Source organism: Geotrypetes seraphini, chromosome 10 (genome assembly GCF_902459505.1).
Source record: "Geotrypetes seraphini chromosome 10, aGeoSer1.1, whole genome shotgun sequence".
Lineage (NCBI taxonomy): Eukaryota > Metazoa > Chordata > Amphibia > Gymnophiona > Dermophiidae > Geotrypetes > Geotrypetes seraphini.
Genome location: NC_047093.1, coordinates 140,771,250 through 140,877,651, shown reverse-complemented (window position 1 = coordinate 140,877,651; position 106,402 = coordinate 140,771,250). Strand labels below are relative to the sequence as shown.

At 45.8% G+C, this 106,402-nt stretch overlaps 2 protein-coding genes across 2 annotated transcripts; one reads left to right on the top strand and one right to left on the bottom strand.

The window, feature by feature from the left end:
- The first annotated feature begins 10,452 nt into the window (after positions 1–10,452).
- Positions 10,453–97,576, top strand: PRKCG (protein kinase C gamma). The gene is made up of 19 exons (XM_033961960.1): positions 10,453–10,513; positions 30,335–30,558; positions 31,698–31,729; positions 36,960–37,042; positions 43,598–43,709; positions 46,529–46,660; positions 55,296–55,452; positions 56,081–56,215; positions 56,733–56,823; positions 57,370–57,399; positions 62,651–62,782; positions 65,637–65,810; positions 65,940–66,031; positions 71,844–71,906; positions 88,413–88,551; positions 90,588–90,668; positions 90,989–91,096; positions 91,525–91,665; positions 95,845–97,576. The coding sequence occupies exons 1-19, from the start codon at positions 10,484–10,486 to the stop codon at positions 96,034–96,036; spliced, it is 2,148 nt and encodes a 715-aa protein (XP_033817851.1). The 5' UTR covers positions 10,453–10,483; the 3' UTR covers positions 96,037–97,576.
- Positions 17,361–27,525, bottom strand: LOC117368369 (beta-2-glycoprotein 1-like). Its single transcript, XM_033961961.1, has 5 exons — positions 27,409–27,525; positions 23,470–23,655; positions 18,967–19,146; positions 18,244–18,441; positions 17,361–17,673 (listed from the first exon to the last, which is right to left on the bottom strand). Exons 1-5 carry the CDS (start codon positions 27,509–27,511, stop codon positions 17,609–17,611), a joined length of 732 nt encoding a protein of 243 aa, XP_033817852.1. The 5' UTR covers positions 27,512–27,525; the 3' UTR covers positions 17,361–17,608.
- Positions 97,577–106,402: the final 8,826 nt, after the last annotated feature.

Here is a 106,402-nt window from a genome sequence, read left to right as displayed (position 1 = left end):
CTCTATTCCAGCTCGGCATATGATGATCCTCCTGGGCCACATGGCCTCGACGGTCCATGTGCTTCCTCTGGCATGACTCCACCTCCGGACACCTCAATGGACTCTGGCCAACCAATGGTCACAGACACAGGATCCTCTTTCTCATCCCATCTCTGTGACATCAGTCTCTTCAAGCAATACCACATCTTCAATGGTGGTTGAATTCCTCAAATCTTTCCAGGGGTCTCCTCTTTCATCTGCCCCCTCACTCCAGGATCATCACCACGGATGCCTCCCCCTATGCATGGGGAGCTCACCTGGGAGATCTGCGCACCCAGGGTCTCTGGACTCCTCAAGAACGTCTACATCACATCAATTTCCTGGAACTGAGAGCCATGTTCTATGCTCTCAAGGCCTTCCAGCACCTTCTCTACCCTCAGGTTCTTCTCCTGTGCACAGACAACCAAGTCGCCATGTATTACATAAACAAGCAAGGCGGCACTGGATCTCCCCTCCTCTGTCAGGAGGCCATCCGCATCTGGACCTGGGCCACGACCCGCAGTCTCTTCCTCAAGGCCGTCTATATCCAGGGCGAACAGAACTCCCTGGCCGACAATCTCAGCCGCATCCTTCAACCTCATGAGTGGACCTTGGATCCTCCCACACTCCACTCCATCTTCACTCTCTGGGGCACTCCTCAGGTGGACCTCTTTGCAGCTCCTCACAACCATCAGCTGCCCCAGTTCTGCTCCAGACTCTACTCTCCTCATCGTCTGGCCCCAGATGCATTCCTGCTCGACTGGACGGATCGGTTCCTCTATGCCTTTCCTCCACTGCCTCTGATGTTGCGGACGTTATTCAAACTCTGCAGGGACAGAGCCACCATGATTCTCATCGCTCCTCGGTGGTCTCGCCAACACTGGTTCTCCCTCCTGCTCCAGCTCAGCTCCAGGGAGCCCATTCCTCTTCTTGTGTTTCCTACTCTACTTACACAGCAGCATCAGTCTCTACTACATCCCAACCTGTCCTCGCTCCACCTGACAGCTTGGTTTCTCTCGGGCTGACCTCTCCAGAGAATCTGTCTCAGCCTGTCCGTCGCATTTTGGATGCCTCCAGGAAACCGGCCACCCTCCAATGTTACCATCAGAATTGGACCCGGTTCTCCTCTTGGTGTCTACTGCATCATCACGATCCCACATCATTAGCGGTGGAAACTGTACTGGACTATTTGCTCTCTCTGTCCGACGCTGGCCTCAAGTCTACCTCAGTCAGAGTCCACCTCAGTGCCATCACTGCGTTTCATGAGCCTATCCTCGGAAAACCTCTCACGGCTCATCCACTGGTTTCCCGGTTCATGAGAGGCCTCTTCAATGTCAAACCACCTCTGAAGCCTCCTCCTGTCGTCTGGAACCTGAATGTGGTTTTATCAGTCCTCATGAAACCCCCTTTTGAGCCTCTTGCCACAACTTCGCTCAAACTTCTAACATGGAAGGTGCTTTTCCTCATTGCCATCACCTCTGCAAGGAGGGTTAGTGAGATGCACGCACTGGTCGCCGATCCACCGTTCACTGTTTTTCACCATGACAAGGTGGTTCTGCGTACCCATCCTAAATTCCTTCCCAAGGTGGTCTCGGCTTTTCACCTCAACCAGTCCATTGTGTTGCCTGTCTTTTTCCCTAAACCCCATTCTCATCCTGGGGAACAGGCGTTGCTCACGCTGGATTGTAAGTGTGCCCTTGCATACTACCTTGACCGTACCAGGGCTCACCCGCTCGTCCCCTCAGCTCTTTCTGACCTTCGATCCTAACCGTCCAGGTCGTCCTGTCTCTAAACGGACGCTTTCCAACTGGCTTGCTGCCTGTATTGCGTTCTGTTATGCTCGGGCCGGTCTCTTACTGGAAGGTGCTGTCACGGCCCACAGGGTCAGAGCTATGGCTGCTTCTGTGGCTTTCCTCCGTTCCACGCCCATAGAGGAAATCTGCAAGGCTGCCACTTGGTCCTCAGTTCACATGTTCACTACTCACTACTGTCTGGATGCCTTCTCCAGACGGGATGGACACTTCGGCCAATCTGTGTTACAAAATTTATTTTCCTAATGGCCAACCATCCCTCCTCCCTCTCTGTTAGCTTGGAGGTCACCCATGCATTAAGAATATGCTGCCTGCTTGTCCTGGGATAAAGCACAGTTACTTACCGTAACAGGTGTTATCCAGGGACAGCAGGCAGATATTCTTACGTCCCACCCTCCTCCCCGGGTTGGCTTCTTAGCTGGCTTATCTTAACTGGGGACCACGCTCTCCTCCGTCGGGCGGGAAGGCACTCGCGCATGCGCGGTGCGGCCAACTAGAACTTTCTAGTTAAAAAGGTCCGTACCGGGGCTCCGTCGGTGACGTCACCCATGCATTAAGAATATCTGCCTGCTGTCCCTGGATAACACCTGTTACGGTAAGTAACTGTGCTATTTGGGTTGTGTACACCCTTAGAGAGCAGGGGGGGGTGCGGACAAAGAGGATAAGGAACAGGGAGTGAGTTACGGTCTATTCACATAAAGAACAGTACGATCAAGATACACAGACAAGACAAATAATGATGTTTGGCTTAAAATTAAAAAAGGGAACGCACAGGGAGAATCAGGGATTAGGTCATGGATTTCTAGGCTGGATGAAGGGGGGGGGGGAAGGTATGCTCTCTCTTCCTCGGTGCCTGGAAAAGGACATGCCGACCCTGAGCATACCAAACCACTGACTCACCCTTGGAAGGGGGGGTCTGGGCTTTCTCAGGCCCAAGGCAAAAACATAGAGGCAGGCTGGGCCCTGTTCCCAGAGTAATGCGAGTCTGTGCCAGAGCTCCAGAGTACAGTATGGGGAATGTAAACGGTAAAAAGAATGAGACTTGACAAGCTGCTTTTTCTCTGTGGTTACTTACTGTACCTGGGGCGATGAAGGGTTAAGTGACTTGCCCAGAGCCACAGCGAATCAAACTCACAGCCTCGGGGTGCTGAGGCAGCTGCTCTGACCTCTAAGCCACTCTTCCACGGTGAAGGCAGACCCTCCTCACCGTCACCCCTCTACCCCTCATCTTCTCCCTGCTCTGTCCTCCAGCTCAACCCTTCACTCTCGCTTCTCAACCCCCTCAGCTTCTCCCCCACTCTTTCCTCTCCTTCCTCAGGCTCATCCCTCTATTTCCATCATCTTCTCCTTTCTCTCTCTTCCATCTCTGTTCCAACCCTCAATCCCCTCATCTCCTCTGTGCTGTCCCCTCACCCTCCTTTTCACTTGATTTCTCCCCCTTCTTTCCTCACCAGTTCTCTCTCGCTTCCTTCTCCCCCATCTCCTTCCCTCCAGTGTAGCTCCACTTTTGATTATGTTATGCACAATCTTATATTCCGCTGAATCCTTGCAAAACGGTAGGTAGGTTACAAGCCGCAAAACGCTACATAGAAGTTAAACATAGTCATACATGTTCCATCAAGTTATACATGCTACTTAAATCTATACATGCAATACAAAATAAAACATCGAAATCCGCAAGTTATTACTAACATGGTTCTATAGAGTATTGGTTTTCTCTCTTCCTCTCTCACTTCTTGTTTCTCCTTTGCCTCCTCTCTCCCTTCGTCTGTCTTGTCTTTTGTTCTCTCCCTCCCCCATTTCTGTCTCAGATTCTGTAAAAAAAAAAAAAATGTAGACACTGAAGTTGGTGCAAAAGGAGACAAAGTAACCCATGAAGTGATTAAAACAAGAAGAAAAAGATTCAGGATATGACTAATCACTGAATCATAAAATGAGAGAGATCAGGTGCTGGTTTCTGGCCCGGTGGCAGGACCCCATGGATTCTGCAGCTCTGGGTCCTCTTTCTCCTCTTTTCCCCCAGGATCAGAGGCAGTTTTTCCTCATCTCTCTTGGCTGGGAAGTCTTACTGCACACTGTGGCCCTCAGCTCTGTTTGGATTCAGTCCTTGAGTATTGCTGCCATCTGCTGGTCAAACGGTGGCAGAAACTTCTGTAGCTAGCTCTCTAATTGTAAACTCCACCCCCCTTTTACAAAACCGTAGTCCATTTTTTAGCTCCAGCCAAGGCAGTAACAGCTCTGATGCTCATATTACCGCCACGGTCGGCACTAAAAACCACGCTACGGTTTTGTAAAAGAGGGGGGTAAGTTTTCCGCTGAAACAAAAGGCCACAAATTCCACACACCAGCAAGTGCAGTTCCAGGAGGACGATTTTGGCCTATCCCTTTCCCCTCCCCTAGATGCAACATGAGACTTAAGAACATAAGAATAGCTATACTGGGTCAGAGCAATGCTCCATCTAGCCCAGTATCCTGTTTCTACAGCAGCCAATTCAGGTCAAAAGTACCTGGCAGAACCCAAATAGAATCAACATTCCAGAATCTCAAAGAGTGAGCAAGATTCCAGAACCCCAAAGAGAGCAACATTCCATGCGGAATCCCCAAAGACCCCAAGAGAGCAACATTTCATGTGAAATCCCCAAAGACTAGCAAGATTCCGGAACCCCAAAGAGTATCAACATTCCAGAATCTCAAAGAGTGACTTTGAGATTCCAGATTGAGTGAGTGAGCAAGAGTGAGCAAGATTCCAGAACCCCAAAGAGAGCAACATTCCATGCAGAATCCCCAAAGACTAGCAAAATTCTGGAACCCCAAAGTTTAGCAACATTACATGCGGAATCCCCAAACAGTAACAAGATTCCAGAACCCCAAAGAATAGTCAACAGAACGGCTAGCTAGGCAACATCATCAAGCACTCCTCATCCTATCTTAACTTCAGAAAACTAGTTAAAACCAACCTATTTAACCGATTTGTAACCAATAACTCTTAAAGCCTTACCCTTGTATTCTACTTACATGTACTCAATTTCCCTATATTTTAATTTTTACTCTGTCTCTCTCCCTCCCTATAAATATTCATGTATTCAAAGACTTCATGTTATTTTCTTTGCTGACTGTCCAGCTCTTATTATAAACCACCTCGAACTACTATGGCTTTGGTGGTATATAAAAAATAAAATTATTGTTATTATTCCATGCGGAATCCCCATAAAGTAGCCACACTCTATGCGGAATCTCCAGAGTAACAAGATTCCGGAACCCCAAAGAATAGCAACATTCCATGCAGAATCCCCAAAGACTAACAAGATTCCAGAACCCCAAAGAATAGCAACATTCCATGCGGAATCCCCATAAAGTAGCCACATTCCATGCAGAATCTCTAGAGTAACAAGATTCCAGAACACCAAAGAGTAGCATCATTGCATGCGGAATCTCCAAAGAGAAACAAGATTCCAGAACCCCAAAGAATAGCAACATTCTATGAAGAATCCCCATAAAGTAGCCACATTCCATGCGAAATCTCCAGAGTAACAAAATTCCGGAACCCCAAAGTTTAGCAACATTCCATGCGGAATCACCAAAGAGTAACAAGATTCCAAAACCCCAAAGAGTAGCAACATTGCATGCGGAATCCCCAAAGAGTAACAAGAACCCCAAAGAATAGCAACATTCCATGCGGAATCTCCAGAGTAACAAGATTCCAGAATCTCAAAGAGTAAGCAAGATTTGGAACCCCACAGAATAGCAACAATCCATGCAGAATCCCCATAAAGTAGCCACATTCCATGCAGAATCTCCAGAGTAACAAGATTCCGGAACCTCAAAGTTTAGCAACATTCCATGCGGAATCCCCAAAGAGTAACAATACTGTATTCCAGAACCCCAAAGAGTAGCAACATTGCATGCGGAATCCCAAAGAGTAACAAGAACCCCAAAGAACAGCAACATTCCATGCGGAATCTCCAGAGTAACAAGATTCCAGAATCTCAAAGAGTAAGCAAGATTTGGAACCTCACAGAATAGCAACATTCTATGCTAGCAATCCCAGGGTAAGTAGTGGCTTCCCCCATGTTGGAATTTCAGCTCCAATTTCAATGGGTGGAATCGGGGTTTATAAATCCCACATTGCTTTGGAATGCGCCTTTGGAGTGGGATAAGCCCGTTTCTTTCTAGCCTTCAGAAGCAACACTCTCTTCCTCTACTACTACCGCTACCAGACGCATGCAGCGCTATACATTAACACGGAAGAGACAGTCCTTGCTTGAGAGAGCTTACAATCTAATTGTTATCTAAGCTGGTCTGGACAGAGCCCATTCCCTTTTGGGAGAGAAATGACTTCCCTGAACAGTGATATAGTACTCTTTCTCCTCAACAAGTCCCACATTTCCAGTACCTGCAGATGACGTTCGGGGCATGGAATTGCATCGTCTGGGCCCAAGTCTCCAGTGGTGATCGGGTCACAGGGTCAAACTTGCAGAAAACATGAATCTCTCAATGTTCTTTTATTCATCAATAAAAAGCTGACACAGCAGCAACTTCAGAAACCACTGGAGAGAAACCACTTATCAGGCAGGGGCTCTGAACTTGGGGGATGCTGGAAGAGATCAGCTGTTTCTGATAGTCCTGTAGCTCTTTCATATCGCCGGAAGGGGTTACAACTCAATCACATTTGACTTGGAATTTCTAAATCATTGCTGGACATTGACATAGCAGAACAAGACCACAACTTATCAAAACTGCAGACTAAAATATGAGCTGAGATTTGAATTTCTAGCTGTGGAGGGTATAATTTACGAGCCAGCCCCAGCAGCAGCTCCTAGGCAGTGATCTGAGCCAAAAGATGATGAAAGTGAGCTTGCTTGTGGTGTGGAAGCTTTGCTGGTCAAGACCCAGGGATTGGGTTAAGGATGTAGGTCGAAGTTCCACCAAGGCAGGAGTAGTCCGGAGTCCAGCCTTGCAAATAATGATTCATTTGTTGGTGTTAGTAAATATTTGGGCATTTCCCCCCTTCGATCCTGGCTGCCTTGGTCCAAACAGCTTGTAAGTTGTCAGATGGTAACTAGCAAAATGGCCTACCTACCTACCTGTACCAGCCCCCACTAACTGCAGCCTTTTTTGTCCTTAATTTTCGGCCACTTGCTTGGAGAACCATATTGGCTTCCTATTTTTCTTGCTTTTATTTACTTTCCTTGAATAAAGATCCATTGCCATATTTATAGCAGCTTTCAGCCAACCCAGGTCCCAAGTACCAGGCAGAAACCCAAAGAGTAGCAACATTCCAGAGCTGAGATTGTGATGTCATAATACCTCATTCCACCAATGCCTAAGAGCCAACCTCAGCAGTGATGTCACAATTCAAGTTTCAAGTTTAAAGTTTTATTGAATTTGATAAATCGCTTATTTCATACTAAGCGAGCAACAATTAAAAAAAAATAAAATGCTGTACATAGCTTTAAAAGAGGTACAAAAAAAAACTTCTGACAGACAATACAGACAAACTAGAAAAACAGTGGGAAGGGGTAAAGTAGGTTAAAGTTACATAGTGCATTTCTCGAAGGAGAAGAAAGTGAAAATATGATAGAGGAAAAAACATTAGGATTGGGGGTTAAGAAAAATCGTATTAAGAGATAGTTAGGAATAAAAAGAAAGAGGGATTGTTTAAAATTGCCGATTAAAAAATTAAAAGTAATAATAAGTGAAAAAGTTTTAAATATTAAAAGAAGTTTTAAAAAGGATAGTTTTAAAGTTAGATTTAAATAGGTTCAGGTCTTTGATTTCTCTAATATATAAAGGAAGGGCATTCCAAGTAAGAGGAGCCATGACTGAGAATATGTCGTGACGTCTGGTTCCAATGATCTTTAGGGATGGTACAGTAAGTGTTCCTTGAGCAGTCGATCTTAATGATCGGGATGAGCTGTATGGAATTAACAGTTGATCTATGAACAATGGCTTGATTGTTCTAGACTTGGCTCACATAAGAACATAAGAGCTGCCATACTGGGACAGACTGAAGGTCCATCAAGCCCGATATCCTGTTTCCAACAGAAGCCAATCCAGGTCCTAAGTACCAGGCCGAAACCCAAAGAGTAGCAACATTCCAGAGCTGAGATTGTGATGTCATAATGCCTCATTCGACCAATGCCTAAGAGCCAACCTTATCAGTGATGTCACTCTACTTGGCTAACATAAGAACATAAGAACTGCCATACTGGGACAGACCAAAGGTCCATCAAGCCCAGTATATTGTTTCGACAGTGGTCAACCCAGGTCCCAAGTACCAAGCAGAAACCCAAAGAGTAGCAACATTCCAGAGCTGAGATTGTGATGTCATAATGCCTCATTCCACCAATGCCTAAGAGCCAACCTCAGCAGTGATGTCACAATGGCTTGATTGTTCTAGACTTGGCTCACATAAGAACATAAGAGCTGCCATACTGGGACAGACTGAAGGTCCATCAAGCCCGATATCCTGTTTCCAACAGAAGCCAATCCAGGTCCTAAGTACCAGGCCGAAACCCAAAGAGTAGCAACATTCCAGAGCTGAGATTGTGATGTCATAATGCTTCATTCGACCAATGCCTAAGAGCCAACCTTATCAGTGATGTCACTCTACTTGGCTAACATAAGAACATAAGAACTGCCATACTGGGACATACCAAAGGTCCATCAAGCCCAGTATATTGTTTCGACAGTGGTCAACCCAGGTCCCAAGTACCAAGCAGAAACCCAAAGAGTAGCAACATTCCAGAACTGAGATTGTGATGTCATAATGCCTCATTCCACCAATGCCTAAGAGCCAACCTCAGCAGTGATGTCACAATGGCTTAATTGTGCTAGACTTGGCTCACATAAGAACATAAGAGCTGCCATACTGGGACAGACTGAAGGTCCATCAAGCCCGGTATCCTGTTTCCAACAGAAGCCAATCCAGGTCCTAAGTACCAGGCCGAAACCCAAAGAGTAGCAACATTCCAGAGCTGAGATTGTGATGTCATAATGCCTCATTCCACCAATGCCTAAGAACCAACCTCAGCAGTGATGTCACGACGGCTTAATTGTCCTAGACTTAACTCACATAAGAGCTGCTGTACTGCTGTTTCTAATAGTGGCCAACCCTGGCAAGATCTCAACAAGGGCCTAGCAAGATCCTTCTGCATATTTCCGATTCTGATTCTGCCGATGGGGCGTTCCAATCCTCATCAGGCAAGTTGAAATCTCACAGCAACATCATCTTAGAATTCGCACAATTACAGTGTACACACGCTGTTTCACAAAAATCTAAAAACATGTTTTTTGTGTGTTTTTTTTTTAAGAATTCCCTACCAGGGATCCAAAGAGACTCCGATTATGTTCTTAAGTCACCTGAAATAAAGACTATTATTAATGGTCAGCTGCTATCTTTGATATATTACCTCAGACAGTATGCATATATAATTCTTTATAGCATGTATACCTCTTTGTTTAACTCTATACGGAATTCCATATAGCAATCTGCTGCTTGTAACCCACCTAGAATCTAATTAATGAGGATTTGGTGGGACATAAGATTGCACATAACATAACGTATCTTTGGTAGATCCTTGTCCAGCTTCTCCATCTGTGCTGGAGGTCTGTAGATAACCCCTGCGCGGATACAGGTTCCATCTTCTCTTTCCAGGATGATCCATATACTTGTAGCTTCTTTCTTTTCCCCATGTTCCCTGCATTTCTACCACTCGGATATTATTTTCCACAGACAGCACCACTCCTCCACCTTTTCGGCCCTCCCTATCCTTCCTAAGATAGTCGCATCCCATTTATGGGAATCATTGAACCATTTCTCTGTATTAGCAACAATATCCCAGCCTTCCTCAAACATCAGGGCTTGCAAAAGGTTAGTTAGAGCATTTGTGCTTCCCTGCTTTCCATGTTTGGATGCTTTCAACTATTAGCTTTGCCCTTTCCAATTCCTGGGAATGACTTTCTGAATTCCCTTTCTTCTATTTATAAACTCCCATTCAATAGCTTTAAATGTCTAGAAACACTGCATTTAAAGCATCCTTTCTATTGTCGCTCTGCCCCTCCTCAGGTTCACTGTGTACCTGGAGCTCCTCTACTCTAAACATAAAACTTCTCTAAGACTGCCAACTGAGTCCAGAATTGCAGGACAGGATTGATCCAAGTCTGGATTTACCTCAGTGCATGCTGGGACTTGTAGTCTTGCTTTTCTTAGGGCATGCAATGGGGAACTCAAAAGTCCAAGTTCTGGCCTGCAAGGGAGTAAACCCAGAACTGGATCCAGTTTGAAGCCTTACAGATGTTTTATGTTTAAAAGTAGAGGCGCTTCAGCTCCACAGCCAGTTTAAGGAGGGCAGAGCAGGAAGTCGCTCTGTACAGATGGGAACGACGCTATTATTAACAGATTTAAGCAATTCAATCTGCACTCTGAGAAATGACCACGGGAAGGCAGCACTGAGCACGTCATCTACAGTATTAAAAAAATACGTCGAATTTTAATGCAATGGCGCTCTCGTGTGGCCAAAATCTGGAATAGCGTCTGTTTGTCCGTTCAAGTAGAATAACTGGCAACCAGCGCTTATCCTTGCTAGAGTCATCAGGTGTACTCAGCCCTGTACAGACCACACTACTAAATCGCACACGTGAGAGAAGTGTCTATGGAACAAATCTTTGTGGGGAAAACGTTGGTGAGAAAAGTTTATCGGTGCTTTCCTGCACTGTTACCTGTATGTATGGCCAAGCAGTGCATTTTGATGAGCTCTGATTTTGTGCTATAGTGGTCATAATGGAGATGAGAGGCGCTTTGTCTGTTTTCTTATTTTATTTTTTTAATATACATATATGTTGTGCTCCACTTAGATATAATGAAATATGAAAAATAAAAAGAACCAACTGGGTAAGCAAGTTGTGCAGTCCCTCTCCCAGGCTGCAGTATATTTGAAGGAAACTTTACATTAAACCCATTCCTTTCCAGAAACTTCAGCCTGGAGAGATTGCTGGAAATGGGGATGGGGAGGAAGATCATGATTTCAAATGCAGTTGTTGTTAGCTTGATGGTTAGTGCAGTGGCCTGAGAATCAGGGGAACCTGGTTCAGTATAAAGAGCTTCCAAGTTACCCTGTTCAAGGAGGGAGGTTGGATTCAAATGCATTATGGGTCCTGCAGCACTGACTTCAATGGATAGAAACAGGGACTACAACTACCACATGGCTTTGGGATGCAAGTTAAAACCAGGAGTAGCCATGAAGTCTCTCTCCTGGAGCTGGTTAACTTGGCAGCAGGGTTACCATATGAATCCAGAAGAAGGAGGACAAATTAGAAGTAAAGACCCAGATGTCTCAATCCATCCTCCCTCTGTAATTCTGGGCAAATCACTTAATCTTCAATTGCCCCAGTGGTGTGCCTCAAATTAATGAGGTGTGTGTGCCTCAAAGTTCTGTTCTTGGGCCTGTTCTTTTTAACATTTTTATAAATGATATTGCTGAAGGTTGTCGGGTAAGATTTGCCTCTTTGTGGATGATACCAAAATCTGCAATACAGTAGACACACTGGATGGTGTGAATAACATGAAGAAAGACTTGGCAAAGCTTGAAGAATGGTCTGAAATTTGGCAGCTAAAATTTAAGATTATCTGTCTGTGCTATGCAGTTATTTACTTATACTATGTATGATGATCTGTAACCCATTATGGGCTCTTATGAGAGGATGGGCTAATATATACATTACGAAAAATGCATATAAAGTAATTTTATGCTGAATTTCAAATCTTAGATTTATAAGTGCTATTCTGGATAATGCCACACGAGGGCGACATTTCCTTAGCGAGAGCTATATTTAATCGCTCAGTGGTGTCGTCCTGTGGTCATTCCTCAGAATTCAGGTATAATCACTTAATCATTGGTATAAATTTTCAGCACAAAGTTCAGTGGGTAAAACCAGGGATTACGAATCCCATAGTGCTTTAGGATGGAAGTTCAAAACCAAAAAGGCTCCAGCCTGGAACTGGGCAACTTGGTAGCCCTGGATTCACTTACCAGCCTTTAGGGAAGACTCCACTGCTTCTGCACAGCACTGGCTGTTTCAGTAGCTATCCTGAGGGCTGGTCTAGTGAGTATCAAATGACCGTGGATTTGCTACTCCATCCCAGTTCTGAATTTTATCCCACCTTGCATTTCTAAGCATTAAATTTTAGGTGCCAAATTTCAGACCATTCTTCAAGCTTTGCCACCATCCGGCGTGTCTACTCCAATACAGATTTTGGTATCATCTGCAAAGAGGCAAATCTTACCTGACAATCCTTCAGCAATATCATTTATAAAAATGTTAAAAAGAACAGGCCCAAGAACAGAACATTGAGGCACACCACTGGTAATATCCTGTTCCTCAGAGCGATATCCACTGATCACTACCCTCTGTCGCCTTCCACTCAACCAGTTCCTGAACCAGCCCATCACTTTGGAACCCATCCCGAGGGCACTCAGTTTATTTATTAGACGTCTGTGTGGAACATTGTCAAAGGCTTTGCTAAAATCTAAATTTATTCTAGAATCGGAGAAAGATGGGGCTTGGAGAGACCTCTGGAATTCTCCTACTGCACTCCCTTGCCTCCATGCAGGATCCCTATATGTAAAATCTCCCAGATAGATGCTTCTCTAACTTGCTCTTTGAAAAAACACAATAACCTCCCATCATAGGAGTTGGTGGTTGCGTATCACTGAACTGGGCTTCCTCAAGCTCTCCTTGATTTCAGTATTTCTTGTCTTGGCACTGCTTACGCAGGGTAACTCTATAAGAATATAAGAATTTACCTCCGCCGGGTCAGACCAGAGGTCCATCGCGCCCGGCAGTCCGCTCCCACGGCGGCCCATCAGGTCTATGACCTGTAAGTGATCCCTTATATCCTTCAATCCCTTTTATCCTTCCTTATGTATATCCTTCTAACTGTACCCTTCTTCATCCTATATCTTCCCTATCTATATCCTTCAATAACTTCTTTCAAGAATTTATCCAATTTCTCTTTGAAACCCTGTAAAGTACTCTGTCCTATCACACCCTCCGGAAGCGCATTCCAGATATCCACCACCCTCTGAGTGAAGAAGTACTTCCTAGCATTGGTTCTAAACCTGTCCCCTTTTAGTTTCTCCGAGTGCCCTCTTGTTCTTGTAGTTCCCCATAGGCTGAAGAATCTGTCCCTCTCCACATTCTCAATGCCCTTCATGATCTTATATGTCTCTCTATCATGTCTCCTCTGAGTCTGCTTTTCCAGGGAGAAGAGCCCCAGTTTCTCTAGCCTGTCTGCGTATGAAAACTTCAGAAAAGTAGTAAACACTTTTATTTTCACATGAACTGGACTTCAATTATAAACTCTGACTTCTAAATTGTTACCTGAATACTGTCTAAAATACTGTTAGCAGGAAAATTAACATCATTCTTTCTAAGAGTATCTGTCTGTGCTATGCAGTTATTTAATTATACCATGTATGCTGATCTGTAACCCATTCTGGGCTCTGTTGGGAAGATGGGCTAAGCAACCAAATAAATATATATATAAATAGAAACAAAATGCAAATAAAGAAATTTTATGCTAAATTTCAAATCTTAAATGTATAGGTGCTATTCTGGATAACGCCACACGAGGACGACATTTCCTTAGAACTATATTTAATAGCTCAGTGCTGTCCTCCTGTGGTCATTCCTCAGAATACTGGTATAATCGCTTAATCATTGGTATAAATTTACAGCAACCTTTACTGCACCCTCCCTTATCTGTCCCTCCTCAGATTGGACAGCTAGCTGGAGGGCTTCTACTTTAAACATTCTGCAATTTATTTTTACCTCTTGCTTATCTAATAAAACATACAAAGGGCAATAGAAAGAAGACAAATATTCAGTATATTAACTCTTTGCTTCTAAGATCTTACAGATGTGCATTTTGGAGGCAATGTTGCACAACTGCCAAATTGCCCAGATCCAGAAGGGAGATCATAGGTCAGTTCTGGGTTTCTGACAGCCTTATTCTTGATGCCTTTGATTTTCAGCACAAAGTTCAGTAGGTAAAACCAGGGACTACGAATCCCATAGTGCTTTTAGGATGGAAGTTCAAAACCAGTATTGGCCAAAAAGGCTCCAGCCTTGAACTGGGCAACTTGGTAGCCCTGGGTTTGCTTACCAGCCTTTAGGGAAGACCACAGCTTCTGCACAGCACAGACTGTTTCAGTAGCCATCCTAAGGGCTGGTCTAGAGAGTATCAAATGACCGTGGATTTGCTACTCCATCCCAGGTAGACCAAACTGATGCAGTCCTGAATTTTATCCCACTGCGTGCAGAGACTTGTTCTAATTCTCCACTGCTTTTTCTTGAGACAATCAGCATGGCATTTAGTGGGGATAAAAGGTGGACTGGATCCATTTGTTAACTAATCCAGAGAGGGAAGGAGACATTGAACATTCCTGTGTTTCCACTGCATTTGAACTGGGTCATACAGGACATCACTGTCTCTTAGCTAATGAGGCTAAAAGCTTCCCTGAGCTGGACAGCAGTGGCAACAGGTCTTCAGGGTGGTGGGAACCTAAGCAGAAGGGATGGGAATGTGCACCCGACACTTCTGGAGTTTGGAGAAGAGTACAGTTCCTCGGAAGAACATCTTGCTGTTACGTATTTTTAGAGAGGGTATTTCCTAGATTAAATGGATTTCAAAAATAAAAGATGAATTGATATTGGGAACTCTGATGGGCCAAACCTGTCCCGCTGAGGCATTTACTGTATATTTCCACTACACCTGACCCGTTTCTGTTCGCAATGGTAGTTATTAAGCAGGGAGCTTATCCAGGAACAGGACCTTGGGCTGGTTCCTCCTGAGAAGAAGCATGTCATAGAATATTTGGGGTGGAAAAGGGGAGTATAAGTGCATCATCTCCTATCCACCGACCTCCCCAAAAGTTGCGGACGAATGAACTGGCATTATAATAATAATATCGAACCCATTAAACCAAGATGTATATCACTGATGCCTGACATAACATGTCCAGAATCACAAAATTCTGAGGGTTATGGTTCCAGGATAATTATTCTAGAATCGGAGAAAGACGGGGCAGGGAGAGACCTCGGGGATTCATCTACTGTGCTCCCTTGCCTCCTTGCAGGATCCCTATATGTAAAATCTCCCAGATAGCTGCTTCTCTAACCTGCTCTTTAGAAAAACACAACAACCTCCCATCATAGGAGTTGGTGGTTGCACATCGCTGAGGCTTCCCCAGGCTCTCCTTGATTTCTGTGTTTCTTGTCTTGGCACATGTGATTCTGGAAGTTCAATCCCAATCCTCTTACCAGGATAAAAACCAAAGATTTTGACTCTGAATGTGCTGCTATTGGCCAAGTCAAGGTGATGGAGACCAGAGGGAATGTTTCCTTTTCTTGCCTTGCTGAGGTGGAGTTGATGGAATAAGATGAGAACGTGGGTGATACGCTTTTTCCCTGGATTGGTGGGTCCCTCTGCAATATGGTTATCATTAGCAGTTCAAGTCCAAACTTTATTGTAAAAGAATGAGATCTGAAAGAATGATGATCTAATGATTTTACTGAAAGGGACTATAGCTGAACTGCTTCAACTGATAGCCAATCTGTCGATCAAATCAGGGAAGGGTTCCATAAGACTGGAAGGTGGCGAATGTTACACCGATCTTCAAGAAAGATATGAGGGGTGATCCGGGAAACTACAGACCGGTTAGCCTGACCTCAGTAACGGGAAAGATGGTTGAGGCGCTGATATAGGACCACATCATTGAGCACCTTGACGGACATGATCTGATGAGAACCAGCCAGCATGGCTTCAGCAGAGGAAGATCTTGCTTGACAAACTTGCTGCACTTCTTCAAAGGAGTAAATAGACGGATAGACAAGGGTGACCCAGTCGACATTATATATCTGGATTTTCAGAAGGCTTTCGACACGGTTCCCCATGAACGACTACTTCAAAAAATTGCAAGCCATGGAATCGAGGGTGAAATACTCGCGTGGATTAAAAATTGGTTGGTGGATAGGAAACAGAGAGTGGGAGTAAATGGACAATATTCAGACTGAAGAAGCGTCACCAGTGGAGTGCTGCAGGGTTTCGGTGCTTGGACCCGTGCTCTTCAACATATTTATAAACGATCTGGAAATTGGCACGATGAGTGAGGTGATTAAACTTGCAGACGATACAAAGTTATTCAGAGTAGTGAAGATGCAGGAGGATTGCGAACATCTGCAATGTAACATAAACACGTTCGAGAAATGGGCTGCGACATGGCGGATGAGGTTCAACGTGGATAAGTGTAGGATGATGCATGTCGGTAACAAAAATCTTATACACGAATACAGGATGTCCGGGGTGGTACTTGGAGAGACCACCCAGGAAAGAGACTTGGGAGTACTGGTCGACAAGTTGATGAAGCCGTCCACGCAATGCGTGGCAGCAACGAAAAGGGTGAACAGAATGCTAGGAATGATTAAGAAGGGGATCACAAACAGATCGGAGAAGGTTATCATGCTGTTGTACCAGGGCCATAGTACGCCCTCACCTGGAATACTGTGTCCAGCATTGGTCACCGTACATGAAGAAGGACACTGCACTACTCAAAAGGGTCCAGAGAAGAGCGACTAAAATGGTTAAGGGGCTGGAGGAGTTGCCATACAGTGAGAGATTAGAGAAACTAGGCCTCTTCTCCCTTGAAAAGAGGAGACTAAGAGGGGACATGATAGAAACATTCGAGATACTGAAGAGAATAGACGTAGTAGATAAGGACAGGTTGTTCACCCTCTCCAAGGTAGGGAGAATGAGAGGGCACTCTCTAAAGTTGAAAGGCGATAGATTCCGTACAAACATAAGGAAGTTCTTCTTCACCCAGAGAGTGGTGGAAAACTGGAACGCTCTTCCGGAGGCTGTTATAGGGGGAAACACCCTCCAGGGATTTAAGACAAAGTTAGATAAGTTCCTGTTGAATTGAAGCATATTCAGGTAGGGCTGGTCTCAGGGCACTGGTCTTTGACCTGGGGGCCACCGCGAGAGCGGACTGCTGGGCACGATGGACCACTGGTCTGACCTAGCAGCGGCAAATTCTTATGTTCTTACTCTGCAATGATTATATACCATATTTACATGATAGCTGCATTTGCGCATACATGAGTGTGTGTATGATTGTTTTTCTTGGACTGGACCACAGGGCTTGGGCCCTGGCTACAGCGCCTTAGGTGGGGCAGTATTTCTTGCACCAGGGGAGTAATCGTTAAGCTGGAGAGATGACCAGGAAGGACAGAAACTACCTGTGAGTTGGGAGTTCTAATCTCCGGCTCTGCCTTTAACTCATTTTGTGTGATCCTGTGGTGGTACAGTACTTTTTCTCCCTGGCTCTGTCGCTTACTCTCTGTGTCTGACCTTGGGGATGACCTTGGGGATGAGTCCTTTATTTACCTATGGCTCTCGCTGATTGTATGTGTGTGTGTGACCGTGGGGTGAGTCACAATCTCTCTGTGCCTCGGCTCTGTCACTACCGCTCTGTAGGACCCGGTGATGAGTCACTTGTGTTTCACCCTGGGGTGAGTCACTTTGTCTACCTTTGGTCACTCAGACAATAGCAGCTCACAAAGAAAAGCTTTAGATGCTCTTGTGGGATACTGAAGAGGAGGGGTGCTCCCCAGCCCCTCCAATGCACAATGTTCTACAAGTTTTAAAGATCGATATATACAGCCGAGTCTTTCGGTGATGAGAAGGTGCCAATGGAGGTTTGGACTCTTTTGGTGGTATCTCAGCAGGACGGGATCTCTGATACCAGCTTCTTGGGAAAGATTGTGTATTGCACCCAGGTTGGTTCTGTGGAAAGAGAGAGCAGATTACCAGGGGTCTCCCAGGGAGGAGAGCAGAGAAATGATGCCGTAGTCATGACTCAATCGCTAGTGCTCAGGCACACTGCCTCCCTCCCCTTTCTTTATATTTTAGATTTTGTAATGTTTTCTTTCTTCTACAATTTTCACCCGCAACTGCATCAGTTTATGACAGATGTCATTCCTCCCCTGGCCACATGAGGGTGCCAACACGTCTCTCAAAACCACATCGGGGCAATCACATTTCTCCAGCACTTCTCTAGGGTGGTCATCAAGCCTCCCACAACACCACCCCACACCAGGGATCACGCTTTCCATTACACTGCATCAGAGCAGTCACACCTCTGTTGTAAGGCCACTCATTGCACCAGGGCAGTCAGGCCTTTCACAACCAGGATACGCCACCCGGGCAGTCATATTTCCCTCAATATCACTCCAGGGAGGTTACTTCTTCCTCAACACCACATCGGACCAGTCGCTTCTTCGGTAACACTACAAAGTTGCAGTCACTCATTTCCCTTGCCAAAGCTCCAGATGTTTGCTGGTGCTGGTGACTTACCTCTGTAGCAGTTGGGCAAGGGCAGGTGTCCATCAAAGCAGCGAGAGACCACTTGGTAACTACAGCTCTGGTTCTGGCTGCGACAGAAGAAGGTGACCTCCTCCAAATGCTGCACCTCCCCCTCGGGGACTTCCCCGATCCATAACTTCTTTCCTTGATACACAATCCGGCTGCGCTGCACAGGGATCTTACACCGGCCTTCCGGACGATGACCAAAATGAAATGGGGGTGTGAGGAGGGGGAGAGAAGAGTAGGATAAAAAAATGATTAGGGTCATGGGCTGGGGGACTGTCGTATTCACCCCTAATTAGTTGGATTCCTAATTTCGGGAGATGGGTTGTGAATTTCTGATGGTGGGGGCATATTTTCTAGATGTGCTGGGGATGTGAGAGGCCATCTGCAGTCTCGGTCTGTCTCTTTGGGAGGACTTTTCTGAGGTATAAAGTGGTCTGTCCCTGGGAGTGAACACCCCTTCCCTTCTTTACCCAGCGTGTGGTGGACACCTGGAATGCGCTTCCAGAGGGCGTGATAGGGCAGAGTACGATACTGGGGTTCAAGAGGGAATTGGACAACTTTCTGCTGGAAAAGGGAATAGAGGGGTATAGATAGAGGATTACTGCACAGGTCCTGGACCTGTTGGGCCGCCGCGTGAGCGGACTGCTGGGCACGATGGACCTCAGGTCTGACCCAGTAGAGGCATTTCTTATGTTCTTATGTTCTCACCTCTGCAGGCAGGTATCTCTGACCAGCTGCCGTTCTTCTGACACACCACCCTGTTGGACCCATCCAGGTAGAAATTCCTCTTACAGAGATAATAGATCACTTCTGAGGCCTGGTACCGTGGCTTTTCCACAGCCACCAGATGACCATTCTCGATCTCCCTTGGAGGGGGGCAGAAGACCTCTGCAGGTTAACAAAAAAAAAAAAGCCGAAAAGCTGCAGACACCCCTCAACTTCCAGGGCCTAATGATTAACCATAATCTTGAACCCCCTCTCCTCCTCCCCCATCCCAAAACGTTTAACCCAAACCCAACTGCAACTCTAACTTTGTAATTCCCCAACCCCAAATTCTTCTCATCAACATCTCTCCCCACCCCCCCCACTACAGCCAGTCCAATTCTCTAACCCTCACTCTGCTCCCCCCCTTCGTCTAAATCGCTGACACCTCTTGGGCCAGTCCTGCTAAAACCCTAAATAATGAGCAGACTCCCAATATTATAAGTCAGAATATAAAGCGAGGAAATGAGAAAAACTTATTCAATCGAACAAGGGAGACAACATCTCTAATGATGCAGCAACAAAGAAATCTCTCCCCTGAATGGTAAATAATAGAATCGTAATACGTCAATTAAACTTTGAACAAGGAAGGTTTATGCTCAGAGACCTGGAGGTAAAAAAGGAGCACCAGCCTGCAAAAAAACCTCACCCCCCAGTCATAGCATTTTCCCTCCACAGCGCGTAACATATTCATAACTGAATTGTTCTTTAATTTGAGCAAAGGAGAAATATCGCACGTATCTGTTTTTTGGTCCCGACGTGCCACGTTTCGATCCTGCTTCAGGGAACCAATTAGAACCCTTTCAATCTCTTTTAAGAGAAAACTAGAGTCTGAAATATGGGAATTGAAGCTTTAATATAAGGTGTCAGGTCAAAACCGCGGAAGACAAAGGCGCGCGCCGACAACTGAGCTCAGCGCGGAGGTGCGCGCCGAAGAAAATAACTGTTTTTAGGGGCTCCGACGGGGGTGTGTGTGGGGGGAACCCCCCCACTTTACTTTATACAGATTGCGCCGCGTTGTAGGGGATTTTGGGGGGTTGTAACCCCCCACATTTTACGGAAAACTTCACTTTTTCCCTAAAAACAGGGAAAAAGTTAAGTTTACAGTATAATGAGGGGGGTTACAACCCCCCAAACCACCCACAACGCCACCGCGATCTGTATTAAGTAAAGTGGGGGGGCTCCCCAACAAAAACCCCCGTCGGAGCCCCTAAAAACTGTCATTTTCTTCGGCGCGCGCCTCCGTCTTGCGCTCAGTTGTCGGCGCGCGCCTTTGTCTGCCGCGGTTTTGTCTATGAACCTTAATATAATTGTAAGCGCTGGTCACTGAGGTGTTTTGTTTGTTTGATTTGTTTAATTGTAAGTGATGTGATATTATTATGCAAGTACTTTTTGGAATCCGCTTTGGCCCAGATTCACAAAGCACACCGATTGTGTACCGATCGGTTTGCGACCCTTATGCGACCAGATTTCCCTCCGGCCCCATTCACTAACCTCTCCAGCTGTCCGCTTCAAATCCGTGCATGCAAATGAGGGGAAACGCAAGCAAAGTAGGTAGGGACGTGATTCATCAAACAAATTTGGGACACCGATTGGGTGGCCGATCATGAATAGAAGCAACTGCTGGGGATCAGTCGCACAGGTCTCTGCCAACTCTCTGCCCTGATCTGTAGGAAGAGGTTTGCAGCACCAGGGGTGGGGGGGGAATAAAATCATGCAGCTCCTGTCCCTGCTGTGCTCTCTGTCCCGATCTTCCAGCCCTGCTTTCTGCCCCGAGCTCCAACAACTGAAAAGTTTCAGGGTGCAGGAAAGAAAGAGAAGTCAGGAAGAGACCTGCCTGGTTCGGGCCCCATCGGGCAGGTTCGTGAATCTAGCCCATTTGTATACAGCAGGATATAAGCCAATAAACTATAATGCTGTCGAACTCTTTCCAAAAAACAGAGCACTCCAAATTTTTATGACTGGGTGGTGAGGTTTTTTGGAGGCTGGTGCTGCTTTTGTACCTCCAGGCTTCTGAGAATAAACCTTCCTTGTTCAAAGTTTAATTGAAGCATTATGATTCTATTATAAGGCCGAGTGGCAAAGGCATGCAAAGATAAGGCTGTGTTTTAACTCCACGGGGACCTACCCTGACATACTGGCGCTGGGTTAGACCACTGGAGATTCTCCTGACATGAGTTGATCGATTCCCCGTCCAGTTCAAACCTATGGAAACCAGACAGAAGGAGAAAGATGTAGGCAGGAATGAGGTGCCTTGGCGGAGCTGAGTGTATATAGCAAGGGGAGTGGGTCACTAGTGACATAAAGGATGCAGTCGCTGAACTCTGAGCGTGAGGAGGGACTCAGTACTGGAATAGAAAGGGGTGCTGGAGGCAGGAGTAGGGTATGAGATTCAGTGCTAGACCAGCAGGGCATGGTGCGGGGTAGGACTGAGGTGCTTTCAGCAATATATTGCCGGCTGTTTGATCTTGTTCTGGGTGCTGCTCAGATATACCCACCTCTGCTCACAGAAATACTGCACAGAGTTCCCGGGCTTCCAAGAAAAACCTATGTGAAATCCATTTTGGGGCGCCGGTGGGGGTCCACAGGTGTTCTCGGCATCCAGCTCAGCTGATGGAGGGAATGAACAACTTAGAAAAACTGAACAGATAGGTGTGATCTGAGCCTCTTCCCTTCCCCCCCCCCTTTATTTTTTTCATGGCTAGAAATTTCCATACTAGAGAATGACACAGGGGCAAATTTTTCCCCCCATCTCCGCAGAAACTCATTTTCTCATCCCGGCGAGTTCTTTTCCGGTCCCTGCCCCATTCCTGCAAGCTCCGTCCTCATCTGTACAAGCCTCAAATACTTAAAATCATGTGTTCGAGGCTTGTGCGGTTAAGACAGAGCTTACAGGAATGGGGCAGGGACAAGGACAAAACTCACAGGGACGGGGAAATTGAGTTCCTGCGGGGACAGGGAAAAATTTGTCCCCGTGTCATTCTGTATTCCAGACTAGAGAATGACACGGTGACAAAATTCATCACTGTTCCCGTCCCTGCGGATAACCGCGGGAAACCATCTTCATGACATTCTTTAAGGAGAGAGGGAAGAATCAGAGTATGAATGGCCACAACCACCGACCCGCAAGCTTTGCTTTGAAGAATGCTGGTGTAGAAAGACTGAGGTTGAGATAGACACTGAAGAATAACAGTCTCTGATATCCAGAGCAGATATTGTGATGTCATAATGCCTCATTCCACCAGTGCCTAAGAGCCAATCACATCAGTGATGTCACAATGGCTTCATTATCCTTGGCTCACATAAGCACAGCCAATGACCCGCAAGCTTTGCTTTGAAGAATGCTGGTGTAGAAAGACTGAGGTTGAGATAGACACTGAAGAATAACAGTCTCTGATATCCAGAGCAGATATTGTGATGTCATAATGCCTCATTCCACCAGTGCCTAAGAGCCAATCACATCAGTGATGTCACAATGGCTTCATTATCCTTGGCTCACATAAGCACAGCCAATGACCCGCAAGCTTTGCTTTGAAGAATGCTGGTGTAGAAAGACTGAGGTTGAGATAGACACTGAAGAATAACAGTCTCTGATATCCAGAGCAGATATTGTGATGTCATAATGCCTCATTCCACCAGTGCCTAAGAGCCAATCACATCAGTGATGTCACAATGGCTTCATTATCCTTGGCTCACATAAGCACAGCCAATGACCCGCAAGCTTTGCTTTGAAGAATGCTGGTGTAGAAAGACTGAGGTTGAGATAGACACTGAAGAATAACAGTCTCTGATATCCAGAGCAGATATTGTGATGTCATAATGCCTCATTCCACCAGTGCCTAAGAGCCAATCACATCAGTGATGTCACAATGGCTTCATTATCCTTGGCTCACATAAGCACAGCCAATGACCCGCAAGCTTTGCTTTGAAGAATGCTGGTGTAGAAAGACTGAGGTTGAGATAGACACTGAAGAATAACAGTCTCTGATATCCAGAGCAGATATTGTGATGTCATAATGCCTCATTCCACCAGTGCCTAAGAGCCAATCACATCAGTGATGTCACAATGGCTTCATTATCCTTGGCTCCCATAAGAATCAGAGTATGAATGGCCACAACCAATGACCCACAAGCTTTGCTTTGAAGAATGCTGGTGTAGAAGGACTGAGGTTGAAACAGACACTAGAAAATGACATGGGATTATTTCCCGCGGTTATCCGCGGGGACGGGGACGGTGATAAATTTTGTCACTGTATAATTCTCTATTCCAGACCTCAGAATCTCTCCTCCCCTGTCCCCACCCTTAACAAATCTACTTTTCCAGATCATTAAAATCCTACAGCTGGGGGGGGGGGTCTGCTTTTCAGACTCTAATATATTGCGATAAGCCACAGCTGTAGCAGGAACGGGGTAAAGCAGGCTGCGGTGAATTTTGGCTCCCCATATTACCTTGACAGGCTGGTGTTGGGCTCCATTTTCTGTCACCCCGGCAGTGGCTCCTTGTTGCGTTTCTACCATTGGACATTTTGAATCCAGGGCGGCAGGACACCATCATCTCGTCTCTGAAGTGGTGGGATTCACCCTTGAGCCTGACCTCGGCATGAATCAGCTGAATGGGCCAGGGGCAAGTGCGACCTTCCAAAAAAAAGGAGAGGGGTTAATTTTTTTGGGGGGTGGGGGGGGGAAGGGGAGAAACTGGGGACTGGTCCCAGCAGCGATACAGAAATGAGAATTCATGCACACCAAAAGCTCAACTAGGCCCTTTACCCTTGTCTACTCTCTTTTTCTGTGAAAGGCTGTAATGGAGGTTACTTGGAGGGGAGCGTTCTCACAGCAAAGACACATATAGGCAAGAAGATTAGGCAGAGTGAACTCCCTCCGCCATTGCCAGAAAAAGGAATAATTATTTTAACCAGTAAGCAAAGGCAGACAGGAGCTGGGAATCGCACATCGGAGATACATACGGGTATTAGGTGATGGAAGAATACATTGGGGATGGACATGTATGTGATGTCATTGCGTAGAAGCCTGAACAGTTCTGGGTGTTTTCCAGCAGCGGCACCAGGTTTAGTGTGTCCCGGTGCCGAAAAGTTTGCAGGACACTGGTTATTATTGTAACTCTCTTTACAATGGACTCCCTCAAAAAGAACTACGGCGACTCCAACTCATACAAAATACAGCCATAAAACTTATTTACAAATTAGGAAAATTTGACCATGTTACACCTCTCCTGAAGAAGCTCATTGGCTACCTATAACCCACCGTATCACATATAAAACAATTATGCATGTCTTCAAAATCAGATTTTCCCGCCAACCTTCTTTTCTAGATAAACTTCTAATTAGAGAATGACACGGGGAAAAAATCTGTCCCCGTCACCGCCCCGTCCCCGGCCCACCATCCTCTGCACCGCCCCGTCACCGCCATTCCATTCACCGCCCCGTCACCGTCACTGCCATCCCTTTCACCGCCCCGTCACTGCCACTGCCATCTCATTCACCGCCCCGTCACTGTCCCCGCAGCATCCATATAAGCCTTAGTACTCTAATATTTAGCGTATTCCACCCTCCCTCCACCTCACCTTATATTCGTTCCGAGTTTTCCGGCTTCCTTTTTCCCTAGCCGCACGTGTTCAAAAAGCCGTGCATTTAGCCAGCTCCCTCCCTCCACCTCACCTTAAATTTCGAGTTTTCCGGCTTCCTTTTTTCCGAGCCGCACGTGTTCAAAAATCCGTGCACGCGCGGCTGCGCGAGTCAATCAAACTTCTCCTCTCCTGCAACTTCCTGTTTCCGGTTGCGTCAGAGGAGAAGATTGATTGACTCGCGCAGCCGCGCGTGCACGGATTTTTGAACATGTGCGGCTCGGAAAAAAGGAAGCCGGAAAACTCGAAATTTAAGGTGAGGTGGAGGGAGGGAGCTGGCTAAATGCTATGGGCGGGCGGGCGGTGGCTGCGGGGACCGCGCGATCCTTGATACCTCACTGCGGAGACAAGACCATTCACCGCCCCGCGGGCGGTGAATGGCCTTGTCCCCGTCGCCACAGCGACTGCTAGTTTTCTTCCCCGTTTTCGGCGGGTGACCCGCGGCTAAAATGCGGTGGCCGCGGGTAAACCGCCACCGTGTCATTCTCTACTTCTAATCCCCTACTGCTCATCACGGACCCTTAGATCAGCCGATCAAAACCTGCTATCTGTCCCCACAATCAAAGATTTCTTCTATACGAGAAAGACTAACTTTTCTATAGTCGCTCCTACCCTATGGAACATTCGCCACGAGATATCAATTGATAAATTTAAGGCTAAATTAAAAACTTTCCTATTCCAAGACGCGTTTTCCTGCTCCCAAATATAATCTATTCTTCAATACTTCAACCGCTTTTAGGATGCGATCCCATTCCTTATGTTTCATCCTTCCCTTTTCCATTTCCTTTTTTTTTTCTTTTTTTTTGAACAATGTAATTTTTTTCCCTTCCATTTCTTTCCCCTGCCATCACTTTCCAGTATGTCTAGTTAAAGTCTAAATGTTCACAATCCCCTTTTCTTTTTCTTTTTAATTATCTTATATATTGTATTAATTTTATCTTTTATCTTATTTTAACTTGTAAACCGGCTAGATACTTGTTGATAGTCGGTATATGATCGAGACATTCAAGTATCTCACGGTCGAGGTGGAAGAGGATATCTTCTTTATCAAGGGTCCCGCGGCAACAAGGGGGCATCAGTGGAAAATCAGGGGCGGGAAACTGCATGGTGACACCAGGAAATTCTTTTTCACTGAAAGGGTGGTTGATCGCTGGAATAATCTTCCACTTCAGGTTATTGAGGCCAGCAGCGTGCCAGATTTTAAGGCCAGATGGGATAGACATGTGGGATCTATCCGCAAAGATAGATAGGGAGGGTCATTGGAATGGGCAGACTTGATGGGCCGTGGCCCTTATCTGCCGTCTATTTCTATGTTTCTATGTATAGTAAAATTTAATAAACTTGAAACTTGATGTAGGCTTAGCGGATCCATAAATCATAAATTAGATTAGATTTTATACTGTATATATCGGAAGGTTTACCCAGCTGGTGAATGACGCAGTAATTACACCAAAGCTGCGCTACAACCGATCAAAACAATTCTGAATTAGAGGTGCACAAATCCCAAGAGCCCCCTTTCAGAAAGCCGCGCTTGTGCTTCCGCGGGCAAATGCGCCAAAGCCCATTCAATTCCTGAGGGCTTCGGCGCATTTGCCACGGAAGAATCACCGCCGCAGCTTTGTAAGAGGGGCCTCACATTTTCAATACAAAATCATGCACGAATTATAAACGACTTAAAGACTTATGCGACCGTTCTTGGCCTAGTGTCATAGGGCGCCTCTAAACGGCGCCTAGGTTAAGTGAAAAATGCTGTTTAAAAGATGCTTTTTATAATAATTTTCAAGGCACCTACAATGCCTAAAAATACGGCACCAGAATTGCGCCGCTGCAGGCCTGGCTAACGGTGGAAGTGGCGTTAGGCATAGGTGTGAGTAATGCCAAAGGCTGGTGCTGGAAATCTAGGCCTTGAAAACCCTGGCGTCTACCTTTTGCCGGAGGCACAGCTCTCTAAACGGCGCCTTCGTGTGATTTGACACGCGATCGGTGGCTGCTTTTAAGGCTACCACCAACCAATGGCACTGTGTAGAAAATTCGGGCCTTAGGGGTTAGGGTTACCAGATTTCCTCTTTGAAAAAAAAAAGAGAGGACGCCCGGCGCCGCCCTGTTTCTCCCTCAGCCCAGCCCCACAAGAACCTCCCTGAGCTCGAAGGCCGCATTTGGAAGCCTTCACGCAGGCTTGGATGTTGACGCGATGACGTCGCACGCATGGAAAGCGGGCACATGGTCGCACATGCGCAAAGGCTTCCAGACGCGACCTCCGGGCTCAGGACTTCCAAAACCCGGACAAGCTGACTCTAAAAAGAGGACATATCTAGGATTTTCCTGGACGTCTGGTACCCTATTAGGGGATAAGCTCTCTCTGTGCCCAAATGTTACCATCTTTTGAGACAAACAGTTTATCCTTGCATTCAGGATTTGTTTTTTTCTAACCATAGCATTCAGGGGGTGTTTGTGTGGAGTTTAACTCCTAAGAGACTAGGCCAAGTATGGTTGCCTGAGCCTTTAAGTTGCTCCATAATCCATACATGAAAAATGGCATTTTTAATTGTCCTCTGTATTTATTGTTTCAATCAATTTGCCCCTGACGCAGCTATTTTGGTGACATATGGCCACATCGGGCACTTTTGGCACTTTTTTTTATATATATATATATATCCTGGGACTAATAAAGGCTGTGTTTTCTTATTTTGTTTGGCCTCCTTCTCTATTCCTTAAAAAACTTTTTCTTAAAAACAAAATAATCTTACTGGGCGTGATACAGCTCAACCCGCAGAGCCCATCGCAGAGGCAGCGCCTCTTTCCCGAGCAGTCTTGATGCCGCAGGCAGGACTTCTGGCACGTCTGGCCCATCGCCTCTGCCAGACCCTCTCTCATCTGCAGGCAGGTTGTGTTGTCAGCATCTAGGGACAAGAACTTAGGTCTGTATCAATATACTACTCGGTATAATATTCTTTTCTAGAACGCTTTTCCAATTTTAGGTTAAGGCAAGATGCAACTTTAAAAAAAAAACAAACAACCAAAAACATCTGATGTCCATACCCCGAAGAGCTTACTATGGGGAACTGGTGGAGCGCAGGGCCACATTTCATACCCTCCTCCTCCCTGCCTTCTTTGCTGATGTTACACATGTGCTGCTAACCTAAATCAGCAACTATGCTCAAACACAGCTTGAACTTCACCAGCCATTGTTACTCAGCAGTAACAACATGCAAAAGAAAGGAATTATTATTTATTTGCTAAAGTGAATGTGGCACTGGAACCTCATGTGCTGCTTTGTCTTGCCTAGGCTTAAGGTTTAGGAGAAGGTGGGGGGGGGGGGAATCCTCTGCCCTGTTCCCACACAGTTCTGACTAGACAACAGCTGGTAAAATCCCTCCCTTCTGAGCCTGCTTTCCATCATTCAACCTGTGCTTTCAGCAATTAGCATGAGTTGAATTTACATATCTGTAGGGTAGGAAGGGTATTCCTATAGCTCTTCTTTAATCTCTGTGGATATCCTGAAAACCTGACAGGCTGTGTGGGGTTCCCCAAGATCAGACGTGGGAATCCTCTTGAGTGCACTCCTGAAACATCACTCCCCTGCCCAAAGGCATTCTGGGTAATGCCATCAACATAAGCCCAGAGGTGTTTGTCCTGCGAACACATCTGTATGCCCTGGGCTGCTGTGCCCTCAGCAATATGAGGAAGTTCACTGCACTGTCCTGAGGGTGAAGGTAGCCTGACCCCGGACTAGCAAACAGTGATAAAGCAAAGTAGGGCTGGTGTGTGGGGAGTTGGGAGAAAAGGGGGAGACAGACAATTAAAATCCTAGGTCCTACAGGACTGAGAGATTTCTGCTCCAAAGGGGACGAAGGAACCCCAGATAGAAGCAAGAGGGCAAAGCAGGCAGAGCACAGCTCCTGGCATTCTTTCCAACCCCTCTGCCATAGGATGGTTTGGGGTACGAAACCCAATGGAATTTTCCCCTCTTTCAACACAGACAGAATTTGCATGCATTTGGGTGGCTCCTAAGTCCTCTGCACATAGGAATGCAGGAGAAAAGAGAAGGGGACCTTCTTAAATCCCTATGACGGTCTTCAAGGCTAGCTTACCTTCCCTTGAGATTGCAGTTCCGATGACAAGGAGAAGAGACCCCAGGGTGAAAAGGAGCGGCTGCATCTCTGTGCCCATGGCCTGCTGCATTTCACGATTGTCCAGTATACATGGGATCGCCCCAGTCTGTTTCTCTCCCCCCCCCCATGTGTTTATATTGCAGGCAGTAACTCATTAACTGGTGTTAACCACCATGCTGGCGATGAGCCACCGTGAACTTTGACCCAGCCACGGTCCTCGGGTGTTACGTGTTCAGGGTCTTCCAGGGGAGTTGAAATGTGCCAGCACCATAGCTGGCTTTGGAAGGCGAAGGTTCATGCCCAATTATGGGTGTATGACGGTGCTGTTGACCTTCATAACCTGGACATGCCACCGTTTTGCCAGGACCCCCCCTCCCCCAAAGCTGTTGACTTATCCTGTTGCAAGTGGGTCTTTTTAAGACCAGTGCTGATTTTGAACATCTATCCCAAAGCAACGTCCCTGAAAGCAGTACTACAGGACCCATAATGCACCATGACGGATCTGTCAAAAATTCAGGATTGGCTTGAAATGTCCTTATTGGAACTGGGTTGATTGGCAGCTATGCACCTCAGCATGGTGTTAAAGTGGGGGGAGGGAAGAGACAGTGCACTGCTGGAAGTAGTGTCCTTACTACACAGGACACACTCCATTCCACAACATGGTATGGGGAAGAGTGGGGAAAGGCAGTATCCTTAATACAGAAAGCACACATTCTTCCTCGGCACCTTGCATGGTGTTGGACAGGGTGGCAGTGGGGATGGTTTGCTATTTGGAGGTGTTGTCCTTAATACACAAGGCACACTCCATTGCCTTGAAAGGTTTTAGAGGGCACTAGTGGAGAGTGAACTGTCCTTTATACATTTCATTCCCCAACATGGTGTGGAGAGAGTAGGGAAGGTGTCCTTAATACACAGATCATTCTATTCCTCAGCACCCCAGCAAGGTGTTGGGCAATGTGATACTAGAGGCGCTGTCCTTAATACACAGAGCACACTCCATCCCCCAGTAAGGTTTTAGAAAGAAGTGAAAGGTAGTGTGCTGTCCCTTATACACAGGAGACCTTTTGTTGCCAGCACCCCAGCATGGTATTGTGGGTTAGGCAGAGGCGATGCTGTTTTTCATATACATGAGACAGTCATCTGCCCTCTGTCCCTACTACAGGGTGAGGCGATCTGCCCTCTCTGGATTTAGCTGCTTCTTATCTTGCTTCCCCTTTAAGAGCAGCTGCTCTATCCCTCCTCTCTCCCTCCCCACCCACTCTCCCCAACCAAGCTTCTCTCTCCTTCTCGGCAGCTCTGTCTGTGATTCTTGCACGGAGCCGAGTGCCCATTTGTGCTGCCAGTGCAAAGTTGGCATCGCCTTCTCCCCATCTCTCTCGCTCTGCATCAGCCTCCCTCTATCTCTCTCTCCCCCTGTCCCTGTCTCCATCTCTTGCTCCCCGTATTTTGTGGCTGGTGGCATCTGGCGTCGCGTTCGCTGAAGACCAATATAGATTTTGGTCTTGTGCTTCGCTGACTTGTAACATTGATTTTTTTTTGTCTTTCGCTTGGCGTACTGCAGGGTCCAGGAGGCAAGCTGGCGGACACAGAGTACCCAGAGCGAGACCTGCTCAGGATGGCTCAGGTGTGCACGAGCCTGGAGGGTGAGCTGCCACTGCCCAAGCCGCTCTTCTGCCGTAAAGGGGCCCTGCGGCAGAAGCTGATCCACGAGGTGAAAAGCCACCGGTTTATGGCGCGTTTCTTCAAGCAGCCCACCTTCTGCAGCCACTGCACGGACTTCATCTGGTGAGTAGGGCTGGGTGCCAGCTTCCCACTGACCGCCACGGGGCAGAGACGCCTTCACGCATCCAAACCGCTGTGGATTTCTACTGGGTTTATAAAGTGCCTGATAGTCGAAGAAGCCCATCCAAATTTAATGCTTATGGCGCTTTAAAAAGCGGCTATGCGCAGCCAGCTCCTAGATGCAAGGCTCTGCCTGTTTCCTTGAGAGCTTTGGAGGTGAGGAATGTCCATATTATAAGGAGCTCTAATCCCCAGCTCTGTTACTGTGTGAGATCCTGGGATGAGTCTCTTTATCAACCTGTGCCTCAGGCTCTAATCTCTGGCTCTGTCCCTTATTCGGTGTCTGACCTTGTGGTGAGTCACTTAATCTCCCTGTGTCTGAGCTCCAATCCCTGGCTCTGTCACGGACTCTCTGTATATGACCCTAGAGTGAGTCACTTTGTCTCCCTGTGCCTGAGCTCTAATCCTCGGCTCTGACGCTGTGTATAACCTAGAGGCGAGTCGCTTTTGACTCCCTCGGGAAGTTTTCAGCAGTTGGGTTAAGCGCAGACCATGCTGGTGGTCCCTGCACCCCTGAGCTGACAGTGTGACTCTCTCTGAAGCACTAGGACTGCAACGCTCTATTGCTGAAGGAACCCTCCCAGTCTTGTAGATCACTGCCCCCCCCTACTCACCCTTTCTATCTTTGGTTATTGCCCTCCACCCCACCTCCACCTGTCTCTCACCTGAATTCCCTAGATTCAGGAGGGGGTGAAAGAATTGCCAAACCTACCCTCAGTCTATTTCAGCCTTCAGCTGTTTCTAGAAAGTATTTCCTGGGCTGGGGGTGGCGTGGGAGTGGGGGGATGTGGTAAAGAGGATGGAATATTCCCCTCCCCTCCCCCTTCTCAATGTTATATTTTTCTGCTGTTTAAAAACTCTTACAGAATTATTCCACTGCCAGCCTGAATCTGGTCACCAGGGATGCCGTGAGGGGAAATTTATTTGAGGCTAAATCCCAGCCTGGCCCGCTCATCCCACTTCTTCCAGCCTCCATGCCTGGGGTGTTCCTGTTGGGGGGGCTTTTCCCAGATTAAATTGATTCTGGTAATTGATTCTGATTAAATATATTTATGGTAACTTTTTTTTTTTTTCCTGTTTAGGGGAATTGGAAAGCAGGGATTCCAATGTCAAGGTGAGAATTGGCGCTGGGTGACTTGTGCAGCCACCTGTCTGTCCATCCCTTCTGGAAAAACTGTACAGGGCTGCCTGGCAACTAGGAACCAGTGGAGGTAGGGGTGGGGGACTTAAAGCCAGTCCATGACCTCTGTCACCCCCAGAATCCTCGGGGAACCAGATGTGCTCATTTGAGGGGATGGTGCTTGAGCTCTTATGTCCCAAGAAGCACCCTGGGGACCGGGAGTTGAATAGCCCAGCTTGGTATCCTGCATCCTTTGGGGAACTGGGTCACAGGACAGCTAAAGAGATGGGGACCATTCCTCTCGGCTCCATGATTCCAGCATTTTTTGTAGTTTTTCCGGCTATGAATTTTGGGCTAGTTAAAGTGGCCCAGGGTTTATAGGTGAGGGTGCAATGCACTCTGGTGTCAGTGGGAGGCACTGCAGTGAAGTCCAGGGCCATTCTGTAAGGGTGCAATGCAGTCTTGTGGCAGTGGGTGGCAATGCACTTCATCTTGGAGCTAGTGGTTGAAGGTGAAGTGTTATTTTAAACATCAGTTCGAGCAGTTTCCTGGCAGTGATAAACCAGTATTTCTCCCGTGCAGATGAAGTCTTATTTCAGAGTGACTAAAAGCCATAAGCCAGGGCAGAGCGGACGGCTGAGTTCAATAACTTGATCTTTATCCTTAAAGAAATGTGCTCAGGAATCTCGCTGGGAGAAGAAAGACAGACTGTCTGAAGTGGCTTTCACTGTTTCAGTGTCTGAGAGACCTACACAATACTGGGATGGCTGGAGTAAATGCATCTATGCCCTGTTGCAACCTTCTGCTATTCCAGTACCAAGACCCTCAGACACAGCTCTGCCAATGCATCTCATTCCTGCCCTGCAGCACCCTCTGCTATTCCAGTATTGAAACCCTCACACATAGCTCTGACAATGCATCTCACTCCTGCCCTCAGCACCCCCCTGCTATTCAAGTACTGAGACCTTCACACACAGCTCTGCCAATGCACCTCATTCCTACCCTGCAGCACCCTCTGCTATTCCAGTACTGAAGACTCACACACAGCTCTGCCAATGCACCTCACTCCTGCCCTGCAGCATCCTCTGCTATTCCATTACCAAGACCCTCACACACAGCTTGGCCAATGCACCTCACTCCTGCCCTCAGCACCCCCCTGCTATTCAAGTACTGAGACCTTCACACACAGCTCTGCCAATGCACCTCATTCCTACCCTGAAGCACCCTCTGCTATTCCAGTACTGAAGACTCACACACAGCTCTGCCAATGCACCTCACTCCTGCCCTGCAGCATCCTCTGCTATTCCATTACCAAAACCCTCACACACAGCTTAGCCAATGCACCTCACTCCTGCCCTGCAGCACCTTGGCATTCCTGTCCTGTGCCCCCTCCCTTAGCTCGGGGAGGGGGATGCTGAGTGAGGTGTTATTAATCCGGCTCTCCTTAGCCCCCGCTTGCCTTCACCACTTCCAGGAATACTGAAACAATGCTCAAAGCCGCAGAGGATTTCTATGGTGAATCTGTTGCTATAGAAACGGACAGTGGATTCGGGGAAAGTGCTGAGGAAGATGTCCCCCCCCCACCTGTGCTCTCTCCCCCCACCTCTCATCTCTTCCCTGCTCTCTATCTGTCAGTATGTCTCTTCTATCATCTGTCACTCTCTAACTGATTCCCTCCTCCCTCGCTTTCTCTCTCTCACCTTTAACCCTTCTCCCCCTCCCCCTTCTCCCTCTCAATGTCCCACTTTTTTCTTCCTTTCCTCCCTCCCTTCCTCTCTGCCCCCCACACTTTTCTCTCTCTCCTTTCTTCCTCTCTGCCCCCCCTTTTTCTCCTCAATCACCCCTTCAGATCCTTTTGAAGGTGAGAAGCAAAACCGAAGCCGTCCCCATCCAACCCACCTGCCGTCAAGCTTTTTATTTTAGGAATCCGGGTGGGGGAGGGGAGAAAATGGCAGGCGTGGTCAGGCTAGATCTGTAGACGTTGGGCTTCTAGCCAAAGATGAGTCGGAGAATGCTCGTTAAACCAATTAGCTGAAGCCGCACGGGGTGCGCGACTGATGAGAGGGGTTCCAGCAGGGTGCCTCGCTTGAGGCTGGCACGCTGCCTAAAGGGTGTGCAACACTAGATAACATAGTGCTCCCCAACCGTGGAAGGGGAGAGCCAATTTAAGGCGCGTTTCTGGGCAAAGTGCTCTCGCCCTGTCTGTCCGTCTGTCTCGCTCTATAAGCATCGTCCAGGGACAGGCGTTGACGGCAGCCTCTCTCCACGTACAAACAGAGATGACATATGGTAGGAGACCTTCTCACATGAGATGCCAGTGTTGGCACTGTTCTAGCCTGATATGCCCAAAGGAGGGAGCCCCCACACCACTAGATGTGCTGAGAGATGAACAAAGTTGCAGGGCAGACCTAGGTGAGAGGAGAGTGTTGGAGGGTGCCTGAGCCATGGGTGATCTCTGGCCGCAGTGCCAGCTCTGGCCGCCCCCTCGTTGCTTTACAGATGCCCTGAATTTCTGGGGGAGGGCACAGGGTTATTTACAGCGCTCTGTAGGTGTGATGCTCTCATATACATCTTTCCTGTTGTGCAAATATAAGGGTCTCTTAAGTATCTAATGTTCACCAGCATTAATAATTTATATTCACCTATACGGGTCCTTGAGTGTCACCTTCAGCTGTCCCCTTCCATTTGCACGGCATGGCAAGACCTTTGCTGTCTGTGACTCCACAGAGCCCAGTCTGATTCAGCCCTCGTCTCTGATGGTGACAAGTTTCCAAGTTAATTTGATATACCGACCATCACAAGTGTCTGTCCGGTTTACAATATTAAAAATTTTAAATAACTTAAAAGTAAAAAAAAAAAAAAGAAATAAAAATGGGGTAGTGAAGACCAAGACATAGGTATAATTTGTGGGGAGCAAGGGAGGAAGGAAAATTTTAATTGCATTATGAAAATAAAAATAAAAGGAAGGGAGGAGTGGGAGGATAAAACAGAAGGGAAGTCGCTTCTTAAAAGCGGTTCTATGTTGTTGTTTGTTTATTTATTTGATTTTTTTCCCCTCATGATTAAGATAGTTAAGAACATAAGAACATAAGAAATGCCTTCACCGGATCAGACCCTAGGTCCATCTAGTCCGGCGACCCGCACACACAGAGGCCAAGCTAGGTGTTCTCTAATGGACACCTTGTTCACCCGTATCCCTCAATGTGATTTGCATGAAGATGTGCATCCAACTTGCCCTTGAATCCCAGAATGGTGGTCTCCGGGAGAGCATTCCAGGCGTCCACCACTCGCTGTGTGAAGCAGAACTTCCGGATATTAGTCCTGAGTCTGCCTCCCCTAAGTTTTAGTCCATGACCTCTTGTTCGAGTCACTGTTGACAATGTGAATAACGAAGATTCTCGCTCCATTTTGTCGAAACCTTTTAGTATTTTAAAAGTCTCTATCATATCCCCTCGCAGCCTTCTCTTCTGGAGGGTAAACAATCCTAGTTTTTCGAGGCGTTCTTCGTAGCTGCTATTTTGATAAGCATCTTTAAAAGAAAAATGTTTTTTTTTTTTTTTTCTCTTTCTCTTTTTTTTTTTTTTAATATTATTTTTTATTTTCAAATTTTACAGAAAGTGTACAACATATTAAAATACAATTGATGAATATACAATAACACTTTTATATCTAATACATTATGTTCTAAATATATTTTTATCCCCTATCCCTCTCCCTACCCTTCTATAACTTTTTATTCATACATTACATATTGTATAATATATTATAACATATTATATAGAAATTATTTTCATTACCCCCCCTCTATGTGTGTCATAATAAAGAAAAATGTTTTGAGATTGATTTTAAATTTGTTTAAAGAGTTTTCGCTGCGGATATGCGATGGCATTGCATTCCAGAGGGAAGGGGCAACTACGGAAAATAAAATGGTGTTTCTGGTGTAGTATAGGTCTTTAATTGAGGGAACTGTTAATAGGTTCTGGTTGGAGGATCTGAGAGCCCTGGATGGAGCATGCGGGATAAGGTATTTGTCCAAGAAAGCAGGAGAATGGGAAAGTTTAATTTTAAAGACAAGTAGAAGTATTTTCTATGTTGTTCTGTGCGAGACTGGCAACCGATGAGATTAACGGAGAAGTGGGGTGACGTGGTCGTATGTTTTGGCTTTATAGATGAGTTTAACCCCAGTATTTTATATCAGTTGGAGTTGGCGGGTTTCTTTTTGAGTTAGTCCGTGATATAAAGAATTACAGTAGTCTAAGTTTGAAATGACCAGTGAACGAATAAGGGTTTGAATAGACGCGGGTTCTAGAACAGAAGTTATGGAACAAATTAGGCGGTTTTATGCATGTTTAGGGAGGGGGGGGGTTAGGATAAGAGGGTCAAATGTGTCTTAAAATAGTTTGGGCTGCCAATTTTCCCCAAAAGACACTTTTCAGACTTTCGATGTATCGGTATGAGGCCTGCATGGGGTTCTGATGAAGATCTACTCTTCAGCTGTCTGTGCTGTATTCCAGCTTTAAGTGTATTGGTTTGAAACCTATATGGGGCTCTTGAGGATCTACCCTTCAGCCGTCTGTGCTGTATTCCAGCTTTAAGTGTATTGGTTTGAAACCTATATGGGGCTCTTGAGGATCTACCCTTCAGCCGTCTGTGCTGTATTCCAGCTTTAAGTGTATTGGTTTGAAACCTATATGGGGCTCTTGAGGATCTACCCTTCAGCCGTCTGTGCTGTATTCCAGCTTTAAGTGTATTGGTTTGAAACCTATATGGGGCTCTTGAGGATCTACCCTTCAGCCGTCTGTGCTGTATTCCAGCTTTAAGTGTATTGGTTTGAAACCTATATGGGGCTCTTGAGGATCTACCCTTCAGCCGTCTGTGCTGTATTCCAGCTTTAAGTGTATTGGTTTTTAAACCTATATAGGGCTCTTGAAGATCTACCCTTCAGCTGTCTGTGCTGTATTCCAGCTTTAAGTGTGACCCTTGGCACAAGGCTCTGATGAAATTCCACTTGTCTCCTAAATTCAGTTGAGATCTCTTCCTGTCTTTGTTTTCCTTCTTCCCTCAGTCTCTTTTTTCTCTCTACATCTCCTCCCCTCCTCTCCTTTGTTCTGTCTCCCTGTTCTCTCTAATGCTACATTGTAAACCGTCTCCTCCCCTCTCCTGACAGTGGCTGCGGTGCGATACCTTGGTTCCGAACCTCACCTTATTTCCTTGTTTTGGACAGTTTGCAGTTTTGTGGTTCACAAGAGATGCCACGAATTTGTCACCTTTGAATGTCCCGGAGCGGGCACAGGACCCCAGACGGACGTAAGTCAACTTTTACTGTCATAAGAGAGGTTATCTGGGAAAAGGAGTAACTCAAAGAATCGGGAAGGGGAAGGTGGGGGGGGGGGGCTCTCTCAAAAAAAAAAGGATTTCCCTATAACAGAGATTTTGGAGAAGAGACTCAGAAAGGTTTCTCAAGATTTCTTGCACCTTTCCACGTTGACAGTTCCTAAACCCAGAAACCACCTTCTGCCCAGTGGCCCCTCAGCGGCGGGACAGTGAGTGGTAAAGCCTGGGATGGGCACAGAGAATCTGCAGCGGTAGGAGAGTGAGGGTTAAAGCTTGGGATTCTCAGTGGCCATAGGGGTTTTGTTCCCCCGGCTAAGTACTAGAGCAGTGGTTCCCAACCCTGTCCTGAGGGACTCCCCAGCCAGTTGGGTTTTCAGAATATCCTTAATGAATATGCATGAGAGAGATTTACATGTAATGGAAGTGACAGGTATGCAAATCCCTCTCATGCATATTCATTAGGGATATCCTGAAAACCCGACTGGCTAGTGGTCCCTCAGGACAGGGTTGGGGGCCACTGCACCAGAGGGTAGGACTTCTGGAAGGGGTTTTAAATGACCTACCTTTTGCCACTCCCAGAACCTCGGTGCTTTAGGCATTGATCTGGTTTGCTCAGTGGAAGCACCAGCCCTAAGTGGTTGTATTTCCTCCATCAAAAGCTTGCAGGCAATGTTGGAGGCATCGCCCGGGCCCCAGGATGGCACATTGAATTGGAATTAGAGCCTGGTGTAAGCCCTGGACCTGAAAAAAAGGTCAGGCCATGTCTCTAAACCACTCTTCTTCAACCGCCGGTCCGCGGACTGGTGCCGGTCTGCAGGAAATTTCTGCCAGTCTGCGCAGGGCCAGCAAGATTGACTAACTTCAATTTCCTGCCAGTCCGCGCAGGGCCGGCAAGATCGATGAGTTATTTTCAGCTGGGCCGGAGAGATCATGGGGAGCCTCCGACAGTGGCTTTCTCCCCTCTCTGCAGCTCTCATTTACTTACCAGCGCAGCGATTCACAAAGGCAGCCTTGGGGCTTTTGCTGAGTCGCGGCTGCCTCTGATGATGCAACTTCCTCTTTCCTCAGAGGCGGCGCGACCCAACAAAGGACTCGAGGCTGCCTTCCTGAATCGCTGCGCTGGGAAGTAAGGAGAGCTGCTGGGAGGGGAGAAAGTCACTATTGGAGTCTGGGAAGCTGCTGGGCAAGGGAAAAAAAGGGACAGCTGCTACTGGACCTGGAGGGAAGGAGAAGGAGAAATGCTGCTGGGAGGGGAGGAGGGAAAGGAATCTGGGAAGCTGCTGGGTAAGGGAAAAAAAGGGACAGCTGCTACTGGATCTGGAGGGAAGGAGAAGGAGAGATACTGCTGGGAGGGGAGGAAGGGAAAAGAGTTATTTCTGGACAGGAGGAGGAGGGAAGGGAGAAGGAAAAAAGGAAGGAAACAGCTGGCAGAGAGATTAGAGGAGGGGAAGGGGAGACACAGGCATGAGAAAGTAGAGAGATTGATGATAGGAAGGGGTCAGCAGAAAAATAAGCAGAGAGAGACAACGATGGTAGATATGGTGTAGGAGAGATAAAAATGAAGAGAGCAGTGAAGCTGAAATGAATCATGTAAAAAGGAGAGAGGGGGCGCAGGCTGAATGGAAAGGGGAGAGGGGCATAGAAAAAAGACAGATACAAAATGGAAGGGGGAGAGGACAGACAGTGGATGGAAGGGGCAGATGCTTGATTGAAGAGATAGAGAGGGCAGAGGCTGGAAGGAAGAGAGTGAAAAGAAGATGAAAGCAGAAACCAGAGATGACAAAAGGTAGAAAAAAATAATTTTATTTCTATTTTGTGATTAGAATATATCAGATTTGAAATATATATCCTGCTAGAGCTGGTGTTAGACATAACTGGGGACTGCAAAGCCCAGGCAGTGCTTCTTTAGCTTCCAGCTGGCTTAGGACGCTCTCTGCCCAAGGGGCAGTTGCCCTAGTTGCACTCCCCTAAAACTATTCCTGTCATGTGTGACTGCAGTATTCTGTTAGCATGATATTTCTGTGTAGCATTCTGTAATAATTTGGCTTGTTCAGTTTTCTTGACAGTAGAGGGATATATGTGAAGGGGAGGGGAGACAGGGGTTTTGTTGATCCTTGCTCTGTATTATTTGTATTTATAAAATGACAATTGTACAGAATATTGTTTCTTTTTATACTTTAATAAAATACATTCAATATAAAATCATAACTGAGGCTTGTGTGGATGGGATCAGATAATTTGCAGGGACCAAGCTCATGGAGATGGGGCGCAAACGGGGTTTTTAAATTTTAGTCCTAATAGTTTTCCGGTCCACAAAATAATTCTTTTATTTCTGCCGGTCCACGGGTGTAAAAAGGTTGAAAAACATTGCTCTAAACTACACTGCAGTGATATTGTTAACAAACTTACTTTCCCGCTTTGTTTACTTTTCCAATCAGAACCGGTTCAATGGATTAGGGCACGAGCCAACTTTTGCATCGGACCCCACCCCCCAATCCACCCTTGATATGATCCAGTATCTCCCCCGCTATCTCAAGTCTCCCCCCTCTTAATGCTGGCGATTAAAGAGATGCCAAAACCCTGAATCTCAATCTGGCATCTCCCCTCCGCGCCTGCAGAGGGGGAAGGAAGAGAAAGGGAGAGATGTCTAACTGGGATTTTGGCGCTCTGGGTCAGGGCCTCGCCTGGTCCGTAGGCTGAGCCGGCCTGTTTCCAAGTTTCTCTGTTTAAAAAAACAACAACATTTCTTTCACTTTGTTTAGGGGTGATTTTGTCATTTTTCCACACATTTCTTTTCAAAGCTTCCGCCATGTTTTAAAAAAGGAATTTATTTTTCTTTGCGTACCTTTTATGCCCATCAGCTGCCCCGCAATGCCCAGCACTGGGATCTTTATTCATTTTCACCCCCTTTTTACAAAACCGTAGCGTGGTTTTTTAGCGCCGGCCATGACGGCCATGACGGCTCATTGGGATTCTATGAGCGTCGGAGCTGTTACTGCCGCGGCTGGCACTAAAAACCGCTATGGTTTTGTGAAAGGGGGGTTTGTGTATGCCTCTCGCGCCCCTCTCTTTCGCTTAGTTCCCTGCCGCGGTTTGGCAGGCCCAAATTTGGAATCGCTTCTATGATTTTCATTGCTCTTGTATTATTTTTTGGGGGAAGGGGATGTCTTTTTGTCAGGGGAGGCTTCTCTATATTGTATTTATTAAATTTTTTACTGTCCCCGCATTCCATCTTCCCCCTTCACCACACCCAGTGGGCCAGTAGAGGAATGTTACTGGAAATAGACCGTCCCCATCCCCCTCCCTTTGTCCTTGTGGGTGGGTGGCGACCATGGAGTTCACGTGTGTAGAACTGAGCATGTCATGCTGGAGATTTGGAGGTGACCGCATAGGCGCTGGAGGTGTTGACGTTCCCTGGTGGGATTTGAACCCAGAGCCTCTGCTCTTACAGGGCTTTCGCTGTCTGAGCTCTGGGGAGCTTCTCTTTTTGCTTTCTCTGGGTTCAGATTCTGCAGTGCGCTGAGAAGAAAATCTAGAGGGGGGGGGGGAGCGTTGATCCTTGACCCCTGATAAAGAGGTTACCAGCAGAATCTAAGAAATTCACTTTAAATGTACTTCCCGTCCACATATATGAATAGAATTGTGTATTTCTTTGACTGCCTTGACCCTCTCCTGTATAGGATGTCAGTCATAGCTTTGAGGGCGAGGCAGGACCCCTGTAAAACACTGACACACTACCAGAAAGAAGGCACCTGCCCCCCCTCCCTCCTCCCTCCGCCGTGTGGTAGATCAGGGCCAGATCCACAGACGTTTCTGTGCAGAGCTTTTGAATTTTGGAAAGTAGCAGAAGGACCCGGCAAATTGTGAACACAGCCAGTTCCCTGTCACAACACGCCTCCCCCCCTCGCCACGCAGCACATGCGTCCTTCGCGCTTCTCTGCAGTGCACTATGAAGGCTTCTACCGCTCTTCACCCTCTGACCCACTTCACCAGGGGGAGTCTGTAGTCCGCTATTGAGACAGGCGTGGGGGAAGACATCGTTTACCCAGGGAATGTTGCTACTCGTTGGGGTTTCGGAATGTTGCCTCTCGTTAACCATCATCTCCCACTATTTATTGATTTGATTTCATATATTGTCCTCCCCAGAAAGCTCAGAATGGGGTACAGTTTAACATTCACAGTGTTACAATTTAAAATGACCTAGGCAGTACAAAGGGTTTGGCAGTGCACGGGGTTACGACTTTGCAACTGAGGTGTGCAGTATGAGAAATCTAACGCTCTTGTAGGGTTACAGGACAGGGATGGATGATACTGGGTGGGCCTGGGGGGGGGTCCAGATTTTCCGACTGGAAAATCTGGCAACCCTACGCACATGTTCCATAGGAGTTGAAGACGGACGTGACAATTTGGCTACCAAGATGTTCCGAATATGGGCATCGTGTATACAAGGATGGCCTGTATCTACAAGTAACAGTTGATTTGGCCGCAGTCTATAGAGGGTTCCTCGGGGACAGTTACGGCTTCGAGATCTCAACCTGTTCAATGACCAACTATTTCGGCAACATGAGAGAGTTGGGAAAAGGGCAGATGGATTTATAAATCTATTTCATGTTTCCTTACTCTTAAAAAAAAATAAGTTATTTTGCAGGTCTCCAAAATGAGGCATATACCGGGGGAAAGGAGAGAGCGCATTAAGGGGGGAATGCAGACAACCCTGGGAGGTTTTTGGGCCGCAAGTGACTTTGTACTGGGGGAATAACTGCGTAGCAGCCCTGTTGGTCCACTCTTAAAGATAATACGTAGACATAAAAAAGAATTATAACCAAAAGAATCCAAGCAATACCTTTTTTTATTGGACTAACCAGAGCATGGTTAGATTAGCTTTTCGAAGGTAATCCTTCTTCAGATCAGAAATTGTTTTCCCTGAGAGTCTGACTCAACATTAAAAATAAGCAGCAGACAGAGCAAAACATTCTTGTTTTAAATATCACTGTCTCGTTTCAGGCTTCCCCTAGTTTGAGCTACAAGATGCTCTGAATAGGCATCGTCAAGATACAGCAGCAGCTGGAGAGGGGGAGACTCGACGACGCTTTCATTATATAACTCTCTGCCATAATTTACACAGCAGTGGCCTTGTCGCCTTCATCTGTCATCTTTAATCCTGGGGCTGTCCCTCTCCCCCCAGCACTGGGATCCAGGGGGGGGGGGCAGTTTAGTCACAGCACTGTCCCTATCCTGGGGGGTATGGGGGCTTCAATCTCTAGCCCTGCCGATCCCTCACTCTCTCCAGCCCTGTCTCTGTCCTGGGGATGCACAGTGTTCCTTGGCCCCAGCACTGTCGGTTCCTCCCCCTTCCCCAGTGCTCCCCAGTCTATACAGGAAAAGGTCTTTGCTTCCCTGATTGGATTTGAACCTGGGGACCTCAGAAACCAGGTTTCCATATGTCCTTTAAAAGAGCAGCATGGTGAAAAGCTGTGAATCCTGCTTTCTTTAGCACTTCTGTCGAGATACTTGGCTTGTCTGAATCTGTTATACTCCCCTCCTTCCCTCTCCCCCCCAATCTGTTTAAGCATCCGGAGGTGGGCGACTAGTTCTGCGCAGAAAGTCTAGCCTGGGCTCATTGTTCTGGGTTGGTATTTCCCCTCTGCAGAAGACTGGAGAGATTGGGTGGGTGGTGAGTCCTGTCAGCAGTTTGCAGGGGGCAGTAGAGGGACTGACAGACGGGGATGATTGAGAGGGTGGAGGAGGAGGTGGTGGCAGGGTGGTAAGGCTCTCTTGTACACATCAAGTCACTTGTTTGTTGGAATAGGTTATGAAGGGGGCACTCTCTTCTGGGTAGATGATGTTGGAAAGTAGCAAGAAGGAAGGTGGGGGGCTTCTGTTATGGACAAACCCTCTTTCAACTCTGTCTTCTGCCTAACACTTGAGATGCTTCAACTCCTCTGGCTGCCTTTATTCATTACTTAAGAAACCCAGTTTTCACCATCATTGTTACTGCAGTGTGGCAATGAAAGAGGAAGCTTGGAATGTGTTTTAAATGCTCTTCCCTCTGCCTCCCAACAGGATTAAGAGCTGGAGAATGTGAATGGCGACATCATTTGTCAGCTCCTGGCTTAATTCAGTTAAAGAGTATTTTTTTTTTTAATTCACTTTCCTTGGTTTCTGATTTGTGGTTAGAGAAATCAGCTTGGACAATTTCTTCACTACCACTGACCCTTCTGGTGACCCGCAACAAGTTACTTTGTCTCCTGTTGCCTTAATCACCCACTTAGCTAACAGGTTCTTCAATGAAGGAACTTTTGTACTTGTTTATTAATCCAAATAATAATATAGATTATTTTCAAGTACTGAGGTACTGCAGAGGGGAACTGGCTTTCAAAGCACAGGATGTAATCTTCCTTCAGGTGTTCTCCTCCAGAGGCAGGGCAGATTTTGTTTAAAACGCCTACAGTGGCTCTCCATGAATTATCCCTTCCCCGTTTCCGTTTTCCTAATTTTTAATCATTGCGTCTCTCGCTGTCTCCCTAGGATCCTCGGAACAGGCACAAGTTTAAGATTCACAGTTACAGCAGCCCCACCTTCTGTGACCACTGCGGCTCCCTCCTGTATGGATTGGTCCACCAAGGAATGAAATGCACCTGTGAGTGACTGGGGGGGGGGGGGAGGAGGTGAAAAGATGGAAGTATTGCAACAGAGAAACATTTTGGGATAAAAAAAAATGTTTTGGCCAGAATAAAAACTTAAGATGTAAAACAAACACCCCACCCCCTGCATTTCATAAATTTTCTCATTCTGAAAAGTTAGCAAAGTGTTTTCTATGAATACCAAGGCGATGACCCCTCTCTTTAAACCTCCCCTGAGAAAGGGAACTACGGTCTGCTGACATGTAGCTGCTGTACCCTCTTTTTCATATAGTAAAACAAACTGGCTTCAATAGAAGAAAAGGAGTGATTGAGAAGTGACCCAATTAGGCTTGAAAAACTGCTCAGAAATATGAAACTCTGAAGGGAAGGCTGTTAAACTTCCCTTGGAGAAGAGTTCACCTTCCAGTCACTGCAAACTTAACAAGTTTATGGGCACACTCAAACACTCCAAAGATGTTTGAAAAACAAAGTTTCAAAGTCTTTCTGTTTTATGCAAGAAATGTCTTCATTTGGTAAAAGTTAAAACTGCCACCATTGAGTTACTTAGCTCTGTTTATTGTCTTTGGGGGTCCCAACGTGGCCCCGTTTCGAATCCTGTTTCAGGAGACCCGATGTAGATGAAAATCAGAGAGTAACAAATGTGGACATGTGTGAATCTACAGTTCTTCATTAGCTAAATACTTTTACTGGTCGTGATGTTAGTATCACGGCTCTGGAGACTGATATGTAACAAACTCAAATTGCCAGCAGGATTCAAAAAATATTTCATATTTCTGAGCCTAATTGGGTCACTTCTCAATCACTCCTTTTCTTTTATTGAAGTCAGTTTGTTTTACTATATCCAATCCTCTTTCTGGTTTCCATTTTGTTTGTTACACTTCACCCTGTACCTTGCATTTTTGAAAATAAGTACCTTCTTTTTCAGCATAAATTCAATTAAAACAGACAGAAATAGCCCACAAAACCCATAAACACCTTTTAAAAATACTCATTTTGTGTTCTGACCAAACAATCCATATCGAGCAGAACTGTGCTCTGAATAAGAGGGTCCCTTTAATACAAGGCACTAACCCCCAGATCCTATATTTAGCAGTCAAAGTTGTGCAGCTGAGATGTGTGCGCAAAGAAATTGGACAATGAGCTCTGAAACCACAACAATTCATGGCCGTTAATTGGCACAGCTCCTAACTCACGCAGAATTGCAGAGTACCGCCTAACTTGGGCACTGGCATCTAAACCTGGTTTCATCAGGGGTAAATTCAGCGGCCAAAAGTTTCAGTGCGGGATCCAGTGGCGTTAGCCAATTTTGAGCAGACCTGAGCCCATAGTGGGCGGGCATTTCTCTTTCCCTCCTTTACTTCCCACACCATCCTGTGCAGCAGTCTCTCTCTTTCCCTCCCTTCCCACCCCACCAGCCCCTGCAACAGACTCTCTCTTTCCCTCTCTTCCCACCCCACCAGCCTCTGCAAGTCTCTCTCTTTCCCTCCCTTCCCATCCCACCAGCCCCTGCAATTGTCTTTCTCTTTCCCTCCTTTCCCATCCTCTCCCAGCCCGGGTAGCCTCTCTGTTTCTCTTCAGGCCGCTGGCAGCTATTCCTACATGCTGCCAGCAGCTGACCCAGAAGTCTTCCCTCCAATGCAAAACGCAAACCCGTCAGAGGGAAGGTCTTCGGGTCACCCACCGGCAGTGTGTAGGAGTTGTTGCCAGTGGCCTGTGGCTGCTGGGAGGGTGGGCCAGGCCCGCCCTGTGGCTATACTCCTGGCGGGATCAACACTAAATATGGCGTTTCCTCCTAAATCCTTAAAGCAGGGTATTGCCTAAGAACATGGTGTTGGATCGGTCACAGGTCTGCGGTTCACTGGCTAGTCTCCTGCCCCTCCTGTTCTGGGGCAGGAGACTAGCAGAGCCAACAGCTTCACATAGACAGCCTGTAACTCCCATCAATGATCCATGCACTTTCTCACTGCCTGGAGGAGGGGTGTGCTCCAGTCGGAGGAGGGGCTTCCCGCCCTGCTACCGCAAAACACGTCAGGTATTTTTTATTTTTTGCTTGTTAGCACACGCGTTATCTATTTTTAAAGACATATGTTTTGGAGGGGACATGGATGGAGAGTGAGCGCCCCCAAATTCCTGCGTTATCCAGCTGGTGTGTTAGAATTAGCGTGCCTAAATGGATAACCCAGGGTTAACATGGGAGTTCTGAGCATGCTAAGTTTTTGCAGGTACCATTTGCTAATGGAAACATTACTGCACAACCTGTAAAAAGAAAACCCCCTATAGAGGAACCACTTTAAATCTGGGCTTGGTGCGTAAATGTCCGCCTTAGAATGCGCTAAGTCCAGATTTCACCTTAGACAAAAGTCCCAAAATTTCCTCCTGCCAAATATTCCTTTTTGCTCTTTTTTGGGTTCATATAGTTTTGGGGTTTTTTTTTTAGAGAGATCTGATTCTTGGTTTCAAAAGAGATCCTCCCGTAGACTGGGAATCTTTTTATCCGGTTGACGAGAGGTGTACCTAGATCAGGGCTGAGGCCCTTAGCTCCCTCCTCACCTCCAGGCATTGTTGCAAATCAATCTAGTCTTTCAAAAATGTCCTGAAGCCCACCCCCACCTCATAGGAACCGCACAGTTGTCCCCTAGGTATTGTAAAGCTGAAGGATAAGGGAAGGGTTGGCGGTCTGCTCTCCTGTTCCTCAGGAACTGCTTTGAATTTTGGAAATAGAGAGCTATAACTTGCAAGTAAGGAAATTGCTCTTACAAATTCACTTTTTCACTCTTCTCTCCCCCCCTCCCCCGGATTTACCCAACCCATTCAGGTTGTGAGATGAACGTTCACAAGCGGTGTGTCCAAAACGTGCCCAGTCTGTGCGGTGTCGACCACACAGAGCGGCGTGGGCGACTGCAAATCAAGGCAGAGGCACTGGGCCCGGAGGAGATACAGGTCACAGGTGAGCCTGGGTGGTGGCCAGGGGACAGTGAACTAGGACAAACAGAGAAGTCAAAAGAGAAGGACATAGAGAATGGCGTCCTGCTGTTCCTTGTCGGTAAAGGTGATGTGCTTTAGATAGAAAGAAGGATGGACTCGGGGATGCAGGTTCAAATTCTGCTCTGCCACTCAGTAACCTTGTAGGGGCTTTATTTCTTTGTGTTTTAGTAGGGAGCTTATGAGTTTCACTCTCTCGCTAGTAAGGCCTCTATCTTGCGCTTAAAATAAACCTTTATTTTAAATGGTTTTGGGAAAATCCAGCAGGGCTGGCCTTTCTCTGGTGACACAGCTCCATCTGGTGGAGGAACTGCATTTGCTTAATTTGTAGGGTGGATAATTTGAATCCTGGGTAGGGAACGGTAGCAAGCTGACTTCAAGCTTAACGGCAGGGCCAGATTTTCCTATAGGCTAACTAGGCTTCAGCCTAGGGCCTTAAGATCCGTGTCACATTTTTTTATAAAGGTTAGTACCAATAACAACATGTTTCATTTAACATATTGATATATATCACAGTAATGATGTATTTTATTATCTCTCATGTAATTTACAAACTTAAAAATGGGAGGTGAAAGGGCCTCATAAGTGGAATAGCCTAGGGCCTCTTTTCATCTAAATCCGGCCCTGCTTAACGGGCAAGGTCAAGACTTTAAATCCCCACTTCTCCCACTGACGCTCCTTTTGACCTCAGTCTCCCTTACAGCTTTGAACTGTAAGCTCTGTGGGGTAGGGAGACACCTGCCTCACCAGAATTGCAACATGCCTTGAACTCTGGCGCAGAAAAGCAAGCAGTCGCATTTAAAATTCATATAGCGACATAGTTCATGACAGCAGATAAAGTCTCGAACGGTCCATCCAGTCTGCCCGACTAGAGAATGACACGTGAACGTATTTTTCCCCCCGTCCCTGCGAGTTCTTTTCCTGTCCCTGCCCTGTTCCTGCACACTCCGTCCTCATCTGCACAAGCCTCAAACATTTTAAAAATCATAAGTGTTCAAGGCTTGTACGGTTAAGGCTGAGCTTACAGGAACGGGACAGTGACAAAACACTTGGGGACCCAATTTCTTAATCAGTTTTCCTTCTGTCCCAAGCCCGATGCCCCAGAAGCCAATTGGTACAACTGGGTAAACCTCTCTGAGACTACCTATCGCTCTCTGGCTCCTCTGTCTACTAAGGCTGTCTCCTACTCCTAGTATCTTCCGTACCACAGAGAACTGAAGCAGAAATGCTGAGAACTGGAGCGTAAATAGAAAAAAAAAAAATCTAAATCCCCTGCGGATAGACAGTACTGGAGGGACAGTATTAGATTCTATAACACAGTATTAAAAAATGCAAGGAAGAATTTTTTTTTTTTTTTTAATAAATTCTTTATTCATTTTTTAAAACTTTCAATACGTGCAATACAGGATAAAATCATTTTACACTTTACCGTCATTTAACATTCTAGCAGAGGGTAATTCAGCTCATATATTTCTCCCCTCCCCATACCCAACAATTATTTTCAATCATAAGAAAACAAAAAGTTCCTCCCTCCTCCCCCAACTTGGACGTGTATGCTCCAAGGGAAAAAGTAATATTCATTCTTTACAATATTTTGTTAATGGCTCCCAAACATCCCTAAATTTCTGAAAATGCCCCTGCTGTATGGCTATTACCCGCTCCATTTTAAAGATGTGGCATAAAGAATTCCACCAAAAATTATAACTCAGCCGGTCCCAATTTTTCCAGTTTTTCGTAATATGCTGTATGGCAACCCCTGTCATAATGAGTAAAAGTTTATTATTATTAAAAGATATTTGGCTCTTAGCTCTCATGGATGTACCAAATAACACAGTATCATATGATAATGCCACTGGATTTTCCAGTAAATTATTTACTTGACCCCAAATGGATTTCCAAAAGCTAAGTACCAATGGACAATAGAATAGTAGTGTTTTTCAACCTTTTTACACCTATGGACCGGCAGAAATAAAAGAATTATTCTATGGACCGGCATTGGTCCATGGACCGGCGGTTGAAGAACACTGGGCTAAGTCGTGGGCCGGACCCCGTCCATCTCTACCCAATCTCCACCCCAGACCCCGCCCCCATAATAGTATTAATTGCACCTTGCACGTCCTGTGCCTCAGCTGGAAGCCTTCCCTCTGACGTTGCAACGTCAGAGAGAAGGCTTCCGGTTCAGACGCAGGATGCCCGTAGGAGCCGCTGCCCGTGGCTTTGTGCACCAAATCAGTTAGGAAGAGGGAGCTGGCTCGAAGATAACGCCGCATCGATCGCACCGTGGACCAGCGGTTGAAGAACACTGTTTTGGGCCTGATGCACGTGCTGGCCCTGTGGACTGGCAGGAACTTTCTGTGGACTGGCACTGGTCCCTGGACCGGTGGTTGAAGAACACTGATCTAATGACCCAGCTTCAAGATGACAATGCCAGCATCTATTAGACTTAGAATTTCTACGGTGATAAAATCATCAGATCCTCTAAAAACGACTCCTCTATACTCCCCTCCTCTCCAGCAGCGGACGACCTAGCAAAATTTTTCAATGAAAAGGTTGCTCCTGTAAGAAGCTCTTTTCCATCAGCGACACTAACCCTATCCCAGTAAACAGATCCTGGACAGTCTTTGAGCATATATCCGAAGCCCAGGTTTCAAAATTAGGCCACAAATTAAGATCTTGCAAATGTACCCTGGACCCATTTCCTTCTTACCTATACGAGAAAATTCCCACGCAGGTTATTTCATCTCTCACCAGACTTATAAACTCTGCCTTACTATCAGGCCTATTTTCTGTAGACATTGCCCTGACCCCATTACTGGAAAAAACCGATCTAGACCCATCTTCACCGTCCAGCTATCGTCCTATAGCGAATATTCCTGGCCTGACCAAAATGCTAGAGTCTATCATATCTACTCAGCTCTCATTTTATTTAGAGAGATTCTCCATTCTTTTACCTTGCCAATATGGCTTCAGACCCAACTTCAGCACCGAATCCCTACAGGCCTCATTAATTTCAAAGGTTCAACAACTACACACTTGTGATAAGTTTGCTATCCTATTACAGTTTGATCTATCTGCAACCTTTGATGTTGTCCACCACAATATTCTAATATACCAACTTTTTGTGATAGGCATTGATTCCACAGTCTTCGACTGGTTCTCAAAATTCTTACGTTCTCGCTCATACACTGTTAATATGAATGGCACCATGTCTTCTCCTTGGAAACCGTTATGCGGAGTCCCGCAGGGATCACCTCTGTCCCCTATTCTTTTCAACATCTATATGTCTACTTTGAAATTTTTCCAACTATCTCCCTCTGAAACCTTATACACATATGCAGATGACATCCTTGTCCTTCTTGAGATAGATTTGAATCTTACCAACCTCACTGAGAATATAACAGCATGCAAGGGAGGGCTGGTAATGGGTGAAAGTAGCCAAGAGAAGGACTTAGGGGTACTGGTGGACAAAACAATGAAGCCATCAGCACAGTGCGCAGCGGCCTCTAAGAAGGCAAACAGAATGCTAGGTATTATCAAGAAAGGTATTACAACCAGAACGAAGGACGTTATCCTGCCATTGTATCGGGCGATGGTGCGCCCGCATCTGGAGTACTGCATCCAATATTGGTCGCCGTAACTTAAGAAGGATAGGGTGATGCTCAAGAAGGTTCAGAAAAGAGCAACGCGCTTGATAAAAGGTATGGAAAACCTTTCATACGCTGAAAGATTGGAGAAGCTAGGGCTCTTTTCCCTGGAAAAACAGAGACTTAGAGGGGATATGATAGAAACTTATAAGATCATGAGGGGCATGGAGAGGGTGGAGAGGGACAGATTCTTCAAACTTTCAAAAACTACAAGAACGAGAGGGCATTTGGAAAAATTGAGAGGGGACAGATTCAGAACCAATGCTAGGAAGTTCTTCTTTACCCAAAGGGTGGTGGACATCTGGAATGCGCTTCCAGAGGATGTGATAGGACAGAGGACGCTTTTGGGTTTCAAGAAGATATTAGATGATTTCCTGAAGGAAAAGGGAATAGAATGGTATAGCTAGAGGATTATCGTACAGGTCCTGGACCTGATGGGCCGACGCGTGAGCGGACTGCTGGGTGCGATGGACCTCTGGTCTGACCCAGCAGAGGCACTACTTATGTCCTTATGTCATAACGAAACTCCAATCCTGGGCCCTCACTATATAAATGAAGCTGAATGAGTCCAAAACAAAATTACTTTGGCTTGGTCCAAAATTAGATCAGCTACCCACACTCATTTCATTACCTTCTGGTCCCACACTGCAGATTGAATTCTCAAGCAAAGTTTTGGGCATCATTATTGACTCTACACTTTCATTTAACGACCACCTCAACACTCTGGTAAAAAAATGTTTTTTTTTTAGTCTCCACATGTTAAGAAAAGTGAGATCCTGCTTCCACCAACAACATTTTGCTGTCCTTGTACAATCAATCATCCTTTCCAGGCTGGACTACTGCAACTCCATCTATCTAAGTCTAACCAAGAAAAGTCTCCAAAGACTTCAGCAAATCCAAAATACTGCGGCTAGGTTGATCTTCGCAAAAAGCAAATTTGATCATGTTTCCCCGCCTCTGTCAAAACTTCACTGGCTTCCAGTAATTTCTAGGGTTCACTTTAAGGGTGCCTGCCTAACATTCAAGATCTTGTATGGCACTTTTCCTCCTCTAATTCAACTATCTTGGAATTCTACGAGACCTGACACTACCAGATCCATCCAAAAACTTAAACTATCTTTTCCCTCATTAAAAGGCGTTATCTATGCTGGAAAATTAGGAAAATCTCTTTTCTTCAAAATCACTGAGTTTTGGAATAACCTTCCTGCCCTGCTGCGGAATCTGGGATCCTTCCAATTATTCCGAAAGCATCTGAAAACTTGGCTATTCTCAAAAATGTAAATCTCGCTACCCTCTTTATAATCACTAATTCTTGTTATGTTTTTCCTTCCTTATATTAAAGTTCCTGTAAACTGTGCCGAGCTCCTCCTCTATGGAGAGGATGCGGTATATAAACTTAAGGTTTAGTTTAGTTTAATTTTCTCTGCCCGACGTTCACACTCAATATACATTCATGTTTAAATGGTCTTTTCTATAATATTTCTGGGCAGTAGACCATAGGTAAACATGTTCTGCAGAATTGTAGTAACCTTGCTCTAATCCCTTTTCCCTTGAGGAAGCTTAATGGTCTTTCTGGGATGGAGTGATAGAATGGGTTCAGACAAGGTTAAAGGTGGCATCAAAATAAAGTGGATGAAAAGCCAGCTGCATATGCAAATCAAACCACCAGCTGTTTTTGCATCTGGTTGGGGGGTTTTATTTTAGCACTTCCGGTGGTTTTCTGCCTCTTCTATAATATCCCATCAAAAGAAAGTGAACTGCAGTGCTCCAGGCCGGAGGGGGAAGGCCGAGTGGGGTCCTGGCTTTACCCCCTACCCTGTAGCCCTCAAACCTACATATAACAATTGCCTGACTGCATGAAATCTGAAAAAGTCTTCACCAACTGACGGGCTGAGCTGAGCCCACGAGAGAGCTGGCAGAGGACGGTGGCACCGTGGCCTGGCTATAGTGTCCCTGCGTTGTGATTGACGGGTTAGTGTGTGTGGCCCATGTGAGTGTGTGAGGGGAGCTTGTGATAAGCGCAGCTGCTGCCTGGGCTGTGTGTGGTCCCTCCTCCCTCTTCTGTGTGGGTGGCGGGGGAACTGTTGGCAGTATTTTGCATTTCACTGTGTTTGTTTTAGAAAAACAGGCTTCAGTGAACTTTTGGTTTTGGTTTTTTTTTAAGCGTTCTGTGAAACACTGATCCATAAACTCTCTCCCGTGCAGCGACTGTCAGGAAGGCAGGCAGAGAGTCTTATTTCTCATTGTTTCTCTGTCTTCCTTCTGCACAATACTGAACAAGGCTGGCTTAACCATCATGCAAACTAGGCAGCTGCCTACGGTGGCAGCTTCTTAAGAGCTGCCATCAAAACACAATAAATAGATCCCGACAACCTTCAGCACGTCGGGAGGGTGGGCAATTTCCAAATTGCACATTTATTTGCGTAAATGGCTTTTTTGAATTTTCAAGGAAAACCAGAGAGATTGGTGAAGGGACTGAACACATCAACCTAAGGAACAAATGTAATTTTATTGTAAACGAAGATAAGTTAAAAACATATCATATATGTAAAGTCAAGCCTTATGTAAAATCCAAGTCTTGTTGATTTAATGGACCCTACACTGTCCGTGTTTCGGCTTCGGTAGAAAAGCCTTCCTCAGGGGTCGGCCCAGTGGGTTGCGCTCAATAAGAGGCTGGAAAAACAGGGTCAAAATGATCATATAGTCAAAAACGCACTGGAAATCTGTTTTTAAGTTATTTTCGTTTACAATAAAATTACATTTATTCCTTAGGTTGATATGTACTGTCCCTTGTTTATCCGTGGTGTTTTCTTCCTTCCGTTTGGTCTGTTTTTTGGGGTTTTGTGTTTTGTTTTGTTTTTAATTCTCCCCAGTTACCTAGGTACATACAAAACAAATTTTAATACTTACAGGTGCCATGTCCTTACATTTAATTTTGTTCTGTGCTGGGTGATGCTGTGGAACTTAATTATGAAAAGCTTGGTGTGTAGAGCAGGACAAATATTGGCCAGCTTTTCATGCTGCAGGGTTTGCACGAGCTGTCCCTGATAACTGGAAGAGCTCGTGGAGGTTTTAACGAGTGCGCTGATGTATCTGATCAGATCCTTCGAGATGGGAGGGGTCCTGTGAGACTGTAGAAAGGCAGTGCTACCTGAACCGATGGACGGTGACTTATTTACAGCCCACTGGGGGCAGTGTGGCTTAACTTTTTCGATTGGGTGACCAGAGAATTAGATTGAGAGTACACAGCAGATGGAATCTTGCTTGAATTTCAAGCAACGCTTTGGAAATTGTCCCACATAGAAGACTCATGAATAAACAGAGCAGCCTGGGCTGGTAGATGAATTTTGAGACCGACTGTGGTAGATGACAAGAGTGTGGCAGCGGAGGAAGTTCACCTAGGGAGGAGAGAAGTGATCAGTGGAGCACTACAGGGATCTCAGCTTGGTGCTGGTTCTCTTCAGAATTTGTATGGGGGAAGGAACTGGGAGGTGATAAGATTGCTGCAGATCTTATCATCAACCCATAATAAAGACCTCGTGACAGTTACAATAAGATAGGTTTATTAGCAATAAGCAAAAGGCAACTCACATGGAAATAACATTGTACAGCATATTGGCTATAAGGATAACATACATACGAAAAAGCAATCTGATGTTCTTTTTGGGGTTGACTCCTCTCTCTTCTCTCCTCCTTCTTCTCTTATGCCATCCAGCATGTCACTTATATACTTTATTTCAGTAGCTTACGGTACCTCCTAGTTACTCACTTCTCATTGGTTTGTCACATATGTCATTTTTATTGGCTGAATGGTCTATATACTTATCATGGAGCCATACTGAAGCGTGACGTCACCTGGTGCCAAAACTGACCTTTCTATATTTCCCTGACAAATGCATTCCCAATACTAAGGCAATAATTTCTGAGAGCAAGCCCCCACCTTCCTGAGTTACACTGTCCTTCGTTAGTACTTCTTAGGAGAACTTTTTATCATGTACTGTACTGTTCTGAAAAGTTCCAAAACAGTGATGCTACAGTCAGGAGATCTGACTGCTGGTTTCTGGAGCAAAGGTGAATCTCTCTCTTACTGGCAGAGAGGAAAATGACTGCTTAGAAGTTTGAATTCATATGCACAATGTCTCTCTTAGAAATATAACTATTTGGGGTTCTCGGGGTCTTCGCCTACAATATATGCAGGTCTTATGCTTGTGTCTTCTTCCGCCTACATTTTCATGCAGGTCTTACTCCTGATTCTCCCTTAGAGGGGGGTCATGGTAGGCAGGTGAGATTGTTACAGACTGATTGCAATGCATCAAAGGTATCAATCAGACACAAACACAAATCCTTCAGAGGAAAGAATGTTCTGGAACAAGAGAGGTTGGAGGTTTCAGGCGATGGACACAGAGGATTCTCGGTGGTGAGAGAGTGAGGGGTAAAGCTCAGGATGGAAACAGAGAATCACTCTGGTTGTGCAAAGGTTAATAGCTCTGCTCCATCAAGAAAATTGGGGAAAGATCTCTCCTCATATCGCAGGCATCGAGCCCCCTCTAAGATCTCATTCTCCTTTTCTCTGGCTTTTTCCAAAACTGTCTTTCTTTCCCTCCTCTCTCTCTCCCCATCTCTTTCTTATCTTCTGCCCACCCACGTGAAGGACTGGAAGAGCGCCAACCTTCAATAGCACAGGCGCTGCAACCCTGGGAATTTGGTGGGGGGGTAGGGATTACTTCGTTCAGCTCTAAAAGGGGAGAAGGGATGGGACGCTTTCTACCCACTGTTTGGGGTTGACAGAAATTTTGCTTTCATAGGATATTTAAAATGAATCTTAGCGCAGTGTCTCCACGTGGGTCGGTGGCCTAATCTTTCCTCCATCCTATCCGCCCTTTGACAAATGAAAGGTTTGGCTCCAGAAAGACTGACCTATTTTTTTTTTCTTTTCTGATTCGGCCAACTTGGCAGTGGGCGAAGCTCGTAACCTGATCCCCATGGACCCGAATGGACTTTCTGACCCTTATGTGAAACTGAAGCTGATTCCAGATCCAAAGAATCTCAGCAAGCAGAAGACCCGAACCGTGAAGTCCACTCTGAATCCAATCTGGAACGAAACCTTTATATTGTAAGATATAGAATGGTATTCAGGACACTCTCTCTCCCCTCGGAACCAGTACTGACCCAGTCAGTGTCCCTGCAGGGGACACTCTTTCTCCCCTTACCTGGTACTGATCTAGTATCTGAGCATGTGATGTGTTTTGTTGCTTTTCAGACCCGATAAAGTTTCTTTCTGCTCATTTGGGCCCCTGGTTTAGAACCAAAGCTGAAACCCTGGTATCCTGAGTATTTATTTGTAGCTTCTCAGGAATATTTCCTCGGTGAGGACCCATCACTAGATGTGCTTCCAGAACCTTCTTGCTGCAGGTGCTAATTTCAGCCACCAGGGGCTGCCACAGCTCAGTAAGCTAAAATCCCCCTCCCCAAGCCCCTTCTGGGGCTATGAGCGCTGACTCTGCTTCATTCTCGGCCCCCTCTCCAGCATAGCAGGGGTGCAGAGGTCCAGAGTGGAGAATCGAATCCTTGTAGCACTACGCTATGCAATACTGCCACTGATATGAGTGCTGAAAATAACTGTGTAGGAGAAAAACCACTTGGTAAAGGGCTTGTTGCGGTCTTACTATTTTTATCAATCCCCTTGCTAAATCATTTTAATGTGCGCCCCCCTCCCCTTCTTTTTATTGGGTGATCTGAAGCTCTCTGAAGCCAGGAGATCTGGACCGCCGGGTGTCTGTGGAGGTGTGGGACTGGGACCGCACCTCTCGCAATGACTTTATGGGCTCCATGTCCTTTGGTGTTTCTGAGCTCTTGAAGAACGGTGTCGATGGCTGGTAAGAACTCTCTCTCTCTTTCCCACCCCCTACTGTCCACGTCCTTCCTTTCTCACCATGAGTAGTTGTCTTTGGTGATTCCCCCTTCTCCGCTTCTCCTCACCCCTCAGTGCATTGGCCCTTATTGGGAAGCTCAAATTACACCAAGGTCATTTGAAGGGCAGCAGTCTTAACTTCACTCTCTCTTTCTCTATCTTTTCTGTCTGTTTGGTGTATGTTTTTCCTCTCTTGTCTCCCTTTAAAAAAAATATTTGGGTTTCTGTGCCCCCTGGTCTTTCATTTCTCGTCACTTACTTTCCCATCTTCTTTCTCTCACTTTCTGCCTCTTCCCTCCCTTCTCCTCTTCTGGTATCTCTCAATTCTTACTTTTCAACCTTTCATGTCCTCTTGCTCTTACCGTCACTGTTCATCTGTTATTTTCTTGGTCTCGTTGGATGTCGTCACGTTGATCCCATCCTACCCATCTCGTGTCTTCCTCCGTTGTCCGTTGTTCCGTTGTCTCTTCCCCTCCCCTCAGGTATAAGTTACTAAACCAGGAGGAAGGTGAATATTACAATGTCCCAGTTCCCGATGACGCTGAGGACTTTGGACTCCGACAAAAGTTTGAGGTACAGAGTGGGGGTGAGGGGGTGGGGTTGTTCTTAGCCCCTCCAGTTTCAGTTTCCCCAGACACTTTCCACACCCTTCTACTGCTGACCTTTTGGTTGGGGGGGGGGGTAGCTAGGAACAAGTCACATTAGGTTATTCTTACAAAAGTTGGTACAAGGGGGCTTGGGTGTGGCAGTGGAGGGATGGGGAGAGGGACAACAAAGTCACGTGTTTGATGGGAAGATTATACTGCCTTAAAGACCCTCACCCCCCAAGAGAAGCCAATTTGGTTTTGTACCCCAAGTTCACAATTTTCATGACTATTCTCATACTCCTGACTTACTGAGATTTGCCAACTCCTAGTTGTTCAATTGAGAAGAGACTGAAGTAGGTGGTGGATAAGTAGGTGAATTTCTCATAACAGGATCTCCAGTGAGCTTCTGTATTTTGGTTTCTCTTTAGCTTTCATCATCCCACTTTTCAATTTTCTTTTCTCCTTCTTCATCTCTATACTCTTCCCCTCTCTTGTTCGGGCACCTGCTGACCCTTGTGCTTTCTCTTTTCAGGCCTGCAATTTTCCCATGGAATTTTATGAGGTAATTTAAAAACAATTCACCAACATTTGTCGTTGATGAGTTTCTTACAGATTTTGGACCATATTTGTGAATAGGGAAGGGTAATTTTGGATTCTGCCCCTAGTGCTTGAAGGCCCAGTTATTACTCTGTACCTGTGAACTTGAAAGCACATTTTCCAAGTGCCTAAACATTAGGGTTACCAGATTTTACTTTAGTAAAATCCGGACCCTTAGACCAACCCCCAGGATTGCCCAGTTCCACCCCCCAAATCCTGCCCTAGCTCCCCCTCCCCCCTGCCAGCTCTCGTTGAGCAGGACAGCATCTGCGCATGTGTGGATGTGACATGATGACATCACATGCGCATGCACATGATGTCATGCGTGGATGCCTCCTGCACAATGCGATTTTGAGGAAGCTTTTCAAAACCATCTGAACCAGGCAAGTTTGGGGGGGGTCACCAGGAGAGGGGGATGAAGTGATGAAGAACATGGGCTGCAGGAGAGAAAGGTCACTGGAGCAGTGGGCGGGCAGTGTCACGAGGGGGATGGGGAATGGAATGATGAAGAACATGGGCGACAGAAGAGAGGCTGCCGGAGTGGATGGCAGCAGTTGGGGTAGAAGAGACAAGAGATGCCAGCGCTGGGGAGGAGGGTGGAAACTTGCACCAAAGCATAAGTGGGGTTCTATGTGGAAGGTGAAATGGTGCCTATGGAGGTGAGGGGAAGGGAAGAGATATGGGAGGAGATGGTGCCCATAGAGAGGATGAGAGATGGGGGGGGGGGTCAATGAGGAGGAGATGGTGCCCCTGGAGAGGAGGGAAAGAGGAGAGAAGAGAGATGGGAGGAGATGGTGCTCATGGAGAAGAGGGGAAGCAGAAACAGGAGATGGTGTGTATGGAAGCGAGGGAAAGCGAATGAGAAGGAAGAAGATAGTACCCATGATAGGAAAGGAAGAGATGGATACTAGATAGATTTGAGAAGGAAAAAGAGACATGGAAGACTGTTGAATGCCAAAGATGGATATAGGTTACAAAAAAGGAAGTTTGACTTCAATAGAAAACTGTCTTTGGAGAGTGATCAGTTATGTATGTAGAGCGCTCAGAGATATGAAACTCTGAAGGGAAGGCTAAAAAGCCACCCTTACAAAAAGAGTTCACCTTCCAGTCATTGCAACCTCTTATGTTACTGATCACTCTCTGAGACTAGATGGAAAAGTTATATATATCTTGTACTTCTTTAATCATTCAAAAATACTGAGAGTAATATTTTCTCTTCGTATTTCAAAGCATGATTTTCAAAGTTACTTGGTACAGTAAGTTGTAACAAGTCGATTAAACTTCGTGAAATGCAGTCACGTCTATAAATAAAGAATTTTAGCATATTAAGTGTGGGTCCAACTTCATACTCACACTATTAATGCAGTGTTATAGTTTTCAGTGGGCAAATCGTGAAGGACAAACGCATAAAAACAGTACATACCACTGCTGAATGTCGATGCTAGCTCTGAGGATTCCAACTGAACTCTTTTTGTAAGGGTGGCTTTTTAGCCTTCCCTTCAGAGTTTCATATCTCTGAGCGCTCTACATACATAACTGATCACTCTCCAAAGACAGTTTTCTATTGAAGTCAGTCTTCCTTTTTTGCAACTTATACTCTTTTCTGACTTCCATCTTGATATTCACAACCCCTGATTTTTCTTAAGAAATATGGATAGAGGGCAGGAAGGTGAAGGAGGGACAAAAAAGATACTGAACAGACAGCAGGCCCGAGATACAGAGTTCAGAGCACAAGGAAGCAGAACCAGAGAGTGGAATGAGATGATTAGAAAGATAAATGATTTTACTTTTAATGTAAGTAATTGAAACATGTAGGATTTGATTGAGGTTGAGGGGTGGTAGATTCAAGAGCAATGTTAGGAAATTCTACGTTACGGAGAGGGTGGTAGATGCCTGGAATGCGCTCCCGAGATAGGTGGTGGAGAGGAAAACGGTGACTGAGTTCAAAGAAGCGTGGGATGAACACAGAGGATCTAGAACCATAAAATAATAGTAAATATTGAACTAAGGCCAGTACTGGGCAGACTTGCACGGTCTGTGTCTGTATATGGCCGTTTGGGGGAGGATGGGCTGGAGAGGGCTTCAATGGCTGGGAGGGTATAGATGGGCTGGATTCAGTTTTGACAGAGATTTCGGCAGTTGGAAACCAAGCACAGTACCGGATAGAGCTTTGGATTCTTGCCCAGAAATAGCTAAGAAGGAAAAATTTAAATTGAATCAGGTTGGGCAGACTGGATGGACCATTCGGGTCTTTATCTGCCATCATCTACTATGTTACTATGTTACAATTGCTATCTATATATTGCACTGTATAAGAGGAAGTTTGAGGAGGGGGACTTTATGCAATTAATAATTTTAATTGCGATTAATCATGCAATTAACATTTTAAATCAATATACAGCCCTAATTTGAATATTGTCCATCCTAAAACAAAGGGCTGAAAGTAGAGAAAGGCATGTACTTGAGTGACATTCTTCTCAGATGGAGTAGTAAATGCATGGAGTGTGGGGTGGGTGACAAAAATGATAATTGGAATTCACAAGAGCCTGTAATGGGCATATATAATTCTCATCAGTAGGGCAGTGAAGGGTGACACTGGGGTGGGCACAGAGGATCCTCAACAATGGGAGCATCAAACTGAAATTCAGAGAGAATGGAAGGTAAAACCACAGGGTCGATCTAGTCTATCCTGATCTTAGGCTTTGCTCTCATAACTGAGAACTTTCTGTGTGCATCTCAGACCCTTGTGAATTTCAGTATTGTTTTTGCCCTCGCAGTGTCCCCTGAGAGATTATTCCATGCATTTTCCATATTTTGGGGGTATAAATATTTCCTTATTTCACTCCTGGGTTTACTTCTGTGGAGCCTCAGTTTGCTTTCTGATGAAAAATGTTTGCTGTAGAGAACATTCTGGAAGGCCTAGTAGAGTCTTCAGCACACAACGCTTTAACTTACATTTTCCCCATGATTTCCTGGGGTTTGCTTGGTTGGATTCTCATCTTCTGTGAGGTCAACAAAGAACCCTTGAGAGGACACATGTAACCCACCTGAGCCCTTAGCCAACTTGCATGGGAGTATCCCCAAATCACATTTTTTAAAAATGTCTCATTTTTTGGAGGAAGTGCTGGGAACATTTGGGGGATCCAACTCCTCAATAATCGTATTATAGGTGATTTTTTATGGCTCTATGCCAGTGCTAATGTTGGGTGTTTAAATCATACTGCTGTCTTCATCCAACAGAGGGCAGCATTGGCATACATAGGGAAAAGACTCCCATATAATGTGATCATTTATTTTTCATCAAAACGGGACATCTATTAATTGTCAGTCCCGCCCCCAATCCTGCCCTAGCCCCACCCCAATCCCACCACCAAACCTGCCCTCAATTTCTTCCATTCATTACCCCCCCCCCCACACACAAAGCACAATATACGCAGAGAAAATTATATAATTTAATATATATATTAAATATAAATTATAATTTATATTTGGGGGGTTTTCAAAGATGTCAAGGCATATGACTTTAAAATATACAATGTCACCTCAGTAACTATAGAAAACTAGACAAATATAGTGCAAAATATAGACAGCAGATATAAATTCTCAAAACTGACACATTTTGATCATTAAATTGAAAATAAAATAATTTTTCCTACCTTTGCTGTCTGGTGATTTCATGAGTCTCTGGTTGCGTTTCCTTCTGACTGTGCATCCTTTCTGCACTCAGGCCCAACAATTGTCCCTTTCTATTCCCTCCCTCCTTCCTTCCTATGTCCTTAGTGCTCCCAGTGCCTCCTTCCTAAGTCCTTAGTGCCCTTTCCTTTGTCCTTAGTGCCCCCAGTACCTCCTTCCCATGTCCTTAGTGCCCCTTCCTATAAGTGCCCTCAGTGCCTCCTTCCTGTGTCCTTAGTGCCCCTTCCTATGTCCTTGGTGCCTTCAGTGCCTCCTTCCTATGTCCTTAGTGCCCCCAGATCCAGTGTCGGTTCTCCTTTGTACCTTTGTTCCAGGTCTCCCTCTCTCTTTCCCTCCTCTGTTATGATCTTGCCTCTCTGTTCTTCCTCAGGGTCTCTCCCCCTCTGTCTGCACCTCCCATAGTCCTGCATCTGCCTCCTGTCTTTCCCCTTTGGTCCAGGCCTTTCTCTATCTAGTCTTTCTTCTACTTACACCCCCCTTTCTCTGCCTTTTTCTCTCCTTCCTTCCTCCCTCCCTCCTTCCTATGTCCCCTTCACTGCCTTCCAGCCTTTGTCCCACCCCCTCCCACGAAGCCTGCCTGCCTCCCTCCCTCCCTGCTACGCCAAAGCCAGCCAGCCTGCCTACCTCCCTCCCTCCCTGCTGCGCCAAAGCCAGCCTCCCTCTTTCTCTCCCTCCAGCACCAATTCAACCCCCTCCCCCTTCTCTTCCGCCGCTGAGAAAAGGAAGGTCCAGGTGCCAGCCCAGAAGCCTTTTTCCTGACGTCAATTCTGACGTTGGAGAGGAAGTTCCGGGCCAGCCAATTGCTGCCTGGCAATGTCAGAATTGATGTTGGGAAGAAGGCCTCTGGGCGGCAAGCAGCGGTGGTGGACCAAGGGGGCGGGGTTGAATTGGGTGCTGGAGGGAGGGAAGGAGGGAGGCTGGCTTTGGCACTGCAGGGAGGGAGGGGAAGCGATCGCCTGTCTCATTGTCCCTGCGCACAGCTTTGGGATTCTGTCCCTGAAAACGGGACATTTCGGCATCCCAAAGCTGTGTGTGGCGACATCGAGACAGGGGATCTAAAAATGGGATGGTCCCATTCAAAACGGGATGTATGGTCACCTTACTACTAAAGAAAAATCTTATATTAGCCAGGAGACTCTTATCAATATGTATTTTATCTTCCCATAAAATACAGTTAATTACTTGCCTGTGTGTGTGAAATCCAGTCCTCATAGGCCTGGTCCATATATTTAAGGAGACCTGATGGCTTTATCATGGTATGTAAGACACTGATCTTGTCCTAATTATTGATGCAGGAGGCTTGAATCTTCCAATTCACTGATCATAGAAACAAAATTAACAAGATAGACTGCATATCTCATACATTTCATGGGATTAAGATCAGGCCTTTCCTTCTAGGGCAGAGCTGAACAAGTGGCTGCAGTTGGCCAACCCTAGTCCAGAGATCACCAAAGGCTTAAACGGGGACTCTACTGGACTGTCTGAACTGTGGAAGCCCTCACATGCTCTCTTATCTCTTGCAGAAAGTGAGGCGGGGTCCTTCACCCAGTCCTAGCCCTACGGACTCCAAGCGCATCAGCTTCTTTGGCACCAACCGTTTCCACATCTCTGATTTCAACTTCCTGATGGTGCTTGGGAAAGGTAGCTTTGGAAAGGTGAGACCTACTGTCAGGCATCTCTTTTAGGAGATGGACCTTTATTTCAGGTTTAGAGGGCCTTTCCAGTATGGGCTTTTTCTCCTGATTCTAGTTCTACATAAAGACATAAAGTCCTGAAGTCCCTCCCAGCCTCATCTCACTATGACACTAGATGATCAGCTCTCGATGTCCCTCCCAACCCTATCTCTGATTATGTCCTAGCTCCTGCCTGGTCCTTCTGATCTCCTATGGTCCCTCCCAGCGCCATCTTTCTCTGATTCTACATATTCACCTGAGGTCCCCGAGACATCTGGGTTTTAATTACGTTGCTTTCAATAGAAGTAAAATCTGGATAGCTCAATCTGTCCTCTCTTCCTTTTTTTTTTTTTTTTTCTGGAGCCATATGGTAACCCTACCTCTCAATCCCATCTTTCTCTGATTCTAGGTCATTCTCTGATGTCCCTCCTAATCCCATCTTTTTTTTTTTTTTTTTCTGATTCTAGCTGATCTCCTGAAGTCCCTCCCAACCTCGCCTTGCTCTGACTCTAGATCTGAGGTCTCTCCCACCTCCATCTTTCTCTGATTCTAGATGACCTCTTGTGAGGTTAAGCAGGGGAAGTGGAGGAGGGAACACTCTGCTTTTGCTAGGTGTTTTACAGTATGTGTGGATCGGCACGGGGCTGTGATATGTCAGCCGAGTCCCATACCCCTAACAATACTGCCCACCCTCTTCATTTTTCTCCTCAACCCTGCCACTCTATCCCACCTGCTTTAATTCCTAGTCTCTTAACCACAGACCTATAATTCTTATGTTAAACTGTAGACATCTCCCCACACAGTGACACTCCTCTCCTTTCCTCGCCAGGTTTCTCACAGTCTCGTCTCTATGCCCCTCATTAATTTTCAAGATTATTCTAAATGGATGTTTGTGCTCTGCCCTCTCCCTGCTTCACTGTAGGCGTGCCTCTCCGGGATCTGATGCTGATCACCGGATTCTGTCTGCTCTGATCCTCTTTCTGGTCCAGTGGCAGGACACCGCGCCAGAGATTCAGTGATTCTGGCTGCTCCTTTTTCTGGAATGAGTGGGAGAAGCGGGAATGAGGGGCAGGGGAGATGCTGAAGGAAGAGATCGGGTGAGGAATTGGGAGGGAAGATGAAAAAAAAAAAAAATCAAAATCGTGACTTCCCCTGAATGATTCTGTAACTGGGAAGGGGGTGGATTAACAGGCAGGGGTGGGATATTTTGGGAGTACAAGAGAGAAAAATGGGGAGATTTGGGGTGATGATTTTGGAACAGTCATGGATTTTTGACCACCACCATCCTGGTGCATTATGGGGTTTGCAGCACTGATTCCAATGGGCAGGAGGAGGGCCTACAGAACCCATGTTGCTTTGGGATATAAGATCAAAACCAGGACTGTCTCCAGTTTACAATTGGGTCTGATTACTTTTGGGGCTGGTAGGAGAGCATGGTTGGGGAGTAGGCATGGAGCAGAAGCCTGTTCCAGGTCTATAAATATGAAATTCAGCATTTCTAAGTAATATCTTTTTAAAAAAAGGTCTTGTAGTTCCTAATAAAAGCTGCAGAATTTTTCACATGGAAGAGAAATGCCCCAGGAGTCACTTGTGTGTGACATGCTTTGACAGAATTTCTCATGTTCCCCTTATTGTACCAATTTTAATTAGGGTGGTTGAAAGAATTGATTGTATCTTTCTGCGAACTAGAAATTAGTATGGAGGGGTGGGTGTGTAAACTAGCCAACTGAAGATTACTCTCGGTCTGTCTGAAAGCATGCGTGGTGTGGAACACCACACTTAACATTTAGCTGTGTTCTGGAGGGGGTGGATGTTTTGGGTGGGTTCATAAAATAACGCACGCAGATTTTAATTTTCCAGTCCACACACCCCTTGCAAATATTTTCACACTTTTTTTTTTTTTTAACATTCTGTTCTCTCAAAAATTAATTCATTAAGGTAGGAGTTGGTTTCACAGATCAAGAGAGCATACATTGTACATGGACGATGTACAATTTTGTAGAAATTTTCAAATTTTAATTAAGAACAAGAAGCCCAAAAAGTCTTGATTGCAATTTGTGAATAATGTAAAAGGGTGTGAAGACTTTTACAAGGCACTTATTTTCCCAGTAAAATCTATTTGTACCAGAAAGCAGACACCGAGATCTGCAGAAACCTGGTGCGTATATAACATGCAGACTTTATCCCAAAGCAGATAGCGTGAAAGTTTTCCCTTCTTACTTGGTCTCTTCTGTGATTATCTAATGTTCTCTGTGCATCCACCCCTCTCCTTGGGGATCCTAGTCATCGCACAGAGATGAGTTCCCCCTCCCACCCCTCTGAAGTCTGTCTCTCTTCTGGTCTTCCTCAAACAGAAGCTGCAACTCCTGGATGCCAGCTAATTACGTCTAGTTGAGTCCCTAGTTGGCCAAGCTTCTTGGAAACCACAAGGTCAAGGCTTATAATTCAAGTGGGGAGGAGGGAGGTGGGGAGTCTGTCCCCTTTCCAGCCCATGTTTCAGCCCAACCACTGAATACATTCTATAAGTCGATATTCAAGGTGATTTAACCTGGCAGGAGTCTTAAATCGCCTTTGAGGGGCTATCGATTGATACTCAATGGAACTTAACTAAGTAGTGTTGTTTACTATTCGAACACAAAGCCAGTGATTTATGTAGCAACATTCAGCAAGTTAACTGTACAAATAGGACTACAGAAAGCTTTGTCCTCTTTATCCAGTTTCACATAGGCGGTTAATATTGAACATTAGCCAACCACATAAATCTGGATATTCATGGGGCCTGTCTCCCCAGGTCACCTTGATGAAGTGTCATGTCTATCCCTCCTCCTCTCTCCAGGTGATGCTGGCAGAGCGCCGTGGCACGGAAGAACTCTTTGCCATCAAAATCCTGAAGAAAGACGTGATCATTCAAGATGATGACGTGGAATGCACCATGGTGGAGAAAAGGGTGCTGGCGCTTCCCGACCGCCCCCACTTCCTGACCCAGCTGCACTCCACCTTCCAGACTGCGGTATGGTAAACCTCGGCGCACTCTCCCCTTCCCATCCAACTTGCTGGAAATACTCCTGGGGGGGTGGGGGGCTGGACATGGAACAGCTACAGCGCGGCTTCTGAATTCTCCACTCTCTCTCTCCTGCAGGACCGGTTGTATTTTGTAATGGAGTATGTGAATGGTGGAGACCTGATGTATCATATTCAGCAGGTTGGGAAGTTCAAAGAGCCCCATGCCATGTGAGTAGGCATGCTTGGCAGACATTCAAAGCGATTTAACTGCCTAGAAACGGCTTGCCTATTCGGGGCTAATTACATAAGAACATAAGAGCTGCCATATTGGGACAGACCGAAGGTCCATCAAGCCCAGTCTCCTGTTTCCAACAGTGGCCAACCCAGGTCCCAAGTACCAGGCAGAAACCCAAAGAGTAGCAACATTACAGAGCTGAGATTGTGGTGTCATAATGTCTCATTCCACCAATGCCTAAGAGCCAACCTCATCAGTGATGTCACAATGGCTCAATTGTCCTAGACTTGGCTCACGTAAGAGCTACCATACTGGAACAGACTGAAGGTCCATCAAGCCCAGTCTCCTGTTTCTAACAGTGGCCAACCCAGGTCCCAAGTACCAGGCAGAAACCCAAAGAGTAGCAACATTCCAGAGCTCAGATTGTGATGCCATACCCACCAATACCTAAGAGCCAACCTCATCAGTGATGTCACAATGGCTTCATTGGCCTACACAATACTTGGCTCACATAAGAACATAAGAGCTGCAGTACTGGGATAGACCGAAGATCCATCACGCTCTGTATCTTGTTTCCACAAATACCTGACATGATCCCAAAGAGAGAAACAGGTTTTATGCCGCTTATCCTAGCCGTCTCAATAATGGCTTATGAACTTCTCCTTTAAGAAAATTATCCAAACTTTTTTAAAACCCTGCTAAGTAAACTGCTTTCACCATATTATCCGACAATGAATTCCAGAGTTTAATTACAGCGGGACAGAAGGAAAATTTTCTAATGAATGAAATTGTAACCCTGATTTCTAATGTATTAGTATTGTAAAACTGCTTAATACTCATCCAATTAGAAAATATTTTCTCCGGTTTGTTTTAACTCTGCTACTTTCATCACATGCCCCCCTAGTCCTAGTATTTCTGGAAAGAGTGAACAAGCGATTCACATCTACCCTTTCCACGCCACTCAGTATTTTATAGACCTCTATCATATCACCCCTGAGCCATCTCTTCTCCAAGTCGAAGAACCCTAGCCGCTTTAGCCTTTCCTTATAAGGAAGCCATCTCATCCATTTTATAATTTTCATCGCCTTTCTTTGTACCTTTTCTTTTTTTCTTTTTACGCCCATCTTTAAAAAGGGATCAAGAGGTGACCCGGGAAACTACAGACCAGTGAATCTGACCTCGCTCCCGGGGAAAATGGCGGAAGCACTGATAAAAGAAAACATCTATGAACATTTTGAAAGAAACGAACTTCTGATAACCAGCCAACATGGTTTCTGCAAGGGGAGATCTTGCCTAATGAACTTATTGCACTTCTTCGAAGGAATTAACAAACGGATGGACAGAGGAGACCCCTTAGACATCATATATCTAGATTTCCAAAAAGCCTTTGACAAGGTGCCCCATGAACGCCTACTCCGGAAACTGAAGAACCATGGGATGGAAGGAGACGTACATAGATGGATCAGAAACTGGTTGGCGGGTAGGAAACAGAAGATAGGAGTGAAGGGCCACTACTCGGACTGGAGGAGGGTCACGAGTGGGGTCCCAAAGGGCTCGGTGCTCAGGCCACTGCTATTTAATATATTCATAAATGATCTAGAAACAGGGACAAAGTGTGAGATAATAAAATTTGCGGACGACACCAAACTATTTAGTGGAGCTCAGACTAAAGAGGACTGCGAAGAATTGCAAAGGGACTTGAACAAACTAGAGGAATGGGCGACGAAATGGCAGATGAAGTTCAACGTTGAGAAATGTAAAGTATTACCTGTGGGAAACAGAAACCCGAGGTACAACTATATGATGGGAGGGATGTTATTGAATGAGAGTACCCAAGAAAGGGACTTGGGGGTAATGGTGGACATGACAATGAAGATGACGGCACAGTGTGCAGCGGCCGCTAAGAAGGCAAAGAGAATGCTAGGCATAATCAAGAAGGGTGTTACAACCAGAAAGAAATAAGTTATCCTGCCATTGTATCGGGCGATGGTGCGTCCACATCTGGATTACTGCGTCCACTATTGATCGCCGTACCTTAAGAAGGATATGGCGATACTCGAGAGGGTTCAGAGGAGAGATTGGAAAAACTGGGACTCTTTTCCCTGGAGAAGAGGAGACTTAGAGGGGATATAGAGACTTACAAGATCATGAAGAGCATAGAGAGAGTAGAGGGACAGATTCTTCAAACTTTCGAAAAATAAAAGAACAAGAGGGCATTCGGAAAAGTTGAAAGGGGACAGATTCAAAACGAATGCTAGGAAGTTCTTCTTTACCCGACATGTGGTGGACACCTGGAATGCGCTTCCAGAGGGCGTAATAGGGCAGAGTACGGTACTGGGGTTCAAGAAAGGATTGGACAATTTCCTGCTGGAAAAGGGGATAGAGGGGTATAGATAGAGGATTACTGCACAGGTCCTGGACCTGTTGGGCCACCGCGTGAGCGGACCCAGCAGAGGCACTGCTTATGTTCTTCAAGTTATATTCTGGATCATCTCCCTAAGGAGCTCGACTCAGTTTACAGTTCAATTAAAAAAAAGGATAACAAACTAATAGACTTTGCAGAAAAATGCTATTAGTTAAGATTAGATAGATAATAAAGGTTAAGAAAAAAATATGCTTAATTACTTAATTACTGTTTGTCAGCTAATAATCATGGGTTACTATTGTGAGAATAACCAAGTTTTTAAACTTTTTCGAAATTGATGTAATTGACCTAACAGTCTTAAAGAATCTGGGAGTCCATTGCAAATTACTAAGCTTCCCCGTACATTTAAGTCCTTTTGAAGAAGGAAATGCTAATTTATAAATTGTTGTAATCCTAGAATAGCAAGATCTAAGAGGGATCAAATATTCCATAAAGAAATTTAAAAACAACCCACGCACACTTGAACTGTATCCTATGACGGACTAGAAGCCAATGAAGTTTTCTCAACAGTGGAGATACGTGATCATACTTTCTCTTTCCAAAAATAAATTTGGTCGCTGTATTCTGTATCAACTGGAGACAGTCTAAGCGTCGGTCAGGCTGAGTTTTGGGTTGAAGAAGTTCGATCATGTGACACCTTCCTACCGACTTCTGCTTTGGCTGCCGAAGGAGGCACGTGTGAAGTTCAAGTTTGGTTGTTTCTGTTTTAAGGTACTAAACGGTTTAGCCCCTAAATATATAACTCACCCTTTCTCTTTCTCAACCAACAGACATAAGAGAAGCTCACCCTCAAATTTTGTTTCCCCGGTTAGAGGATGTAAATTTAAAAGACATCATCAACATCTTTTCTCACATAAGGCAGCATTATGGGGTAAAGATCTTTGTAGAACAGTTGCTTACGCCTACTACTTATGGAGAATTTAGGAAACACCTAAAAACATATCTGTTCCTGAAGTATTTAGGCAACTGACCTGTACAATCTCATTCCACAATAACTGATCCTTAGAGCTGTTAATCACTAGCTTTTAACTTTGTTAAATCCACTCAATCTGTAGCATCTTTTAATCATTGTAAACCGCATAGAACTTCACGGTCCTGCGGTATATAAACTGTTATTATTATTATTACTACCACATAAACAGAATTACAGTAGTCCAACTGAGCAAGCACAGTGGACTGTACCAATAGAAAGTAATGTTCTAGATAAAATAGTGAACTAACTTTCCTCAACATACGCAAACTGCTAAAGAATTTATCTGGTCATTAAAAGTAAGAGAAGAATCTATAATAATAAAATGCTAAGCGCGTATGCGCACTCTCACCGCGTGTTCCCTGAGATCTGATCTGTCGAGCTGTGGCGGTAGGAGTGTGCATGCGCGCCAGACAAGCCCTCCTGCTCTCCACCTCACGCAATACGGCCCTACCGGCCGAAGTTTCTTTTTAACTTAAAAGACACTGCAGCGGCTCCTCTCACGAGCCGCTCCTGCGTCGGAGAAGGCGGCGATCGTGAGAGGAGCCGCCGGAAAGTTAAACTGGTCGGGGCTCGGGCTGTTCGGTCCGTGCAGGCTCCTCTCTCGCGGTCTTGCCGGCTCAGGCTCCCTTACATGCAGGCAGGGATCGAGAGAGGCTCTCTGGCTTTCTGGCTCTAAATCCACCACCCTGGTCCAGCGTCCCACCCGGTCCTACCTTTAAATTTATCTTTGGCAGCGGCAGTCAGGTCGGAAAAAGGAAGTCGCGTCTGGAAGGGTGCGGGATGCGGCAGAGGGAACTTTCCCAATAGGTGCAACTGGGTGGGCCTTGAGGCGGCTGTCGGAGGAGGGAACCTCTGATCAGGGGCAGAGCAAGGTAAGTGTATCATAGAGATAAGAAGGAGGAGGGGGGAGAAAAAGGAAGGGAGGCCTACTGCTGGACAGGGGGAGAAGGAAAGAGGTGCTGCTGGACAGGGGGGAGGTAAAACAAAGGGAGAACGGCTGCTGCTGAATAAGGGGAGCAGTGAAGGGGTGGTGGTGGACACAGGGGAGATAAAAAGAAGGGAGAATGGACAGCGGAAGCAGGCAAGGGGTGGTGGTGGACAGCCAAGGAAAAAGAAAGACAGAAAGAAAGAAAGACAGAAATACAGAAAGCGGCTAAGGAGAGAGAGAGAAAGAAATAAAGACAGACACACACATATATTCTAGCACCCGTTAATGTAACGGGCTATAAGACTAGTCCAGAATAATACAGTATTCGAGATGTTTGTTTCAGTTAGCGCTGAACTGAAATCTGTCTATATTGAGAAGGGGGGGGGGGCGGAGTTGACTCTTGGTCAGTCCAGCACCTAACCATCCAGGTGGATTGCATAAAGGTCAGCCCTGTCTTTAAACGATAATCGCAGTAGCCGGTTAAGTGATGAATATTTTATTTAACTGTCTATGCTTTAGTCTCCGGAAACCTGGAAATTCAGTGCTGAAGACCAGACATTTTCTGGCATTGACTTTCCAGGTCTAACGCCAAGTGCCAACTTGGTACAATCCGCACCTCAATAGTGGAAGGAAATCAATCATTCATTTTGAAATGCTCTATTTGGTCCTATAGTTCTAGCCAATGCACCTGCATCATGGCATTTAAATATCCCGCACATCCCAAAATCTACGTATTTTTTACAAGAAAACATACCCAATGCATTAAACAAACAATATAGTACAACCCATGCACCATAACAACCATGGTCGCCATATCTCAAAAAAGATATAGCGGAATTAGACAAGGTGCAGAGGGCGATGAAAATGCTAAAAGGTTTGGGTTGCTTTCCCTATGAGGAAAGGCTGAAGTGGCTAGGGCTCTTCAGCTTGAAGAAAAGACGGCTCAGGGGGGTGATATGATAAGAGGTCTATAAAATACTGAGTGGAGTGGAAAGGGTAGATGTGAATCGCTTGTTCACTCTTTCCAAAAATACTAGGACTAGGGGACATGCGATGAAGCTACTAAGTAGTAGAGTTAAAATAAAGCAGAGAAAATGTTTCTTCACACAATGTGTAATTAAACTTTGGAATTCGTTGCTGGAGAATGTGGTGAAATCAGTTAGCTTAGCGGGGTTTAAAAAAATATTTGGCTAAAGAGAAATCCATAGGCCATTATTGAGATGTCTTGGGGGAAATCTACTGCTTATCCCTAGGATAAGCAGCAGACAATCTGCTTTATTACTTGGGATCTATCTAGGTGCTTGGGACCTGGGTTGGCCACTTTGGAAACAGGATACCGGGCTTGAGGACCTTTTGGTCTGTCCCAGTATGGCAATCCTTATGTTCTTATCCCATTGCACATTAAGGGAAATAATATGCTTTTCAACATTTACAAAAAAGGAAAAATCTGCTTTGCTTCTCTCTTCCCCGACCCTTCAGGTTCTACGCAGCAGAGATTGCCATCGGTCTTTTTTTTCTACACAATAAAGGGATTATTTACAGGTGAGATCTTTTTTGCTTCTCTTTCATCCTGTTCCCCCCACTGTGTCTCAGCTAAATCATCAACCTCCCATGGCTCCCAGGTGGTGGCTGTCCTCGATCCTTCTCTCTTTCTTTCTTCCCTGCTAAAGTTATCGGTGCAGGGATAGGAACAGGAAGCAATTCCAATTTATTTGCTCCTTTTTCCTCTCAAATTTGGGGGGATTTTTATAGATTTGTTATACACATTTGTTTTAAGAAAAATGTTTTTAACACATTACGACTTTTTAACTAGAAGCTGACTGAATTTCAGTTCTGGCACCTAAACCAGCCTGAAATTTGCATTCGGCCTAGTTTCGGTTTTGTCTGAAAATGCCAGGGCATTTTCATCTGGAACCAGAACTTTATGGAGGCTCCCCTTGCAATCCCAGTTCCGTAGTAAGGGTGAGCGGAGCCCAGGGCAGTGGCACCTGTTCCCTCGCCGCAAGTGCCCCCCTTCCCTTTTCACGTACATTTTTAACTTCTCCGGCGGGAGCAACATGCCCATGCCGGTGTCCGCTTGCGCAGACGCTGAGGTGGGCAGCATCCTTGTGCTGGAGAAGTAAAAAAAAAAGTATGGGGAAGGCAAGAGGTGCGCAAGCGCACCGCAAGGAGAGATGTAATAAGGGGTGTTGCGCCCTTAGGAAGACTGTGCCTGGGGCAGTTCGCCCCCCCACATCTCCCTTATTACGCCATTGATCCCTTACTCTGCCTCAGGCCTACCATTCATCCCTGGTGGTCTTAGTGCGTGCAGGGAAGAGGGGGATGGAGTGGTGGTCGTTCCATGCAGGGGGTGGGCCTTGCTGCTAGTTTCAGCTTCCGTCAAAACCAAGCTGCAAATTTCGCCAGGGATTTGGTTTCGGGTCAGAATCTATTTTAACACGTTAATTTGTAGGTTGACACATTAGATTGATTTAGATCGCACTGTACAAGGGTGCCTGTAGGTAACACAGTATGTAAATTCAAAAGGGCGTAGCATGGGAGGGGTATTTGGCAGTGCTGCCACTTACAGAATAAGTTAGTTGTGCCCTTGCCACCTTTACATAACGGCAGTTATACCAGCTTCATGGCGCCGACTCTAAGTTTCTTATGCTAGCATTCTGTAATGGAATATAGGTAGGGTTGCCAGATTTCCTCTTTGAAAAAAAGAGAACGCCTGACTTCGCCCTGTTCCACCCCCTAGTCCCGCCCTGTTTTGCCTCTGGTTCCACCCCATGCCTCCTCCAGCCTCACCCTCTCACAAACCTCCCCGAGCTCGAAGGCCGCTTTTGGAAGCGCATACGTATGACATCATCACGGTGATGGCCACGCAGGCGCAAAGGCTTGCAGATGCAGCCTCCGAGCTCAGGATTTCCAAATCCTGGTCAGACTGCTGGGTTTTGGAAACCCCTCCGGGTGCCCGGACAGTCCTCTAAAGAGGACATGTCTGGGTTTTCCCGGACATATGGTAACCCTAATTATAAGATAGATTCTCACCATGCAGAATCAGGGAACTTAAACAAAGGCTCCCTATTGTCATACTGCATTTTTCAATATCGGGCTAAACCTGTCCAAAATTTAAAAAGATAACTCAGTCTCCAAGTTCCAACTGTTTTAATACAAATATCTAAACAAGACACTTACTGCATGCAGGTATTTGAAACAAGAAGGATGAGTCTAGGCCATTAGTCTATGATTGCCAGTACAATACAAACTAAAGTAAACATTCACATAGAACTATGGGGGAGGGGGCAGAACACTCCCCTCCTGGAATCAATATATATCACAGTGTTATGAAATCTTATTCAAATACTTATAAACATCAAACCTATCAGAAACATGCAAAGTTGGCAATGCACATTCAGAGTTTCTTAGTTGTTCTAGGAATCTTCTTCATTTCACAGAATCTGGAATAAAGCACAAACACACAGTGCACAACATAAAAGAAAAAAAAAAAAACCTGTCTTGAGGCCTCAGACTTCTGAAATGCCCAACAGTCAATAACTGCTCCTGGCGGAATTCTGTGCAGTGCAGAATTTGTGCAGAATTCTCCCCTGCACAGGTCTGACCTCTCTTACTCTGACTGACCCCCCACCCATGAGATCAGACATGCCTGCGGGCCTTACAAGGTAAAAGCAGTGGTGACAGCCAGTCAGCCAGCAGAGGCAGCACTGTGGATGGGTATCTTGCGGCCGACTCCACAAGCAGCCCTTTCACACCACTGTCTCTCTGCTGGCCAGCTGCTGCTGTTTTGGAAAGCCCACAGGTATGTCTGATCTCGGGGGGGGGGGGGGGGGGTGTCGGTCGGAGGGAAAGAGACCAGACCTGAGATGGGGAAGGGGGGAATGGGGACATGGATGCTATACCACTTATTTGGAGGAGGAAAGAGGGAACATGGATGCTAGAACTGGGGGGCGGTGGAGAGGAGGGGACATAGATGCTGGACTGCACAAGGATCTGGGACTGCAAGTAGGGGGGGAGACAAGGGGACATGGATCCTAGCCTGAATACAGGAGGGGGAGACAAGGGACATGGATGCTGCAATACAAGTGGAGGGAGAGGATGGTAAATGGATGCTAGACCTGAAGGGAGAGGAGGAGAAGGGAGAGGACATGGATGCTGGACCTGTAAGTAGAGGGGGAAAAGGGTGAGAAGGAAATCCAAGCTAGAATGGAGAGTGAGAAGGAAGAGATGCTTGACCATAGAGAGAGGGGGGAGAGGTGCCAGACCATGGGGCATAGAGAAGCGATTCGGTGTGCAAGTGAGAGGTGGGTGGGGTAAGGGGTAGGAGAATATATACAAAACACTGCAAATAAACTATACAGAATTTTGAAATATTGTGCACAGAATTCCACCAGGAGTACATAACGTTTTCACAAGGCACAAGCACTACATCATCCTACAGTAGGATTGTCAAAGTCCCTCCTCAAGGGCCACAATCCGGTCAGGTTTTCAGGATTTCCCCAATGAATATGCATGAGATCTATTGGCATACAATGAAAGCAGTGCAGGCAAATAGATCTCATGCATATTCATTGGGGAAATCCTGAAAACCCGACTGGATTGCGGCCCTCGAGGAGGGACTTTGACACCTGTGTCCTACAGTCAAGAGGCTCTTACATTATAAGAGGAGAATACAGTGTTATTAACAAATTAATTACATCAAAAGGTAGCTAGTAAGTACAGAGTAAGGGGAGAAGATTTATCGTGATATTAGTGATTGTGGTATTGTCATTTGTGCTTGGATAACAGTTTGAGAGTTTTTCTCGGATTGATGAAGGGTCTTTCTTGGGTTGATGAAAGGATTACGCTGGTCAATGGGAACCATTAAACAGAAAAATTTTCAAATTTTTTGGGAAACTGAGTCTCTTTCTGTTCTGATTGATGATGGAAGGCCGTTCCAAGTTAAGGAGTTGAATATTTGTTTGTATTTCACTCCTTTGGAGGCTGGGATGATCATTTGGTGCATTTAATGGATTCTGGAGGATGAGAAAAAGGAAGTGGAGAATAAGTGGGTTATCGATTCTGAGTTGTTGGCGTGGAGTGCATGAAACATTGTGCAAGATAGTTTGAAAGCTATTCTTGCATTTTATTGGTAGCCAGTGGAGTTTGTGGTAATAGTTGGATATGATGTCATATATTTTTTAGACTGAAGATCAGTTGATGAGTATATGGTTTCTCTTGGGTCAAGATCTGGAAGGTTCCAACTCAAACCAAGGCCATGCTGTAGTGGAAGAGTATCTACACTCAAATCGGATTCTTCAAGTGTTTAGGAGGACATTTTCATCACTTCAATGCAATTGGAGGCTATCTTGTGGATATTGAAATTGGCCTCCATTAAAATTATCCACGTTCTTTTCGGCAGGTTGATAGTTTCTTCTTCAGTAGATAAGGACTTAAGTCCATCGTCCATGGCCATAATCTTTTTCACCTCCTGATGCGGTTCTCCTGTGCTCGTGGGTCACTTCTGCAGGTAGCAAGAACTTGTGTTCTATATTCAGCATTTTCATTGTAGATGTCATTATGGAACCACAGGAATCTCAAAATCGTTTCTGTAGTTTTTGAGGATGATGAAATAGTAGAACGTTTGCTGGATATTGGTTGTTATGGTGATGGGTTCCTTTCTGACGTGGATTGAAACCACATATACATTACTAAAGGGAAAATTCTGTGCAAAACCAAATTGAAAATTCTGAATATTTTATTTGTAATTTCTTTTGGGCAGAGGTCCCCCTATCATAAGGGGTGGCATCCCTCCCAAGGCGTGAAATACCCACCACCATCACCACAGCAGTTTCCCATATACCTTCCTGCAGACCTTGTCCTTGACCCCATTTCACACTCGCACTTGGGCACACACACGCACATTCACACTTTTTTCCAGCCTCCCCTCCCCCTCCTTCCACAGTCACCACTCTGCTGTAGCAAGAGAAGGAGCTGCATAGCCATACATCACGCTGTTTCCTGCTCTTCTGCCACCAGGGCCTGACTGTTCCTTTTGAGCCTCATGGGCCTCTGTACAGCTGTGCAGTTTAAAGGAACAGCCAGGGATTAAGGCAACAATGAAGGAAGCAGCCCAGCCTTTAGCTCTTGCCAAAGTGTTATGACCCGGATTCTGTAACTGGCGCCATTGTCAGCTGCCTTAAAAGTGGCTGCCGATCACATATCAGTCACACGACGGCGACGGGCACAGAATATCGCCTCTGACAAAGGTAGGCACCGGAAATGTAAGCCAGGGTTTTCCTGGCCTACATTTCCAGCGCCTACCTATGATGCGAATCATGACTCCATAGGTGCTTTAGGCTGCCTTAACGCCACTTCTGGCATTAGCCACGTTCAAAGTGACTTTAGCCAGCCTAAAGCACCTAAGGAGGTGCGATTCTGGCACTGATTGTAGGCGCCTTGAAACTCTGTTACAAACATTGTTTCAATTGCATTTTTTTACTGAGTTTGGGTGTCTTCCGGTGCCTAAAAACTTAGCACCGTTTAGAGAATTTGGGCCTAAGTATACAGAGAGGAAGGGGAGGCAGTCGGACAGGGAATATAGGTGCCAGAAAAGCAGAGTACACAGAATAGGAAGAATTTTGGGGAAATTCTACTTTGTGCAGTAAGCAGAATTCCCCCAGGAGTAACTGGTTGTGGTCAGGTTGGGCCCATGTGGGCAATATGCACCAAAGCAGGGCAGATGTCGGCATTCGTCATTCTGCTGGCTGGCTCTGCATGGCTGTTGGCAAACGTGTCTTTCAGGAAGGTTGCATAGCCTTTTCCGGTCTCTGATGTCCTTTTTTCAAGGATTTTTTTTCCAGCAAAGTGAGATGTTAGGGAGTCTAGGTTTGGGTGTGCAGAATGGGAGAGGAACCCACCCAGCGATCCTAGATTAAAAAATTATTTGCGATTCCAAAGAATTCTTTGTCATCTGTGTAAGTTTAGGATAGATTCTTGTGACCCGGAACATTGAAATTCCCAGACGTTCTCTTGGGTCTGATAGGGAGGTAGCCTGGAAAGTCTACAGATCAGGGATTGATTATTCTTTGCAGTAGGGGCATTGTTTGAAACATGTGTCGTCATCTTCTAGGACAGCCGTGCTACATAGGTTGACGTTTACTAACTCATCAGTGGCACCTGGGTTAGGGCGAACCCCACCTACTATCACCCATCCTAAGGCTAGTCGATAGGCATAGGGGTCGTTGCAAGGACCTAAGCAAACTTTTTCATATCGTTGTAACCTCATTGCATCTGTGCCCAGAACTAGTAGGATTTGCGCGCCTGGATCCAAAGGCGGGATTTTGTCAGCGATGGGCTCCAAGTGAGGATAGAGCTGAACAAATTCTGGTGTGGGGATTTCTTCCCTTTTGTCTGGTATCTCGTAACATTCGGTCAGGGTAGGTAGACGTGACTTGAAACTACCATCCATAGCTTCTATCATAAACCCGCTCACTCTTCTCCCTCGCATCTTTTTGATTCCTGCAAGGGTTTGGAGACGGTAGGAGCAGTAGTTTTCATCTATGCTGGAGAAATCGAAGAACTCCGACTGCGCCAGTGACTTGTTGGTTTGCTCGGACATGACGGCGTACGTCTTCACAGACTTCTCGGGTCACCCTTCAGGATACACCTTGGCCAGGCAAATTTTGCTGCAAGACTTCCCAACGGGCTTCTTTCCATAAACGTCCATAACCTCCTTTGTCTGTAGGATGGCTGCAACTTCTCAGGTTTCACTGGTACAGGAGGAGGGGGGGGGGGTCCCTCTTTTGTATAAAGCCCCAGGCAACTGAGTTTGCAACACAAAAGGTTGGCTGTAAGCTGAAATTTCTTTGAGAGCTTTTTTTCTTTCTTTCACACTTCCTCAGAAAAGTTATTTTCCTAATTTGTTCCTATCTCGGCGAAGATTAAAAAGGAAGTCTTGGACCTTCTCCACCCCCATCCCCACCCCCATGAAGTGTCTCAGGATCTTTAGTAAAAGCCCCAAAAGGGGGGGTGGGAGGGGTTGAGCCATTCTTAAATCTCACAAAAGAAGTTTCTAATCGTAGATGCAATTACGCTGAAAACAGACCTTTGGATAGTGTCTAAAGCAGTGAGTCCCAAACTTTTTACTATGGCGGAGCCCGTCAATTGAGCGCAGGACAAAAGCGCTTCGACAAAGACGCGCTGACAATCACGCGCAGGACGTATGTGTTGCACCGGTCCTGCCGCTTTAAACCCGTTATGTTAGCTCTGTGAGTTTGTGTGCGAGGGGGAACCCCCCCCCCACTACATGTATGAGTCCTTGCGCTCCCGTTGGGGATGTGTGTGGAAAAACTCCCAAACTCCGAAAACTTAACGGAAAACGGAAGTTTTAAGTGTACTTGGGGGGGGGTTCACCCCTCCAAACTACCCCCGAATGGGAGCGCAAGGACTTCTACATGTACTGGGGGGCATTACTGGTTTACAGTGGCAGGACTGGCAATGCACATATGCCCTGCGTGCAGTTGTCAGCGCGTCTTTGTCCGACCAATGTCCGACGCGCTTTAGTTACAGTTTCATACACCGAGGAACCAGTGGCATAGTGAGGGTAAGAGGTGCCCCTCCCCCACCCCTTCCCTTCCCCCCATACCTCTTTTACGTTTCCCAGCATCGCCACCTGCATCGGCTCTCCCCAACGTCACTTCCTAGGTGTGAGACCCAGAAGTGACGTTGGAGGGCGAGCCAATGCTAGTGCGAGCAGCAGGTTGGAATTGCTGATTGCGCTGACAAAGAGCTAGAAGTACGAGGGGGGGGGGAAGTGAAGACGCATGCTTTTGGCAGAGGGAGGAGTGGGAAGGAACTGGGGGAGGGGCGGAGAATAGGATGGGTGCTGGTGCCCGGGGCGGACTGCCCCCCCCCTTAATATGCCACTGCGAGGAACCCTTATTTTATATAAACTTATATATATTCGTACAAACAGATTCCACAAATATAATTTCCTGAGGAATTCAGTTTGGTCTAAAAAAGAATTGTGCTGTGAGGACCCCAGATGAACATTTTCACCGCAATTTTATTCGCTGCCTTTTGAAGACATGTAGTCCTAGGCGGTGTATATTTTATACAGCTGCTGCCTCTGCACCCAGAGGTTGTGGGATCGAATCCCAGGGCTGATCCTTGTGACCCAGGGCTTAATCCTCCATTGCTCCAGGTACAAAGTCATTTACAATAAAAACTTAATATGGGGAACATACATTGTATTTTGAAACAATTACGAAGGACAAACAAACGTGTTTTTTTTTTTTTAAAATGAAACCGCGTAGGCTTTATAAGCGGTATATCAAATATAATAAAACTTGAAATAAAACTTAAGAACCTGGCTATAATATGTAAACTGCTTTGAATATGATTGTAGAACTACAAAAAAAAGCAGGATATGAGTCCCCGATCCTTTTCCCTTTCTCTAAGTCTTCAGAAAAGTTCCTTTTCTCCTAGGACAAGCAGGATGAATCAGCCACATATGGGTGTTGTCCCAACAGCTCCCAATTTGCGGATAAGCTCTCCAAAAGCTCAGAAAGATTTTTTTTTTTTCTGAGCATGTGCAGTGTCCGGGCCCTACTGGGCATGCCCGAGCCCTACCCATTTCCCCCTGCTTCCCCTTAATCCCCAGTCTTTAGTTTCCGCCCGTTCCCATCGGTCGGATTTTCTATAGTTCTCCATTACAATTTTTCTACTCATCACCTTGAAGATGCCTGAATCATCTAAAGAAACGACTGGGATGCAGGAGAAGGATGAATACACTGGATCCTCATGAATTGTGCACTCACTGATTGGATCCGGCGCTCGAAGTTTCCGTGTTGCTTGTATTGTGCGCACATGTCACCACGTGCATGCAAGCTAAGGAAGAGGGCACTGAGAGACTTCATGAAGAGAAGTGAGGCCCGAGAATCTTCCTCCAGCATCCATCCTCATCGGAATGCAGCAGCGGGGGATCCACAAGCTACAGCGGCAAGGAGTCTCCAGGATGCCCTGGCTCAGCTAATCCCCCCGCCTGCACTCGGCCCGGCAGAGAAATCTCTCCCGGAGTCCCTGCATGCTGCCGCGTACAGCCAGCCCCTGCAGGGCAGCCGATAGGAGTCTCACCAGACCAAGAGATCTCTCCGAGAGTCACTGCATGCTGCCGCGTATAGCCAGCCTCTGCAGCCAGCAGATTGTGGTTTTCGCCCTCCAGACTGAGAGATTTCCCCTGGAGTCCCTGCATGCTGCCGCGTACAGCCAGCCTCTGCAGGGAGCCGATCGGGGTTCCCCCTCCAGCCCCAAAGGTAAGTCCTATCTGCTTGTTTTTGGGAAAACCTCTGATAATCTTTTGCAGCCCTGAGGGCTCTGCCCCACCCTCCTCCCAATCTGAACTTAAGGAGAAATAAATTCCCATGCTTTTTTCCCTTGGGGGGACCTGCAGACCTTTCCCACCAGCAGGAGACATGCTGCCCCAGAGTTCAGCTTGTACAGGGAAGGGGGTTGCTCCTCCTCCCTGCAATCTCCCCACATGCTGAAACAAAAACAATAAATAAATAAATAAACTCGATGCTTCTTTCCCTCTTAGGGTCCTGCAGAGTCTGCAGTTAAGACCTCCCCCCTCCCTTCATGCCGGGAACGAGGAGTCTGCCTTTCACATTAGCTTTTCACATTTAGCCGGGCAGGGTCTCAGCAACCAGCCATAATGGAAACTGCTGGCAACCAATTGCAACACAGGTTTTTCCTTCCTCCCCGGCAACAGGGGCAGTCCCGGGGAACTTTTCACAAAGCATGTGCTGATGTCATCAGTGATGCGGCATGTCAGATCACGCCTCCCTAAAGGTGGGGGTTTGAAACTCCTCAGCCTAAAGAGCTGTTTGCACTTCAGATACCTAGGCAGAGAGTGCTTTTCCAGCCAGCATGAAGGACTCTGCTACTATTTATGATTTCTATAGCACTGAAAGGCATATGCAGCGCTGTACAGTTTAATATACAATAGGCAGTACAGCAGCAGAAGCCCACACAGGAGGCATCATCACTCCTCTTTCTCTGCCTCCAGGCACAGTGGGAAACGCAGCCAGGAGCACTGGCACAGATGAAGGGGTGCATCCTGCCCCCTCTCTGCAGGCTCTCCCCCCCTCTCAAGAAGGACAGAGAATGTCAGTGGGGTACATGGAGCCACCCAACCAGTCAAGTGGAGCAGCACATGAACCTGCGAACCACCAGGGGTGGGACCAGCAGCAACAGTTAATCCTCCTGCTGACCCACTCCTCTCTCAGCGGGCAACACTCCTCCCAATGCCCCCCTTTAGAGGGAGCCACGCACAACAACATGGCGCGTTCCAGCGGCATGCCATGCACCAAAGCAACGGAGGAACAAGCAACACACCAGCCTCCAGCCACGCCCCGAGTCACCACCCACAAAAAATAAATAAATAACTATAAAAAAAACAAACAAACCCCCCCACAAACGAGGACTCACCCCAAGTTCCTCCAGAAACTCAAAGCCTTTCTCAAGATCCACGTGGGTGGACCACAAGTACCCAAGACAGAGTACTACAATGCCTGAACTACCAGTACCAGTACTTCAGGCAGGCGGTGGCGATTCCAGTCCACAAGAACCTCTGGGACTGCAGAGACAAGATTTTGGCTGACTCCCTCTTCAGGGCAACCAACATCAAGGAGACTGGGATTGAAGTACCAGATCTTTCCAGCCCAGAGATTTGACAACCCGCAGCAGCCATACATGGACATTGCGGTAGCCTTGGCGCTTAAGAGAAACAGGGCAGCATGACCCCCCCCCCCCCCAACGCCCTGTCAGGGAAGGACCTGAAAAACCCTGGATTCCACGGGAAAAAAGACCTTTGAGGGCGCAATGCTGAGCGCACGAATTGCTGTGCTCCAGTTCCAGATGCGGCTTTATCAGGAGGCCATTGAGAGAAAATAAATAAATAAAATAAAACAGGGACTCCAGCTCACCACCGAGCCAGTCCACACTGGCAGCAGTCTGTGCCCCAGCGCTCGCAACAGTAACATAACTGCTACGCAAACAAGCACTGCCTGAGGGGCAGGGGCATCCTAGGGCAGCCCTCTCCCCCAACAAAAACCAGAACCTTGACCACCCTCCAGCCCAGCAGGATCAGATTGTCTGCGAAGGCTTGGCCCAGGATCACCATCGACCAGTGGGCCCTCAGCATCATCAAGCAGGGATTCCGAATTCGTCTCAACTCCCCCCCCCCCCCCGGAGTGGGGGGCACCCTCCATCTGACGACCCAATTTTCCTGCAGCAAGGAGAGGACCTGCTTTGGCAGAATCAATAGAGGCGGTGACGAACAGAGGAGATCACCAAGGGGTTTTTACTCCAGGAACCCCCGTGTTCCCATGGACAAGGACAACGCTCGATCCTGGATCTCTGCAAGCTCAACAGGTGCATACACAAGGTCCAGATGCATTCTCTGGGTACAGTCTTGGCCCTGTTACAGCCTGAATATTAGCTAGTATCCCTGGACTTACATGATGCATGCACTCACGTGCCCATGCATCCAGCCCACAGGAGGCATCGTCGCTTCTAAATAAAAGACAGACGCCTCCAGTACAAGGTCCTACCCCTTGGACTCTCAACGGCTCCAAGAGTGTTCACAAAGTGCGTGGCAGTGGCACATCCTCGCCTTCAAGGGGTGTGTGTCCTATCTTATCTCGACAGCTGGCAGCCCCGACAACCATCATAACCCTCCTCCAAGAACTGGGGTTCCTCATCAACTACATGAAATCCCACCTGATACACATCCAGGGGATATCGTTCATCCGGGCAGTCATCAACACCACACAGACCAAGGCCGTCCTACGGGACTACCAGATCGATGCCATGACATCCCTGGTCCAGTGCATCCCTGCCAGCAGCTCATCGTCACAACGCTCCCTTCTGTGTCTCGGCTGCGGTCTTTGTTGTCCAGCACACCAGACTACACATGAGATCCCTGAAAGGGCACCTCAGACGTCACTGGGACCAGTATACCCAACCTCTGACCACCCAGATACCCATTCTCCTACCCATACACAAGACACTTCACTGGTGAACGGCCCGAGATAACTTAGCGAAAGGGAAACCAGACCACCACCTCACCAGCTGGTGGCCACCATGGATGCCTCCAAACATGGAGGGGGGACACACCTTCTCCATCTTCGCACAGGGGACATATGGTCGGCCCAGGCTTCCTCACTCCATATCTACCTACTGGAGCTCAGGGCCATAGGGAATGCCCTCGAAACCTTCAAACAATGGGTGACAGGCAGGGCAGTCCTCACCCAAACAGAAAACCAGGTGGCCATGTACTATATCAACAAGCAGGGAGGGACAGGGTCAGCTTCGCTATGCAAGGAAGCTTGCCGCATGTGGGAGTTCACCAACTCAATTCAATGTCCCATCCCGGCAACTTACCTCCCGGGGGAGCAGAACGACCTGGCAGAAAACCTCAGCCACCAGCTGGATCCCGATGAGTGGTGTCTCAACCCAGCGGCGACAAAGAAGATCTTCAGCACCTGGGGCACACCGAGCATCAACCTGTTTGCAACCGAACTGAACTCAAAATACTCGACCTTCTGCGCAAAGAGATCAACCCATCGCCGTCTCAGCCCCGACAGTCTGTCTGTGAGTTGGAACCATGAACTCTTATACACCTACCCGCCATACCCTAAGTCCTGCAGAAGATCCTTCAGGACAGAGCAACAGTGATCATGATTGCCCTGTTCGGGCCCCAGCAACCATGGTTCTCGTTCCGGCAAGGGATAGCGGTTCACCCACCTCTCCCCCTCCCGATTAGTGCAGTTCTCATAACACAACGCGGGAACCTTACCCTCCACCACGACCTGCGTTCCTTAGCCCTGACCGCATAGATGATGAGAGGATGAACCTACCACAAGACGTGGAGCACACTCTTATGGCAGCCAGAAGACCTTCAACCAGAAAATGCTATGGATTGAAATGGAGAAGGTTCCGCTACCGGTGCACAGACACGCAGCGAGACCCCTACAACCACCCCATACCGGACATCCATCAGTACATACTGAGCTTATCTCAGTGGGACCTAAAACCCACTTCCATCAAGGTCCATCTAAGTGCAATCGCGGCATACCACACTGGCCTAGACAACAAACCAGTGTCGAGGCATCCAGTAATCACAAAATTTCTTGAAGGGACAGTCCAATCTGCACCCACCGGTCAGACCACCACCGCCCGGATGGGACCTCAACTTGGTGCCGCATCAGCTCACCTCGACCCCTTCAAACCTTTGGGGGAGGCAGATCCCATATTCCTGACCGGGAAAACCCTGACCTCCATCGCGTCGGCCAGATGTATCGGCGAGATCCAGGCCCTGGTCCATCACCCCCCGACACACTCCTCCATGAGAACAGGGTGGTACCCAGAACCCACCCCCGATTCTTGCCGAAGGTGGCTTCAGCGTGCCTCCCGGCACTCTACATCCCCCCCACAGGGAGGCACACAGCCACCTCAGTAACACCTCCTGGACTGTGTGCGGGCCCTGACTATGCAACAGACCAGACAAGCCTGAATTGTTCGTCTCCTACGACCAAAACAGACCAGGACTGCCGGCCACCAAACGCAGGCTCTCGCGCTGGATATCCTTCACCTATAGAAGAGCGCAGTGTCAACCGCAGGTGGGAGCCCACGCCCACCAGCGCAGAGCCATAGCCACCACAACGGCTCATCTGCACCACACACCAATAGGGGACATCTGCGATGCAGCCACTTGGTCCTCCATGCACACCTTCACCAAGCACTACTGCCTCGACATAGCATTCCACGCTCCAAATGCATTCGGCCGAGCAGTCTTGGAAGTGGCTCTTCCCTCTCGGGAGGGACAGCAACCACTAGCACAGCCTTGACAAACACTGATCAAGTAGGGTGTTATAAATATCGACAAACACTGATCAAGTAGGGTGTTATAGATATTGATTAAGTAGGTCTTCCAGCACTCCTGTCTAGACTGAATGTGGAATAGGCAAGTATGAATTATCACATGCAAGTACGAATTGTCACTGTGGAATATGCAAGTATGAATTGTCACATGCAAGTACGAATTGTCACTGTTGACCATTTGGTTTCTCACTGTTCATTGATTGCTATTGACCAGTTTCACTGTTCTGTGAGTATTATTGCTCAGTTAACACAGCATCAAAAACCTTGTTTCCACAACTCCACCTGCTTCGCCTTGTTACCCTGCCCGGCTCGGCCTCCACAGCCAGGCGAGGGATGCACAGAGCACTAAGGCGCAGGTCCAGTCGGTACATCCCTCGGCTAGGGAGTCACCCATATGTGGCTGACTCATCCTGCTTGTCCTAGGAGAAAGTGTAGTTACTTACCTGTAACGTAGGTTCTCCGTGGACAGCAGGATAGTCAGCCACACAACCCACCCGCCTCCCCATACGGCCAACCCAGCCACAGCTAGGAACATCCTGGGGATAAGGGGGAAGCAGGGGGAAATGGGTAGGGCTCGGGCATGCCCAGTGGGGCCCGGGCACTGCACATGCTCAGAGAAAAAAAAAAAAAATCTCTCTGAGCTATTGGAGAGCTTATCCACAAATTGGGAGCTGTTGGGACAACACCCATATGTGGCTGACTATTCTGCTGTCCACGGAGAACCTACGTTACAGGTAAGTAACTGTACTTTTTCTCTGTTCAGCCTGCTCCAGTCTGTTTTAGTGAAGGAAATTACCTTGCAGCTTTCCACATGCATTCTTCTTGCAGAATAGCTAAAACTACCCAGCATGGTAGTTTCCAGCTTATGCAGATAAGTAAAAACCAGTAACTTACCAAAATCAGATTGTTGAATCCTTTGTTGCATCCGCAAGCAGAAGGGCCCTTGAGTTTGCTGATCGACCTCCTTGGTAAGGGATGAATGGGAAAGAGTTCACAGCTTGCAAGGAGGGGTAGGAGGAACAGCAGAGGTGTGTGACCTGTTGCTTGCTCACCTGGAAGCCAAAATGACTGGTATGATCCAGCCAGCTAGTCTACAAAGCAAGGTGTCTGGAGTCATGTCGCCCATCTTATCCCTATTTAATATCTGCACTAGGCCTCTTGGCTATGTGATAAGCTGTATTGTAGAAAACCATTAGCGTCATATCTCTGTTATTTCAATGTTCTGATGTACACTTAGTAGTTTTTTCATAAGTATTACGCTGACATTGTATTATCTCTCTCTCACTTGAATTTCAGTGCTGTTACAAGTATATTTTTGAAACTTTTTTTTTTTTTTTTTTTTTTTTAATTTGTTTATAGAGTTTTACAATATTTCCAAGCTTATACATCTTGTACAGTAAAGTGAGATCAAACAACATATTAAAAATTCCAAAATTAACATTTACTACAAGGAAATACTAAACTAGTTAATCTCACACTAGTCCTCAATATTATTGGATCCATAATTAAGAGTAGAACATATATAATTCAAATTAATTAAATAAGAAAAAATTCCTTATCTGGCTAAAGTGCAGGGAGCTAACTTTCTATGGACGTTCTTATGGTATTATTCCTTTTTCTAGACGTTTCATTGAGAGAAAACTAATCAGTTGAGATGGCTCTGTAAATATATACTTCAATGATAAATATCTAACTACACATTTACATGGGTATCTCAAAAAGAAAATACCCCCTATTTGAGTCACTCCAGGTTTTAGAATTAAAAATTCTTTCCTTCTTTTTTGAGTCTCTCTAGAGACATCAGGGAAAATCTGAATATGCTGCCCCAGGAAGTCTTTGGATCTATTTTTAAAAAAAAGTTTTAATATCCAATCCTTGTCTGGAGCCAAAGCAACAGACAACAAGAGAGTAGCTGGAACAGCCAATTCTCTATCTGATTGTTCCAGTATTGCCGAAATGTCCAATGACCTCTCCCGGGGTTCCTCAATTTTTTCTTCTTCTTTGAATTGGGGCTTAGTAGGTAGGTAATACACTCTTGTAAGAGGAGGTAAGGAGTTTTCAGGAATTTCCAAAATTTCCATAAAATACCTTTTCACCATTTCTCTAGGAGAAGTTGACAGGATCCTTGGAAAATTTATAAATCTCAAGTTATTTATTCGACCATTATTCTCCTGCACTTCCAACTTCTTCCTGAGTAATATATTATCTTTAACCAACATATCTTGATTTTGTTTCAATAACATTAGCTCCTTATTTGTATTTTGTGTCTCTGTTTTAAATTGTGACATGTCCTGTTTTAAAACTTTTATTTCTTCCTTTTGTTCTTTTAATTCTTTATCCAAATTTTTTATTTGAGGATTTAATATCTGCACTAGGCCTCTTGGCTATGTGATAAGCTGTATTGTAGAAAACCATTAGCGTCATATCTCTGTTATTTCAATGGTCTGATGTACACTTAGTAGTTTTTTCATAAGTATTACGCTGACATTGTATTATCTCTCTCTCACTTGAATTTCAGTGCTGTTACAAGTACATTTTTGAAACTTTAATAAATCCCAAATCAAATGACAAACAACAGTGACAGAATTCAAAGAGGGATAAACGCAGAGGATCTCCTCTCTAGCCAAAAATTTGGCATCCGAGGAGAGCAAATGGCTCCGAGGGGTGTGACCTGCGTGGAGTGTCAGATAAACTATAGCTGTAAACGATTGTATTATTTATATTTCGCCGTTATCCAAGGCGGATCGCAACATCAACATATACTGTATAATAGCCAGACGATACAAAGAGAAAAACTCCAATGCATATATATTACAAACATTTTCAGCCAAAAATAGTGTCATAGTAACATAGTAACATAGTAGATGACGGCAGATAAAGACCCGAATGGTCCATCCAGTCTGACCAACCTGATTCAATTTAAATTTTTTTTTAAACCTTGCTAACACCACTGGGCAGAAGGCCCTGCAAGCACAGGTCAAAGTGAGACTATCCTGGGAATTGTCTGTGGCAGCCTTTTACCCACTGTATGTTTCCCATCCCCCCCAAGTCATCTCCACTCTTTACTTGTTTCACCCCAGAGGTGGCAGCCCTGCTGTCTCTCTCTTTCTCTCTCTTATGCAGAGATTTGAAGCTGGACAACGTGATGCTGGATACAGAAGGGCACATCAAAATCACAGATTTTGGCATGTGCAAGGAGAATATATTTAGCGGAGCCACCACTCGGACTTTCTGTGGCACTCCCGACTACATCGCTCCCGAGGTAGGCATGTTATCACCCCTCTGTACCCAAGGGCTGCTGCTCAGCCAGTTTCTAACTTTGCCTAGGGTGCCCACCACCGTTGCACTGGGTCTGCTGAAGGAGGATTGAGCCTTACCCCCCCTCAACTTTCAGACCCCCTGCCTACAGCCTCCCCCTCCAAGATTGTGATAGTTTTAACATGCATTTTTAAAAGATTTGGGGGTAATATTGAGATTTATTACATGCTGATGGTTTTTCAAATTTGTGTGGCTTTTGGGATCTATTGTTTTGCTTTGCCTGCAGCTGCTCTTTAGAAGTTGCTGCCCAAGGCAACAGCCTAGTCATGCTTAACGGTTGGGCCTGCTCTGTCTAACTTAACATAACAGAAAATTAATTTCTAGACCGCATGACCAGAAAGTTCTATGCGGTTTACAAAAGAATAAAGTAAGCCTACATCAATAATAATGATAATAATTTATTGTTATATACCGCCATACCTGGGAATTCTAGGCGGTTCACATCAATCAATCATTATACATACAGTACAAATAGATATTTAAAATTGAAATCATCTAAAATTTCGGCAAAGTTAAAAGCTTACAGTGGGAAGATACAAACAATTTAAAATGAGATAAAAATGATAAGTAAGTAATAAGATACATTAGGTTGCCAGTCTATTGAATAATTGAGTTTTTATCTGTTTTTAAAATCAAGATAAGAAGAAGCTTCTAACACAATTTTGGCAAGCCACGTATTCAGTGGCCACCTGAAAAGAAAAGGTTCTGTCGAGGAACCTTTTGTAATGACAGGATTTTATTGAGGGATATGCAAACAAGTGTACTCTTCAAGAGCTCTTATTAATGTAACTCAGGGTAAAATGAGGGGTAAGATAGCCTGGTAGTATGCCAAATACTGCTTTGTAGCAGATACATGAGAACTTAAATAAGACTCTGGATTCCAATGGCAGCCAATGAAGCTTTTGATAGAATGGAGTAATATGCTCCCATTTTTCTTAAACCAAAAATAAGACGAACAGCCGTATTCTGAACTACTCTCAACTCAAGAAACTAAATTAATTACCAATAAAGTTTGAGAACAAATGAGTTTTCAATTGTCTCCTAAAATGTAAATAAGAAATTGAAGTGAGTAAAAGCTGCTTAAAATCTTTATCCTAGGCTGCCATCTGATAGGAGAGTGTTCGTTTCATAGTATTTTTTAAAGTTACAACCCCTACTCAAAACCAGACAGGTCACATCTATATCTCCCTACTGATCTATGGCTGTGGTGACTTCAGTAAAGAAATCGAATTTGTTTGCCAATGCTTTTCCCTTGATCTTGTAGCTCACCTTCTCCATGTAGATTAGATCAGTGATTCCCAACCCTGTCCTGGAGGAACACCAGGCCAATCGGGTTTTCAGGCTAGCCCTAATGAATATGCATGAGAGAGATTTGCATATGATGGAAGTGATAGGCATGCAAATTTGCTTCATGCATATTCATTAGGGCTAGCCTGAAAACCCAATTGGCCTGGTGTTCCTCCAGGACAGGGTTGGGAACCACTGGATTAGATAGATTGCGAGCCTGCTGGGACAGACAAGGAAAAATGCTTGAGTACCTGAAAAATTTAATGTAAATCGTTCTGAGCTCTTCTGGGAGAACGGTATAGAAAATTGAATAAATAAATATTGCTTTAGGTTGACCGCCACTGACATTACCCATACAGCTAGGGAGTTTTCCACTTCCTTCATGTTCCTTCTGTTACTGAGCAGCGATCCATTTGTTCTTCACCCACCTTGTGCTGTGTCAAACAGAGCTGTGAGGAGTGCCCTCTAACTCCTTCATTATTGTTGGATGGAAGCCATCAGGTCCCAGAGCTTTCTCTACACTTTCTTGTGCAAGTATCTGAGTTGCCAGCTCCTTAAACAATGACAATATTTCATCCCACAACTCTTTGCCTTAGCCAGAAGAACGTTATCCCATTGTCTGTAGATGGCAATTTCACACTGAAGAGGAAGAGGGCCACATTTCTGGTGACATGCTTTGGTTGTCCATTGCAGATTATTGCCTACCAAGCGTATGGGAAGTCGGTGGACTGGTGGTCCTATGGGGTCTTGCTCTATGAAATGCTGGCAGGGCAGGTAAGCGATATTTGCCTTAGCTATAAGAATGCCTAAAATAGTTTAGCATTACGATTTCATCAAATCACCTGAGAAGAGGATGGTTCCAACATCCAGAATTTTGAATAAGAGATCAATCAAATTTATAATATAATAAACTTCTCTCCCTAGGGGTTCTCCCTGGTCATTGAATAGAGGTGGAAAATCTCAAGTCTCCCAGGAATCAGGGATGGGGGAGGTTTGGGACTTGTGTAATTCATGTGTGTGGTGTGAGGAAGAGGTTACCTGCTCTTATTATATTTTGTTCTCTCTTTTTTTGGGGAATGCCACTGGACATTTAGCCCCCATTTGATGGCGAAGACGAAGATGAACTTTTCCAGTCCATCATGGAGCAGACAGTGACTTACCCCAAAACCCTCTCCCGGGAGGCAGTCTCAATCTGTAAAGGGGTAACTCATAGTCTCTGAGGTTGGGTGGGTGGTGGGCAGCACCATGTAGGGCCTGATGGCAAAGCAGCTTTCACTAGGCTTGGCAATATCTCAAAAGCATGGTCCCTATTTTCATCACATCTCATCTCAACTGCTGTCCTTCTTCCTAAAGCTCCACCTCTCCTTCCAACTAGGACTTATACCAAATGGTCTCTTTGTCAAGCATTTTTCTCTTTCCCTTTCCAACCACATCTCATCTTTACTGCTGTTCTTCCTCCTATACCTTCATCTTTCCTCTCAGCTAGGTCCCACTCCAAATGGCCTCTCTCACCTCAGGATCCTTGACTTCCATTCTTGCTTCTTGCCATCTCCAGTTTGGGAGCTTAGCCCAGTTTCCTCCGTTTGGGTCTCGCCATCGCTCAATGACCTTCTCTACCTCTTTCTGCCAGCTTCTCACGAAACACCCATTGAAGCGCTTGGGCTCAGGCTGTGACGGTGAGCGAGATATCCGAGAGCACGCCTTCTTCCGCTGGATTGACTGGGAGCGTCTGGAACATTTGGAGATCCAGCCCCCATTCAAGCCTCGCCCGGTGAGTTCCCACCATTGCTCGGTACAGCTGTACAGTTCATATTAATGTACCGTTTGCAGATAAAAATATCAGGAAAGCAATAATTCACAGTACTAAAAAAAAGAGAAAGTTTAGGAGGCTTGGATTATAAGCTTTGTAAAATATTCTTATGTTTTATATCTATCATTTAATGCTAAGGAGAGGAGGGAGGTGTGAACTCTGACCCTGTTTCTATAATGGGTATAACTTATGGGCAGACTGGATGGTCTTTATCTGCCGTCATTTGCTATGTCACTATATATAAAGTCGGTTATCTTCATCATAAGGTGTATGGGGATAGACTTAATCTCAATATGTACAATAGTACCTTTCTCCAGGGCTCCTGGTGTATGGGTGGCCTGGGGCTTCCTTCGGTTCACCTCTATAATTTAGATTGTCTGCTTCGGCACCTGTGGGACTGGCTCTTTATGGATTCTCAGTATACTAATGTAGCATTGGAGACGGATTATTTCTTTCCATGGGCTCTGACCTATCTTTTACTTTAGGATGGGAAGCAGCAGTTGGGTCCCGTAGCTGTTTGGTTGAGCCACTTCGGCCCTCAGGTGGTGTCCTTGTCTCCACTGGTACAACGGATCCCCTGAGTGGTGCAGAGCACTGAGCTTCAGGAATACCAGTTTTGGGTGATTCAAAGAGGTTATATTTCTCAAAAACAGGCTTTTCATTTTGGGTGTGCCCTTACCCCACTTGCCTCAAATGCTGTCAGGATGGCCTTTGGTCTTGTGCAACTATTGCTGGCTTTTGGCGGGAGGTCTGTTGCTACTTACAGACTCTGGTGGGCTATACTCTCCCATCACATGTCAAGGGGATTCATTTCCTGGCTCAGGGTCATTTGGGAGGGCTCTCGGCAGGCGATAATCTGCTTCTCCGCAAGGGATATGTTGTGGAGAAGAAGTGAATCACCTGCTCCAGGACTCCCCACCCACCATATGGTATTGGCATAATAAGTTCCATCTTTTAATGGTGTGGGAATCTATGTCGGCTCGGTTCTCTCGACATTGGAGTACAATTTTTTTTTATCTGCTTGGGCATCTTTTTTGGACACCTTATCCCCTTTGATCAAAAGTCAAGTGGTCAACAGTTTACGGAAGCCAGTGGTACCCATTTTGCCAGTTGCGTGAGGAAGGGATGGGGGTGGGGATTGGCCGAGTCTGGGCTATAAGAACCCAAGCCTGGACTCTACTTATCCTTACATAATTTTAGCTGTTTGCTGTTTGTATTTACGTATATTGGAAAATGTTGTATCTGCTGGTTTCTCTGTATTTTGTCTGCTTTAATAAACAGTTTTGAAAAAAAAAGATCTCAATATGTATATTCTTGAGAAAAGGCAGGAGAGGGAAGATATGACGTAAATGCGCATGAGTCGAGTCTCTTTCATTTGAAAGGAAGCTCTGGAATGAGAAGGCATAGGATGAAGTGAAGAGGTGATAGGCTCAGGAGTAATCTAAGGAAATACTTTTTTTACAGAAAGGGTGATAGAGATGCATGGCATAGTCTCCCAGTAGAGGTGGTGGAGACAAAAGACTGCGTCTGTATTCAAGAAAGTATGGGACGTGGGATCTCTTAGGGAAAGGAGGAGATAGTGAATGCTGTGGATGAGCAGACTGGAAGGGCCATTTGGCCTTTATCTGTCATCATGTTTCTATAACCATAAAGCTTTATGACCTCCCGCGAATCTCAAAAAACCGCGAATACGGTTTTTCATGGGGGAGCCTGAAGAGGGCAGCAGGAGAGCAGCCGGAGCGTCGCAAGTGCAGCAAATCACTCGCGGTACGCTCCGACCACCTTTTCCTGCACGAAGTCGGGCCTTATCCAATCATGTCAAAGAAGTTCCTGATTGGATAAGGCCCGACTTTGTGCAGGAAGAGGCGGTCGGAGCATACCGCAAGTGATTTCCTGCACTCGCGGCGCACTGGCTGCTCTCTCCTGCCTCTCCCGCCGCCCTCTTCTTGTCAGCGGTTCGCGGTCGGAAATACCGCGAATGACCGGGACTGCAAACCGCCGACCGCGAACAACCGGGGGAACACTGTATATTAATTCTGGATATCCTGACTGGCTAGGTGTATCCCGAGGATGAAAGTGAGGCCCTGCTGGTACTATTTGTTGGGAGGCTAATTAGATCTGTCTTTCTCTCGCTCTCCCCTTACCCCTGAATTACTGGCACCACACACACCCTCCCCCCACAAGTAAACTCACCCGTCTGGAAGGATCCAGGGTTTTGTAACGGGGGCGAGGAGTGCTCTGTGGGAAACAGGGGGTTACTAAGGTGGGGGCCATGGCATAGCGAGGATGAGAGGCACCTGGGGTGGTGGCTCCATTCCCCTGTACCTCTAGTTATTCACCACTGTAACACCCAACTTCAATGCGCTCCCCGCGTCCTCTCTTTCTGACGCTGCTTCCTATGCGTAGCACCCGGAAGTCACATCAGCGGGAGCCAACGCGGTCGTGAGGGGCACGCTGAAGTTGTTATTTGAGGCGGTGAACAGCTAAAGGTATGGGGGAAGGGAAGGGGGGGGCTCGCATGCGGAAGGGGGAGGAGTGGGAAGAGGCAAGGGTGGAGAGGAGGAGAGTGCCGGCGCTCCCACCATGATGGCACCCAGGGCGGACTGCCCCTCCCCACCTTACTATGCCACTGCTCATAAAAGAGAGACAGCTACTGAACATCACATAGGGTTACCAGGCGTCCGGATTTTTTTTTTTTTTTTACAGGACGGTCCAGACGGATGATTAAAATGCAACATTTTGGTCCTGGTCTTTAAGTTTGGGGCTGCGTCATTGCATCACACCTGTGCATGCTCGGAGGCCCTCCAGCTGTGACTGAGAGCTCGAGGTTTGGGGGGGTGGGGTAGAACAGGGCGTAACTCGGGCAGAACAGAGCGGGGATTTTAGCATTACAAAATCTTGTAACCCTAACATCGGGGCCAAGCAGGGGTTAATTAGTGGCACCCAGTAAATAATGGGGACGGTGCGTGTACCAGATTTTATTTAGCAACACTCAAGAGATTCCCCATAAGACACAGTTTTCTTTTTATTTGTTCGTGTTCATCTACTCGCACCACCGTCTTACCATTTTTATGTAGCCGCTTTGGCCTTCCCATGTAACCTGTGCTTCTTAGCTGGCACAAAAATCTCATCTAATCCTTTGTTTTATAGACCACATCATCCCTGCAAAAGAGGGCTCAATGTGGTTTACATCCAGAGTTTGCATAGTATATTTAATTTATAAATTTGTATGAGAATTATGCTATTAAAAAAAAAATCTCTAATCCACTGTAATAGAAGAAAACAAGAAAGTCTTTAAATCTTTTTCGAAAGATTTGATAGGTAGGCCCTACTGTGCCTTTTCCCTTTGAGAGTCCTCGCTACTGCTGTCCGATTCAGGGGGGAAAATTTCGATTCGGCCTATTGAATTAATGATTCGATTCTCCCTCCTATCCCCCTGTGTGGCAGCTTTCCATCCCTAGCAATGCAAACAGTGGAGATGTCCATGAAAAACTGGCGAGCTTGTTTACTTCACAAACTTCTTTTTTTTTTTTTAGTTCAATAAGTTTTTTTTATTATAGTTTGAATAATACATTATCCAATTATATAAAGGAAAAAAAAGAATCTACAAGCAAAATACATAATACATCATACATAAATCCTTTTTAAGCCCACAAAAAGGGGAGACAGGATACTACATTCGACAAAAAAAATAAAGAAAAGATAAAGGAAATAATTCTCAGTTCACCTACGCGAACCTTGTATCAATTCAATGGCTCAATAAATCAATATGATGGGTTCACTGAATCGCTGAGTCCGACTTTGGGGAGAAACGAATAAATTCACCAAAGCGAACTGGGCAGCACTAGTTCCTCACTTGTGTCTTGCTTTGTCCAGCTAGGATTGTTAATGTTTTATTTTTTTTTTGCCTAAGGAAAAGGATGGAATTCCCGGGCAGCTGAAAGGAGGTTTGTTTGTCTTCACAAGGTGTCCTTGCTTGTCTATTAACTGTAGGTCCTGGCTTCATTCCAGATACCATATAGAGATATGGTTCTCATATAAAGTTAACCAACGACATGACCACAAATTGTTTGTCTCAAGGTTGTGAGAAGCCATGTTAGGTCCAACTCTGACTTCTGTGTGTTTTTCTTTATTTTTCAGTGCGGAAAGAGTGGGGAAAATTTTGATAAGTTCTTCACGGGTGTGGCCCCGGCCCTGACCCCGCCGGACCAACTGGTGCTGGCTAGCATTGACCAGAGTGAATTCCGTGGCTTCACCTGTGTCAACCCAGAGTTCCAGTACCCTGGACCGCACTCTGTCCCTCACAGTCCTGTTCCTGTCTCTGTTGTGTGATGACTCCTAACCGTCCCCACCCCTCTCCTCCAGCCTCCACAATCCAGTGCTCCTACGGCACAGGCAGCAACTGATAGGCGTTCCTTCTGTACCTCCATCTACCTACTTTGGCCAGGACTGGTCCATTCTTTTTGAGCCATTGCTTCCTGAGTGATGCATCGCCTTGTCCGAGTTGCATTCTCCATACGTGATAGTTCTGTAGAGGGGAAGGGGGAAGGCAGTGTTGGAGATCCCTGCCTCATGGACTCGAGCTGTTTACTACGGTTCTTCATTCTTGTACTAAGGAAAACAAGTTACGGAAATCAACATCGTCAACAGATATCGCCAAATACAGAGAAAATGGGAAGTGGTACAGTTGCTCTCTGCTCCCTCAATGACAAAGAACTTGGACGGAAAAACTCATGCAAGGCGTGGAATCTTGTGGGATCTGGATTTCTCCGTTGGCCTAGAATGGCTTTGGATGCAAATCTAGTGGGAAGAACCACTTTGAACTGGATTCAGTCACCCCTGAGGGAAGGACTTCATCTTCCCCTTTCCTCTTCCCTCCTCAACCTAAAATTGCGTGCTTCCATCCCCTACCTTGCAATGCATGGCTATACAATGCCTTGCCCTTCCAGCTGGATGGCACACTCTCTACTTATGCTAAAGTAGCCTCCTGTTAATTACCATGATTTCCCAAAGCTGTCCTCTCGACTTACAGCCCATTAAACTCTAAAGACCTCCATAAATGTTGTGTATAATCATTGTGGATACTCTGAAGTGCTGTGGGGTCTTCAGGATGGGTTTGGAAAGCCCTCATGCAGTGGCTTTCCATCCCTCTATGTACAATGAACTGTCTTAACTCAGTGGTGCAGTGCAATAGTCCTTCCATCAACCAGTGGTGGTAGATTGGTTGAATCCTCCAAAACATTTTATCTATGAATTGTATTATTTCTAACAGTGAGAATTTCTGAATGGTTATAAATGAAGTTGGTTGGGTTATTCCCCATTAGAGAGCAAAGAATTTACTTCTCTCTCTATTTTAACTAAGCCTGAGCCTCTTCTGTCTAGCCTTAGTCTAGAATTTCTTATTTCTGTCTGTGTTTTTAACTATAACCAGGTGTTCATATCTTTTGGGGGCTTCTTCTGTTACCATCCTCATCCATCCACAACTAACCAGCTCTGGGCCTGTGTTCTCCACCTAATAAAACTGGGGGAGGGTGGGAGTCTTAAATAAAAAAGCCAGTAGCAAAACAAAATCCCCCAGGATATTATTTGCAGGCTGCTCTGCTGGGAGATGTAGGGTTACCTGATGGACCTCCCGTTTTCCCAAGGCCTTAAGCCATGTGCTGTGTAGTTTGGACTTGGACAGCAAGGGTCCAGCTTGTAACCTTAACTGAAGGCGAATCCTCCCATGCAAAATTGTAAATGAGGGAATCCCACATTGTTGGCCAAAATCACCCGAAGACTCAACTGGTTGCAGAGATGGCTTAACTTTTGCAGAGGAAGCAGCAAAGGATATGGTGACGTCACAACTGTAATGCTTAATTCAAAATGGCTGCCCTTAGCAGTAGCAACAGCGGAGTCTTTCCAATTTTGGAAACTGGGGCGGCAGGTCTTAAAATTTGATTCCCACCAGGATGGGCACCTAGATTTTTGAGTAAGAAAACTCTATAAAGCAAACAAGTGCCTGCCTCATTAGTAACAAGCTCACCAGAGAGCGGCCTATAATACAGATATGATGGAGCATCAGCTGAGTATAAATAAAACATATGAATAGGCATCACAGTAGAATATTTGTATAATAGAGAGAAGGTATTTCATTGAATTGTGCTAACAGTATCAGATCTGTAGTATAGGGGAATTCTACTGTGAAATGTATTAGGATACAGCCTCAATACAATACAACATTACAACATTCATATAATACAGAAATGATACAGAAAGCACAGTAGCACATTAGATAATACACACGTTTCATTGTATTGTACCAACACTAGGCAGCGCAGTAAAACATTCATATACAGTGGCTTAGTAAGCGGGGGGGGGGGGGGGGGGAGAGGGGCAGTCTACCCTGGGCGCCATTAAGGTGGGGTGCCATGTCCCCTTTCCCCGTACCTCTAGTTGAAGTTGTGGTTCACAGCGGTCAACGACATGCATTTTGCAACCCCGTCGGCTCTCCCGCCGACGTCACTTCCGGGTGCCGCACATAGGAAGTTACATCAGAGGGAGAGCCGACGGGGTCGTAAAGAGCACGTCGTTCACCGCAATGAGCAACAACTTCAACTAGAGGTACAAAGGAAGGGATGCACACGGCAGGTGGGGGGGGACTTCTCACCCTTATTACGCCACTGTTCATATAATAGAGATTGGATACAGCAAGACAAAATACAAAGTTATACTACACAAGCTGTAATAACCACTCATATCAGAGCTCTGGAAGGTGGTTATTTTAGGTAGAAAGTCTTCTTCTATTGCAGTTTGATTTGATGAGCACTTTTCATGTTGTGGACTGTGAAATATTACTGGAACTTCTTGATTTTGGTTTTTTTTTTTTGGGGGGGTGGTACTTAACTGGTTTTTCTTCAAAATTTCTTCAAAATTTTCTTCAAAATTATATTATAGCAAAGAGCACGTCGTTCACCGCAATGAGCAACAACTTCAACTAGAGGTACAAAGGAAGAGATGCACACGGCAGGTGGGGGGGGACTTCTCACCCTTATTACGCCACTGTTCATATAATAGAGATTGGATACAGCAAGACACAATACAAAGTTATACTACACAAGCTGTAATAACCACTCATATCAGAGCTCTGGAAGGTGGTTATTTTAGGTAGAAAGTCTTCTTCTATTGCAATTTGATTTGATGAGCACTTTTCATGTTGTGGACTGTGAAATATTACTGGAACTTCTTGATTTTGGTTTTTTTTTTGGGGGGGGTGGTACTTAACTGGTTCTAGGGTTTTTCTTCAAAATTTTTTTATTTTATTTTAGCAAAGACACATACAAATGAAATACAACAGTCAGAGCACGTACAAAACTTGTTCAGAACTTAAGATAAGATAGTCATCCGCGGGGTTCCTGCACGGAGACTAAAGAACTCAACAAGATAATTAAAAAACCATCTCCCCAGCCCAATCCCACCCTATACCCTCCCTCGCACTCCAGTGTCATAAATTAAACAGGGCACTTTGGCTCCATGGGACAAACTATCCCAAACAGGAGCCCAAATGGCCCGGAACTTTCTCCAACGACCAGGCCCACAATTCTTAACATCCACATATTCATACCTTAACAGAGTAAACAGTTCATTTTTCCACAAAGTAATAGTAGGTACCTCTGCCTGGCGCCACAATAAGAGTATACATTTCCTAGCCAATAAAGAAGCTTTTTGCAATAAAGAAGAATTACCCTTAGAAAATCCCAAGAGATTTGAGAGAAAAGCAGGACATTTGCCCGCAATAGAACTCGCCTTCGCATGATCGTCTACAGTCCAGGATTTTTATAAAAGGTCATCTTATCAGATAGAGATGGGGGATCCTTTTCTGCAGCCTGGATGCCGAAATGTGGTGTTTTCCAGGGCTCACCGGTGATCATCGTGATGCTATGTTAATCAGGTTTTCTGTTCCGCCTTTACTAGGGTTACTGTAATTTTTTTTCTCTCATAAAAGAGGAGGTGTGGCCTCCATCCCATTCTGCCCAAAGCCCTGCCCCATTTCACCCCCCAACCCTGCCCCCCACATAAACCTCGCCTCTTCGGACGCAGATGCCCTCAAGACGCGGCCTCGAGTTCAGTGGTTTTCGAAATCCGGACAAAGGGCCGGGTTTTGAAAACCCATCTGGACACCTAGACAGTCCACTAAAAAGAGGACCATGTCCGGGTAAATCCAGACATCTGGTAACCCCAGTCAGATTACATTACAAGAGGTTGGGCCAGTTACAATGGACAGTTTGACACGGACTTTCAATAGGGTTGCCAGCACAGGTAGATCAACACAGTGGCATAGTGAGGGTGAGAGGCGCCCCTCCCCCACCCCGCCACACATGCGCCCCTTCCCCTGTTCCTGTAGTTCTTCACTGCCGTGAGCAACAAGAACTTCAACATACTCCTTGTGACCCTGTCATGTCTCCTGCTGTCGCTTGCTATGCGCGGCACCTGGAAGTGACAGCGGGAGAGATGACACGGTGGCGGGGAGCATGTCGAAGTTTTTGTTATTTGAGGTGGTGAACAATTAGAGCTATGGGGGAAGGGAAGGGGGCATGCGGGAGGGGAGGAGTGAGAAGAGACGGGGTGCTGGCCCCTCCCCACTGCAACCCCCTTTCTAAGCCACTGCTTGTTCTTTGTTTTTTCCCCAGAAGTTGCATTAGACCAGTGGTCTCAAACTCAAACCCTTTGCAGGGCCACATTTTGGATTTGTAGGTACTTGGAGGGCCTCAGAAAAAAATAGCTAATGTCTTATTAAAGATATGACAATTTTGCATGAGGTAAAACTCTTTATAGTTTATCAAGTTTCAAATTTATTATAAAAATTTTTTTTTTTCAAATTCTTTATTCATTTTTCCATCTTACATCAAGAACACAATATTACATCATTTAAACCTTGTAAACATCACTTGTACTTCTTTTAACATCATCTTAAAAACATACATTTATACCCTCCCACCCTTCCCACAAATATTTTAATCAGAAATATCATATAAATATTATCAATTGATCAAACCTTAATATAACTTTATATCCACCCCCTCCACCCTATGTATAAGTGTACTTTCAATGGATAATGGTGTCTACTCATTGCAATAATATTAAAATTTTTTAAAAACTGCTTAATCAGGTTTCTAATCGGTGTACAATATAAAATTAACATACAAACAGGTTAAAATTAGGGATACTAAACAATACCAAAATAATTTAGTTAAACACATAATAAGACATATAGACTAACTTCAAACAATAGGAAAAAAGGGAAAAACTACAATCGTGAAAGCGATAGCACAACAAAAATCTTTCCTTTTGGCTAAGTCTTGATCATATGTCTCTTTAGCTATAAATTACAATATTATTATTAAGAAACTGTTTTATTTTATTTTTGTGATTATGATAAACATCCCAAGGGCCTCAAAATGGTACCTGGCGGGCCGCATGTGATCCCTGGGCCGGAAGTTGGAGACCACGGCATTAGACAGTTTAGAAATGGGCTTTTTCAATTACCGTTTCAGTTACTTCCGGGTTGGCTCCCTGTCTCGGTACCGAAATGCTTTTCAAAGTTTTCTGAACCTGAGATCTTGGTCACAAGATCGTAGTGGAAGTGGTAGCTCAGAATTTTTTTTGCTGAAATAAAAAAGGGGTTTTGCCACATTAAAATCGTGGGCTGCAACTTTGAAAGTCAAACTCCATAGAGGAAAAAGCCCCTACCTTTTTCCTAGTAGGTGGTCCTTTAAGGCCTATTACCACCTGCATTTTTGTAACTAAAGTTACCTATCAGCACCAACGAACACTGTGAATAACAACAAAAAAGTCACACCAAAATGTATTTGGTCATATCTTCCGCCACATCATGGCCTGAATGCAGTTGCTGTATAGTATAATGTAAATAATTCCCACTGCACTACAATACTACCTTGTGAAAATGAATTGAAATACACTACAAAGTTTTATGGCGTATCTTGCGGAAACATGTACAGTCTAAAAGTATTGTTTCAATTAAGAAGATGCTTCATAAGTGCACTCCTTTAGCATGAAGGCATGCCCTCAGCCTTGGTCGCCGCTGATCTATGGACTTGTCAACGATGCTTTGCTTCACCTCAGCCCAAACAGAGAGAAGATGCTGTTTAAGGTCTTCGACATCGGATAGCGCTGTTTGGTAGACACATTCCTGTATGTTTATGTTTTTTTAAAAGTTTTAACCGCACTTTGATTTATTAACAGCACAATACAAAATATAAAAAAAAACAAGATACGAAAAGAATGCCATTTAAAATAGAAAAGCAAAGAAAAGACAAAAAATTAAAATTAAATCCAAGTAATTTATAAATCCAAAAAAACTAAAAACAGCCCCCATAAGAACATAAGAACTGCCTTCTCCGGATCAGACCTTCGGTCCATCAAGTCCGGCGATCCGCACACGCGGAGGCCCTGCCAAGTGTACACCTGGCGTAATTTATAGTCCACCATATCCTTATATGCCTCTCTTAAGGAGATATGCATCTAGTTTGCTCTTGAAGCCTAGGACGGTCGATTCCGCCATAATCTCCTCTGGGAGGGCATTCCAGGTGTCAACCACTCTCTGAGTGAAGCAGAACTTCCTGACATTAGTCCTGAACCTGTCCCCCCTTAACTTCATTACATGTCCTCTAGTCCGTGTCAAATTGGACAATGTAAATAATCTTCTCTGCTCTATTTTGTCGATTCCTTTCAGTATTTTGAAGGTCTCGATCATATCCCCACGCAGCCTCCTTTTCTCAAGGGAGAACAATCCTAGTGTTATAAGTCTGTCCTCGTATTCCAGTTTCTCCATACCCTTCACCAGTTTTGTTGCTCATCTCTGCACCCTCTCCAGCAGTTTTATATCCTTTCCGGTTGTCAACTGAGTTTAGGTCTGGTGGATTCTGAGGTCAATCAATGTAACAGTTCTAAGGTGTCCTTTGCCCAATGTGCCGGGAGATAGACCTGTTGGAAGATAAAGTAGTCTCGCAATATGGGACAGATTGCTGATAACAGTTTCTGCGTCAACAGGATGTCTCGGTAGTATGTGCCATTGATCTTAACCCCAGGATCTATGAAGAACAGATCTATGAATCCGAGTCTCGAGATTGTGACTGAAACCACGACTGAATGGCTGAAGGTCGGCCAGGTCTGTAGTCGGCCAGGTCTGTTTAGCATTAACCTCTTGCTTCACTGTGGTTGAAGGCACGCACAGGCGCTCGTTCTGTGTGTTAATCGGTGGAGCTACTGAAAATATCTTTTCATCTGTAAACCAGACGAAGCTGATGCTGTGCTCCGGGTACTTGGTCAAAAGCTGCTTGCGTGTGTAAAGTTAACTCTCGGGCACAATGCTTTTAAGACACTTTAATTTCAGATCGCCATAGTTGGCTTATTCTGCTTCACTTGCTATTGGGTGAGTTCTTCAGTGTGCTTGCAGCACGTCCTCCTGGCTCTGTACAAGATCACGTACAACGTCAATATGCTCATGTGTGCGAGCACCGTCATCCACTATCTGGCCCGTTGTTCGGATCTTGCGTAGCAGCACATCAAGGCCATTTTTGTTGCAACCCTTCTGTGGGAATTCTTTAGACGATCGTCGGTTGTTTTAACCTTTTAGAAGTACCAAGTTCTTTATCAGACTTCGGTTTTCTGCCATGAAAACCATTTTGATATAGAGACTGTTTACACACTATCGTTTGCTTCTGCGTGTATCCCATAGCAACAATTCATTTTCACACGGTAGTGTTGTGGTGCGGTGGGTAATATTTACAACATTTGACATCAACTTCATTCAGGACACGATGCATTAAATTTCATAATAATCAGCCAAATTCTGGGGAGGATATGAAAAAAAACCCATTTTGGTGTGCATGTTTTTTTCCAGTTCACAGCGTAGTTTAAAAATATTAGGGTATTGATTATTGTAGTTTTCTGGGTCTCACTGCACCTGCATAGGTAGAACTGACATTTCAGCCACCATGCTGTGGCTTTCTTCAGACTTTCTCTCTATAATTCAAATTCATGACCACCGGACTTTCCTGCCTCAATCAAGCCAACGAACAAAAGAAGTTCCTCGCCTCAAAATACAAAACAGTGCAGCAAAGAAAGGCAAGGGAGGCGTCCTATCAACCAACAGAACAGCCTTTATTGGAATAGATGGTCCCGACAAGGATCCTAGTTTCAGCTTGTATAAAACACCTTCCTCAAGGGACAGCAAATCAACATCTGATGATGAAATCTGTGCGGTACACCGAGGGAAACTAGAAAATAAATCTCCAAGAAAATCGCTGGTAAACTCGAAGCAAAATGCGCCAAACTGCAGGCATAAAGCCCCAGCTAATCAGCTTGGAGGACTTTTTTGGGCGATGTATATCCACTAGGAAAGCTGGAACGAGTAAGAAACCGGGGAACGGAGCGCAGAGCAACTGGAAACTGAACTTCCCAAGATGCAGAGGGGCAGGGACCTGAGGTGTAGGGGAGGGTTCAAGCTAGTTGGGGAGTGATTATGGGGGAGGGGATGAATCAAGCCCGAGGTGATAGACAAGGAAAAGCTGGGCTGCGAGAATTTTGTGCAACAAGAAATTACAAATAATGCCCCCAGGAGGGATTTAATTCTTTTTTTTTTTTAATTTAAAATATTTACAATTCTAGCTGGGTTACAAAGACACACAAAGAGAATCTAGGTGGCATCACCGAGGATACGTTGAAACCCTGAGCTCAGTGTGTGGCGGCAACTAAAGCAAACGGAATGATTAGGAAAGGAATGGAGAACAAAGATGAAAATGTTGTAATGCCTTTGTATCTATTGTATGGTGGCACCTCAAATGCTGTGTGCAGTTCTGGTCATTGTATCTCAAGAACGATATAGTGGAATTAGAAATGGTACAGAGAAGGGCGATGAAAATGATAAAAGGGATGGGAAGACTTCCTTAAGGAGAAAGGCTAAAGAGGTCTTTCTTCGTGTTATTCACCCCATCCAGGGTGTCTACTCTGTTGCAAGTCACATCTACCCTTTCCACTCCACTTATTCTGTTTATAGACCTCTATCATATCTCCCCAAGCCGTCTCTTTTCCAAGCTGAAGAGCCCTAGCCTTCCCATCCCTTTTATCATTTTCATCGCCCTTCTCTGTACCATTTCTAATTCCAATATATCGTTCTTGAGATTCAATGACCAGAACTGCACACAGTTTTGAGACAACTAACTGTTTTAGTTTCTATATAACTCCCTCTACTTCTAGGTCCCCTCTCTTATTTCTCCATACCCCCTTCCCTACTACTTTTCCTCATCCTCCTTGATCTGTCGCCTTGAGCCTGTATAGGTATGTGCGACTCACAAATGGAAGATTAGATTAGATATGATAGAGGTCTATAAAAATAATGAGTGGAGTGGAGTGGAAAGGGTAGATGTGACTCGCAATAGAGTAGACCCCCAGGATGGGGGGGGAATAACATGAAGAAAGACCCGGTGAAGCCTGAAGAATGGTCTGAAATTTGGCAACTAAAATTTAATGCTAAGAAATGCAAGGTCATGGGCTGCAAAAACCCAAAGGAACGGTACAGTTTAGGGAGTGAAGAACTTATGTGCATGACAGAAGAGCTGGACTTGGGTGTGATTGTATGTCATGATCTTTAGGTGGCCAAACAGGTTGAAAAGGTGACGGTGAAAGCTAGAAGGATGCTAGGTTGCATCGGGAGAGGTATGGCCAGTAGGAAAAAGGAGGTATTGATGCCTCTGTATAAGACTCTGGTGAGACCTCATTTAGACTATTGTGTACAGTTCTGGAGACCTAAAAAAATATATAAAAAGGATGGAGTCGGTCCAAAGAAATGTTACTAATATGGTGCTTGGTCTTCATCATAAGGTGTATGGGGACAGACTTAAAGATCTCAATCTTTATACTTTGGAGGAAAGGCAGGAGAGGGGAGATATGATAGATAGTTTAAATACAGATGTGATGTAAATGTTAATAAGTCGAGTCTCTTTCATTTGAAAGGAAACTGCAATGAGAGGGCATAGGATGAAGTTAAGGGTTGACAGGCTCAGGAGTAATCTAAGGAAATACTTTTTTCCCAGAAAGGGTGGTAGATGCGCGGAACAGTCTTCCGGAAGAGGTGGTGGAGACAGAGACTGTGTCTGAATTCAAGAAAGCCTGGGATAGGTACATGGGATCTCTTAGAGACAGGAAGAGATAATGGTTACTGCGGATGGGCAGACTGGATGGGCCATTTGGCCTTCATCTGCTATCATGTTTCTATACTTGTGTACTCTTTCCAAAAATACTAGGACTAGGGGGGCATGCAATGAAGCTACTACATAGTAGATTTAAAATAAAGAGGAGAAAATATTTCTTCTCCACTATGGCAACCCTTATGTTCTTATATTAAACAATACTACAAATAAAACCAAATACCTAAACCATGCCATAACCTGCAACTCTCCAAACTAAAAATAATCATAAATGTAAAGCATAATAGACAAAACAAATATGTTCTACATCAGAGTAAAAGTTTACAACCAAGAGCTGGAGCTAGGGTGGTGGCTGGATTTGAACTTCTGATGGGAAAGATGTTGGAATCCTGATATCAGTCTTGTACCACTTGCATCCCTTGAGGGTGAGTGAGTTTCTTAACCACCTTTCTTTCAACAGGAATTTGCACCTAGACACAGTGAAATAGAAG

Bases quoted from the DNA above. Each gene is read 5' to 3' on its own strand.
- PRKCG (XM_033961960.1), top strand. From the start codon at position 10,484: ATGGAACAAATCTTTGTGGGGAAAACGTTG. The intron at 37,043-43,597 runs GTAAGTCAACTT...CTGTCTCCCTAG, and splicing joins GCACAGGACCCCAGACGGAC to GATCCTCGGAACAGGCACAA. The intron at 66,032-71,843 runs GTGAGTAGGCAT...CCGACCCTTCAG, and splicing joins TTCAAAGAGCCCCATGCCAT to GTTCTACGCAGCAGAGATTG.
- LOC117368369 (XM_033961961.1), bottom strand. From the start codon at position 27,511: ATGGGCCAGACGTGCCAGAAGTCCTGCCTGCGGCATCAAGACTGCTCG. The intron at 23,656-27,408 runs GTAAGATTATTT...TTTTTTTGGAAG, and splicing joins GTTGAGCTGTATCACGCCCA to GTCGCACTTGCCCCTGGCCC. The intron at 17,674-18,243 runs GTAAGTCACCAG...CTCTTTCCACAG, and splicing joins CTTGCCCAACTGCTACAGAG to AACCAACCTGGGTGCAATAC.